This window comes from Hippopotamus amphibius, chromosome 15, assembly GCF_030028045.1.
Source record: "Hippopotamus amphibius kiboko isolate mHipAmp2 chromosome 15, mHipAmp2.hap2, whole genome shotgun sequence".
NCBI lineage: Eukaryota > Metazoa > Chordata > Mammalia > Artiodactyla > Hippopotamidae > Hippopotamus > Hippopotamus amphibius.
Genome location: NC_080200.1, coordinates 5,543,854 through 5,688,032, shown reverse-complemented (window position 1 = coordinate 5,688,032; position 144,179 = coordinate 5,543,854). Strand labels below are relative to the sequence as shown.

The window sequence follows — 144,179 nt, the reverse complement described above, 5'->3', positions numbered from 1 at the left end:
AAAAACAGATCTTATGGGATGGAAGACATCATTTTGAACATCTTTGAAAAATACGAAGTGTTTCACAAGGTGAAGAAAATTTGTAACTCTGACTCTTTTTCTCTCCAGATATAGATGAATGTTTTCAAAGACCCTCACCCTGTGGTCCGAACTCAATCTGCATAAACATGATGGGAAAGTATAATTGTGGCTGTTTGAATGGTTTCTCTTCTCCCACTGGAAATGGCTGGATGCCAGGAGAGCCAGGTCATTTCACCTGCACAGGTAATGCTCCCAGGCATGGGTTTGGTGGACAGCAGTTATTGAGTTGGGTACATGTGTTTCTCACCTTAGCCACCTATTCTTTTGTCTCCTCTCTTCTCCACTGCTCCTCAGACATTAATGAATGCCTCCACAGTGGGGTCTGCCCAGAGGATTCTGAGTGTACCAATTCTTTGGGAAGCTACAGTTGCAGGTGCCCAGTTGGATTCACCTTTAAAAACTCCATATGTGAAGGTATAGAGAACCTGCTCTTCTCTTCCTACTTGATTAATTCAGACCTTTATTTGATGATCCAATGAGGTAGGCATTATGGTCCTCATTTTGGGAATGATCCAGTTGTGGCTTAGAGAGGTAAAGTCACTTGTCCAAGGATACACAGTTACTATGTGGGAGAATCTGGACTTGACCTCCATTTGAGGGCCTACTATGAGTTAAGCAGTGGGCCGGGCAGTACTGGAGTGTAAAGGTGGGCTCTATCCTGGGAATGATTCACACCCCCGCCCCCCCCCGGGGGGGATATGTTGACAAGGTCTGCAGACGTTTATGGTTGTCCAAACCAGTGGTGGTGGTGGGGTTTTTTGTGTTACTGTCAACTGGTGGGAAGAGACCAGAGATTTTGCTAAACATCCTGCAATACACAGAACAGCCTTCCCACAACCAAGAATAATCTGGTCCGAAATGTCAGTACCGCCGAGATAAACTGTATCCTGGGAATTGCTCAAACCCAAACTTCAAAACTTTCCCCTAAAATGTATTTGAATGAAGACCTGAGAGTTATTCCTGCTCCTCGCTTCTGTTATGTATTAAATCAGCCATCATCTCATTGGGCAATCGCCCTGTTAAATACGTCTTGCATCCCTCCAATCTTCTCACTCCTTTGTTTTGGTTTCACCATTATTACAGCAGGGCCCTCACTTGTCTCCCTGTTTCTCTGTTGTTGTATCCTTGAATATATCCTCAGCACTACGGCCAGAATATTGTCATCAGGAGATAAGGGTTCCATCTTCCTGAGTCTGCTGCACCACTATTATATTTTTAAAAGTAGGGTGACTCCATCAGGAAAGGTATGGAGTGGTGGAGCCCTCATCATGTCCCCCTGCCTTGGAGTTAGGGGTATTGGAAGTCATCACTGACTTTTCTGATCTCTTTGTAGCCGTTAGATAATGCTGAGTAAGAAAACACCCTGGAACAAAATAACCAACATTTGTTTTAGCCACTTGATGCCACGTGTTAGCAGTTTAGGTTGGGCTCTCCTCGTCAGTTCTTTGGGGCTCCACTGGGCTTGTTCATATGTTTGTGGTCAGCTGTGGGTCAGCTTTGCTGATCTTGGCTGGGCTGCCTGCCATATCTGGGACTCATATGGGGTGATCTTTCTCTCTTGCACTTTGTCTTTTTCTTATTATCCTGGGGTTTGTTCACATGTCAGAGGCAAGGGGCCCAAGTATGAGCAGAACAAAATAGGTTTCTCGACAATTAAGTTTGGGACTGATACCACATCACTCGTGCTGTATTTATTGGCCAATGCCAGTCACAGAGCCACTCGAATCAAGGCCTGGGGAAACAGCTGCCTCGTCTTTAAGAGAGGAGTTGCTGCATCACATTGTATAGCACAAACCTGATCTCAAGGTGTGCACACAGGGAGGAGCAAAGGATGACAGGCATGTTTGCAACCCATGATCATTGTGTGTTGATAGTGTTTGCCACCCTCTTGCTTGTGTACAGTTTGTATTTTCCAAAGATCGTTGAAACAATGTCTTGCATCTCATGAGCTCCTTTATTTGTAAATTTATTTATCTATTGATTGACTGTTTTGGGTCTACTTTGCTTCATTCAGGCTTTCTGTAGTTGAGGCAAGTAGGGGATACTCTTCATTGCAGTGCACGGGCTCTCATCGTGTTTGCTTCTCTTGTTGCAGAGCATGGGCTCTATGTATGTGGGCTTCTGTATGCATGCAAAGACCCAACGTGGCTAATCAATCAATAAATAAATTTTAAAAAGATCTTATGGAATGGAAGTGATAATTTCAAACATCTTTGAGAAATACAAAGTGTTTCACAAAGTGAAGAAAATTTGTAAATCTGACTCTTTTTCTCTCCAGATATAGATGAATGTTTTCAAAGACCCTCACCCTGTGGTCCGAACTCAATCTGCATAAACATGATGGGAAAGTATAATTGCAGCTGTATGCAAGGTTTCTCTTCTCCCACTGGAAATGGTTGGATGAAAGGAATGTCAGGTCATTTCACCTGTACAGGTAATGCTCTCAGGCTCTCAGACATGGGTTCGGTGGACAGCTCCTATTGAGTTGGGTACATGTGTTTCTCACCTTAGCCACCTAATCTTTTGTCTCCTCTCTTCTCCACTGCTCCTCAGACATTAATGAATGCCTCCACAGTGGGGTCTGCCCAGAGGATTCTGAGTGTACCAATTCTTTGGGAAGCTACAGTTGCAGGTGCCCAGTTGGATTCATCTTTATAAATTCCATCTGTGAAGGTATAGAGAACCTGCTCTTCTTTGCCTACTCGGTTAATTCAGATCTTTATCTGATGAACCAATGAGGTAGGCATTATGGTCCTCATTTTGGGAATGATCCAATTGATGCTCAGAGAGGTAAAGTCACTTGTCCAAGGATACGCAGCTATTAAGTGGGAGAACCTGGATGTGACCTTCCATTGTCGGTCTCCTATGAGTTAAGGAGTGGGTCAAGCAGTGCTTGAGAGTAAGAGAGGGCTCTATCCTGAGCATGATTTACCCCTCCCACCCCCCGGTAGGATTATCTTGACAAGGTCTGAAGACATTTATGGTTATTGAAACCGGTTGTGGTGGTGTGGATTTTTGTGTAACTGTCAACTGGTTGGTAGAGACCAGAGATTCTGCTAAAGATCTTGCAATGCACAGAACAGCCTGCTCACAACCAAGAATGATCTGGTCCCAAATGTCAGTATCACCGAAATAAACTCTGTCCTGGGAATCGCTCAGACCCAAACTTCAAAACTTTTCCTTAAAAGATATTTGAATGAAGATCTGAGAGTTATTCCTGATCCTCACTCCTCTTTTGTATTAAATCAGCCATCATCTCATTTGGCAATCGCCCTGATAGATACCTCTTGCATCTCTCCACTCTTCTCACTCCTTTGTTGCAGTTTCACCAGTATTAGAGCAGGGTACTCACAAATCTCCCCATTTCTTTGTTGTTGCTCCCTCGAATCTATCCTCTGCAACGTGGTCAGAATATTGTCATCAAGAGATAAGGGTTCCATCTTCCTGTGTCTGCTGTACCTCTATTATTTATTTAAAAGTAGGGTGACTCCATCATGAAATGTATGGAGTGGTGGAGCCCTCATCATGTCCCCCTGCCTTGGACTTAGAGGTATTGGAAGTCATCTCTGCTTTTTCTGATCTCTTTGTAGCATTTAGATATTGCTGAGTAAGAAAACATCCAAGAACAAAATAACCAACATTTGTTTTAGCCACTTGATGCCACGTGTTAGCAGTTTAGGTTGGGCTCTCCTCGTCAGTTCTTTGGGTCTCCCCTGGGCTTGTTCATATGTTTGTGGTCAGCTGTGGGTCAGCTTTTCTAATCTTGGCTGGGCTGCCTCCCATATCTGGGGCTCATCGAGGGTGATCCATCTCTCTTGCACTTTGTCTTTTTCTCATTATCCTGGTGTTTGTTCACATGCCAGAGGCAAGGGGCCCAATTATGAGCGGAACCAAGTAGGTTTCTTGAGGATTGATTTTGGAACTGACACCACATCACTCATGCTGTATATGTTGGCCGATGCAAGTCACAGAGCCGCTCTAGTCAAGGCCTGGGGAAACAAACTCCATGTCTTTAAGAGGGGAGTGGCAACATCACATTGTATGGCACAAACCTCCGGTCAAGGTGTGCACACAGGGAGGAGCAAAGGATGACAGCCATGTCTGCAATCTATGATCATTATGGGTTGAAACTCTTTGCCACCGTCCTGCTTGCATACAGTTGACCTGAATATTTTCTCTTGGCTGTGGCTAAGTGCCAGGTGCTTAGGGAGAAGGGGAAAGCCTGGACATTGGGGAGTGTCAGGTGAAGAGCTGGATGAGTGAATCTCCTATTTGCAGTCTCGCGTCCTCTCTGCTTCCTCTGCCTTGACCCGGGTTGTCATTTCCACTCACCAGATGTGGACGAATGTTCCAATTCCAGCACTTGCCCCGAGCATTCGAGTTGCCACAACAGTCTTGGAAGCTACTCTTGTGTCTGCAACCCAGGGTTTGAATCCACCAGTGGAAAGATGAGTTTCCAGGGTCCGGGAGAGACGTGTGAAGGTAGGTGCGGGGGTCGTTTGCGGAATAAAGTCCAATCTGTTTGCAAAGACAGCAGTGGTGGGGTCAGAGTTGTGGTGGGTCTCAGCTGAGTTCAGAGGCCTCATCTGCAAAGCTGAAGCCAATAAGCATTCACTCACTGAAGCATTCATTCAACCAACGCCTCTTGAGCACCTGCTATATGCCAAGCAGTATTCTAGGGATGGAGGGTACAGCAGCGAGTAACAAAGGAAAAGTACTTGTCCTCCTGGAACTTATCATCCAGTGTGGGAGAGAAATATAACAAAGAAAATACATGCATGAACACGTGTGTTAGGGGTAGTTAAAGGAGATGAGGACAAAGAAGACAGGATAGGTGGGTAGGGAATATATGAGGGTGAGGTTGTAGTTCTTTTGGTAAGGTTTTGTTTTCCATTAGAGTATAGTTGATTAACAATATTGTGCTAGTTTCAGATGTACAGAAGGGTGATTCAGTTAAATGTATACATATAAATATATTTTTCGGATTCCTTCCCATTATGGTTTATTGTAGAATATTGAATCCAGTTCCCTGTGCCATACAGCAGGCCCTTGTTGTGTATCCATCCTATATATCATAGTTTGCATCTGCTAATCTCAAACTCCCAATCCATCCTTTCCCTGCTCTCCCCCTTGGCAACCACAAGGCTGCTCTCTCTGTGTGTGAGTCTATTTCTGTTTTGTAAATACGTTCATTTTTCTTCATATTTTACATTCCACATATAAGTGATATCACATGGTGTTTCTCTTTTTCTGTCTGACTTACTTCACATAGTATGATAATTTCTAGATTCATACATGTTGCTGCAAATGGCATTTCTTCTTTTTTTATGCCTGAGTAGTATTGTACACATGTACCACGTCTTCTATATCCATTTATCCATTGATGGAGATTTCGGTTGTTCCATGTCTTGGCTATTGCAAATAGTGCTGGTATGAACATTGGGGGGCATGTGTGTTTTCAAATTATAGTTTTGTCCAGGTATATGCCCAGGAGTGGGATTGCTGGATCATATGGCAACTATCCTTTTAGTGTTTTGAGGAACCTCCATACTGTTCTCCAGAGTGGCTGCACCAATTTACATTCCCACCAACAGTGTAGGAGGGTTCCTTTTTCTCCACAGCCTCTCCAGCATTTGCTATTTGTCGATTTTTAGTGATGCCCATTCTCACCGGTGTGAGGGGGTGCCTCAGGGTAGTTTTGATTTGCATTTATCTAATAATTAATGATATTGCGCATCTTTTCATGTCCGTATTGCCCATCTGCACAAACATCATTTTTTAAAACTTTGGGCTGCAGTTTATGGGTTATTCAGTAAGCACAGTGGTCTTGTGGGTCCTTTGATTTTTACCAAGGGGTGGAAGCAAAGTTCCCCATCTAGACAATAGTGGTACTACAGCAAGGGTCTTATCTATTGTGTGTCTTTGACCTGTGGTACCTAATATACTGTGAATATTTGATAAATATTTGTCACATGAAGCAACATGCTACCTTATTCTTTCAGTCAACTGCAGACTTCATCACCCTGCAACTGATAGACCCTGAGTTGTGTCTAGTGTTTTATTACTTAAAGGTGGAACAAGCGTTCTTGTGATCTTCACTTGATGTATAGTGGCAGGTCCATATTTCTCTCTAGGAGAGGTGTGGTTTGCTGGGAGGGACTTATAAGGGACTTGCCTTAAAGTTTTATCTGTGTGACAAGTGCATTGCAAATGCTTATTTAGGGTGACTTGGCAGAGTAGGGTTGAAGGAGATTGGGCACAGTATCTGTAATCTGCACAATTCTATGGATGCTTCAATGAGTGACTTCCTAGAGGTGGGTTTGCAAAGAGTTCTGGTCACCTATTGCTAGGGAACAGCCAACTGAATGCATTAAAACACCAGCAATTATTTCTTTTGTTCATGAGTGAATATGCTATTTGGCTTGAGTTTGATGAGAATGGCTTGACTTTGTTCCACACAGTGTCAGTTGAGTTGGATCAACTGGGTGACAGAGTATACACTTTGAAGGTGGCTCAGTCAGAAGGCTGACAAGCTGGTGCTGGCTGTTGGCTGACTGCTCCAGCAGGGCTGTGAGCTGGAAGTCTTAAGTGTTCTCCACCTGGGCTGCTTTTTCATGGCTGATTGAGCTTCCTCCAAGTATGGCAGCTAGTCAAGCATGAGCATCTCAAGACAATAAAGTGGAAGTGTGTGCCATTTTTATGGCCTAGCATGGTATTTTTATACCCTAGTTTCACCACTACCATAGTCACAAGCATGCTCAAATTCAAGGGAAGGAAATATAGATCCCAGTGCTTGATGGAAGGTGTACCAATAAAAGGGCATTGAATTAAGGGCATATGGGGTGGGTAAAAGTTAATGAAACTGGGACTTTTGCAGAGACATGGATGAACCTAGAGACTGTCCTCCAGAGTGAAGTGAGTCCGAAAGAGAAAAGCAAATATCTTATACTAACACATATATGTGGAATATATAAAAATGGTACAAATCAACCAGTTTGCAAGTCAAAAATAGTGACATAGAAGTAGAGAACAAACATATGGACACCAAGTGAGGAAAGCAGGGAGGGTTGGGGTGGGGGAATGAATTGGGATATTGAATTTGCATATATACATTACTAATAAGAAAAAAATACCAAATTTACACTCTAAGTATATGCAGTTTATTTTATGTTAAGTGTATCGCAGTAAAAGTTCTAAAAAAAAATATAAAAGGGCATATGTGATGGGACTTCCCTGGCGGCACAGTCATTAAGAACCTGCCTGCCAATTCAGGGGACTTAGATTCGATCCCTGGGTAGGGAAGATTCCACTACTACTAAGCTGGCACACTACAACTATTGATCCTGTGCTCTAGAGCCTGCGAGTCACAACTTTTGAGCCGTGTGCCACAATTACTGAAGCCCATGCGCCTAGAGCCCATGCTCCGCAACAAGAGAAGCTACCACAATGAGAACCCGTGCACTTCAGCGAAGACTAGGCCCCGCTTGCCACAACTAGAGAAAGCCTGAATTCAGCAATGAAGACCGAATGCAGCCAATCAGTCAATAAATAAATTAAAAAAAAAGATCTTATTGAATGGAAGACATTGTTTCAAGCATGTTTGGAAAATACAAACCGTTTCACAAGTTGAGGAAAATTTGTAACTCTGACTTTTTCTCTCCAGATATAGATGAATGTTTTCAAAGACCCTCACCCTGTGGTCCGAACTCAATCTGCATAAACATGATGGGAAAGTATACTTGTGGCTGTTTGCATGGTTTCTCGTCTCCCACTGGAAATGGCTGGATGCCAGGGGAGCCAGGTCATTTCAACTGTACAGGTAATGCTCTCAGGCTCTCAGACATTGGTTCGGTGGACAGCACCTACTGAGTTGGGTTCGTGTGTTTCTCACCTTAGCCACCTAATCTTTTGTCTCCTCTCTCCTCCACTGCCCCTCAGATATTAACGAATGCCTCCACAGTGGGGTCTGCCCAGAGGATTCTGAGTGTATCAATTCTTTGGGAAGCTACAGTTGCAGGTGCCCAGTTGGATTCACCTTTAAAAACTCCATCTGCGAAGGTATAGAGAACCTGCTCTTCTTTACCTACTTGATTAATTCAGAGCTTTTTCTGATGATCCAGTGCGGTAGGCATTAGGGTTCTCATTTTGGAAATGATCCAGTTGATGCTCAGAGAGGTAAAGTCACTTGTCCAAGGATACACAGCTATTAAGTGGGAGAACCTGGATGTGACCTCCATTGAGGGTCTCCTATGAGTTAAGCAGTGTGTTAGACAGTGCTTGAGAGTAAGAGAGGGCTCTATACTGAGCATGATTCACCCACCCCCTGCCACCGCCCCTGGGCAGAGATTTTGACAAGGTCTGGAGATGCTAATGTTTGTCCAAACAGATGGTGGTGGTGGGGTTGTTTCTCTAACTATGACCTGGTGGGTAGAGAGAAGAGATTCTGCTAAACATCCTGCAATGCACAGAACAGCCTCCCCACAACCAAGAATAATCTGGTCCCAAATGTCAGTACTGCCAAGATAAGCTCTGTCCGGGGGATTGTTCAGACCCAAACTTCAAAACTTTTCCCTAAAAGGTATTTGAATGAAGACCTGAGAGTTATTCCTGATCCTCGCTCCCCTTCTGTATTAAATCAGTCATCATCTCATTGTCAATCGCCCTGCTAAGTACATCTTGCATCTCTCCACACTTCTCACTCCCTTGTTTAGGTTTCATCATTATTACAGCAGAGTCCTCCTTTTTTTCCCTTTTCTTTGTTGTTGCACCCTCAAATCTATCCTCTGCAGTATGGCCAGAATATTGTCATCAAGAGATAAGGACTCCAGCTTCCTGTGTCTTCTGCAGCACTCTTATTTATTTAAAAGTAGGGTGACTCCATCAGGCAAGGCATGGAGTGATCATGCCTTCACCATGTCCCCTTTGCTTGCATTTAGAGATATTTGAAATCATCTCTGCCTTTTCTGCTTTGGAAGGGGAAGCATGATTTTTTTTTGGTTGGTGGCCCACTCTTCCTCATGCCCATTCTTGACTCCACAGATATTGATGAGTGCCTTGGTAGGTGCCTTTTCAATGCGACCTGCACCAACACCCCTGGGAGCTACAATTGTACCTGCCACCCTGGTTTTGCACCAAGCAGTGGACAACTCAGCCCTATAGACCAAAAATCAGACTGCATAGGTTGGTGGAGGGTTTGCTGGACATCCCTGGAAAGAAGTATCTCCTTACTCCTCTGAGTTGATATTCTTGAATTCTTTGCAGATGTTGATGAGTGCTTCCAGGATCCATCACCATGTGGCCCAAAATCTGTCTGCACCAATATCCTGGGCTCCTATATCTGTGGCTGCATTGTGGGTTTCCATCCCAATCCAGAAGGCTCCTGGAGATTTGGCAACTTTAGCTGCAAAAGTAATGCTCTCCTGACATGTCTTGGCAGTGGACTCTGTGTCTTGTTTTGGCTATAGAATCCTTACTTTTCCAGACTCTGGATCCTTCTCTTGCTTTACTTCATTCACATATTCTCTCTTTTTCTGTTCATTTACTCATTCATTAGTCACTCATTTGATAAATTATTTTTGGAGCATCAGTTAATTAATTAAACCAACAGACCCCTGCACTAGGTACTGAGGATTTATTCCTGCATATGATAGATATGATAGTTGCCCTCATGTTGCTTATGGTGTAGGGAAGGAAGCAGAGAGCACACACATAATTATTTAATAACCGCAAGTGTGACAATTGAAAAATTGCAAGCACTTTGTTGTGACTAATGGGATATTTAATATGCTCTGGGCAAGTGACATTTAAATGGAAACTTTAAGAAAGAGTAGGAGTTATCCAGATGAAGAGTGAAGATTACAGTGTTCCACATTATAGCATGTGCAAAGGCCCTGAGGCTAATGCACAGTGAGGGCCTGTGGAAATGGCATTTGCTTCATCTGAGGATGTGGGCAGGGGTCAGATTCTGCAGGACCTTGTGGGCTGTGTGAAGAATTTTGTAGTCTTTTTGCCAAGAATCATGGGGAACTTTGAAAGGTTTAAATTGGTTTTAAATTATGGATTATTTCATATATTAAAAGTGTAGATAACATATGTAGTTATGTTGGCAATGAAGTATAATAATAAAATGAGTAGATCTGAGGCCCTTGCCAACATGAGAACTAGATCTTCATCAATGCCATCGTGTTTCCTACATGCTTCTTCCCTATTTCGTATCCCTTTCTCCTCCCCAGAGGGAACTGCTTGGAACTTTGTGTTTGTAATTCATGTACTTAAAATATTCCCACTCTAAACATTTCTTGCTTTGTTTGGTTTTCTTTGGAGCTTTATAACAATGGTATCATATTATGTATAGTCTTTTATGATTTGCTTTTCTCACTTACCATCATGCTTCTCAGAGTCACTGATGTTACAGTGTGTAGCTGTAGTTTGTTCATTTCCACTGTTGTATAATATGGCAATGGATGGATTTCAAGCAGGGGGTGATGAAATCAGACTTGCCTTTTAATCATATCTTTCTGTGGTTAAGTTTGAGTTTGTCACTTATGTTTTCTTCTTAGGGGATCCCTTTAAGTGTAAAGAAGAAGTGACAGCCAACAATAAGTGGGCCCAGCAGTGCCAAGTGGGGGCAGCAGTAGAGCCTGAATATGTAAGTATTTTTGAAGGTTCTTAGTTCTTGAAGTTTTCCCAGAAGGCACTTAGGTAGGATGTTGTTTTTCAACTTTAGAAAATAACAGTTGCCTAGACCAGAAAGAAGTTTATTTCTTTCTTTGTAACAGTCTGAGAGTAAACTGCTAAGAGCTGACATGATGGTTCCATAATACTCTGCCATCACCAACACAAGACTCCCTAATTGTGGTCCAAAATGGCTGCTCCAGCTCCTGCCATCAAGCCCACATTCCAGCTGGTGGGCAGGAGAGAAGGGAAGTGAAAGGCACAGTCCTTCTCTTAATAATATGACCCAGCATCACTTTTGCTTACACCTAGCTTCAAGGAAAGCTGGAAAGGAAGGCCACTTGTTTATCTAAAACTTGGGGATTCATTTACTAAAAGAAGAAAGGATATTGGAGTCTCACTATTAGTGAAGGTGTGTGTACTGCATCTGTGTGATATGGGATGGGTGATACACAGCTTCCAGGCCAGGCAAAGAAGAATTTGGAGGTCTTGATTCTCTAATGAAGTCATTCTAGTAAGTAAAGAGTCCAGAAGCATCTTCAGGTATTGATGTCACTATATTAAACAGGAGTTTGTAAATTACCTTTGGAATTCCCATGCGCCTTGGACCACAGTTGTTTATTTTTCTAACTGTGAAATACACATAAAATTCACCATTTTAAAGAAGTGTAAAATTTAGAGACATTTAGTACACTCACAATAGTGTGCAACCACCGCCCCATCTCCAAAACATTTTCATCACCCCCAGAAGAAACCCTACATGACCACTGACAGTTACTCTGTATTTCTCCCTGCCCTCAACCTCTGATAAACAATAATCTAATTTCTTTCTCCATTGATTTACCTATTCTGGATATTTCATATAAACGGAATCACACACTATGTATCCTTTTGTGTCTGGCTTCTCTCACTGAGCATTGTGCTTTCAGGGTCCATCCATGTGGTAGCCATTGTCTGTGCTTCAGTCCTTCTCATGGATGAATTATATTCCACTTGGACCACTGGTCTTTTTCATATATTTCCTGTCTTTTTTACCCCACTTAATAGCTTTGCTGTTGGTTGATGTTTTATTTTCTTCTTCATGGAAGAGAAAGATGCTATGATTCCCTTTTCTCCACACCCTCTCCAGCATTTATTATTTCTAGATTTTTTTATGATGGCCATTCTGAGTGATGCAGATGTAGAGAATGGACTTGAGGACACAATGGGGGAAGGGGAGGCTGGGATGAAGTGAGAGAGTAGCATTAATATATATACACTACCAAATGTAAAATAGATAGCTAGTGGGAAGCGGCTGTATAGCACAGGGAGATCAGCTTGGTCCTTTGTGATGACCTGGGGTGGGGGGAGGAGGGGGGAATAGGGAAGGTGGAAGGTGGCTCAAGAGGGAGAGGATATGGGGATATATGTATACATGTAGCTGATTCACTTTGTTGTACAGCAGAAACTAACACAATATTGTAAAGCAATTATACTCCAATAAAGATGAAAACAAATGCTATGATTCCAATTCTGATCCAAAGGTGAGTTTTTATCTCCCTGAGAAGTCTAGAGACTTGTGACACCTCCAGAATTCAGGACCACCCCTTGTGGTAGGCTCAATGGCCCAGTTTGTACATTTCATGCTCAATCAAGGCTCACAAATGCTCTTCCCTCTTGGATACAGGTTTCCTTTTGCACACTGATGAATGCCACCCTTGGCATTCTGGACAATGTCTGTAAAAACAAAACCACCATCGTCTCTCTGCAGGTAATGATGAAGCCTTCATAATCATGTTTTGCATTTTGGGGGCACACTTTGGGTGCACAAAGTCCTCTTTGTCATAAGCGGGTTGTGAGTTAACGTTTAACCTACTCCAGTTGTAAGTTTTGAAAAATTAACAGGCAGGAAAACTGCCCTTTTTTGTAGTTTTGTGAGTTTTATTACCCAAGAGTTTGTGTGACTACCACCACAATCAGACTACAAAATGTTTCCATCCCTTCCCCCTTCCCCCAACTCCCCTGGGCTTCCTCTTTTTTAAAAAATTATTATTATTATTGTTGTTATTTTACTCTTTGGGTGTGTGGCAGGGCATGTGGGATCTTAGTTCCCCAACCAGGGATTGAACCCATGCCCCCTGCAGTGGAAGCACAGAATCTTAACCACTGGACTACCAGGGAAGTTCTGGGCTTCCTCTTTATAATCAGATATTCACTTCCTCCAGCATTAGCTCTGGTGAATCCCTGATCTGTTCTCCGTTGTTATAGTTTTATCTTTTCAAGAGTGCTTTTTAAATGGAATCACACAATAAGTGGCCTTTTGAGTCTGGCTTCTTTCACTGAGAACCATGTTTTCAAGCTTGATCCAGAGTGTAGCGTGTGTCAGTGCTTTACTCCTTTTTATGGCTGAGTAGTACCCCATTTTCTGCATGGACCACAGTTGGTTTATCCACTCATCTTTGAAGGATATTTGAATTGTTTCCACTTGACCAAGATCACTTCATTCCTCCATCCCGACCCCAGCTTTTGGCAAAAACAAATAGAGCTACTATAAACATTTGTCTGTGTGTGTGTGTGTGTGTGTGTGTGTGTGTACTTGAATTTTTATTTATCTAGGGTAAATACCTAGGAGTGGGATGCCTAGGTCATTACAATTGCAGGTTTTAAAACCTAGTTTCTCTTAAGCTTTTAAGTTGCAACTTATGGGTGTTGCTTTACATTTATAACTCTGTATGAAAATAAGAATAACACTTTCATTTGTATTCTGCTGAATTTTAAATTTATTAGTTTAACATATTTATTCATGAAGTGTACATTCATTCATAGGGTTTTCAGATTAAACTTGTATAAACAATGAACGCTTTCAACAAATTTATTTAAATTCCCTCAAACATTTTCTACCATGTTTACAAATATTCTCATTTCTCCTCAAATTTTAAGTACTTAATGAGGAATATTTATAATTGTTAAAGGCAAGGTCACTATGCCCTTAAGGGATTCATAAATCCAGTCGATCATGTGTATGAATATAATAGTTTTAAAAATAGTATAATTAAAATGTGTAATACAGTATGCTAATAGCCACATTCTCTTAAATTGTTCATATTAAAATCACAAGTCTCATTGCTTTTTGCAATGAAATCATATGGTTAATTGGTTTGCTTCTCCAACGTGTCAAATTGTTCCAATCCTTTAAACAACAGATTTCCAATTTATGCCAAAGATACAAAACTTTCTAAAATTCACACAAAAGTATTACCACTATGGTGTTTGAGCTTGCCTCCTAATTTTGTCTTTCCTGAGGATATAAAATAAACTTCCTAGTTAAGAAGAATAGATTTAATGTCAAAGGGGGTTTTGATGAGATCTTCTCAGCCACAGAATTGAGAACCACACTTTTTCAGGATGATTCTAGTTGAGATTTTTCTTTTACATTGGTGGGGAAGGAGCCCAAACTCATGCCTCTCATTTGGGATATAATTTCAAAACTCAGTGCATCCTGTTTTTTCCAGATAATCATCTCTCAAGTTTCATTCTGACCCAGTTTTTATTAAAATTCTTTTCATATTCTTATCATCAAATTTTGATAGATAGAAATTGGTTCCCCTGCTAAGATTTCAGTTAATTTCCTTCACCATTGAAGTAGTTTCAATTAACTTCTTCCATTCATTTTTTAGGTTGTGAGGTTGTGAATTCTTCTCATATTTTTTTTGTTGGGGGTCACATTTTATAGTCAATTTATTAACAATAGTCAATAATTAAGGGAATAATATCAGTATTAATATTATTATTGTTATTCTTTCCTTAACTCTATTCCTTAGACATAACCATTGTTAACATTTACATGTGTATCTTTCCATATCTTTTTTTGCTTTGTGAATGCATGTATAACACACACACACACACACACAGAAGCCATTTATTGAGTACCTACTATGAATGGTTTAGAGCAGTGATTAAGGATTCAACCTCTGATGCTGGAACCCCAAGGTTCAAATCTTGGTTCTACCATCTACTATATACATATCCTTGTTTTGCCACCTAAAATGGAAATAACAATAGTCTGTATTTCATAGGTATCTTCATAAAATTAAATAAATTAATATATATAAGACACTTAATACTTGGTTCATAATAAGTATTAATTATATTTATTTTAAAATCTCAATTAGTGTCAGAATCATAAATACATAGTTATGAAATTTTAAGTTAAAATACTTGTTTTTTAAAAAATGAAATCAGGTAATACAACATGTGATTCTGCAATAGACTCACAGACTTAGAAAATGAACTTATGGTTACCGGGGGGAAGGGTGGGCGGGATAGATTGGGAGTTTGGGATTGACATCTACACACTGCTGTATTTAAAACAGATAATCAATAGGGACCTACTGTATAGCATAGGGAACTCTGCTCAATATTCTGTAATGACCTAAATGGGAAAATAATTTGAAAAAGAATAGATATTTGTATATGTACAAATGAATCACTCTGCTGTACACCCAAAACTAATACATTATTAACTGATACTGCAAGATAAAATAAAAATTAAAAAAGAGAAATAATTGTTGACTAACAGGAAATTGCAAAAATAGACACAGAGTCCTGTGTAAACTTCCAAATTTCCCCAGTGGTGACATCTTATATAATGAAGAAAATGTCAACCAAGTAAACAACAACAACAACAACAACAACAACAAATGTGATTTTGTAATGTACTTAACAGTGGCTCATGGACCTTTCTGCTTGTTCATATATTTGGATATACTACATCATTGTTTTATCAACTGCTGCATACTATCCCATGATTCGATTTTATCATCTTTTATTTAACCAACTGGGTGGACATTCAGGCTCTCCGAATACTTGCGATCACAAACCACACTGGAATGAACATCAGTAGACAAGATCTTTGCACAATTTTAAAGTACTTCTTGTAGGAGGGATTCCTGGAAGGGAAATTGCTGAATCAAAAGGGTACGTACAATTTATGCTGTGGCAGGTGCTGACTTATTGCATGCCATAAAGTCTACACCAGTTTGCATTCTCAGTGGGGCTTCTTGAATCAGGAAAAGGAGGCTGAGTGAATGTCCTTTACAATTCTTCATCATCCTAGACTGTGAACCCATTCTCTTGATGAGAGAGAGGGAACAGCTGCTGTTTCATTGATGAGAGAAAGAGAGACAGAGAGAGAGTGAGAGCAAGTGAGCAAACACACCTTTCCTTGCAGAGTATGGCTGAGAGCTTTGCCTCTGTGATTGAACAAACATCCATGTGGTCCAACTTCACCAAAGAGAAGACATCCACCCTGGCCACAGTCTTACTGGAGAGCGTTGAAAGCACCACATTGGCAGCTTTTCTGAAACCCTCAGTGAATGTCAGTCAGACTATTCAGAGGAAATACTTAGGTAGGCTATATCCTTTGTGTCAAGGGGACCCCTGGGGGCTGATTTAGATGAATAACTTTGGCAATGTGATTCTCCATGGCTTTCCCACATACCATTTCCCCAACTGTTTCAAACCTCTGAACGCACAGCAAAGCAAGTCTAATTATCTTAACATCTCCCACTTATCGAGTGCCTGGCATTGTGTTAAGACACTGGTCAAGTTTACACAGTGGCAGAGCTGGGCCTCCTAGTTAGTGACCGTGAAATGTGAACCCTTCTTGTTCACTATGCTGGGCTTGCTTCAGACTTCCAATTTCCTTTGGCTTTGGAAAACACATCTAAATTTGGTGTAGCTGGAGGGCCACAACTCTGCAGCCTTCCATCACTGTTGACTTCAAGCCCATCTTTCCCTGAAGCACCCCCTAAGATGTGAGTGCTCACTCCTAGAGTTCCAACTGAGTTTTTCATTTATTTGGTGCTTCCATCCTCCTGTCATTCATCCAGGGCCTCAGGATCTTTCCTATAATGAATTGTCCTTTCTGTTCTTTCCTTCACTTGCAACCAGGGATGTGTCCCTTTCTTGGCCAGAAACCAAACTCAGGACCCACTTTCTGGGTGACCTCCTGCAAATTCTCCCTTTCTCCCTTTTAGACATTGAGAGCAAAATTATCCACAATGAATGCACTGAAGAGAATGAGGCCTTTAATTTGAAAGCAAAAGGGGATGTGATGAAGATTTCGTGCTCCACAATCAAAGAATCTGAATCTACAGGTACAGCCCCACTCCTGAGAATCAAGGAGGGTGGTTATGGTGCATTCAAGCAACAAATATTGATTGATTGATTGATTGATTGACTGATTGCCTTTTAAACTTTTAAATTTTCAAATTTTTTTATAGTAGGCACTTGTTCGTTATCTATTTTATTTTTAAAGATTTATTTATTCATCTTATTTTATTTTTAGTTTTTATTGGCTGCATTGGGTCTTCGTTGCTGTGTACGGGCTTTCTGTATTTGCAGAGGGCAGAGGCTACTGTTCATTGCAGTGCACAGGCTTCTTATTGCGGTGGCTTCTCTTGTTGCGGAGCATGGCCTCTAGGCACTCAGGCTTCAGTAGTTGTGGCACAGGGGCTTAGCTGTTCCGTGGCATGTGGGATCTTCCTAGACCAGAGCTTGAACCCGTGTACCCTGCACTGGCAGATGGATTCTTAACCACCGTGCCACCAGGGAAGCCCCAGTTATCTATTTTAAATATAGCAGTGTGTACATGTCAATCCCAAACTCCCAGTCTATCCCTCTCCCCCATCCTTCCCCCTGGTAACCATAAATTCATTCTCTAAGTCTGTGAGTCTGTTTCTGTTTTGCCTGTAAGTTCATTTGTACCATTTTTTCAAAGTCTGCATATAAGCGGTATCATATGATATTTGTCTTTCTCTGTCTGACTTACTTCACTTAGTATGATAATCTCTAGGCCCATCCATGTTTCTGCAAATGACATTATTTCATTCTTTTTTATGGCTGAGTGATATTCCATTGCCTATGTGTATATCTTCTTTACCCACTCATCTGTTGATGGACATTTATGTTGTTTCCATGTCTTGGCTATTGTAAACAGTGCTGCAATGAACATTGGGGTCCATGTATTTATTATTTTTTAATTTTAATTTTTTTAGCCAATTTTTATTGATCACCTCCTAGGTGCCAAGACCTGTGCCAAGTAGTGAGGGAATCAATGATGGTAGATGGGGTCTTCCCTGGCAGTCCAGTGGTTAAGACTCTGCCCTCCCAATGCAGGGGGCAGGGGTTTGATCCCAGATTGGAGAACTAAGATCCTGCATGCCACAAGGCATGCCCCTACCCCCCAGAAAAAAATGATGGTAGAGGCAGAAGTAGCCCATATCCTCAGGGAGTTTTCTATCTCCTAGGGAAGTCAGACATTAAATAATTTCTGAGGATGGATTCTAGAGCAGAGTGGATAAATGTATATGCATGGCTGATTCGCTTTGCTGTACAGCAGAACCTAACACAACATTGTAAATCAACTATACTCCAATAAAAAATAAATTAAAAAAACAATCTCACAATATGGGAGTATCAAGGTTTTCTGTCCAATCCAGCCACCATTGGTCACATTTTGTTATTGAGCATTAAAAGTGTGGTTAGGCTGTGAGTGAAACACACATACTGGATTTCAAAGTCTTGATGCAAAAGATGAATATGTAAAATATCTTATTAATAATTTTTTATATTGACTACATGTTGAAATGATAATCTTTTGCAGGTATTGAGTTAATATGTAATTAAAATGACTTTTTTTTTTTTTTTTTACTGTCCTGAAATGTGGGTACTGGAAAATTTAAAATTACATTTGTGGCTCATACGATATTTCTAGCAGACATTGCTAATCTGTATCAGGGATTGGCAAAACTTTCCTGTAGAGTGTGCTTAGTAAATATTCTAGGGGTGAGGGCAATACAATCCCTTGCAAGGATTCAGCTCTGCCCTCATAGTACAAAAGCATTCAGGCAATATGTAAATGAATGGGGGAGGCTGTGTTGCAATGAAAGTTTTATTTGTAAAAGACAGGCAATGGCCCGATTGGCTTGTAGGTCATTGTTCATCACCCCCTGACCTATATGCTGTCTGGAGGGGACAAGGAACAGGCTAGGACACATCCCTGGGGACCAGCAACATTGAAAGGAGAAGCCCACGAAAGAGAATGAACAAGAATAACCATAAATGTGGGAGGGAACTTATTTCCCACTGCTGAGTTGAATTGTCCCTTAAAAACACCAATTCAAATTTATGTTTAAATGTAGCCAAGATTTTTTCCCAGGTGATGGCACCTTAGGAATTCTTTTTAATGGTTCTGGTGAGGGTCACCTACCTGGAAGTCCACTGCTGTTTCAATCCTCAAAGCAGGCCTGTGAAGATGCAGAGATGCATGGGGTATGGAAGTGTGTATGTGTGTGGATGGGTTGGGTCATCTATAAAAACTACTGAGCAAATGATTCCTTTTCTCTTTTTGCATTTGGGGGAAATTGTAGGTGTCAACAGGGTGGCTTTTGTCTCCTTTCTGCATATGGAGTCTGTTTTGGATGAGCGCTTCTTCCAAGACCCTCAGGACCCCTTGGCCACCCCCAAGAGGAAGCTGAAGATGAATTCTCGCATTGTCGGGGGCATCATGACAGGAGAGAAGAAAGATGGGTTCTCTGAAGCAGTCATCTACACACTGGAGAACACTGAGGTTTGTGAAGAGGTTTCCAATGGGCCCCCATTTCCCCTTTTTTTTTTTAGCTCTTTATTGGAATATAATTGCTTTACACTCTTGTACCAGTTTTTGAGGTACACCAAAGCTAATCAGCTGTATTTATACACATATCGACATATACCCTGCCTCCTGTGACTCCCTCCCACTCTCCCTGTTGTGGCCCTCTAAGGTATCACCCATCATGGAGTTGATCTCCCTTTATTATACAGCAACTTCCCACTAGCTATCTGTTTTACAGTTGGTAGTGTATATATGTCTATGCTACCCTCTCACTTCGTCCCAGCTTCCCCTTCGCCCCCTGCCCCCCTCCAACCCCGTGGCCTCTAGTCCATTCTCTGCACCTGTTATCCTTATTATTTCCCTGTCTCAGGTTTCCTCTGTACCATTTTTTTCTTTTTTTAGGTTCCATATATATGAGTTATCTTGCAGTATTTGTTTTTCCCTTTCTGGCTTACTTCGCTCTGTATGACAGACTCTAGGTCTACCCACCTCATTACATATAGGTCAATTTCATTCCTTTTTATGGCTGAGTAATATTCCATTGCATACATGTGCCACATCTTCTTTATCCATTCATCTGTTGATGGGCATTTAGCTTGCTTCCATGTCCTGCCTATTGTAAATAGTGCTGCAATGAACATTAAGGTACATGTTTCTTTTTGGATTATGATTTTATCAGGGTATATGCCCAGTAGTGGAATTGCTGGATCATACGGTAGTTCTATTTTTAGTTTTTTAAGGAACCTCTAAACTGTTTTCCATAGTGGCTGTACCAACTTACATTCCCATCAACAGTGCAGGAGAGTTCCCTTTGCTCCACACCCTCTCCAATATTTAGTATTTCTAGCTTTTTTGATGATGGCTATTCTCACTGGTGTGAGGTAATACCTCATTGTGGCTTTGACTTGCATTTCTCTAACGATTAGTGATGTTGAGCATCTTTTCATGTGTTTGTTGGCCATCTATATGTCTTCTTTGGAGAAATGTCTATTTATGTCTTCCATCCATTTGTAGATTGGGTTATTTGCTTTTTTTGGTATTAAGCTGCATGAGCTGCTTGTATATTTTGGAGATTAATCCTTTGTCCATTGCTTCATTGGCAAGTATTTTCTCCCATTCTGAGGGTTGTCTTCTTGTCTTGTTTATGGTTTCTTTCACTGTGCAAAAGCTTTTAAGTTTCATTAGGTCCCATTTGTGTATTCTTGATTTTATTTCCATTATTCTAGGAGATGGTTCAAAAAGGATCTTGCTTTGATGTATGTAATAGAGTGTTCTGCCTGTGTTTTCCTCTAGGAGTTTTATAGTGTCTGGCCTTACATTTAGCTCTTTAATCTATTTTGAGGTTTTTTGTGTGTATGGTGTGAGGAAGTGCTCTAATTTCATGCTTTTACATGTTGCTGTCCAGTTTTCCCAACAGCATTTACTGAAGAGGTTGTCTTCTTTCCATTGTATATTCTTGCCTCCTTCGTCAAAGATAAGGTACCCATATGTGTTTGGGTTTACCTCTGAGTTCTCTCTTCTGTTCAATTGATCTTCTTTTCTATTTTTGTGCCAGTACCATACTGTCTTGATCACTATGGCCTTGTAGTATACTTGGAAGTCAAGAAGCCTAATTCCACCAACTCCATTTTTCCTTCTCAAGATTGCTTTGGTGATTTGGGGACTTTTGCATTTCCATACAAATCATAAGATTTCTTGTTCTAGTTCTGTGAAAAATGCTGTTGGTGATTTGATAGGGATTGTGTTGCATCTGTAAATTGTTTTGGGTAGTACAGTCATTTTCACAATGTTGATTCTTCCAATCCAAGAACATGGTATGTCCCTCCGTCTGTTTGGGTCATCTTTGATTTCTTTCATCAATGCCTTATAATTCTCTGCATACAGGTCTTTTGCCTCCTTAGGCAAGTTTATTCCTAGGTATTTTATTCTTTTTGTTGCAATCGGAAATGGGAGAGTTTCCTTAATTTCTCTTTCTGCTCTCTCATTGTTAGTGTATAGGAATGCAAGAGATTTCTGTGCATTAACTTTGTATCCTGCTCCTTTACTAAATTCATCCATTAGTGCTAGCAGTTTTCTGGTAGAGTCTTTAGGGTTTTCTATGTATAATATCATGTCATCTGCAAAGAGTGAAAATTTTACTTCTTCTTTTCCAGTTTGGTTTCCTTTTATTTCATTTTCTTCTCTGGTTTCTGTGGCTGAATCTTCAATAACTATGTTAAATAATAATGGTGAGAGTGTGCACCCTTGTTTTGTTCCTGTTCTTAGAGGGAATTCTTTTAGTTTTTCCCCATTTACAACGATGTTGGCTTTTGGTTTCTCATATATGGTTTTTATTATGTTGAGGTAATTTCCTTCTATGCCCATTTTCTAGTGTTTTTTTTTTTTATCATAAATGGATGTTGAATTTTGTCAAACGAATTTTCTGCTTCTATTGAGATTATCATATGGTTTTTATCCTTCAATTTGTTGATATGATGTATCACATTGATTGATTTGCATATATTGAAGAATCCTTGCCTCCCAGGGATAAACCCCACTTTATCACGGTGTACGATCATTTTAATGTGCTGTTGGATTCTGTTAGCTAGTATTTTGTTGAGGATTTTTGCATCTATATTCATCAGCGATATTGGTCTGTAATGTTCTTTTTTTGTGACAGCTTTTTTTTGATTTTGGTATCAGGGTGAAGGTGGCCTCATAGAATGAGTTTGGGAGTGTTCCTCCTTCTGCTACATTTTGGAAGAGTTTGAGAAGGATAGGTGTTAGCTCTTCTCTAAATGTTTGATAGAATTCGCCTGTGAAGCCATCTGGCCCTGGGCTTTTGTTTGTTGGGAGATTTTTAATCACAGTCTCAATTTCTGTACCTGTAATTGGTCTGCTCATATTTTCTATTTCTTCCTGGTTCAGTCTTGGAAGATTGTATTTTTCTAATAATGTATCCATTTCTTCCAGGATATCCAATTCATTGGCATATAGTTGCTTGTAGTAGTCTCTCATGATCTTTTGTATTTCTGTGGTGTCAGTTGTTACTTCTCCTTTTTCCTTTCTATTTCTGCTGATTTGTGTCTTCTCCCTTTTATTCCTGATGAATCTGGCTAATGCTTTATCAATTTTGTTTATCTTCTCAAGGAACCATCTTTTAGTTTCATTGATCTTTGCTATTGTTTCCTTCATTTCTTGTTCATTTATTTCTGATCTGATCTTTATGATTTCTTTCCTTCTGCTCACTTTGGGATTTCTTTGTTCTTCTTTCTCTAATTGTTTTAGGTGTAAGTTTATGTTGTTTATTTGATATTTTTCTTGTTTCTTGAGGTAGGACTGTATTGCTATAAACTTCCCTCTTAGAACTGCTTTAGCTGCATCCCATAGGTTTTGGGTTGTTGTATTTTCATTGTCATTTTTTTCTAGATATTTTTTGATTTCCTCTTTGATTTCTTTAGTGATTTCTTGGTTGTTTAATAGCGTATTGTTTAGCCTCCATGTATTTGTATGTTTTATAGTTTTTTTCCTGTAATATTTATCTAGTCTCATGGTGTTGTGGTCAGAGAAGATGCTTGATACAATTTCAATTTTCTTGAATTTACCAAGGGTTGATTTGTGACCTAAGATGTGATCTCTCCTGGAGAATGTTCTGTGTACACTTGAGAAGAAAGTGTATTCTGTCATTTTTGGATGGAATGTCCTATAAATATCAATTAAGTCGAGATGGTCTAATGTGTCATTTAAAGCTTGTGTTTCCTTGTTTTTTTTCTGTTTGGATGATCTGTCCATTGATGCAAGTGGGGTGTTAAAGTCTCCTAGTATTATTGTGTTACTGTTGATTTCCCCTTTTATGGCTGTTAGCATTTGCCTTATGTATTGAGGTGCTCCTTTGTTGGGTGCATAGATATTTACAATTGTTATATGTTCTTCTTGGATTGATCCCTTGATTATTACGTAGTGTCCTTCCTTGTGTCTTGTTATAGTCCTTGCTTCAAAGTCTAATTTGTCTGGTATTATTACTTCTACTCCAGCTTTCTTTTGACTTCCACTTGCATGGAATATCTTTTTCCTTCCCTTTACTTTCAGTCTATGTGTGTCCCTTGGTCTGAAGTGGGTTTCTTGTAGGCAGCATATACAAGGGGCTTGTTTTTGTATCCATTCAGCCAGTCTGTGTCTTTTGGTTGGAGCATTTAATCCATTTACATTTAAGGTGTTTTTTGACATATGTGTTCCCATTACCATTTTCTTGATTGTTTTGGCTTTGTTTTTATAGGTCTTTTCCTTCTCTTGTGTTTCCTACTTAGAAAAGTTCCTTTAGCAATTGTTGTAATGCTGGTTTGGTGGTGCTGAATTCTCTTAACTTTTGATTGTCTGTAAAGCTTTTGATTTTTCCATTAAATCTGAATGAGATTCTTGCTGGTTAGAGTGTTCTTGGATGTAGGTTTTTCTCTTTCAGGACTTTCAGAATATCCTGCCATTCCCTTCTGGCCTGCAGAGTTTCTGCAGAAAGATCAACTGTTATCCTTATGGGTTTTCCCTTATATGTTATTTGTTGCTTTTCTCTTGCTGCTTTTAATATTTTTTCTTTGTGTTAATTTTTGTTAGTTTGATTAATATGTGCCTCAGTGTATTTCTCCTTGGGTTTATTCTGTATGGGACTCTCTGTGCTTCTTGGACTTGGTTAATTATTTCCTTTCCCATGTTGTGGAAGTTTTCAACCATAATCTCTTCAAATATTTTCTCAGACCCTTTCTTCTTTTCTTCTTGTTCTGGGATGCCTATGATTAGAATGCTGGAGTGCTTAATGTTGTCACCAAGGTCTCTGAGACTGTCTTCCATTCTTTTTATGCTTTTTTCTCTTTCCTGCTCTGTGACAGTTATTTCCCCCATTCTGTCTTCCAACTCACTTATTCATTTTTCTGCCTCAGTTATTCTGCTGTTTATACCATCTAGACTATTTTTAATTTCAGTTATTCTGTTTTTCATTAGTGTTTGTTTGCTCTTTAGTTCTTCTGAGTCCTTATTAACTGTTTCTTGTATTTTCTGTATTTTGTTATTGAAATTTTGGATCATCTTTACTATCATTACTCTGAATTCTTTTTCAGGCAGTTTTCCTATTTCCTCTTCATTTATTTGGTCTTGTGGGTTTTTCCCTGCTCCTTTGCCTGCATGGTGTTTCTTTGTTTTCTCATTTTCTCTAATTTAGAGAATTTGCTGTCTCCTTTCCCTATGTTGCCTAGTAGTAATTCCTCTTGTTTCTGTCCTATGCTCCCTGTGGTGGGTTTTGTCCAGTATCTTGAGTAGGCTTCCTTGTTGGGGATCTGGTGTCTGCTTTCTGGTGTGTGTCTCTGTGTCTTTTCTCTCTGAAGAGCCAGGCCATGTCAGGAGGTATGTTTTAGGATATCTGTGAGGTTAATATGGCTCTAGGTAGTCTGTGTGCTGTTGGGTCGGTTTGTGTTCCTCTCTCATTTGTAGTTTGGTGTGAGGTGTCCAGCACTGGCAGTTGCAGACTGCTGGACAAACCTGAGCCTTAGACTCTGATACATGGCTCTGTGAGAGCTCTCTGAAGTTAATCTTCCCTGTGGCTGAGGACTCCCTAGTAGCCTAGCATCCTGGATTCAGTGCTCCCTCCCCAGAGCCTCCTACTTGACTTCTGATGGAGTAGTCCAGACTTCAGAGGTTGCTTGTCCTGGCAATAAAGGGGTTTAAAGAACACTACCCAAGGCCCAGACTAATGGCAGAGTGCTGAGTCAAACAAATACTAAATCAAGGAAACACATACACATATAAGACACACAAATACTGACTCCAATAGAATGTAAGGCACTAGAAAAACCTGACAGAAGAACCCCAGTATGACATTAGACAATCAAAGAGAAAATCAACAGAAATTCAAAATCAAAGCAAACAAACAAAATAAACCACACACACACAAACAGAAATCCAGAGAGACTTAGAAAGTTAGGATCAAATATAATAAAGAGCAAGAGTACCCCCAGACAGACTGAGGATTCTCAGAACAAAATGTGACAATTATATTTAGAACTAAGATAAAGACAAAACCTAATAATAAAAACCAAAGCAGAGTGTCATCTGGAGAATAAAGCAAGGAAACAGAGCAGACCAATAATATTGCGTATAAGTATATTAAGATAAAATAAACTAAAAATGGATAGAAGACAGGGCAACAGAAGAGTGCAGTATGACTGGAAATATGAAAGAAAAAGAGAGAAATAGAGATGTATAAAAGATAGAGATGAAAAGAAGGTAGGAGAGATACAGTCAGGACTACAAAAAACTTAGCTAGAAGTAGAAATATAAAAAAAGGCTAAAAATAAAAATAGAATAAAAAATAGTATAAAAAATGTTATAAAACATGTAGATCCCTTAGGTCTAAGATCATAATTAATAATAATAATAATAATAATAATAATAATAATAATAAAAACTAGGCCTGACCCCAGAATGGACCAGATGAATAGAATTAATAGTAATATTTCTGTTTCCTTGGGATCTCAGCTGTAAGTGTCCTTCTACCCACCTTGGGCTTTTTATATTACTCTGCAACCAGGAGAGCTTCCTTTATTGTTTGTCTGTAAGTGCTGGTGTGTGGGGAGAGAGAGGGTACAATAGTGGCTCCTTCCCCTGGGAGTGAGTGAGCAGTGGCGCCCTGCCTGGATCATGGCAGCTTGGGTGGCTCAGGCTGAGAGAGTGACTCCAACTGTGGCTCCTCCCCGCTACTATGACTCCACCAGGGTGCCCTGCCTGGGTCACGGGGCTCAGCCAGCCCTGGTGGTGCCAGTTGCAGAGGGACACTGGTGGCTCAGGTGTAAGCAGAACATCTCCAGAGCTGGGCCACTCTGTGGACTTTTGGCTCTTGGCTGCAGGCACTCTAGGCCAGCGCTGCCTGGGGACCTTTGTTATCCCTGAGTGCATTAGCCAGGCCCAGAGGGGTCCTTTCTTTGTCCATCACAGGTGTCGAGAGAGAGGCTACACCTGTGGCTCCTCCCCTCTGCTTGGGAGTCACAGTATCGAGGCGCTGCCATGGCTGCCCAGCTTTCCACAGTAGGCATTCTCTGCTGCGGATTTCTTCCCTCCTGTCCTCTCAGTCTGTCTCCCCACTGCCAACAATGTTTCTCACCCTGAACCAGTTCTCCAGTTCCCACGTTCCAGCTCCGAGACCTCCCTGTTCAGCTGTGAACCGATGTCTCAGTCTGGACACACTGAACCATGGTGTGGACCCTCCATGTGTTTCTCACTCTTTCCTGCCTGCCACAGCTCAGCTGCTTCACCCTCTTTGAACAGTCCCAAATATCTCCCTTCTGACCCAAGGAAATTCCCCTTTGGAGAAGGAGTTTCCCTGGCAGATAAGGCACATTTCCCTGAATTTGGCAATCTCCCCTGTGTTTCAGATCCCCCCACCCTAAGGTGTGGGGCACGTCCCTTTCCTTTCTTCTCCTCTTCTTTCTCCTTTATTTTTCTTCCCTCTGTCCTATCCAGTTATGTCAGGATCTTTGCAGTCCTTTCTGGTGTCCAAGGTTGTTTGCTGGTGTTTGGCTTGTTCTCTGTGGGAATTATTGCATCTTTTGGTGTATTCTTGATGTATCTGTGGAGAGGGATGCATTCCATGTCCTACTACTTCACTGACATGTTTCTTCTCCTCCCCATCTACCTTTTGAGAACCCCCCATTCTTAAGTGGGCTTAACTCTCATTCCTCATTAAAACAGCCAGTGTCCACAATTTCTTATAACTCAAACCACTTCCCCAAATCCACTGCTTGAAAAGTGAGCTGCCCTATTTCTGTGTGACATTTTCCCATTCATCACTGGGCAAGGTTTAGGTTAAGTTAAGTAGCATTGATGTAGGAACACTAACATGGACTTTTTTACGTTAACTTTATGTTACCATGTTAGTGGTAGAGACATGTCTGGCACCCAAGACATTTCTTTTCACCACTGCACATTGAAATATCAGCATTTTTCTCCATTCCCTACAGAACATACCCACATCTTCTTGAGGTTGGTCAGGTTGAATCTATTCAAGAGGGATTCTCAGGTAACCAAGGCCTTTGAATTTTCAGCCAAAGCAGGATTTTGAGAGTCCCATCTGCGTTTCCTGGAGCACAGGTGTGGAGGGAGGTAGATGGACACCGTCTGACTGTGAGATCCTTGAAGTTAATAAGACACATACGATGTGCAGCTGTAATCGGATGGTGAACCTGGCCATCATCATGGCTTCTAGGGAGGTCACGGTCAGTACTGATGCTTTGTACTCTGTCTCCTGACATCCAATGGGAAAATATTGATTAAACATCCATTGTGTGCTTCTCAAGGCATTGGTTATTGTGGGGAGGAGTCATTGGGGACAGAAGGGGTGTCTGTCCATAGCTGTGCCCTTCAAGAATTCATGGTCTGGTTGGGAAGCCATGACACTCATGCATAAAATGAGGAATGACCCTAAACAGGTGCAGGCACAATAACAACCACAGACCTCATTTACTGAACACCTACTATATGCTAGACCCTTTGTTTCATGTGTGTGTGTTTTTTTTTTTTGGACACTCCATGTAACATGGGGGATCTTAGTTCCCCAACAAGGGATTGAACCTGTGCCCCCTGCAGTGGAAGCATGTCATCCTAATCACTGGACTGCCAGGGAATTCCCAATTTTAAGTGTTTTTAGACCCATTTTACAGGATGGGACACTGGAGCTCAGTAGTTGTCTAGTCATGAAGCTAGTAATTAGCAGAATTGGGATTCGAACCCAGGGTGGTCTGTGTCCAGAGGCCTCTGCCTACACAATCATCTACAGGCATACCTTTGCTTTTTTGCACTCTGTGGGTGTTGGTTTATTTATTTATTTATTTATTTATTTACAAATTGAAGGTTTGTGGCAACCCTGTGTGCATTGAACAAGTCTACTGGTACCATTTTTCCATTAGCATTTGCTCACTTCATGCCTCTGTGTCACATTTTGGTAATTTTCATCATATTTGGTAAACCTTCCACCAGCAAAGAGAGTATGACTCACCAAAGACTTGGATGATGGTAGCATTTTTTTTAGTAATAAAGTATTTTTTAATTAAGGTATGTACATGTTTTAGGCATATGCCATTGTACACTTAATAGAATATATTGTAGTGTAAACATAACTTTATAAGCACTGAGGGATAAAAATTCGTGTGACTCATTTTATTGCCAATATTTGCTTTGTTGTGGTGGTCTGGAGTTGAACCTGCAATATCTACGAGATCTGCCTGTAAAGGGCACGTTAAGTTGTGCTATAGGAACTGAAAGTTGTGTCAGTGAGAACTGGGGATAGATCAGAGAGGAGATGGAACCTGAAATAAGCCTTGGTGAGGGGTTAGATTTGGTAGAGAGGAATGGCATTAGTGCTGTGGTGAGTTTCCTTGTCTATATCGCCAGATGGGAGGTTCTATTCCCTGCCAGGGAAGTTCTAAATGCTATTTATAGGAATGTAAGGCTTAGGACTTAAGAGTATTGGATCCAGAGAAAGACTAGACTAGTTTCAAGCCCCATTGCTATCACTTTCTAGCTGTGTTTCCATGGTCAAGTCACTCAGTCTCCCTGAACTGAGCCCAGTTCTTTCATCTTAAAAAGGAGAACAAGAGAAAAATGATGATGTGGGCAATCCCTGGGGGTCCAGTGGTTAGGACTTGGCACTTTCACTGCTGTGGCCCAGGTTCAATCCTTGGTCTGGGAACTAAGATTCCCACAAAGTGCAGCCAAAAAAACAAAAAGCAAAAACAAAAAGGACTTCCTAGGTGGTGCAGTAGTTAAGAATCCACCTGCCAATTCAGGGGACACGGGTTCGATCCTTGCTCCAGGAAGATCCCACATGCCATGGAGCAACTAAGCCTGTGTCCCACAACTATTGGGCCCATGTGCTGCAACTACTGAATCCCAGGCACCTAGAGCTCGGGCTCCTCAACAAGAGAAGGCACTTCAATGAGGAACCAGCACACCACAATGAAGAGTAGCCCCCCACTCACCACAACTAGAGAAAGCCTGTGAGCAGCAATAAAGATGCAATGCAGCCAATAAGTAAATAAATAAATAAATGCAAAAAGGAAAAATTAAAAACATCAACATTTAATTAAAAAAAGAAAGAATGATGAAAATTAATACTTATTATCATGCATATTTCCTGCACTGTTGTACTTTATTTTCATTGAATCCTCCTAGAACAATTCCATAAGGTAGTTACTGTTAGTAGCCTCTTTTTTACAGATGAGGAAACTGAGGTACAGAACAGTTAAGTATCTTGCCCAAGTACAAACAGCTAGAAACTGGTAGAACTCTAGTCAGTTCTCTTAACCACTACATCACAAAATCATAGAGGAGAGCTCATGAAATGGTGCCTGGCATATCTTTAACACACAGAAAGCATCCAAAAAACAAAATTAATTACAAATTATGGCAAAGAAAAGGATTCAACTTGTCGTTTCCACTCCCAGAAGTTGGGGTATGTCTGAACACCTATTATCATTCCTGGTTCAGTGCAGGAAACAGGAACCACTCGATGTATTTCAAGCAGAAAAGTATTTAATACAGGGACTTGGATGCTCACAGAATTGATGGACGGGATGGAGGAGTTGAAGAGGGCTGCCACTTGGATTTTGGCTTCGAGATCACCCCTCTGCAGCTATAAATCAGAGGGTCAAAAATTTCTGCTCTCATTTCACCCCACATCCATGAAATTAAAGATTGAATAGTTGGATTGTGGAGTCCAGACACAGCTTACTCCTGTCTGCCAAAAGCTGGTATCTGCCTCCATCCTTCCCTTCAAAACTTTCATGCATGCATCTCGCTGGAGAACCTAAATGACATTCAGGACCTTAGCCCCAAGAGATTATGGGAAATGTAGTTTTTTGATGTCCTACCCTATAGGAATGGGGCATAGGACAGGGCTGAGAATGGGTGCTGTTGGATACCAAAGGATGATAATGAACAAGGTCTGGTTCACTCTGAGTGTTAGAGGGAGAAAAGGCCTCCAGGCTCTACATAACCGAGCCAGGAGTCTGGATAATTCTTTTTCCTGCCTGGGGGTATATTGCTCCTTCTCTGAGGCTGAGTGTATATCTTTTGTGACAGATGGAGTTTGCCTTGGACATCATTAGCCACGTGGGCATGATCATCTCCTTGATATGTCTCTTTGTGGCCATCATTACCTTCCTGCTGTGTCGCACCATCCGAAACCACAACACCTACATTCACCTGCACCTCTGCGTGTGCCTCTTCTTGGCCAAGATGCTCTTCCTCACCGGTGCCGACAAGACTGACAATCAGGTCTTATGTCCCCCAAGCTGTGTCTCCATCCAGCCCCATCAACTCTGCATCTGCCTCTGCTTATCCTTACCTAACTCGCTGTATGCTAGTTCCCATCTCAGGACCTTTGCACGTGCTGTGCCCTCTTTTGTCCCCCAGATTCTCACCTAGTTAACTCCTTCTGGTGGTAGATCTCAGTTTAAAATCATTCCCCTGATCATGTTGTATAATGTGGTATTCCCTTCTACTACCCTTTAAGCCATTGGTTCTCACTTGGGATGATTCAGTCCCCCTGGGGGACACTTGGAAATATCTGGAGACATTGTTTGTTGTCACCCCTGGGAGGTGATGCTGCTGGCAACTAGTGGGTGGAGGTCAGGGATGCTGCTAAACACCTTACAATGAATAGGACAGCCTCCCCCTGCCCCCATCAGAAAATAACCTGACATAGTGTTACAAATATCAGTAATGCTGCAGCAGAGAAATATTTTTTAATTGAAATATAGTTGGTTTACAATGTTGTGACAATCTCTCCTGTACAGCAAAGTGACTCAGTTATACACATATATACAGTCTTTTTATTATATTCATTTCCATTATGGTTTATCACAGGATATTGAGTATAGTTCCCTCTGCTATACAGTAGGACCTTGTTGTTTATCCATTCTAAGTGTAATAGTTAGCATCTATCAACGCCAACTCCCAGTCCATCCCTCTCCCTCCCCTCTCCCCCTTGGCAACCACAAGTCTGTTCTCTATGTCTGTGAGTCTGTCTCTGTTTTGTAGATAGGTTAATTTGTGCCATAGTTAGATTCCACATATAAGTGATATCATATGGTATTTGTCTTTCTCTTTCTTACTTCACTTAGTATGATAATCTCTAGTTGCATCCACAGCTGAGAAATTCTACTTATCACTCTATTTTGCTTCCTCTCCCAGCACCTATTTGAAACCATATTAATTTTTTTTGTTATTTTACTTCTTGTGTATCTACCTCCCCCATGATACTGTGTGCCCCATGAGAACAAGAACATTGGCCAATTTACCCCCAATAACTGTGCTGGAAATAGTAGGCTCTCAGGGTTTTTCCAAAGGGGAGCGCTACTGACCTTTCATGTGGGGTGATCATTTTTTTTACTTTTATTTATTTATTATTTTTTTGGGGGTACACCAAGTTCAATCATCTGTTTTTATACACATATCCCCGTATTCCCTCCCTCCCTCGACTCCCCTGCCATGGGGTGATCATTCTTAATGCAGAATTAGCCCTCTTACTGTGGGATGTTTCACTTTCTAGATCCCGTGGGAGCTACAGGCTAGTAGTGCACCTCACTCTCATCATGTGACCAGGGATGCTCATACTTTTCCTGTAAAGAGGCAGATATAAATATTTTTAGCTTTGCAGATCCTATGGTCTTTTCCACGACTAATCAACTCTGCTGTTTTAGTGTGAAAACAGACATAGAGAATACATAAATGGGGGTGGCTTTGTGTCAATGAAATGTTATTTATAAAACAGGCAGCTAGCCTATGGCTGTAGTTTGCATACCCCCCATATCTTCAAACACCCCCTAAAGTAAGGTGATCATTTGTCTGTTTTCCCCCAAACTCTCCCACTTTTATCACTGAAAGTTATATGTCTTGAGAAAACCAGGCAAAGCTGGATGATTGCTTACCTTACCAAAAGGATGGGGCCACCTTGGTGGAGAATAAGTATTTGTGGAATGAATGAAGGGGCCCTCTTTGGGGAACTCCAATCAAAGTAGCCCCTCTTTTGCCCTCTTCCTCTGAACCTGCTCTCTGGAGTAGGGGATCCTGAACATGCCTGATTCTCCTCTGCAGATGGGCTGTGCTATCATCACCGGCTTTCTGCACTACCTTTACCTCGCTTGCTTCTTCTGGATGCTGGTGGAGGCTGTGATGCTCTTCCTTACAGCTAGAGACTGGAATGTGGTGAATTACTTCAGCTCTCGAAACATCAAGATGAAGTATCTCTGTGCCTTTGGCTATGGGCTCCCGGTGCTGGTGGTGGCTGTCTCCACTGGCGTACAACCACAGGGCTATGGAATGTATAATCGGTAAGTGACATCCTTCGCTCTCCCTGAAAATTACTATTATTATGATCATTATTATTATTATTATGAATTATCCCATGATGATAATTACATGAACACAAGAAGAGCAATAACAGGAGCATAGCTGTGGCTCCTATTTATTGAGCTCTTACTTTCTGTACAGTTGGTCTCAGGGCTGCCATGTACAGTAGCACAGGTTGTGCACTGCACAAACCCAGGAGCCATTGTTTGCACTATAGTATTGGTGGATGGCGGTGATGTAAACAGTGAACTTGATGACACAGTTTTCAATTTGTGGACTCTGGAGCCAACCTGCTTGGGTTTAAATCCTGGCTCCACCACTGTCTAGCCATGCTCCTTTGGCAAGTTACTTAAACTCTGTATGCATTCATTTCCTTATCTACGAGGGTGAGTCAAAAATTATCAGCACTCTGGTTATATTAAAACTTCTGTTGGCTGCACTGTCTTATCAGTGCTTTCTGCCCAAGGCTACTGTCTCCAGTCACTGCTATGCAGCTGTGAACGTGTTACATCCGTTCATTTGTAACTGTGGTGTGAGAAGAAATGAATGCCCCTCTTGTGATTTGCACAAAAGAAGAGCGCTGTGCAGTGATTCATTTTTTGTGGTCTGAAAGTGTACCTGGTGCTGTTATTTATCGAAGACTTTGTGCCCAGTATGGAGAAAGTGTTTTGTCATGAAGAAGTGTGTAAGAATGGATAGAGAAATTCAAGGAAGGTCGCACAAGTGTTAGTCATCAAGAAAGAGCCAGACACCTGTCCATGTGAAGATGTGAAGATTGCAGTGCATCTGTGGCTCACAGCTCAGCCTAAAACATTTTTAATGAGGGAATATGAAATCTTGTTGATAGATGGACAAAGTGTATTGAAAAGCAAGAAGATTATGTTGAGAAACATGTATTTGTCTTTTCTAAAAGTTATTTAATATAAATCCCACAGCCAGAGTGTGGATAAGTTTTGACTCACCCTCGTATTAAATGCAAGCAAATGACAATGCCTATGTCATAGTGTTGTTGTGAGCGTTAAGTGCGTTATTACCTGCAAAACATTTAGACAGTGTTGGGCACAGTGTAAAGTGTTGTACAGGTTATTTTTACCACTGTCATTATTGCCATGGTCTGTTTTAAAGTGACATAGGTTTATCACATGACTCCATGCAAGAAGATTTTGAGTAGTATGCTACCGCGTACGAATTAAAAATATTTTTGTGTTTGTAGGGTGTTAGAAAATTGCTGGCATATCAAACTCCTGATTTCACAGACATGATTCCATTGTATAAATAAAAAGTAGAGTCAATTTCGAGGGGAAAATTAGGTAAATGACAGGACAGGTAGTATGTGAATAGGACAGAGACTGTAATTCAGTGAGTTACTTTATTTCATTCTATGACGGACTCTTGAGATAATATTGTTACTGTAATTTACAGATGAGGAAAGTGAGGCTCAGAGGGGTGAAAAGACTTTCTCACTATCACGGTGAAAAAAAATGTGAGGACTTGAATCTGGGTCTTTCCAATCCCAGGGCCCCAGTTTATCACCCTGGTGCTATAGGCACTTTGCTGAACTGTGTTTGGGGGATTAAATATCTAGGTTTATTCCCTGCCTGCTGATGGCTTATACTTCAGGTGAGGTCATGAGATAAGCAGTAAGGGAAAGAAATTCATGTTAAAGGAGTGCCCTTCATAGCCTAAACCTTGTAAGCTTTACAAACATATATTATCTCTGATGTTTCTCAACAAATTTTCTATGCTTTCTATGTACATCAACACCATTCAATGACACTACAGTGTTAATAGTGCCCCACTGGATTTGTGCAGTGCACAACTTTTGCTGCTGTACATGGCAGCCCCGAGATCAAACGTACTTAATGTAACAGCTTAATAAATGGTAGCTAGCTCCTTCCTTCCTTCCTTGTTTTCTTCCTTGCTTGCTTCCTTCCTTCCTTCTTTTTCTCCCATCCCTCCTACCCTACCCTCCCTCCCTCCCTTTATTGGTTCATTTGTATTAACAGTTATGGAATGCCTTGTCCATGCCAGGATTTGCACTGAATGCTGGGTATTCAGAGATGAATAAAACGTTCAAAGTCCAAATGCTCATGCAGCTCATAGTGTAGTAGTGGAAGATGGATAATTTACAAATAAATAAACAACTCAACAAGATAATTTATGATACTGATAGATGCTATAAAAAAAGAGCAGCAAGCTCTGTTGGGGAAAGACCCAGGTAGTGGCTTTTCAGAGAGGTGATGTTCAAGGTGATTTGAATGACGAGCTGTACCAGTGGAGAGTTCTGGATAGAGGGGTTACAGAGATTATGAATTGAGGAATGAGCTCTACACAGGTATTAAAGAAATATTTCAGGAACATTCACCCAGGAAGAAGGTCTGAAAGAGGAAAACTTAAATGTGACCTGGTCCCTCATGAAGATTTTCATTTCTGTCTCATATCCCCAGATTCTCTCCCATTAGTGCATCTGGCAGGGTGTGAGTCATTTTAGGGTCAGGACTCTGAGACGATTACTGACTTCTTTTTCTCTCCATAGATGCTGGCTGAATATAGAGACAGGGCTCATCTGGAGTTTCCTGGGGCCAGTGTGCACAATTATATTGGTAAGCTGATTGCTTGGGGCAGTGTGTTTTGGAGGAAGATCAGGAGACCCGAAGGATCAGGAAACCCCAGTGGATGTTGCAAAGCTCCGGTCACTTATTCCTGAAAAACATTCTCCATTCTGATCCTTGATTCCTGATATTTCTGAGTAAGAGTGTAATTTCTTTGATTTGTGATTTTTTTTATGCCAACATGCAAATCCCCTGGGAAGCACCACATCTTATCTATCCTTTGTGATTCAGTAAGAATGGGTCTATCAATCTCTTCTGAATATAGATGCTGAGTAAGAGAAAAGGTAGGAAGAAATTAAGAGCAATTGGTTGGGGGTGAGTGGGGAAGGGTTGGAGAGAGGGAAATGGTGGGGAAGAGGCAAAGGGAAGTCTGGAGATTTTCTTCAGTTTTATGGAGGTTTAATTGACAAAAATTATATAAACTTAAGGTGTACAACTTGATGTTTTGGCATATGTAGCACGGCATGCACTGTGAAATGATCAATGTATGCACTGTGAAATTAGATTGGCCACAATCAAGTTAATTAACAAATCCATTACCTCACATAGTTACCATTTTTCTTTTTTCCTTTTCTTCTTTTGTGGTGAGAACCCTTAAGAGCTACCCTTTTATCAAATTTCAAATTTCAAACCATGTTGCACATTACATCTCTAGAACTTATTCACCTTGCATAACTGAAATTTGTACCTTAGACCAACATCTTCCATTCCACGCCCCCCATCCCCTGGGAGCCACCATTCTACTCTCTGGGAAGCCTGCGATGTTGAGTACCTCTCCTTGCTTCCTTGCCTCCAATAAGATTCTACAATCCTGTAAGATGAGAGAGTCTTCTGGCTCTCATTCACAGTGGCTTGTTTCCTTGTGTCATTTGTAATTGTTAAGTGTAAGCTCATATTTGACTGATCTAAATCTTGGGAACTCTTGAGGTTTTATTCCTCCAGAGGGGTTTTGCTTACTTCTATCAGGTTCTGGGGGGCCCATGTATTTGTTTCCTAGGGCTGCCATAACAAAAAGTATCACAAACTGGGTAGCTTAGAACAACAGAATTTTATTGACTCACAGTTCTGGAGACTAGAAGTCTGAAATCAGGGAGTCAGCAGGCCATGGTTCATCTGAGGGCTCTAGGGAAGAATCTAGTCTCTCTTCTCTCCAGCTTCTGGTATCCTCAGGCATTACTTGGCATGTAGATGTCTGTCTTCTCTCCATATCATTAAAAAAAATATTTATTTACTTTTAACGTTTTTGGCTCTGTTGGGTTTTAGTTGTGGCAAGTGGGATCTTCATTGTGGCACACAGGCTTCTCTTTAGTTGTGGCACATGGGCTCCAGAGCATGCAGGCTCTGTAATTGTGGCTCGTTGCAGCAGTTGCAGCACGTGGACTTAATTGCCTTGTGACCTGTTGGATCTTCGTTTCCCTACCAGAGATTGGACCCATGTCCCCTGCATTAGAAGGTGGATTCTTAACCACTGGACCACCAGGGAAATCCCTCTTCCTGTATCTCTTCTCATCATCTTCCCTCTGTGCATGGCTGTTTCTGTGTCCAAATTTCCCCTTTTTATAAGGACACCAGTCATGTTGGATTAGGTGCCACCCTAATGACCTCATTTTAATTTGGTCATCTCTGTAAAGATCCCATCTCCAAATAAGGTTGCATTCTCAGGTCCTGGAGGTGGGAGATTCATCATATCTTTTATTTTGTGGGGGACACAATTCAACCCTTGTTGGGGGGCACTGGTCTTGATACTAATTTCCCAGATGCTTCCAGTGGAAATAAATGAAGATCATCCAAGAACAAGCAAAGGCTATTTGTTAGGAGGTTTCTATGGTAAGGGAATCAGCCACTTGCATTTATCAAATTGCTTGCATTTGTCAGAGACTCAAAAGCAGGTAGATGAGTGGGAAAGCTTTACAGAGGAAAGAAGGGAAGGATTCAGGTGTGCCCTTCTTGGAGGCTGTAGGCATGGGGACCCTATAGATAGGCTAACTAAAAGCAAGGCATCCAATGTGATTGGTTATGGTTACATATTGGCTTTCTCCTTTTGGTCCTAAATTCTACAGGGGCAGAAATGAGGGGGCTGTGTTATTAGTCAAATCCTGGTCATTTGGGGTCATTTGCTATTGGAGTTATTGTCTGGCTTCCTGGAATGGTGGCTGCAGACTGTGGGTCAGAGATCTATTTTTATAGGTGGTCTGGCTATTATCTGTTTTATATCTAATCTCTCCATCCCTTCTGCTTAACTCTGTAGATCAATTCTATCCTCCTGACTGTGACATTGTGGATCCTGAGGCAGAAGCTTTCTGGTGTCAATGCTGAAGTGTCCATACTCAAAAACACCAGGTACCATCCATCCTTCCTTTCCCCTCCTCTTCTAGTCTCCTTTCCTTCTTTCCCCAAATGTTTATTGAGTTCCTTTTGTAAGCCTGGTCCTGTGCCCCAAATGGAATAGCACAGTGTCTAGATCAGGGAGTCTCAAACCTCAGTTCTGCCATTTAAAAGCTGTGTGACCTTAGGTAAGTTACCTAAACTCTCTGAAACTCAGTTTCCTCATCTGGAGGATTGGCATATTAATATTGACCACTTCACGTGACTTATGAAGCATTTAGCACAGTTCCTAGGAGGAGTGAGTGTTTCTTATATTAGAACCATTAATATATTCTCTAATTCTTCTCCTGTGCATACTTATACATACATATTTACAAAACCAGAATCATACTGTTTCATTTTTATAACCATTTTCTCTTAGTAATGTGTCATGAATATTTTTCTACTTAATTAGAAATTTATCAACAATATCTTTTTTAATATATAGTGTTTCTGTGTAAGGACACAGCACAATTTATTTAAATCATGCCTTGGTTATGGACATTTAAGTTAGTTTCTTTCTTCCTTTCTCTCTCTTTCTCTTTCTTTCTTTCTTTCTTTCTTTCTTTCTTTCTTTCTTTCTTTCTTTGTTTCTTTCTTTCTGTCTCTCTTTCTTTCTCTCTTTCTTTCTCTCTTTCTTTCTCTCTCTCTTTCTTTCTTTCTTTCTTTCTTTCTTTCTTTCTTTCTTTCTTTCTTTCTTTCTTTCTTTCTTTCTTTTTCTTTCTTCTTTTCTTCCTTCCTTCTTTCCTTCCTCTCTCTCTCTTTCTTTCAATATAAACCATACTGTCTTGAAATACCCTTGTAGTTAAATCTTCTTACAATCTCTTGTTATTAAATACAATAATAGGTATGAAATTTGCCTGAGTCAAAGAGTAGGTTGGATTGTAACACTGTTAGTATATATTGCAAATCGTTTTCCAGAACGTTTCCATTTACAATAGTGCTTGTTTACCTGCAGCTTTGCCAACACTAGGGTTTATCATTTTTGTTGTTTTGCTGAGTTAATAGATGAAATTTACAATCTCTGTATTTTAGTTTCATATATATATACTTTATCTTACAGATGTGGGACTTTTTCATATTCTTCTAGGCCATATGTTTTCTTAACTTCATCATTCATCTAGTGTTCATTTTAAGACTCTACTAAAACCAGACAATGTCTAGCTTTTATCACCAGTAACCTGATGACATCCTTTACTTGTTTTCCTGTCAGTGTCCAATCTCTCAGTCATCTTTAATTTTTTTAAAGTTATTTTTAAAAGCTAATGCAAAAAGTTAAAACAAAGTTAATACATGCAATGGTAAGAAAAATTAACTAGTGAAAAAGGGAACACATATAAAGTTATTATCTCTTCCCTGACCTCCTGTGTCCCCAGATCTCTTCTACCCTAAGCATCCATTATCACTCAAATTGACCTTCCTTCCAGATTATTCTATACTTATATGTCCATCTTCTATTGCATAAATGATAGGATACTGTATGTATTATTCTGCACTTTATTTCTTGCATAATATGTAGTTTACATCATATCAATACTCAAGGTTGAAAACAACTAACAAAAGGGAATTCCTTGGTGGTTCAGTGGTTAGGACTCTGTGCTTCCATTGCAGGGGGCATGTGTTCCATCCCTGGTTGGGGAACTAAGATCCTGAAAGCCATGTGGTATGGTCAAAAGATTTTAAAAAAATAAACAAAGAACAACTAACAAAAACACTTATTTTGTGCCAGACACTGTTTTAAGCACCCTTAGTGGCTTCTCACCTCATTATTTAATCTGTAGAGCAAGAAATACCCCTATATAGGTACTGTTTTTATTGTTTACTGTTTATTGTTTATTTTTTTAACCTTTGTTGGGGTATAATTGCTTTACGATGTTGTGTTAGTTTCTGCTGTACAACAGAGTGAATCAGCCATATGTATTAGGTATTGTATTATTACCTCTGTATCAATTTGAGGAAACTAGGGCACAGTGAAGTTAAGCAACTCACAAAGGTCATAAAGCTAGTGAATGCATCTGTCAGGATTTATGTGTGGGCAGTCTGGCCCAGAGCCTGTACCCTTAGCCACTCTAGTACATTGTGACTCTCATCTCATTTAAAACATGTTTTTATAATCTACCATCTCCATAGATTTGCCTAATCTGGACATTTCTTATCAACTGAATGATACACTATGTGGCCTTTTGTGAGTGGCTTCTCTCACTGAGCATCATGTTTTCAAGGAGTATCAGTGCTTCACTCCTTCTTATGATGGAATAATATTCCACTGTATGGATGGACCACAGTGTGTTTATCCATTCATGTGCTGATGGACATTTGAGTTGTTTTAATTGGGGGAGAAGGGAATGGAGAATGGTTGCTTGATAGTTACATAGTTTCTTTTGGGGGTGATAAAAATGTCTTGGAACTGGATAGCGGTCACATTCCTGCACTTTGAATGTGCTCAGTGCCACTCAATTGCACGCTTTCACTGGACAAAATGGTTAATTTTATGGTATGTGATTTTTGCCTCCAATAAAAGGAAGACTTCATAGTATTTCACATGATGGCTTCATGGTTCACTTAATGTGTCCCAAATTCTTGGGCAGGTGGGTCCTTTTAGCCTTTAAAAAACTATTGAAGTATAGTTGATTTACAATGTTGTGTTAATTTCTGCTATGCAGCAAAGTGACATGGTCATACATATATATATATATTCTTTTTTCATATTCTTTTCCATTATGGTTTATTATGGGATGTTGAATATAGTTCTCCTCACTATACAGTAGGACATTGTTGTTTATCCATTCTATACACAATAATTAGCATCTGCTAATCCCAGCTCCTACTCCATCCCTCCCCTCCCCCTTGGCAACCACAAGTCTGTGCTCTATATCTGTGAGTCTGTTTCCATTTCATAGATAAGTTCATTTGTGTCATATTATAGAGTCCATATGTAAGTGATATCATATGATATTTGTCTTTTTCTGACTTACTTCTGATTTACTCTTTCTGACTTATTTTCTTATACTTCATTTAGTATGATAATCTCTAGGTCCATCCATGTTGCTGCAAATGGCATTATCTCATTCTTTTCTTATGGCTGAGTAATATTCCATTGTATATATGCACCACATCTTCTTTAACCATTCCTCTGTCAATGGACATTTAGGTTGTTTCCATGTCTTGACTATTATAAATAGTGCCTTCTAGCCTTTTATTTCTACAGACAATATTGCATTCAGTACATGTGTCCACACATCTTTGTGTCCATGTGTATCTGTAGGCCAACTTTTCAAAATCTGTAGGATTTGATTTCCCTACCTCGAGGCTTGGAGCATCTGTTCCACATTTATTCTCACCCAGGTGATGGGTCACATGGTGGCAGCTTCAGACTATACCTGGGAGCATAGTGGCCCATGAGGACAACAGCCACTTTCCAAAACCTTATCCTCTGCAAATCTTCCCCTCCAGGTTACTGACGTTGAAAGCCTTTGCCCAGATCTTCATCTTGGGGTGCTCCTGGGTGCTCGGCATTTTCCAGGTTGGACCCATGGCCAGTGTCATGGCTTACCTGTTTACCATCATCAACAGCCTGCAAGGGGCCTTCATCTTCCTCATTCATTGTCTGCTTAACCGCCAGGTATGTTGCGGCTGCCCTCCCAGTCCCCCTCCTTCCAGGGATCATGCCTCTGCCCACACATGCCCGTGCATCTAAGAGTGATTCATCTCCCCGTGATGTGTCTCCACCTTCAGGTACTGGAAGAATACAAGAGATGCATGACCGGGAAGACTAAACCCAGCTCCCAGTCTCAGACCTCAGGGATTGTACTGTCATCCGTTTCCTTCACTTCCAAAATGGTGAGAGACTGCGTGTTGTACGTAGGTTCTGGTCAGACAGAATGTCTGCTTCTTAGCAATACTAGATAGTGCTGTGCATTGAGTACCTACTGTGAGCTAAACAAATACACGGGTGTTAACTCATTTGATAAAATTTGGGGCTTAAAGGTAAGGGTTCGGGAGCCAGGCTGCCTGGGTTTAAATCCCAGCTCTGCCCCTTAGTAGCTATGCAAACTAAAAAAGTTAAAATCATGACTCACAGATATAAAATAAGCATATGTTAAAAATTTTATTTTGCTCATTAATCAGTGAGGGAAACAGCAGATCTTATAACTGGTTTACAAGAGAATGCAAAGAACAGACATATATATGTACATTACATCATACATATAAGGTATGCAATGTATATAATGTATGCATAATACATGGCACAGATATAATGTATATAATGTTCACAATATATACATAATACATAATATTACTACTTCATATATACGTAAGTTCTTTGTGTTCTCTTTTGAACCAGTTATAATATCTGCCTGGTTTCCTCATTGATAATTACATGCAATATATGTAACATATAATTATATATGTTATATAATTATGCATATAATTTTAAATATACAGACATTACATACAATTATTCATATTATAATATATAAGTTTTTTATTATATAATATATCAATATATATTATATGTAAATTTCATCTATTACATATAAATTTTACATATATTTGTAAATATACAGACATTGTATATATAATTATATATATAAATTTTATATTACATAACATAAATATAAGTACATAATGTATATAAATTTATATTATATAATATATAAGTGGCATATAAAATTGTAAATATACAGACATATATAATTATTCATATCATTTTTGATATATAATTATACATATAATGGTAAATATTCAGACATTATAGAGAATTATATTATATAATATATAACATTCATATATGTGTATTATTTACGTATTAATACATATGAATTATAACACACATGTAATGTCAATAATATTGAAATGAATGTGCAAGTAGAGGCAGAACTAATTTTTCCATGAAATTATTTTTCATCGCTGTCAATTATTTAATATTTAGAGAAGTGTAAAATAGCTGCACCAGAGATCAGACTCAGATAACCCGGAGGGGTATCCTCTGACAGTGCATCAGTTTCCACTGAAGTGCACAGTTTCCTCTACACAATGGATCTCATCCAATCCCATGGCTCGAAACACCACCTATTAGCAATGACCCCATATTTTAAATAACATGAAATTTAGACCCTCTCCTGAATTCTAGACCCATATAACCTACCACCTACCAAATGCCCCCACTTACATGTGTAATAGATGTTGCAGATGTAACATGTTCCAAGCGAGCTTCTGATTCCCCCACCTCTCATTTTCACAGAGGGTCCTCTATTTTTCTATTGCTCGGGAATGATAGAAAATACAAATAGCTGTCAAGTTAACCTTGCCTCTGCTTTTCTTCTCACTCTCCCGCATCTCTGATCCATCGGAACATCCTGAAGACTCTTTCCTAAAATGGATCTGGAGTCTGCTTGCTCCTCTTTTCCCTTCATTCCTTACACTGTGGTCCAAGTCCTATTTGTCTCATCTTCCTGCTGCCTCTCTAACCTTTTGATGGTCCTACCTTTAGTCTGTTCTCCCTGCAGCATCTATAGGGCGCTCATGAACACCCAAGTCAGGTCACATCCCATCTCTGACTACAGCACTCCATGGCTCCCACCTTAGAGTAAAAGCCAAAGTCCTCTTGGTGGCCCACAAGGCCTTGTCTGATCTGACTCTCTTTCCCTCTTTGAGCTTGTCTTCTATTAATTGACCTCTCACTTCACTCTTCTGCACCCACACTGGCCTGCTCAAGATTCTTCAAACGTGCCAGGCTCACTTCCTCCTTAGGAGCCTTGAACTGAATGCTCTTGATTGCCTTGAATGTTTTTGTCCTGATACCTGCATGAACAACTCCCTCACTTCCCTCACCTCCTTCAAATCTTTGTTCCAATCATGTCTTGTTAAAGAAATTTCCTGTCACAACTCTATTTTGTGCAGCCTCCCATTCCCCTACCCTGGTATTCATGCTTCCTCCACCCACCTTGTCTTGATTTTCTTTTCAGTGTTTTCCGCTTTCTAATACTATAATTTCCTTATTTATTTCATTTATTTATTATGGTATTCCATCCCCCCTAGAATGTCTTTTTTAAAAATTGATATATTCTAAGACCAAGTAACTAAGATCCAGTGCCTTTAATAAATAGGAAATTCTTTTTCTTGCAAGAATAGAAGCCCAGAGTCAGGTGTTTCTGGTATTGGTTCTATTGTTTACTGATGTTGTTAAGGATCTAAGCTCTCCCTCGTTTTCCATTGTACCAACCGCATGTTGGCTTTTCATCAGTTATTTTCATGGTTGCAAGATGGCTGCCATAGCTCCAGATATCATGACCATGTTCAAGGCAGGAAGTAGAGGGATGGTGCAGAACAGTAAACTCTCCTTTCAACCCTCTCCCTGTAACAGGAAATGAAAGCTTTTCCAAAGGCCCTTAGCAGATTTCTCTTTCACCTTATTGGTCAGAGCTACGTCACATGACCACTCATAGCTACAAAGAAAATTGACAAAACAAGTATTCTGCTTTCTAGCTTCTTTTTTTTTTTGCTCTTAAATATTATCTTCTGATAATATTTTTATTTATATCACCTTATGGTGTCTTTTTTATTTTTTTTTAAAAATTTATTTATTTATTTATTTATTGTTTTTTGGGGTGTACACCAAGTTCAATCATCTGTTTTTATACACATATGCCCGTATTCCCTCCCTCCCTTGACTCCCCCCCCACGCTCCCTCGAGTCCCCCCTACCCTCCCCATCCCAGTCCTCTAAGTGCTTTCTAGCTTCTTGAATGGGAATATCAATAGTAAAGAGGTTGAGGATAGCTTTTGAATCTGCCAACAGTGCCACACTAGGGGTAATCACTGTTAATATTTAAATATTTATCCTTCTAGTTTTTGTTGCTATATTTATCTCTGTATTTACAAGACCCGTGCCCACGTAGATATGACCTTTGGACTCACGTTGGTACTAATCCTGCCACTGATTCTGATTCTGATTTCTCTCATAGGGTTGAAGTGCTTTCTTGCTTTCAAATGCACCATGCGACAGTAGTTCAGGAAAGCAGGTGCCTGCAGGAGCCTTCTCTGAAATCTTCCCTTCTTGGCTTAACGTGGAAATGCAGGATCCCTCCAGCTCCAGAACTCTCTGGGCAATTTGGATCATGGACGGATGGGTGGGGTGGCTTTCCCATGGCTTCATGCCCTGGTGAGAAACAAGAGTTTCTGTTCCAGCTTACCATTTTATCTTCCATGTTCTGCAACTCTTTGGCTTTCCAGAGTTTTGTGGAGATAACAGATCGCAGTGCAATGGCAGAATCAAGAACTTCTGGCTACTATTTTGTTTTGTCCTAAGCCCATTGATGTGTAGTTTCAAGAGTGCCTCTCCAGCATCTATCACATGCTTGACACACAGAATTGCCCTCAATAAATGATTTGTTTTCTGACTGACTGGCTTACCTTTCAACAAGGAACTCTCCAGCTTTTATAGAAATGGTCAGTAAAATTGTAATGAGAGCACATAGACTTACAGGCAGGAACACGTCAAAGAGTTATGTTGGTAAATAGGAGCGGTTGAAGGGAATTAAGAGGTACAAACTACTAGGTGTAAAATAAATAGGTGACAAGAATGTCAGCTGCAGCACAGGGAATATAGTCAATATTCTATAATAATTTTATGTGAGGTATAATCTACTGTGCTGTACTCCTGAAAGTAACAGAATACTATAAGTTAACTATACTTCAATTGAAAAAAAAAAGAAGTGAAAATTTAACATGTAGATCTCCCTTCTGTGGCCACTCTAATACCTTCCTACTCAGAGTGTGTGGTCCTTGGACCAGAAGCATCAACATCACCTTGTTAGAAAAGCAGGACATCAGGTCCCACCCCAGATCTGCTGAACCAGAGACTACATTTTAACGAGATCCCCAGGTGATTTGTGTTGTATCCATGAATGTTCTAGAATATTCTTCCGTTTGCCATGCTGATAGCTCAGCTTGTTTTCAAAACCAGGAAGGGAACCTTGATTTGGGGACTTCACACCTGCCATTCCCTCTTCTTATGACATTTTCCTCAAAATCTGATTCATTATTATCCCCTCTCTGAGTCTCGGCTCAGTCATCATTTCTACTAGGAAGCATTCCTTGAATCTCTCTTTCTCTCTCTCTCTTTTTAATGAAGCATAGTTGATTTACAATATTATATTATTCTTTGAATCTCTTGGAGTAAGATTAGCTGTCACCTCTGTGTGTCTCCTAAGGCTTGGGTTGGAACAAATAGACTGACAGATATTTTTTCAGCCCAAATGGATTTATTTGGAATGTGGAGAATTGCAATTCAGGGTCTGCCACCGTGGTGAGCCACATGTCAGTTCCTGCGTGGCTAGGGAAGAACACTTTTATAGAGAGGAAAAGGAAGTTGAGAGGGCTATAAAAAACAGAGTCCACAGCTTTTCATTGGCTGAGTCCTTGCCAGTAAAGTTTTCTTCTTGTTGGGCTCTGCTATCATCACAGGACTTGAGAATTCCCCTTTCTGATCTCCCAATTCTATTTACTCTAGGTTCCTGTTTACTATTATTTTTTTCATTTTTACAGCCCCATGCTTTCTAGCCCTGTACAATAATTTCTCTTTTTCTTGGGTGTCTCCAACATAAACTCTGAGCTCCATCTGTACAGGGAATTGTATTTATTAGATTCTCTGTAAATATATTGAATGAATGAGGGAATTAATGAATTCTCTCCATTTTGTAGCTGAGGACTTTGAGACCCAGAGAGCTTAAGTAACTTTCTCAGCATCACACAGCTGTAGGTGGCTGAGTTGGGCTTTGAGCTCTTGATCACAGAGCTCCTTTTCTAGACCCCTGGCCTCTAGCCTTCTCTTCCTTTGACCTCAGGGATTCTTGGGGATACAGAGAAGACACTAAATATTTACTTTGAGTCAACTTACCACTTACAATTCAATTAGCTCAGTAATAATCATGTGTTGGACAATTTGATAGCAACATTAAACTTGGTTGTCAGAGGCTCGGTTTTTGCTATTTGTGGCACCTGCATCTTGGGAGGGAGCTGACACATGTTTACAAACAAGAGTTCACTTATGAGAGGTGGGTCTTCAATGCTTGGCTTATCCAGAGTGTTCAATACAGAGGTGACGGTTATAAGGGATATTGAAATGAGACTGCACAGCTCTTACCTTTAGTTAATATTGGTAGACTGATTGCATCAACAGCCTCAAGAAGGGTCTCCACGTCTCCACACCCCTTCCCTGCAACTTTGTAACCCCTTCCTGTTCTGACTCAGACTTGGCTTTGAGACTTGTTTTGGCCAATGGAATGTTAGCAAGTGTGACTCAAACAGAGGTTTTGAAAGTGAGTGTGCCATCCTTTTTGCCCTTTACATGATTAATCTTGCTTGCTCTTGCATCCCTGCCTCTGCCATGAGAATATGCCCAGGATAACCTTCTCGAGGTATGTGAGAAACATATGGAAGAGAGTTTAGTTATCCTGTTATACCAGTTGAGGTTGTCCATAATCAGCCACCTAGCCAACTTGTAGCTGACTGTGGCCACAAGAGTGAGTCCGGCCAAGATCAGCAGACCTACCCAGGCAACTCACAGACTCAAGAGCAACAATCAAGCCTCATTGTTTACAGACACTTAGTTTAGGAGTGGTTTGCTATGAAACATCACTTGTGGCGATTGCCGCAACTGATACAGTAGCCAATGGGTTGTCAACGTTTTGCATTTGATTGCGACAACTTGAAACAAAGAGAAAGGTTGGATCTCCATTTTCTCTTAGTTATTAGGATCTATAAGTTCTATAATGGTTGAATTAATGTTCTTTCTGAAGATCTGTGCAAGGCTTACCTGTTTTTACAACAGTGTTATATATTGGTCTAAAACAGTTGCCTTCAGGAATCCTATATTTCTAAGGTAAGTGGGTAAAGTTGTGATCTCCACAATAGGATTTTTTCTCACTATAAGCATCAAGCTACACTTGGTGCATTCCTTCAACTCCATGTCTCATAGGCCTCCGCTAGAGGGAGAAAAGAGACTTAGAATCAAATTGGCATCGTTCTTAAATCCCATAAAGTGATATACCTTTGTCTTCTTACAATCCAAATAATTTATGGCATCCCCCTCCCCCACCCAAATACAAATCCATTCATTCAGGAAATATTTATTGACAATGTGGCTTCCCACCCCTGAACATTAAAGTAGTTGAAAAAATGGAGAAAAGTAAGGCTATTAGAATGTAAAATATTATTTTAAATTTATATACTTTATTTATCCTTTAACCAGAATTTATGAAAATTTTACTTTCTTGGTTTTACTAGAAGCAAACTCATCAGTAATATTTTCAAAATGAAGTTCTAGAAAAAAAATGAACCATTAAAAAGTACATTTAAAAAATGTATGTAGAGGCACACATTTTCCCTTCTTACCTCAGGCTCCATTATGACCTTTTGTAGAACAGTCAGAACTTGTATTTAGATATTTTATTTGCTGTGGGTTTCCTTGCATTGATTTTGTTTTTTTTTAAATGTGGTATTGAAATAGAATTAACTTGACTACTTAGTTTTTTGATGCCTCCTTAAATTTTGCTTCACTCCCCTCATGCTAGTGTTGGCCCCAGTCATGGTCTTTAGGAACCAGGTTTATAGCTATTTTTTAAGAAAATGGGAAAACATCCCTGGTACACTTTGCTTAAAAACACTTGCTTACCAATAATATTCTATCAGTGACACCTGTCTGCTTGTAAAGGGAAAGCTATAACATGACAATGCCAGATGTCTCCTGCCCACATTGGAGAATTTTCCTGAGGGTGACCTACAACAGGTACACTATTTTACTTTGGAATCTTTATTTTTCCCACCTGTCACACTGTGAGCACATTTTCAACTCATCAAATCCTTTGGCATTTCAAAATTTTTGATGGTTGCATGGTAATCTCTAGCATACATGTATCATAACGTATTTAACCTGAATTTGACTCATTTCCAATTTCTTGGTATTATAAACAATACCATAACAAACATCTTTGAGTTAGAGTTTTTTTCTCCTCACTTGTATTTATTTATTTATTTATTTTATTAAACACAGTTAACCTACAATATTATGTCATACTCCATAGGGATCTGACATTTGCAGACACTATGAAATAATCATCATGATAAGTCTAGAACCATCCATCCCCATACAAAGTTATTACAATGTTATTGGCCATATTCCTATACTGGGTGGTACTCAGAGTTATACAGTCAATCCCCTGCACACGGACCTTCATGCTGCAAACTTTCAAAGACGCGAAAGTGTGTTCCATCAACATCAGACATGAGTGAAATTGCAGCTTGTCCTCTGTCTCCAATTGCCAATGATCCTTCAGGTCTACCATCTCCCACCTCCTCTCCCTCCTCCAATCAGTAACTCTTCTTGCCTCGATGGCAGCCCCTGTATGCCAGCTGTTGTACTGTACTACTGTACTTTTCAAGGTACTATACTGTAAGTTTAGAATGTTTATTTTTTCTTTGTTTTTTTATGTATTATTTGTGTGAAAAGTATTATAAACCTATTACAGTACAGTACTATGTAGCCAATTGTGTTAGTTGGGTACCTAGGCTAACTTTGTTGGACGTACAAACAAATTGGGCTTATGAACACACTCTTGGAACAGAACTTATTCGTATGCAGGGAACTTATTGTAGTTCAGTATAGTGAAAGGATGTGAAGCCAAATGAAAAAAAGGGAAAGGCACATGGGGAGAAATCCAGAGGAAACCAGAGGCAAGCTTCTAAGAGACATCTCCCAGTGGACGCAGGATGCATGGACTTCCTCCATTGATGATGTGTGAAAACATATGTGCAGTGTTGTCTACGTAGGACACACACTTCAGACTAGGAGTTGGGGTTTTTATTGGGGGTTTTTCATGTAAGTACACATGCTCAATTGACCAGCCATAGTTACTGAATTGAGTTAATTGTAAAGACTCCACTATTTAAGGGCATTTATTTATTTATTTATTTATTCATTCATTCATGTATTTTTTGACTCTGCTGAGAAGCATGCAGGATCTTAGTTCCTCAACCAGGGATCGAACCTATGCCCCCTGTAGTGCAAGCATGGAGTCTTAACCACTGGACCACCAGGGAAGTCCCTAAGTGTTTTAAAACTATAGTAGTTATCAGTGGCAGGAAGCGTCCATGTCTTCCTGAATGTCTGGTTGAAAGAAAACACCTCTAATTGCACAAGAGCTGTCAAACTTCTCCCAACTGTCAAAAAGTAAACCCATAGAAATAGAGTCCTTTAAATTTACTTAAAAGTCTGATCATGGAAAGCTTTCCATCCTCAGTTCTAAGTCATATGGTTGCTTCCCTGCCTTAACATTTCTGTTCCATCGTGCCTAGTGTTATCAATCTTTTATTTGTAACACCCAGCTTGTTGGATTATAATCAGATGTTCATGTGTTTTGTCCACAGCTAACCTAACGGTTCCTTCTGTGATTTAGTTTCTGTATGCCTATGACCCAGCAAACGATTAGGTTCACTGAGTAAGTCAATGAATGCATCAAGGAAAAAAAGTGTATCAATCTGCACAGTAACAGGACACTTTTCAGATATCCCACCCCTTGAAAGACTCCTCTTGGCTTTACAAATAAAATTGTGCTCTTACAGAGTCACTTGAGTACCCTTTTGTTTACGATTCCAATAACAATTACTCTATGCTAATTCATTACATTTTGAACACTACTATTTCTTTCTTTTTTATTGAAGTCTTGTAGATTTGCAACATTGTGTTAGTTGCAGGTGTACAGCAAATGGATTCAGTTTTATATACATGCATATATATTCAGAGTTTTTACAAGATATTGAATATATTTCCTGGTGCTATACAGTAAATTCTTGTTGCTTACCTATTTTATATACAGTAGCATGCATCTGTTAATCCCAACCCCTAATTTAACCCTCCTTCCCATTCCCTTTCCCCTTTGGTAACCATAAGCTTGTTTTCTATGTCTGTGAGTCTGTTTCTGTTTTGTAAATAAATTCATTTGTATTATATTTTAGGTTCTATCTGTAAGTGATATCATATAATATTTGTCTTTCTTTGCCTTACTTCACTTAGTATGATATTCTGTAAGTCCATCCACTTTGCTGCAAATGGTATTATTTCATTCTTTTGTATGCCTGAGTAGTGTTCCATTGTATATATGTACCACACCTTCTTTTATATGTATATTTAAAGCTCTTTGTTGGAATATAATTGCTTTACACTGTTGTGCCAATTTTTGAGGTACACCAAAGTGAATCAGCTGTATTTATACATATATCCCCATATCCCCTCCCTCCCGCGACTCCCTCCCGCCCTCCCTATCCCAGCCCTCTAAGTCATCACCCATCATCGAGTTGATCTCCCTGTATTATGCAGGAATTCCCACCAGCTATCCGTTTTACACTTGGTGGTGTATGTATGTCAATGCTACTCTCTCACTTCATCCCAGCTTCCCCTTTGCCACCCCCCACCCTGTGACCTCAAGTCCATTCTCTACATCTGCATCTTTATTCTTGTCCTGTCACTGGGTTCATCAGTACCACCTTTTTTGGTTTTTTTTTAGATTCCATATATATGGGTTAGCATACGGTATTTGTTTTTCTCTTTCTGGCTTATTTCGCTCTGTATGACAGACTGTAGGTCTATCTACCTCGTTACAAACAACTCAATTTCAATCTTTTTTATGGATAGGTAAAATTCCATTGTATATATGTGCCACATCTTCTTTATCCGTTCATCTGTTGATGGGCACGTCCTGGCTATTGTAAACAGTGCTGCAATGAACACTATGGTACATTGCTTTTTTTGGATTATGGTTTTACTAGGGTATATGCCCAGCAGTGGAATACTGGGTCATATAGTAGTTCCATTTTTAGTTTTTTAAGGAAACTCCAAACTGTTTTCCGTAGTGGCCGTACCAACTTACATTCCCACCAACAGTGCAGGAGGGTTGCATTTTCTCCACACCCTCTCCAACATTTATTGTTTCTAGTTTTTTTGATGATGGCCATTCTGACCAGTGTGAGGTGATACCTCATTGTGGCTTTGACTTGCATTTCTCTAATGATGAGTGATGTTGAGCATCTTTCCATGTGTTTGTTAGCCATCTGTATGTCTTCTTTAGAGAAATGTCTATTTAGGTCTTCTGCCCATTTGTGGATTGGGTTATTTGCTTTTTTGGTATTAAGCTGCATGAGCTGCTTGTATATTTTGGAGATTAATCCTTTGTCCGTTGCTTCATTGGCAAATATTTTCTCCCATTCTGAGGGTTGTCTTCTTGTCTTGTTTATGGTTTCTTTTGCTGTGCAAAAGCTTTTAAGTTTCATTAGGTCCCATTTGTTTATTCTTGATTTTATTTCTATTATTCTAGGAGGTGGGTCAAGAAGGATCCTGCTCTGATGTATGTCATAGAGTGTTCTGCCTATGTTTTCCTCTAAGAGTTTTATAGTGTTTGGCCTTGCATTAAGGTCTTTTATCCATTTTGACTTTATTTTTGTGTATGGTGTTAGGAAGTTTTCTAATTTCATTCTTTTACATGTAGCTGTCCAATTTTCCCAGCAGCACTTATTGAAGAGACTGTATTTTCTCCATTGTATATTCTTGCCTCCTTTGTCAAAGATAAGGTGCCCATATGTGCTTTGGTTTACCTCTGGGCTCTCTATTCTCTTCCATTGATCTATATTTCTGTTTTTGTGTCAGTACCATACTGTCTTGATCACTGTAGCCTTGTAGTACAGTCTGAAGTCAGGGAGCTTGACTCCTCCAGCTCTGTTTTTTCTTCTCAAGATTGCTTTGGCTATTTGGGGTCTTTTGTGTTTCCATATAACTTGTACATATTTTTTCTAGTTCTGTGAAAAATGCCATTGGTAATTTGATAGGGATTGCATTGAATTTGTAGATTGCTTTGGTAGTGTAGTCATTTTCACAATGTTGATTCTTCCAATCCAGGAACATTGTTTATCTCTCCCTCTGTTTGTGTCATCTTTGATTTCTTTCATCTGTGTCTTATAATTTTTTGCACACATATCCTTTGTCTCTTTAGGTAGGTTTATTCCTAGTTATTTTATTCTTTTTTGCAATGGTAAATGGGAGTGTTTGCTTAATTTTTCTTTCTGATTTTTCATTGTTGGTGTATAGGAATGCAAGGGATTTCTATGCATTAATTTTGTAACCTGCAAGTTTATCAAATTCTATGATTAATTCTAACAGTTTTTGGGTATCATCTTTAGGGTTTTCCATATATAATATCATGCCATGTGCAAACAATGACACTTTTACTTTTTGTTTTCCAATTTGTATTCCATTTATTTCTTTATCTCCTCTGATTGCTGTGGCTAAAACTTACAAAACTATTTTGAATAATACTGGTGAGAGTGGGCATCCCTGTCTTGTTCCTGTTCAAGAGGGAATGTTTTCAGTTTTTCACCATTAAGGATGATGTTGGCTATGGGTTTGTCATATATGGCCTTTATTATGTTTAGGTAGGTTCCCTCTCTGCCCACTTTATGGAGAGTTTTTATCTTAAATGGGTGTTGAATTTTGTGTCAAAAGCTTTTTCTGCCTCTATTGAGATTATCACATTGTTTTTATCCTTCAATTTGTTACTATGGTGTATCACATAGTTTAATTTGCGTATACTGAAGAATCCTTGCCTCCCAGGGATAAACCCCACTTGATCATGGTGTATGATTCTTTTAATATGCTGTTGGATCCTGTTTCCTAGTATTTTGTTGAGAATTTTGCATTAATGTTTATCAGTGATATTGGCCTGTCATTTTCTTTTTTTGTGACATCTTTGCCTGGTTTGGGTACAAGGGTGATTTTGATGGTGGCCTTGTAAAGTGAGTTTGGCTGTGTTCCTCCCTCTGCTACATTTTGGAAGAGTTTGAGAAGGATAGGTGTTAGCTGTTCTCTAAATGTTTGATAGAATTCACCTGTAAAGCCATCTGGCCCTGGCCTTTGGTTTGTTGGAAGATTTTTATCACAGTTTCAATTTTTCAATTTCGGTGCTTATGATTGGTCTGTTATTTTCTATTTCTTCCTGGTTCAGTCTTGGAAGTTTGTACTTGTCTAAGAATTTGTCCCTTTCTTCCAGGTTGTCCAATTTATTGGCATATACTTGTTTGTAGTAGTCTCTCATGATCTTTTGTATTTCTGCAGTGTTAATTGTTATTTCTCCTTTTTCATTTCTCATTCTGTTGATTAGAATCTTTTTACTTTTTCCTGATGAGTCTGTCTAATGGCTTATGCATTTTGTTTATCTTCTCAAAGAATGAGCTTTTAGTTTTACTGATCTTTGCTATTGTGTCCTTGATTTCTTTTTCGTGGATTTCTGATCTAATCTTTATAATTTGTTTCCTTCTGCCAACTTCGGGGTTTTTTTGGTTTTCTTTCTCTAATTGCTTTAGATGTACGCTTAGGTTGTTTATTTGAGATTTTGCCTATTTCTTGAGGTAGGATGGTATTGCAATCTACTTCCATCTTAGAACTGCTTTTGCTGCATCCCATAGGTTTTGCATCATCGCATTTTCATTGCCATTTTTTTCTAGGTATTTATGGATTTCTTCTTTGATTTCTTCATAATCTCTTGGTTATTACATAGAGTGTCGTTTAGCCTCCATGTATTTGTATTTTTTACATTTCCCCCCTGTAACTGATATCTAGTCTCACAGGTTTATGGTCATAAGATATGCTTGGTAAAATTTCAATTTTCTTAAATTTATTGATGCTTGATTTGTGGCCCAAGATGTGGTCTATCCTGGAGAATGCTTCGTGTGCACTTCAGATGAAAGTGTATTCTGTTGTTTTTGGATGGAAAGTCCTTTAAATATTAATTAAATCCCTCTGGTCTAATGTGTCATTTAGAGCTTGTGTTTCTTTATTTATTTTCTGTTTGCATGATCTCTCCATTGGTGTAAGTGGGGGTGTTAAGTCCCCTACTATTATTGTATTGTTATCAATTTCCTCTTTTATGGCTGTTAGCCTTTGCTTTATGTATTGGGATGCTCCTATGTTGGGTGTATAGATATTTACACCTGTTATATCTTCTTTTTGGATTGATCCCTTTGTTGTTATGTAGTGTCTTTCATTTTCTCTTGTGATAGTCTTTATTTTAAAGTCTATTTTTTCTGATATGAGTATTGCTACCCCAGGTTTCTTTTGATTTCCGTTTGCATGGAATATCTTTTTCCATCCCCTTACTCTCCGTCTGTATGTGTCCCTAGTTCTGAAGTGTGTCTCTTGTAGACAGCGTATATACAGGTCTTGTTTTGTATCCATTCATCCAGTCTGTATCTCTTGGTTGGAGTATTTAGTCCATCCCTGTTTAAGATAATTATCAATATGTATGTTCCTATTGCCATTTTCTTAATTGTTTGGGGTTTGTTTTTGTAAGTCTTTTCCTTCTCTTGTGTTCCCTGCCTAGAGAGGTTCCTTTAGCATTTGTTGTAAAGCTGGTTAGGTGGTGCTGAATTCTTTCAGTTTTTCCTTATCTGTAATGATTTTAATTTCTCCTTCTAACCTGAATGAGATCTTTGCTGGGTAGAGTAATCTTGGTTGCAGTTTTTTCCCTTTCATCACTTTAAATATATCCTGCCTCTACTTTCTTGCTTGTAGAGTTTCTGCTGAAAGATCAGGTGTTAGCCTTATGGGGGTTTCCTTGTATATTATTTGTTGCTTTGCCCTTGATGCTTCTAATATTTTTTCTTTGTATTTAATTTTTGATAGTTTGATTAATATGTGTCTCAGTGTGTTTCTCCTTGGGTTTATCGTATATGATGCTCTCTGTGCTTCCTGGACTTGACTATCTCTTTTCCCATGTTCGGGAAGTTTTCCACTATAATCTCTTCAAATATTTTCTCAGACCCTTTCTTTTGCTCTTCTTCTGAGACCCCTATAATTTGAATGTTGGTATGTTTAATGTTGTGTCATAGGTCTCTGAGAGTGTCCTCAAGTCTTTTCATTCTTTTTTTTTATTCTGCTCTGTGTCACTTATTTCCACCATTCTATCTTCCAGGTAACTTATCCACTCCTCTGTCTCTGTTATTCTGCTTTGTTTTCCTTCTAGAGAATTTTTAAGTTCAATTTTTTTGTTGTTCATCAATGTTTGCTTGCACTTTAGTTTTTCTAGCTCCTTGTTAAACATTTCATTCACTTCTTCTGTGCCTCCATACTATTTCTTAGATCTTGGGTCATCTTTCATATCATTATTCTGAATTCTTTTTCAGGTAGACTGCCTATCTCATCTTCATTTGCCTGGTCTTGTGGGTTTCTACCTTGTTCCTTCATCTGCTGCATCTTTCTCTGTTTTGTCATTTTGTTTAACTTGTTGGGTTTGGGGTCTTCTTTCCCCAGGCAGCAGGGTCATAGTTCATTTTAACTCTGTTTTCTGTCCCCAGTGGGGAGGTTGGTCCAGTGGATTGAGTAGGTTTCTCTGTGGGCGGGACTAGTGCCTGTGTTATTGTGGGTGGAGCTGCATCTTATCCTTCTGATGTGCAGGAACATGTCTGCTGGTGTGTTTGGGTATTTCTGTGAGCTTAGTATGACTATAGGCAGTCTGTCTGCTAATGGGTGGGGTTATGGCCCTGTCTTGCTAGTTGTTTGGCTTCAGGTATCCAGCACTGGAGCTTGCAGGCCTTTCTTTGGATATGGACCTTAGTGTTGAGAATGAGACCTCTGGGAGATCACTTGCTGATTAATGTTCCATGGGGTCAGGAGTTCTCTGGTTTTCCAACGTTCTGGACTCAGCTCTGCTCCCTGAGAAGTCCAGCTCTGACCCTTAGTCTGGGCATCAAGACTCTGGAATTAGGAATTCCTCCAATACTTCTAAATAGGTCTCTGCACCTGCTGGGGGGAGGACTGTGGAGAGCTCAGACTGTGATATGGTATTAGTCCTGTGTGTATTTGTCCCCACAGTCCACATTTGCCCCCTGAGTCTACAACCTCTATTGTAGAAACACTTGTCTATTCAGGTGATCCACAGATGCAGTGTCTATCAAGCATACTGTGGGTATTAGATCTATTCCTCCTGTGACTGTTTCCCTTTCTCTTCTTTGGCCCAACAGTTCCAGGGGATCAGTTTTGGTTTTGGTATCTTCTTTGCTTGTGGGCTGCTCTCAAGAGTTGTTTCCCCTCCCAGGCAAGAGGCGGTGAAAGAGGGTGATTGGAGCTTACTGGCAAATTCAGGTCGGGGAGGGGGGAGGGAGGGATATGGCATTCCAATTGAAATTTTCAGGAGTGCTTGCAGAAGCAGAGGTTGTCAGGAGCCTGAGGTGTGCCATACATTCTCCCAGGGAGATTGGTTCTGAACACGGGATCCTTGGTGTTGGCAGGCTGCACCTGCTGCTGGGAGGGTGTGGCCAATGACCTCCCTTACACACAGGACCCTTGGTGGCTGCTGCGGCAGACTCTATGTTTCAATTAAGCAGCCTTGGGTTGTGTTGGCACTCATGCAGTCGCTGCTCTGCAGCCTGTGAGCTTGGGGAGTAGCCAGTTCTTCTGCAGCATCCCGAAACAAATGTCTCCTGCCTCTTCATCAGGCCCAGGTTTTTTCTCCGACTCCCTCCCAGTTAGCTGAGGCACAATGGCCCCCCCTCAATGTTGTTTTCACACAGCCAGGCCCAGTTTTCTCCCTGCTGTCTGTTCGCCAATGCTCACGCCTCAGAGCCCAGCTCCAACCCACTGCTGCAGGTGAGCAGACTAGCGACTCCAGCTGAGGAGGGCTGCTTGGATCCTCTGTGTGGGAAGCTTTCCACTCTGCCCTCTGCACACCTGTTGTTGCTGTCTCTTTTGGGGGCTCCGAAACTCCCCCCATCCATCCCTGCCAGCAAGGGGGCTTCCTAGTGTGTGGAAGCTTTTCCCCCTTCACAGCTCCCTCACAGAGGGACATGTACCCTTGGGGTTCCTTTGTCTCTGTTTTTCCCTTTTATCTTTTGCACTACCTAGTTATGTGGGGATTTTCTTGTCTTTTTGGAGGTCTGGGGTCTCCTCCCAGCTTTCAGAAGGTGTTCTGTAGGAGCTTTCCCACAAGTAGATGTATTTTTGATGTAGTCATGGGGAGGAAGATGATCTCCATGTCTTACTCCTCTGCCATCTTCCTCCAAAACCCTATTGTTCTGATTTCTATCACAAAACATTACTTCTGCTAATTCTTTAAGTCCATATACATGGAATCATACAGTACATCGTCCTGGTGTCTGCCATGTTTTGCTCATCAAGGTGATTTTGGAATTCATCCATTTCATGCCTATGTTGCTAGTCTGATCATTTTTTTATTATTACTGAATAGTATTTCACACTATTGTATATTACATTTTGTTTCTCCATGCTCCTGTTGATGTATATTTGAGTTATTTTCATTTTTTTGTATAAATAAAGATGTTATAAACATTGCTATGTAATATTTTTGTGTGTGTATGTGCACGACCATGTGTTTCATTTTAGGGGGGTGAATACCTTGGTGTCTAATTGCTAGGTCATATGTTAAGTTAATGATCCATTTTAAAGGAAACTGCAAAATAGATCTCCAGCAAGAGTTGCCAATCACAAGGAATGTACAAGAGTTCCAATACATGTATGATCCGTATGAGCCTTTGTGAGGTACATGCATTGAGAGTACTTTCTGTTTTTTTAATTGACGTATAGTTGATTTACAATGTTGTGTAAATTTCTTCTGTACAGAAAAGTGAGTATTGTCTCCTAGTGTATAGACAGTCTCCTCTTTTATGTAATGTCCTTTGCTCTGTTTTTAGCTCTTTCTGTAATGTGAATTTGGTCCTAACATGACAGCAGAGATGTTGTCTTTGCATGTGTGATAATATAATATATGCAGAGTACAACACACTATGTCAGGTTAAGTTCAATATGTGATATTAACATCATGCTGGGGATTTTTAAATAGAGGAACATAGCTGTTGTGGGCAATTGTTAAACATCTCTTTACATGTCATCTACGTTCCCCTTATTCCACTTAGAACATCCAGATTTTTGAGTGGAGGATCACTTCTTTCTCATTGTGTAGAAGCAATGTGGTTTGCACGTGATTGATCTCACCCTTATCTTCAGGTGGGATCCCTTTGGGCTTAATCTGGTTCCTTTCTACCTGGTGCAGTGAATGGGTCAACAATGAGGCTGGGACCCAATTTGGGCAATGGAGGAGAATAAATTCCATGGGTTGTGTAGAATGCACCACAACTTAGAAAGGACTTGTAGACTTCTTTTTTGCTAATCCAGTTTGTTTTTCTGTGATCTACCCCAAAATAAATGCAAAGTATATAATAATTAATGGTATATATAGAGAAGTCATTGGATCTTTCCATATATCTGAAATCAACAGTGAAGGGTGGGGGACCTACAAGATGGTGGAGGAGTAAGATGTGGAGATCACCTTCTTCCTCAAAAATACATTAAGAATATATCATGCCTCAGAGGACTGGGACGGGAAGTGTGGGGAGAAGTCGAGGGAGGGAGGGAATATGGGAATATGTGTATAAATACAGATGATTGAACTTGGTGTACCTCAAAAAAAAAAAAGAATATATCTACATATGGAACAGCTCCTACAGAAACACCTAATGAATTTGGGCAGGGGACCTTAGCCTTCCAAAATGTAAGAAAATCCCCACATAACTGGGTAAAGAAAAAGAAGAAAGGAAAATGAAGAGACAAAGGAATCAGAATGGGACTTACCCCTCTGGAAGGGAGCAGTGGAGGAGGAAAAGTTTCCACACACTAGGAAGCCCCCTCTCTGGTGGGGATGGGAAAACTTCAGAGCCTTGGAGGAGAGGACAGCAACAGTGGTGTTGGGGGTCAGAGAGGGGAGAGTCCTGCAAGGAGGTTCAGTGCCAACCAGCACTCATCAGCCTGAGGTGATTGTCTTCTCACCCGCTGGGTCACGTGGGTGCTAGATGCTGAGGCTTGGGCTTTGGAGGTCAGACTAGAGCAAGAGAACTGGGGTTGGCTACATTAGGACAGCCTCAGGAGCTAGTTTACTATAACTAGGCAAGAGGGATTCTGGCAAAAAGCATGGACCTGCCAGACAGTCAAGAGACATATGTTCTCGGGTGCCCTAGAAGAGGGCCACCATAGGAGTTTTCTGCTCCATGTGTTCACAGATGGCAGGGCAAAGCCTGCATAATCATGAGCCACAGCTGTTATCTTGGAACCCAGAGGCTGCCACTGCTGTCACCAATGGTCTTCTGAGCAAGGCAAGTCACTGACCACATCAGCCAATAGCTTATGCAGCCTGCCACTGTGAGGGTCCCGAGGCCCGAGGCCAGCCTCTCCAGGACAATGCATGGTGCACCTTAGGCTCTTGCAACATTATGCTAGCCTTTGCTGCTGCAGGAATTCATGGCACATTTCACTTGTGACTGCCGTATCCCTCCCTCACTGTGGCCTGCATGAGGAAGTGAACCCTCATCAGATGCTGCTTTGGCACTCTCTTTCCTGGGAGGGGAACAGAAGCCTGAGGGCATCCAAACACACAGAGGCAGGGCCAAAACCAAAGCTGAATGCCAGGGGCTGTGCAACCAAAGAGGAGAAAAGGAAATATCTCCATGCAGCTGCAGGGGCAGTAGGTTAAATCTCCTCAATCAGCTTAGTAAACCCTGTATCTGTGGAATACCTGAATAGACAATGAATGTTCCCACAATTAACACTCTGGACTTTGGGGAAACTGTAGATTTTTGGGACAAGTACATGCAGGAGTAAGGACAGACCAGAGTCTGAGCTGGACCAACAGCGCCCATAGCAGGTCCAGACACCTACCTAGAAGTATTAGAGAACTTCCTTGATGGGAAGGAATTGGCTGTGACTCACTGTGGGGGTGAGGAAACTGACAGCTAAGGTCACAGGAAAATATCCCTATGCTTGATTGTTTTTTAGTTGGTTTTGGTCTGTTGTTGTATTTTGTTATTTTTTTAATGTTACTTTTTTATTTACTTTTCCTTTTTTCTTTTTTCTGCTTTTACCTTTAATATATTTTTATTTTATTTTTTATTTTATTTTTTATGTCCTATTTCTACCATACTTTTGCATTATATTGTTTTTTTCTTGTGTTTTGTTCTTTCCTTTGTTTACATTTTATTTTCAACTATATTTTCTATTCTTCTAGTTTTACATTACCAATTTGTTGTATCATATTTTTCCCTTAGTTTTCATCTTTCTTGTCTTTACATGTTTAATCATTTTTTCTATGTTTGTTTTATGCATTCATTGGCTTTTTTTTTTTTAGTTTGTTTTCTGCATTTCATTTCTTTCTGGTTTTATGTGTTTGTTAGTTTAGTTTTTAGTGCTTATTTTCATGTTTGGGTTTGTTTGCTGTTTTGCATACTCTCTTCTTTGTTTTCTCTCTTTTCTTTTTTCTTTTTTTTCTTTTTGAGTACATGTGTATGTTTCTTTCTGTGATATTGTCCATTTAGTTCTGCCTTTACTATTTGTCTTGGGGTCCTGTCTCTTTGTTTGTTTGTTTGTTTTTCTTCCTTTTCTTCCATGCCATGTTGCTGGAAAGGTCTTGGTGCTTAAGCCAGGGTACAGGCTGAGCCTCTGTGGAGGGATAGCCAAGTCCAGGATACCGGACCACCAGAAAAATCCTGGCCCCATGGAATATTAATTGGTGAGAGCTCTCCCAGAAGTCTCCATCCCAACACTAAGACCTGGGTCCACCCAATGGCCAGAAAGCTCCAGTGCTGGGTACCTCACACCAAACAACTAGCAAGACAGAAATGCAACCCCACCCATTAGCAGACAGGATACTTAAAGTCATACTAAGCTCACAGAAACCCCTAAACACACCATTGGACATGGCTCTGCCCATCAGAGGGACAAGATCCAGCCCCATCCACTGAAGCATAGGCATTAGTCGCCCTCACAAGGAAGCCTACACAAGCCACTGGACCAACCTAACCCATTGGGGACAGACAACAGAAGTAAGAGAAACTACAATCCTGCAGCCTATAGAAAGGAAACCCCAAACACAGTAAGTTAAACAAAATGAGCAGACAGAGAAATACTCAGCAGATGAAGGAGACAGGAAAAAAACCCACAGGACCAAACAAATGGTGAGAAGTTAGGCAGTGTACCTGAAAAAGAATTCAGAGTGATGATAGTGAAGATGTTCCAAAATTTTGGAAATACAATGGAGAAAATACAACCAATGTTTAACAAGGACCTAGAAGAACTAATGAGCAAACAAGCAGTGATGAACAACACAGTATCTGAAATTAAAATTGCAATGAATCAATAGCAGAATAACTGAGGCAGAAGAAGGGATTAATGAGCTGGAAGATAGACTGATGGCGGTAACTGCTGTGGGGCAGAATAAAGAAAAAAATAGGAAAAGAATGGAGGATAGCCTCTGAGCCCTCAGTGATAATATTTAACTCACCAACATTTGAACTAGAACAGTTCCAGAAAAAGAGAAAGGGTCTGAAACTATCTGAAGAGATTATAGTAGAAAAGTTCCCTGATACAAGGAAGGAAATAGTCAATCAAGTCCAGGAAGCACAGAGAGTCCCATACAGGAGAAACCCAAAGAAAAAGACACAAAGACACCTATTAATCAAAATATCAGAAATTAAATAAGAAAAAGTATTAAAATCTACAAGGAAAAAGCAACAAATAATATAAAAGGGAATCCCCATAAGGTTATCAGATGATTTTGTAGTAGAAACTCTGCAGCCCAGAGGGGAGTGGCAGGATATATATAAAATGATGAAAGGGAAAAACCTACAACCATGATTACTGTACCCAGGAAGGATCTCATTCAGGTTTGTTGGAGAAGTCATAAGTTTTAGAGGCAAGAAAAAGTTAAGAATATTCAGCACCACCAATGCAGCTTTACAATAAATGCTAACAGAACTTCTCTAGGAGGGAAAACCAAGAGAAGAAAAAGACCCACAGAAACAAACCCAAAACAACTAAGAAAATGGTAATAGGAACATACATATTGACAAGTACCTTAAATGTGAATGGATTAAATGCTCCAACCAAAAGATAAAGACAGGCTGAGTGGATACAAAAACAAGACCTTATATATGCTGTCTATACGAAACCCACTTCAGACCTAGGGATATATACACACAGAATGTGAAGGGTTGGAAAAATATATTTTGTGAAATGGAAATCTAAAGAAAGCTGGCATAGCAATATTCCTATCAGACAAAATAGACTTTAAAATAAAGATGATTACAAGAGACAAGGAAGGACACTACATAAAGATCTAGGGATCAATCCAAGAAGATGTAACAATTGTAAATATTTATGAGCACCTCAATACATAAGGCAAATGCTAACAGCTATAAAGGGAAAATCAGCAGTAACAAAATCATAGTAGGGGACTTTAACACCTCACTTACACCAATGGACAGATCATCCAAAAAGAAAATAAGGAAACAAAAACTTTAAATGACACAATAGACCAGATGGACTTAATTAATATTTATAGGACATTCCATTCAAAAACAACTTCTGTTTTCTTGCACTTTCCTCTCAATTACACAAAGAAGATTCTCCAGGATAGATCACATCTTGGGTCCCAAATCAAGCCTTGGTAAACTTAAGAAAAGTGAAATCATATCAAGCACGTTTTCTGGCCACAACACTATGAAACTAGATATCAATTATAGGAAACAAATTGTAAAAAATACAAACATATGGAAGCTAAATAATGCACTACTAAACAACCAGAGATCACTGAAGAAATAAAAAAACAAATCAAAAATACTTAGAGACAATGAAAATGAAAACACAATGACCCAAAACCTATGGGATGCAGCAAAACAAGTTCTAAGAGGGAAGTTTAGAGCAATACAATCCTACCTCAAAAAGTAAGAAAAGTCTCAAATAAAAAACCAAACCATACACCTAAAGCAATTAGAGAAAAATGAACCAAAAAACCCCAAAGTGAGCAGAGGGAAAGACATCATAAAGAACAGATCAGAAATAAATGAAAAAGAAATGAAGGAAACAATAGCAAAAATCCATAAAACTGAAAGCTTACTCTTTGAGAAGATAAATAAAATTTATATACCACTAGCCAGATTCATCAGGAAAAAAAGAAGCCTCAAATCAATAGAATTAGAAATGAAAAATAACAGCTGACACTGCAGGAATACAAACAATCATGAGAGACTACTACAAGCAAATATATGCCAATAAATTGAACAGCCTGGAAAAAAATTGACAAATTCTTAGAAAAGTACAACCTTCCAAAACTGAACCAGGAAGAAACAGAAAATATGAACAGACCAACCACAGGCACTGAAATTGAGACTGTGATTAAAAATCTCAACAAAAAAAGCCCAGGGCCAGATGGATTCACAGGCGAATTCTATCAAACATTTAGAGAAAAGATAACAACTATCCTTCTCCAACTCTTCCAAAATATAGCAGAAGGAGGAACATTCCCAAACTCATTCTACAAGGCCACCATCACCCTGATACCAAAACCAAGCAAAGATGTCACAAAAAAAGAAAATTACAGGCCATATCACTGATGAATATAGACACAAAAATCCTCAAGAAAATACTAGCAAACAGAATCCAACAGCACATTAAAAAAACATTCGCATGATCAAGTGGGATTTATTCGAGGAATGCAAAGATTCTTCAATATATGCAAATCAATCAATGTGATGCATCCTATTAACAAACTGAAAGATTAAAACCTTATGATAATCTCAACACATGCAGAAGAAGTTTTGACAAAATTCTGCATGCATTTATGGTAAAAACTCTCCAGAATGTGTGCAAAGAGGGAACCTACCTCAACATGAGAGAAGCCATACATGACAAACCCACAGCCAACATCATTCTCAATGGTGAAAAACTGACAGCGTTTCCTCTGAGATCAGGAACAAGACAAGAGTGCCTGCTTTCACCACTATTATTCACCATAGTTTTGGAAATTTTAGCCACAGCAATCAGAGAAGAAAGAAGTGAAAGGAATATAAATTGGAAAAGAAGAGGTAAAACCATCACTGTTGGCAGATGACATGATACTATACACAGAAAATCATAAAGAGACCACCAGAAAACTACTAGAGCTCATCAATGAATTTGGTAAAGTTTCAGAATACAAAATTAATGCACAGAAATCTCTTGCATTGCTATACACTAACAACAAAAGAGCAGAAAGAGAAATTAAGGAAACACTCCCATTTACCATAGCAACAAAACGAATACAATACCTAGGAATAAACCTACCTAAGGAGGCAAAAGACCTGTATGCAGAAAACTATAAGACACTGATGAAAGAAATCAAAGACAATATGAACAGATGGAGAGATATACCGTGTTCTTGGATTGGAAGAATCAACATTGTGAAAATGACTAAACTACCCAAAGCAATCTACAGATTTAATGAAATCCTTATCAAACTGCCAATAGCATTTTTCACACAACTAGATTACACAATTTTACAAATTATATGGAAACACACCACACCCGAAATAGCCAAAGCAATATTGAGGAAAGGGAAAAAAACAGAGCTGGAGGAATCAGGCTCCCTGATTTCACACTATGCTACCAATCTACAGTGATCAAGACAGTATGGTACTGGCACAAAAACACAACAAATAGAAATACCAGATATAAACCCAAGACCACGTGTGCCAAAGGAGGCAAGAATACATAATGGAAAAAAGACAGCCTCTTCAATAAGTGGGGCTGGGAAAACTGGAGAGCTACAGGTCAAAGAATGAAATTAGAACACTTCCTAACACCACACACAAAAATAAGCTCAAAATGGATTATAGATATAAATGTAAAGGTAGACACTATAAAACTCTTAGAGATAAACATAGGCAGACTAATCTATAACATAAATGACAGCAGGATCCTTTTTGACCCACCTCCTAGAGTAATGGGAAAAAATAAAAAATAAACAAATGGGACCTAATGAAACAGAAATGATTTAGCACAGTAGAGGAAACCATAAACAAGATGAAAATACAACCCTCACAATGGGAGAAAATATTGGCAAAATTAAGCAACTGACAAAGGATTAATCTCCAAAATATACAAGCAGTTCATGCAGCTCAATATCAAGAAAACAAACAACCTAATCCCAAAATGGACAGAAGACCTAAATAGACATTTCTCCAAAGAAGACATACAGATGGCAAACAAACGCATGAAAAGATGCTCTACATCACTAATCATTAGAGACATGCAAATCAAAGCCACAATGAGGTATCACCTCCACCGGTCAGAATGGCAATTATTAAAAAAATCTAGAAACAATAAATGCTGGAAAGGCTGTGGAGAAAGTGAACCCTCCTGTGCTGATGGTGGGAATGTGACTTGATACAGCCAATATGGAAAATAGCACGGAGGTTCCTTAAAAAACTAAAAATGGAACTGCCATATGACCCAGTAATCCCACTTCTGGGCATATACCCTGAGAAAATCATAATTCTAAAAATACGTGTACCACAATGTTCATTGCAGCACTATTTACAATATCCAGGACCAGTAAGCAACCTAAATGTCCATCGGCAGATGAATGGATAAAGAAGATGTGTCACATATATACAATGGAATATTACTCAGGCATAAAAAGGAATGAAACTGAGTTTTTTGTTGTGAGGTGGGTGGACCTAGAGAGTGTCATACAGAGAGAAGTAAGTCAGAAAGGGAAAAACAAATACCGTATGTTAACATATATATGCAATCTAGAAAAATGGTACAGATGAACCTAGTGGCAGGGCAAGAATAAAGAAGATGTAGAAAATGGACTTGAGGATACAGGGGGGAAGAGAAGGGGCGGCTGGGACGTAGTGAGAGAGTAGCATTGACGTGTATACACTACCAAATATAAAATAAATGGCTAGCGGGAAGCTGCTGCATAACACAGGGAGATAAGCTCAATGCTTTGTGACAACCTAGGGGGCTGGGATAGGAAGGCTGGGAGGGGGGCCCAAGAGCAAAAAGACATGGGGATATATGTATGCATGTAGCTGATTCACTTTGTTGTACAGCAGAAAGTAGCACAACATTATAAAGCAATTATACTTCAATGAAGTAGTATGAAAATAAAGTTAACAGTGATACTGACATTATTTTATGTATTCAGTCTCTTATTTACATGTGTATCCAGTGTTTCTCCATCATCACTATCTGCTTATACACCAAGTCTCCCCATTTCTTTACCTACTCAGTCCTTCAATCTCAACATTATGTTCCTGTGTCCACTTCTTCTTTCTCTCTCCTTCCCTCCGTTCATTCATTCAGCCATCAACTCATCCCATTTTCCCACTGACTTTCTCTCCACCTTTCTCTCTTTCTCTCCATCCATGAATTGATCCATCCATCCATTTCTTCTCTTCATTGAAAATGGAACAAACCAGTGTCATAGGTGCAGATATAGATCATCACAAGATATGGATACCTGGGTTTAATAAGGTTAGTAGAACTGAGAAATGGGGAAGGATCTCATTTTTTTTGAGGGGCGGTGTTGAGAAATCACCTTTAATGTCTATACTAGTATGGGAATGGGCTTCATATTTCTAAAATTTAAAGGCAATATATATTCCAAATTTATTATGAATTGCGACTGCATGTTTTTATTTTATTGTTTTGAATTTTTATGTATTTATATTTACTTCAAAAAATTTTTATTTCATATTGGATTCTAGTTGCTTTACAGTGTTGTGTTAGTTTCAAGTGTACAAATAAGTGATTTAGTTATAAATATGCATATATCTATTTCACGTCAATTTTTGTCCCATGTAAGTTATTACAGAATATTGAGTATAGTTCACTGTGCTGTACAATAAGTCCTTGCAGATTTTCTGTTTTATGTATACTACTGTGTATACCTTACCCCAATCTCCTATTTTATCCCCCCCACACACATTTTCCCTTTGCTAATTAAAAATTCTCAATTTCTAATTTTTTTTATATTGGAGTATACTTGGTTAACAATTTTATGTTAGCTTCTTGTGTAGAGAAAAGTGATTCAGTGATACATGTATGTGTAACTATTCTTTTTCAAATTATTTTCCCATTTAGGTGGTTACATACTATTGAGCAGAGTTCCCTGTGCTATAGAGTAGGTCCTTGTTGGTTATCCACTTTAACTTTAGCATTGTGTGCTGCCATTAAAAAGAATGAAATAATGTCATTTGCAGCAACACAGATGGATTAGAGATTGTTATCCTGAGTGAAGTAAGTCAAAAGGAGAAGGAGAAATATCATATGATATCACTTATATGTGGAAACAAAAAACTATGATATAAATGAGCTTATTTACAAAACAGAAACCGACTCACAGAGAACAAACGTATGGTTACCAGTGGGGAAGGGCTGCTGCAAAGGGATAGTCAGGGAGTTTGGGATTGACATACACACCGCTATAAGTTTGTGAATTTTTAGAATGAAAAAATGCATCTTTATTTCTGCATTGATCTTGAGCTACTGATTTGGAATCTTCTGAATCCAGCATGACTATTGCTTCCCCAGGAAGAGATACACATGCTTATTTCTACCCACAATTGCTATGCAGCCCTGCATGGGTCACACATAGAACATTCTGAGGCTGCCCTGGGCCCTGGGTGTGTGAAGCTGTCCCTTGGACTCTGGAGGGTGTGATGCTGGAATATTCTTGTCTGAGCCTTAACTGGCAGGGACCATTTCTGACACCTTCACCTTACACCTTACATCACATCTTCTGACGCAGCTCATCTGTGTCATTGCAAATGGCCTTCAGGCAAGTGGCTTGTTGACACTGACTGGGGACCAAATCTGCACAAGAGGAGGTGCTCCCTGGGGCCTTGCCATCCATGGACACAGATGAAATCATAGCGCTTAGGGCTGGAGAGGATGATCTTTAGACTTGTTTTCCAACTTGTGTTTTTCACCTGGACACAGGACCTCTGATGCACAGCCCCAGGGCAGAAAGGGGTCTGGATCTGTCCAGGGAGAAGGGATATTGTTTGGAGTTGGGCTAAATCAGAGCAGCTTCTCGAGTCCACAGAAATAATGTGTGTGTCTCTGTGTGTTTTCTTGTACATGATATATGCATACAGTTGCTTAAAGCTGTGGCTTCCACCTCTGCTCTGCCTGCCTGTCATCTCACACAGACTTAGGGCTTTGCAGGCACTTCTAATATGTTCCTTTTGATTTTTATCTTCCTGCTCCTGCAATTCATTCTCTTTGTGAGCAGTTTGGCTGATCCCAACTGCTTTTTGAGAATGAAACCCAGTGTATACGAGGATGGAAATGTGGTTCTTGGTGGCTTTTTCTCCCTTTATACATTTCTCCCAGAGAGAGGGATCCATGAGCCTAGCAAGAATGTCATTTTCCAGCAGTAAGTGCCTTTTCATTTCTTTCTTTTCTGCTTAATTTTCAGGATGAATGATGCCTCTGGGATCTGTGAATAGGATCTCTGCATCACCTGTTCTGTCTTCCTTTCTTTTTCCTCCAGCTCTCCAGAACGGTCCATAATTTGTTTCATCTCATCCCCCTGACTTTGTCATTTGCTTCAGAGAGGGGAAGAGAGTTTTTAAGTTTTCTGGCTTTTTTTATTTTCAGTTTTCCCTTTTCAGGACTGGTGGCTTAGTGAGATACCAACAAACTTCACCATCCATGCCTCACTTCCTCCCCAGGGCTGCCACAGCATCGGGTTGAGGGATGTCCCTTAGAAATGCAGTCCATTGGCATCAGCTCAATGCTAAGTGGCTACAGCAAAATGTTCCTTCCACAAAGTCAAGGGCCTGCTAATGCCTCTTTTGTCACCTATATAATTTGTAATATTGCTACAGAGAGGCCACTGCTATCTATATCCTACTGGCATGGACAGACTTCTCCCTGCAGACATCCAGTTACTCTGACATTCCTGAATATCATTATTTTCCAGGAGGGTGTTGCATGCCTCCTGAAGCCACAAGCCAGGCCAGAAATAAGAGATCCATCGTCTGTGATATTTTACTCACTCCGATTTGATTCTGACTCACTCTGGCTCTTGTACTACCTATTTTTGTATATTGCCAATGTCAGTTCTGCATCCTTGGGTCTAGTTAAATCAATCAAGGAGGCAGAATTTCGGAGGGTTCCAGCAGAAGTTCCATGCTCTTGTAAGAAGAGGGGATGTCACTGAAGAAAATGATTGCTGACTTTCCTTAGGAGAGGGCTACAGGGAATTTAAAATTTTTTTTCTTGGAGTCTAGTTGATTTACAATGTTGTGTTAGTTTCTCCTGTACAGCAAAGTGAATCAATTATACATATACACATATCCACTTTTTTTAGATTCTTTTCCCATATAGGTCATTACCGAGTACTGAATAGAGTTCCTTAAGCTATATAGCAAGTCCTTGTTAGTTCTATTTTATATATAGCAGTGTGGATATGTCATTCCCAATCTCCCAGTTTATCCCTCCCCCCCCCCAAGACTCCACCCTGGTAACCACAGATTGTTTTCTACATCTGTGACTCTATTGCTGTTTTGTAAATAATTTCATTTGTACGATTATTTTAAGATTCCACATGTAAGCAGTATGATACAATATTTATCTTTCTCTGTCTGACTTACTTCACTCTGTATGACAATCTCTAGGTCTATCCATGTTGCTGCAAATTTTGTTCTTTTTTATAGTTGAGTAGTAATCCATTGTATATATGTACCACATCTTCTTTTCCTACTCCTGTGTGAATGGACATTTAGGTTGTTTCCTGGCTATCACAAATAGTACTGCAATGAACATAGGGGTGCAAGTATCTTTTCAAATTATGGTTTTCTCTGGATATATGCCCAGGAGTGGGATTGCTGGATCACATGGTAGTTCTAGTTTTAGTTTTTTAAGGAACCTCCATACTGTTCTCCATAGTGGCTATACCAGTTTACATTCCCACCAACAGTGTGTGTGAGGGGTTCCCTTTTCTCCACACCCTCCAGCATTTATTGTTTCTAGATTTTTTAATGATAGCCATTTCGTGAGCAGTGTGAGGTGATACCTCATAGTTTTGATTTGCATTTCTCTCATGACAAGTGATGTTGAGCATCTTTGTATTTGCCTGTTGGTGCAGTAGCTTCATGCATTTTGGAGATGGGATGGCAGGGGTGGGAATTGGGGCCTGTTCCTGCTCTGGAAATTTCTGCACCTGAAAAGGAAATTTCATATTCCTTTTCATTTCTAGATGTCTGTCTGCTTATCTTTTTATTCTGTGATGCTTCCTATGTTTATCTTCCCCCCCCCAAAAATGTATTTGTCATCTTATCATGAATGTGTTCAACGTGCACACACTGATTCTGATGGATGTTACTGATGTTGGTTTCTTAGCCAGGGTCAGGGCTGCAGGATTTGGGGCTGTTGAGTCAGGGAAGGTCTGGCCTGAATCTCCTGAAGGCTAAAGGTGATTTCAAGGCATGTTGCAGTAGCTCCAGGCACTGTGAATGGTGGATAGAGACTTTGTTTCTTGTAGGATGTTAAGTAAAAGGTTTTCTTTTTGCCCTCTGCTTTCCATTACACCAGCTCAGGGGAACTTGGGTCTTGGCAGTGGGCTCTCTCCAGACACGAGCCCTGGAAACCCTGCATATGTGAAAAGAACATGCTTGTCATTACAGGAGGCTTTCATGTCTGGTTGATTTATTCACTAGACACAGTGACCCAGGGCCCAAAAGGCTTCAGGGGCCTATGAGAATGTTTACCTTTCTTCAACATCAGAAGAAAAAAAAATGAACTTTTAAGACAAAGATGTATTTTAATAGATATGATTCATGTATATGTCTTTGTACCAACACAGTTGTAAAATATAAGATTTAATATTTTTTTTTTCTCAGCAGTGCTGGTATAATTTGAAATGTGGTCACTAAGGGAGATTAAATAAAACCCAAGGGGCTTTGTATATGGGGAAGAAAATAAAAGATCAGTAAAATAATTTTACATTATTATTTCATCTGAGGTTTAATTCCTTCTCACTGCTATTCACTATGTTGTTATTATTATGATTACTACTACTACTACTACTACTACTTTGTTATTATTAAGGTTTGTTGCTAGGTGCTGAGTTCAATACTTTATATGCACTGTTATCTCATGTCATCTTCTTAGCAACCTCAGGAGGTGAGTCGCACTATTAATCCCATTTTATTGGAAGCTTAGAAAGAGGTGCACTTGCTCCCCAAGATAACACAGAGAGTGAGTGACTTAGTTGCTCTCAGACCAGAACCAGCTGACAATAGTTTGACCCCACAAACCCTACACTACTGCTTCAAAGGTTTTAGTCCTTAAAGAGTATCTTTTTTAAAAAAAAAATTGAAGTCTAGTTAATTTACAATATTGTGTCAGTTTCAGGTGTACAGCATAGTGATTCAGTGATATATATATATACATATATATATATATGATATATATTTATATTGTTTTTCAGATTCTTTTCCCTTATAGGTTGTTACAAAATATTGCGTATAGTTCCCTGTGCTGTACAGTAGGTCCTTGTTGGTTATCTAATTTTATACATAGTAGTGTGTATTTATTAATCCCAAACTCCTAATTTTCCCCCCACCCCATTTCCCCTTTAGTAACCATAAGTTTGTTTGTATGTCTGTGAGTCTATTTTTTTCTAAATAAATTCATTTATATATACACATATATATATATATGATTCCACATATAAGTGATTTCATGTGGTATTTGTCATTCTCTGTCTGACTTACTTCAGTTAGTATGACAATTTCTAAGTCCATCCATGTTGCTGCAAATGGCATTATTTCATTCTTTTTTGTGGTTGAGTAATATTCCATTGTATATAAGTACCACATCTTCTTTATCCATTCATGTGTGGATGGACACTTAGGTTACTTCCATTTCTTCGCTATTCAGGCCTTTTCATTTTTAAAGAATGTTTTACATATTGAAGACAAAATGACTTGGTTGTCAAATATCCCAAAAATGTGTTTCCTAAATATTTTTGTGTACAGCATGTTTAAGAGAATGAAGAACATGAGGCTTCATGGAGAGGAAAATCTCATCATCTTTTCCTTATTTTTCTGCCTTTTGCCATGCCTTCCCCAATCCACAATTTTATCAATAGAGATGTGTTCATTCTAGTACTTTATGTACCTTTAGAATTCTTTAGAACTTCAGAGTTTCTTCTGCACCAGGTGTAAAGTAGATTAAGTCTGTTGTATATTTTACAGTGATTTATCGTTACCATTAATTGAATAATTCATTATTTATCTACTGATTTTCAATACCACCTGTATAATGCATGAAACATTTTTAATCAAGTCATTCTCTATTATCTATTCTGTCCTATTGATGTATCTATATCTTTTAGTGCTGTTATCAATCCCTGCTTAAGATACAGAGTAATTTAATACTTATTTCTGGAAAATCTGTTTCTCCACTTAATATCCTGAATTATTTTCATGCATTTCCTAAATTTTTAATGCTTCCAGAAAACCTCTAAAATGATTGTCATTACCTTAAAAAAAACTCCTTGCATCTTTTAATTTGTTTAATTCATTTAGATAGCACTTTTTAGAGAGCATTGACATCTATGCAATATTGTTTTCATTGCTTTTGCATTCCTTAGTAGAGATTTATGGTTTAGTCCAAAGAACCTGTGCAATTTTTCTTATGTCTATTGCTATATTATTTATAAATTCCCTATAAGTCTTCGATGTTGTTGATGCTATTTTTACAAGCCATTTACAGGTGCATATGTATTGAATATTTAGTACTTGGTTGGCTACTGTACCTCTTTATTGGTTATAAAACCTTTTCACATTTTCTCTTAGGTTTTCCCAGTGAACAATCTTATGCTCTGCAAAATACTATGATTTGCTCTTTCTTTGCATTCTGTTTTGTCTGTTATTTTATTGCATGATCTACTAAATAAGAAACTCCACAAAGATCCTAAATAATTTTGTTGCTGATGGAAATTATTGTATTTTTTCTGATATTAATGTAGATGCCATTTATGTAGATTCTTTATGCATCTTAATCCCACAACACCCAAGGGAGATGATACAGTGTATCAGTAGCTATGGCTCTAGTGTTGGTACCCAGAAATCTGTTGAGCAGATAGAACCACCTGCAGAGAGCAGCCCCTGTGTAGGAGGTAATCCTCTGTGCCTGCCCCTCACACACCTGCTGTTGTAACTCATTTCTCTTTTAAGCAAGATTTACATTTAGACTTCAGAGGTGTTTTTTTTGTTTCTAGTTATTTAAAATATATATGTTGATTGACTTTGGTGTACCTCAAAAACTGGTACAAAAGTGTAAAGCAATTATATTCCAATAAAGAGCCTAAAAAATAAAATATACATGTTAATATTATGTTCTCATAATCTAATATGTTCTATCAGAAATGGATGTTGAATTTTATCAAACGTTTTATATACGTCAATGAACATAGGTTTTTCTCTTGGCAGAAAGGTGAGGACATTAAATGTGAGGATATTAAAAGATTATCTAAATTTCTATTTTTTTTTATTGAGGCATAGTTGTTTTACAATGTCATGTTAGTTTCTGCTGTACAGTGAAGTGGAGTTCCCTGTGCTATACAACAGGTTTTTATTAGTTATCTATATTATACATATTAGTATATGTATGTCAATCCCAGTCTCCAAATTCATCCCTCCTGCCAGGCACTTTCCCCCTTTGGTGTCCATACATTTATTCTCTACATCTGTGTCTTTAGTTGTGCCTTGAAAACGGGTTCATCTGCAACATTTTTCTAGAGTCCATATATATGAGTTAATATATGATATTTGTTTTCTCTTTCTGACTTACTTAAAAAGTTAATTTTCTAATAGACTACTTATGAATTTTTGTTCATATTTTCTTTTTTTGTTTGCTTTGTTTTTTAAGCTCTTTATTGGAATATAATTGCTTTAGACGCTTGTACCAGCTTTTGAGATACACCAAAGTGAATCATCTGTATTTATACATATATCCCCATATCCCCTCCCTCCCCCGACTCCCTCCCATCCTCCCTGTCCTGGCCTTCTAAAGCATCACCCATCATGGTGTTGATCTCCCTTTGTTATACAGCAACTTCCCACTAGCTATCTATTTTAGAGTTGGTAGTGTACATATGTCTATGCTACTCTCTCACTTCGTCCCAGCTTCCCCTTCATCTCCTGCACCCCCAGCCCTATGTCCTCCAGTCTTCTCTCTGCATCTGCATCCTTATTCTTGCCCTGTCTCTGGGTTCATCAGTACCATTTTTTAAATTAGATTCCATATATATGCGTTAGAATACAGTATTTGTTTTTCTCTTTCTGGCTTACTTCACTCTGGATGACAGATTCTAGGTCTATCCACCTCATTACATATAGCTCCATTTCATTCCTTTTTATGTCTGAGTAATATGCCATTATATATATATATGCCACATCTTCTTTATCCATTCATCTGTTGATGGGCATTTAGCTTGCTTCCATGCCCTGCCTATTGTAAATAGTGCTTCAGTGAACATTACGGTACATGTTTCTTTTTGGATTATGGTTTTCTCAGGCTATATGCCCAATAGTGGGATTACTGGATCATATGGTAGTTCTATTTTTAGTTTTTTAAGGAACCTCCAGACTGTTTTCCATAGTGGCTGTACCAACTTACATTCCCACCAACAGTGCAGGAGAGTTCCCTTTTCTCCACACCCTCTCCAACATTTATTGTTTCTAGATTTTTTGATGATGGCCATTCTGACCAGTGTGAGGTGATACCTCATTATGGCTTTGACTTGAATTTCTCTAATGATGAGTGACGTTGAGCATCTTTCCATGTGTTTGTTGGCCACCTGTGTGTCTTCTTTGGAGAAATGTCTATTTAGGTCTTCAGCCCATTTGTGGATTGGGTTATTTGCTTTTTTGGTATTAAGGTGCATGAGCTGCTTGTATATTTTGGAGATTAATCCTTTGTCCATTGCTTCTTTGGCAAATATTTTCTCCCATTCTGAGGGTTGTCTTCTTGTCTTGTTTATGGTTTCTTTTGCTGTGCAAAAGCTTTTGAGTTTCATTAGGTCCCATTTGTTTATTCTTGATTTTATTTCTATTATTCTAGGAGGTGGGTCAAGAAGGATCTTGCTTTGATGTATGTCATAGAGTGTTCTGCCTTTGTTTTCCTCTCAGAGTTTTACAGGGTCTGGCTTTACATTTAGGTCTTTAATCCATTTTTAGTTTATTTTTGTGTATGGTGTTAGGAAGTGTTCTAATTTTACAGGGTCTGGCCTTACATTTAGGTCTTTAATCCATTTTTAGTTTATTTTTGTGTATGGTGTTAGGAAGTGTTCTAATTTTACAGGGTCTGGCCTTACATTTAGGTCTTTAATCCATTTTGAGTTTATTTTTGTGTATGGTGTTAGGAAGTGTTCTAATTTCATGTGTTTACATGTTGCTGTCCAGTTTTCCCAGCACCACTTACTGAAGAGGCTATCTTTTTTCCATTGTATAGTCTTGCCTCCTTTGTCAAAGATAAGGTGCCCATGTGTGCTTGGGTTTACCTCTGAGTTCTCTATTCTGTTCCATTGATCTTTTTTTATATTTTTGTGCCAGTACCATACTGTTTTGATCTTTATGGCCTTGTAGTATACTTGGAAGTCATGAAGACTAATTCCACAAACACCATCTTTTCTTCTCAAAATTGCTTTGGCTATTCAAGGTCTTTTGCATTTCCATACAAATCGTAAGATTTCTTGTTTTAGTTCTGTGAAAAATGCTGTTGGTAATTTGATAGGGATTGTGTTGCATCTGTAAATTGTTTTGGGTAGTACAGTCATTTTCACAATGTTGATTCTTCCAATCCAAGAACATGGTATGTCCCTCCGTCTGTTTGGGTCATCTTTGATTTCTTTCATCAGTGTCTTATAATTCTCTGCATACAGGTCTTTTGCCTCCTTAGGCAAGTTTATTCCTAGGTATTTTATTCTTTTTGTTGCAATCGGAAATGGGAGAGTTTCCTTAATTTCTCTTTCTGCTCTCTCATTGTTAGTGTATAGGAATGCAAGAGATTTCTGTGCATTAATTTTGTATCCTGCTCCTTTACTAAATTCATCCATTAGTGCTAGCAGTTTTCTGGTAGAGTCTTTAGGGTTTTCTATGTATAATATCATATCATCTGCAAAGAGAGACAATTTTACTTCTTTTCCAATTTGGATTCCTTTCACTTCATTTTCTACTCTGATTGCTATGGCTAATACTTCGAAAACTATGTTGAATAATAATGGTGAGAGTGGGCACCCTTGTCTTGTTCCTGTTCTTAGAGGGAATTCTTTCAGTTTTTCACCATTTAGAATGATGTTGGCTTTTGGTTTCTCATATATGGTTTTTATTATGTTGAGGCAGTTTCCTTCTATGCCCATTTTCTGGACAGTTTTTATCATAAATGGAAGTTGAATTTTGCCAAACGCTTTTTCTGCATCTATTGAGATTATCATATGGCTTTTATCCTTCAATTTGTTGATATGATTTATCACATTGATTGAATTGCATATATTGAAGAATCCTTGCATTCCAGGGATAAGTCCCACTTGATCATGGTGTATGATTTTTTTCATATGCTGTTGGAATCTGTTTGCAAGTATTTTCTTGACGATTTTTGCACCTATATTCATAAGTGATATTGGCCTGTAATTTTCTTTTTTTGTGACACCTTTTTCTGATTTTGGTATCAGGGTGATGGTGGCCTCGTAGAATGAGTTTGGGAATGTTCCTCCTTCTGCCATATTTTGGAAGAGTTTGAGAAGGATAGTTGTTATCTCTTCTCTAAATGTTTGATAGAATTCGCCTGTGAATCCATCGGGTCCTGGGCTTTTGTTTGTTGAGATTTTTAATCACAGTCTCAATTTCAGTGCCTGTGGTTGGTTTGTTCATATTTTCTATTTCTTCCTGGTTCAGAGATGGAAGATTGTACTTTTTCTTAGATTTTATCCATTTCTTCCAGGTTATCAAATTTATTGGCATGTAGTTGCTTGTAGTGGTCTCTCATGATCTTTTTTATTTCTGCAGTGTCAGTTGTTACTTCTTTTTCATTTCTAATTCTGTTGATTTACGTCTTCTCCCTTTATCTCCTGATGAGTCTGGATAATGGTTTATCAATTTTGTTTATCTTCTCAAAGAACCAGCTTTTAGTTTCATTGATCTTTGCTTCTTTCATTTCTTGTTCATTTATTTCTGATCTGATCTTTATGATTTCTTTCCTTCTGCTCACTTTGGGGTTTCTTTGTTCTTTCTCTAATTGTTTTAGGTGTAAGGTTAGGATGTTTATTGGATATTTTTCTTGTTTCTTGAAATAGGACTGTATTGCTATAAACTTCCCTCTTAGAACTGCTTTTGCTGCATTCCATAGGTTTTGTGTTGCTGTGTTTTCATTGTCAGTTGTTTCTAGGTATTTTTTGATTTCCTCTTCAATTTCTTTAGTGATTTCTTGGTTGTTTAATAGTGTATTGTTTAGCCTCCATGTGTTTGTATTTTTTACAGTTTTTTTTCCTGTAATTGATATTTAGTGTCATGGTGTGGTCAGAGAAGATGCTTCATGTGATTTCAATTTTCTTGAACTTACCAAGTCTTGATTTGTGGCCCAAGAAGTGATCTATCCTGGAAAATGTTCCATTTGCACTTGAGAAGAAAGTGTATTCTGTAGTTTTTGGATGGAATGTCTTACAAATATCAATTAGGTCGAGATGGTCTAATGTGTCATTTAAACCTTGTGTGTCATTTATTTTCTGTTTGGATGATCTGTCCATTGATATAAGTGGTGTGTTAAAGTCTCCTAATACTATCCTGTTACTGTCAATTTCTCCTTTTATGGCTGTTAGCATTTGCCTTATGTATTGAGGTGCTCCAATGTTGGGGGCATAGATATTTACAATTGTTATTTGTTCTTCTTGGATGGATCCCTTGATCATTATGTAGTGTCCTTCCTTGTCTCTTTTAATAGTCTTTACTTTAAAGTCTAATTTGTCTGATTTGAGTATTGCTCCCCTGGCTCTCTTTTGCCTTCCATTTGCATGGAATATCTTTTTCTATTCCTTTACTTTCAGTCTATATGTATCCCTTGGTTTGAAGTGGGTTTCTTGTAGGTAGCATATAGAAGGGCCTTGTTTTTGTATCCATTCAGCCTGTCAGTGTCTTTTGGTTGTAGCATTTAATCCATTTACATTTATGGTGATTATTGACATGTGTGTTTCTATTACAATTTTCTTAATTGTTTTGGGTTTGCTTTTGTAGGTCTTTTGCTTCTTTTGTGTTTCCTACTTAGAAAAGTTCCTTTAGCACTTGTTGTAAGGCTGGTTTGGTGGTGCTGAATTCTCTTAACTTTTGATTGTCTGTAAAGCTTTTGATTTCTCCATCGACTCTGGATGAGATTCTTGCTGGGTAGAGTATTCTTGCCTGTAGGTTTTTCTCTTTCAGGACTTTCAGTATATACTGCCATTCCCTTCTGGCCTGCAGAGTTTCTGCAGAAAGATCAGCTGTTATTGCTGTGGGTTTTCCCTTATATGTTATTTGTTGCTTTTCTCTTGCTGCTTTTAATATTTTTTCTTTGTGTTTAATTTTCATTAGTTTGATTAATATGGGCCTTGGTGTATTTCTCCTTGGGTTTATTCTGTATGGGATTCTCTGTGCTTCTTGGACTTGATTAATTATTTCCTTTCCCATGTTGGGTAAGTTTTCCACTATAACCTCTTCAAATATTTTCTCAGGCCCTTTCTTTTTTTCTTCTTCTTCTGGGATGCCTATGATTCAAATGTTGGTGCACTTAATGTTGTCACCAAGGTCTCTGAGACTGTCTTTTATTCTTTTTATGCTTTTTTCTCTTTCCTGCTCTGTGACAATTATTTCCCCCATTCTGTCTTCACTTATTCATTCTTCTGCCTCAGTTATTCTGCTGTTTATACCATCTAGAGTATTTTTAATTTTGGTTATTTTGTTGTCCATTACTGTTTGTTTGCTCTTCAGTTCTTTTGAGTCCTTATTAACTGTTTCTTGTATTTTCTGTATTTTGTTATTGAAATTTTGGATCATCTTTACTATCATTACTCTGAATTCTTTTTCAAGCAATTTTCCTATTTTCTCTTCATTTATTTGGTGTTGTGGGTTTTTTCCTGCTCCTTGCCTGCATGGTGTTTCTTTGTTTTCTCATTTTCTCTAATTTATAGGATTTGCTGTCACCTTTCCCTATGCTGCCTAGTAGTAATTCCTCTTGTTTCTGTCCTCTGCCCCCTGTGGTGGGTTTTGTCCAGTGTCTTGAGTATGCTTCCTGGTGGGGGGGTCTTTTGTCTGCTTTCTGGTGTGTGTCTCTGTGTCTTTTCTCTCTGATGAGCAGGGCCATGTCAGGAGGTGTGTTTTAGGGTATCTGTGAGGTTAATATGGCTCTAGGTAGGCTGTGTGCTGATGGGTGGGTTTGTGTTCCTGTCTTGTTTGTAGTTCAGTGTGAGGTGTCCAGAACTGGCAGTTGCAGACAGTTGGATGAAACTGATTCTTAGACTCTGATACAGGGCTTTGTGAGAGTTCTCTGCAGTTAATCTTCCCTGTGTCAGAGAATTCCCTAGTCATCTAGCATCCTGGATTCAGTGCACCCTCCCCAGAGCCTCCTACTTGACTTCTGATGGAGCAGTCCAGACTTCAGAGGTTGCTTGTCCTGGCAATAAAGGGGCTTAAAGAAGACTGTCCAAGCCCCAGACTAATGGCAGAGTGTTGAGTCAAACAAATACTAAGTCAAGGAAATACATACATGTATAAGACACACAAATACTGAATCCAATAGAACATAAGGCACTAGAAAAACCTGACAGAAGAATGCCAGTATGCCATCCAACAGTCAAAGAGGAAACCAACAGAAATTCAAAACCAAACACACACACACACACACACACACACACACACACACACACACACACACACACAAATCCAGGGAGATTTTGAAAGCTAGGATCAAATATAATAAAATGCAAAAGTACCACCAGACAGACTGAAGAGTCTCAGAATGAAATCAGGCAATTGTACTTAGAACTAAGGTAAAGACAAAACATAATAATAAAAACCCAAACAGTGTTTCATCTGGAGAATACAGCAAGGAAACAGAGCAGACCAATAATATTGCTTATAAGTAAATTAATATAAAATAAACTAAAAAAGGATAGAAGACAGGGCAACAAAAGAGTGCAGTGTGACTGCAAATATGAAAAGAAAAAGAAAAGAGAGAAAAAATAGAAATGTATTAATGATAGAGAAGGAAAGAGGGTAGAACAGATAAAGTTAGTAGTACAAAAAACTTAGAAATAGAAATATGTAAAAAGTGTAAAAATAAAAATAGATGAAAAAAATAGAATAAAAGAATAAAAAATATGTTATAATACATGTAGATCCCTTAGGACTAAGATCATAATTAATTAAAAAAAAACCACACATACACAACACATATCCAGGGAAATTTTGAAATCTAGGATCAAATATAATAAAGAGTGAGAGTACAATCAGACAGACTGAAGATTCCCAAAACAAAATCAGGCAATTATAATCAGAACTAAGATAAAGATCAAACCTCATAACAAAAACCAAAGCAGTGTGTCATCTGGAGAATAAAGCAAGGAAACAGAGCTGAACAAAATATTGGTTATAAGGAAATTAAGATAAAATAAGGTAAAAAAGGATAGAAGACAGGGCAACAGAAGTGCATAGTGTGACTGGAAATATGAAAAGAAAAAGAAAGATATAGATATAAATAAATGATAGAGATGAAAAGAAGGTAGGAGAGATACAGTGAGCAATACAAAAAACTTAGCTAGAAATAGAAATATAAAAAAAGGCTAAAAATAAAAATAGAATAAAAAATATGTTATAAAACATGTAGATCCCTTAGGACTAAGATTGTAATTAATTAAAAAAAAAAAGAAACTAGAACTGATCCCAGAATGGACCAGATCAATAGAATTAATAATAATATTTCTGTTTCCTTGGGGTCTCAGCTGTAAGTGTCCTTCTACCCGACTTGGGCTTTTTGTATTACTCTGCTACCAGCAGAGCTTCCTTTACTGTTTGTCTGTAAGCGCCGGTGTGTGGGAAGAGAGAGGGTACAATACTGGCTCCTTCCCCTGGGTGTGAGTGAGCAGTGGCACCCTGCCTGGGTCACAGTGGCTCAGTCAGCCATGGTGGTGCTGGTTGCAGAGGGATGCCAGTGGCTCAGATGTAAACAGAATGTCTCCAGAGCTGGGCCACTCTGCGGGCTTTTGGCTCTTGGCTGCAGGCACTCTAGGCCAGCCCTGCTTGGGGACTTTTGTTATCCCTGAGTGTGTTAGCCAGGCCCAGAGGGTTCCTTCTTTTGTCAGACTCAAGCGCCCAGAGGGAAGCTACACCCATGGCTCCTCCCCCCTGCTTGTGAGTCAGCAGTATTGAGCTGCTGCCATGGCCGCCCAGCTTTCCATGGTAGGCACTTTCTGCTGCAGATTTCTTCCCTCCTGTCCTCTCAATCTGTCTCCCCACTGCTAACAATGTTTCTCACCCTGAACCAGTGCTCCAGTTCCCATATTCCACCTTCCAGACCTCCAGTTCAGCTGTAAACCAATGTCTCAGTCCAGACATGCTGTGCAGTGGTGCAGACCCTCCATGTGTTTCTCACTCTTTCCCATCTGCCACATCTCAGCCACTTGACCCTCTTTGAACAGTCCCAAATGCCTCCCTTCTGATCCAGGGAAATTCCCCCTTGGAGAAGGGGTTTCCCTATGAGATAAGGGACGTTTCCCTGAATTCGGCAATCTTCCCTCAGTTTCAGATCCCCCCCACCCTAGGGTGTGGGAACCATCCCTTTCCTTTCTTCTCCTCCTCTTTCTCCTTTTTTTTTTTCTTCCCTCTGTCCTACCCAGTTATGTTGGGATGTTTGAGGTCCTTTCTGGTGTCTGAGGTCATTTTCTGGTGTCCAGCTGGTTCCCTGTGGGTATTATTGTGTCTTTTGGTGTATTCCTGATGCATCTGTGGAGGGGGATGCATTCCATGTCCTTCTACTTTGCCGCCATCTTTCTTCCTCCCACTCATGTTTTCTTTTTGGTGTCCGTAGCAGGCTCACATCAACATTATTAATAACAGAGATGTTAATTCTTACTCTGTATTCTGGAACAGTTTTCTAGTCATAGAGTAAATATTTCTTAAGTTTTTGAAAAAGCTCATGTGTAAAGACATACAGCCTTGCCATATATTTGCAAGTTTATTTCTTAGAAACACCCATAGGACCATAAAGCAACATTTATATAATTTTCTATCTTAATTTTGAGTCTGTTTGCATAATTGTATTTTCATTAAAAAAACAGCTCTTTCACTGAGATCCCCAAAAATATTTCCCTGTAATCCTACACGATTTTCTCAGGTTGGTTATAAAATTTCCCTGTGACTTCATTCACAGTCACTTTCTCTCCCCTAATGTTGTAATGTCTGCCTTTCCCAAATTATTTTTCTTGGTCAGACTTATCTGAATGATGTCTATTTTATGGATCTTTCCAAAGAATCAGATTTATGGGTTAATTTTACTCTTAACTTATTTTACATTTGTTTTGTACTGTTACTCTGCTTCAATCTTCAGTCTCTTATTCTAAATTATTTTATATTTTTTTCTTTCTCCTTTCATTTTATTTTGAGTTGAGAGTTTAGTTCACAAGCTTTCATTATTCATTTTTTGTTCTTTTAATTTTTAAATTTCTGTTTTATTTTTGTTTTATTTATATATTTATGTTTTAACTTTATTTTGAAATTTTATTTATTTATTTATTTATTAGCTGCATTGGGTCCTCATTGCTGGGTGGTGGACTTTATCTGCAGCAAGTGGGGACTACTCTTCATTTTGGTATAAAGGCCTCTCACTGTGGTGGCTTCTCTTGTTGTGGAGCATGGGCTCTGGGCACCCCAGCTTCAGTAGTTGTGGTGCACAGGCACAGCAGTTGTAGCATGCGGGCTCTAGAGCACAGGCTCCGTAGTTGTGGTGCATGGGCTTAGTTGCTCCGCAGCATGTGGGATCTCTCTGGGCCAGGGATTGAACCTGTGTCCCCTGCATTGGCAGGTGGATTCTTAACCATCATGCAACCGGGGAAGTCCTGCCATATCTTATTTAAATCAGAACAGTCCAACAGAAATATTTCATCGGCCACTGAGTATATGAATTCCAATGTATGAGATTAATTTAAATATGGTACACATAAATAAGTCATGAGACATTCTTATTTTGTAATAAATAAGGCAGTGGCCAATGATTACTTATGAGCAGCTTTTCTTGTGATAAGCTGTCAAGTCTGCACTTTCTCCCTTCTTCTTAATGCCAGTTAAGATTTTTATTCCAGGGATGTACTTCTTGGGGTTCCCCAATCCTTCAGCATCCCCTCTCCCCAGGTGATGCCTTTGTTCTTGTTGGCATCTGTGTAGAGAATCCAATGGTCTGACCCATCTTTCTCCCAAACAGACTGTGGAGATTTGGCCCAGTCTTGTGTTTGCCTCCTTTTCCCCCGTATGGCACTGGGCAACTTCTGAACAACAAACTTGCTCTTCATCATATTTTTGGGGGGGAGGGGAGGTAGCAGCCACATGGGCATGTGGGATCTGAGTTCCTGGACTGGGTTTGAACAGGGATGGAACCCACGTCCCCTGAATTGGAAGGACGGAGTTTTAACCCCTGCACCACCAGTGGAATCTCCCATCACTCCTTTTTTACAAAAAAAGAAAAATTATTTATTGATTTATTTTATTTATTGGCTGCGTTGGGTCTTCATTGCTGTGCATGGGCTTTCTGTAGTTGTGGAGAATGGGGACTACTCTTCATTGCAGTGCACAGGCTTCTTATTGCAGTGGCTTCTCTTGTGGAGCATGGGCTCTAGGTGCTTAGGCTTCAGCAGTTGTGGCTTAAGTCTTTTTTTTTTCCTGCCTCACAGACAGATCGATTCCCACTCGCAAGTCAGATGCCTCTCTCTCTCTTTTAACTACATAAAACATCTTCCAACTTTATTTTGGATCAGAACCATCATCTGGAGGGTTTTTTAAAATGCAGAGGGATTGCTGGACCCCACCACAGCCTTCCTGATTCGGTAGGTCTGGGATAGAGACAGAGGATTAGCATCTCCACATAGTGACTTGAAGCGTGCCTTGCTGACCCCTTCTTCTCCTTTTTCTGATATCACAGGTTGTAAGATTTATATCACAGTGTGAAGGCTCTCCCTACCTAATCCTTCTATTTTTCATGGATGTTACATCACAATAAATGTCTTGTACTCCAAACTCCATCTCAGCATGTGGAGGATGCAATTGACACACACATTCTCCATTTTTGCTCAGAGAGAGGATGCTTTTCAGAAACAACACCCCATCTGCAGTTAGTATAGTGTGGATGCCATTTTCTGCTCCTTAGATATTTCAACTTATTTTCATACCACCAACACCTGTCTTCTTTCTCATTTTCAGCCTTTAAAGCTCTAATGTTGGAAATATAGGAGGCTACTAGAAATTCTGACACTCTCCCTTCTTAAAATTTAATTGGCCATGGGATTGCTGGGTCATATGATAGTTCTATTTTTAGATTTTAAAGGAAACTTTATACTGTTCTGCATAGTGGCTGTACCAATTTACATTCCCCAGAACAGTGTAGGGGGATTCTCTTTTCTCCACACCCTCTCCAGAATTTATTGTTTGTAGATTTTTGATGATGGCCATTTTGATGGGTGTGAAGTGATACCTCATTGTAGTTCTGATTTGCATTTCTCTAATAATTAGTAATGTTGAACATCTTACCTTGTGCCTTGGCCATCTGTATTTCTTCTTTGGAGAAATGTCTGTTTAGACCTTCCACTCATTTTTTGGGGGGTGGTTTTTGTCTTTTTGACATTGAGCTGCATAAGCTGTTTGTATACTTCGGAGATTAACCACTATATGGGAAAAGAATCTTAAAAAAGAGTGGATGTAAGTTTATGTATAAATGATTCACTTTGCTGTACACCTGAAACTAACACAACATTGTAAAGCAACTATGATCCAATAAAAAGAAAACAAAAGGGCTTCCTATGTGATGCAGTGGTTGGGAATCCGCCTGCCAATGCAGAGGACATGAGTTCAATCCCTGCTCCAGGAAGATCCCACATGCCATGGAGCAACTAAGCCTGTGTGCCAAAAAAAAAAAAAAAAAAAGAAAGAAAAGAAAACAAAAGAAAACGACACTTTCTAATTGTGAAAAAAAAAAACTGCATAATATTTCAGTGTACTTGTCCCTTCATCTCTCTATAGATACTTTGGTTGATCCAACTTTTTACTATTACAAAGAGTCCAGCAATAGATATCTTTTTATACAAATGGCTATAGACCTCTGTTACTGTCTCAGTAGGATAAATTCCTAAACATGATATAAATACATAAAAGAGTAAAAAAAATTAATCAGTTGTATCTTAACTAAGTTGAGCTAAGGTTGGCCACATCACGTCTGTCACATGACCACCAAGAATATGACTATTCATAAAAAGGAATGAAATTGAGTTATTTGTAAAGAGATGGATAGACCTAGAGACTGTCATACAGAGCAAAGTAAGCTAGAAAGAGAAAAACAAATACCGTATGGTAACTCATATATATGGAATATAAAAAAAAAAGGTACTGATAAACCCAGTGACAGGGCAAGAATAGAGATGCAGATGTAGAGAATAGACTTGAGGACACAGGGTTGGTGGGGGTGAAGAGGAAGCTGGGATGAAGTGAGTGAGTAGCATTAACATATATACACCACCAAATGTAAAATAGATGGCTAGTGGGAATTTCCTGCATAACATAGGGAGATAAACTCAATGATGGGTGATGACTTAGAGGACCAGAATAAGGAGGGCATATGGGGATATATGTATAAATACAGCTGATGCACTTTGGTGTATCTCAAAAACTGGCACAAAAGTGTAAAACTATTATATTCCAATAGAGAGCTTAAAAAAAAAGAATATGGCTGTCACATGACCATCAGGAATGTATGAAGTATGTGTGTACCCTACAGAAACAGAACATTCCCCAGACCATGACTTTCATTGATTTTTCCCCCTGGAATTTGATTAGATATGTTCTAAATGCAAGTTCCCAGTTTCAGTTCAATCCACATGTACATGACAGCATTGTAAAATATTTTATAGCCCAAACTTATTTTGTTGAATAGCCTCCTTAATTAAGTTGTTCTGTCGGATTTGAAGATAATCATGGTTTGTCATTTTTCTAAGCATTCCTCTGTCTCTCCGCAGAATTCTATCCAAGAACTACCAGTATGTTCTGGCCTTGGTTTTTGCCATTGAGGAAATCAACAGGAACCCCCATCTTTTACCCAACATGTCTCTGGGATTTGATCTCTATAATGGCCTGCACAGTGAACGGAGGACATTGGAAAGTTCCCTCATTTGGCTCTCAGGATTGGATAAGGACATCCCTAACTACACTTGTAGAAGAGAGAGAAAGTCTGTGGCAGTGCTTACAGGAACAACTTGGGCAATTTCTGTGCAGATTGGGACACTGCTGCAACTCTACAAATTTCCACAGGTGAGGCTGGTTGGGATGAGGAGAGATGAAACCATGTCTTCTTTGGTACCATTCTCAGGGGCTTAAAGAACATGAAAAAAAGGAGATTGAGTTTATGCATCTTTCAAAGGCTATAGTCTCAAAGGGTAGGTGTATAATGTCTTTTAACAAAATTTTTATTTTATATTGGAATATCATTGTTAACAATGCTGTGTTAGTTTCAGGTGTACAGCCAAGGGATTCCAGGATACATAGACAAGTATCTATTCTTTTTCAAATTCTTTTCCCAATCTGGTTAGTAAAGAATATTGAGCACAGTTCTCTGTGTTATACAATAGGTCCTTGTTGATTGTCTATTTTAAATATGGCAGCAGTGTATACATCTTGGTGTTTTATGAATATCTTTTTTTTTTATGTTTGTTTGAAGTAGAAAAGATGAGAGGGAAGGAGACAAAGTGATTTCCTGGAATTCTGGGTCTGATCAGTTATTTTCTATCTAGAAAGGTTGTGGTGAATAGGAAATGATAGAAAATGAAATGATACCAGATGAAGTAACTCAGAGAAAGACAAATTCCATATGATACCACTGATATGTGGAATCTAAAATATGACACAAATGAGCATATCTATGAAACAAAAACAGATTTACAGGCATAAAGAACAGACTTGTGGTTGCCAAGAGGGAGGGGGGAGGGGGATGGGGAGGTTTGGATTGGGAGTTTGGTATTAGCAGATGCAAACTATTATATATAGATAGATGAATAATAAGGGTTTACTGTATGGCACAGGGAAATATATTCAATATCCTGTGATAAACCATAATGAAAAGAATATTAAAAAGAATACACACACACACACACACACACACACACACACACGTATAACTGAATCACTTTGTTGTACACCTGAAACTAACACAACAATGTAAATTAACTATAATTCAATAAAATTTTAAAAAGTCTTCCTTTCCACCACTTCCAGGTGCTGCTTTATAGACTTCAAAACTTTTTGATTGTGCTTTTTCAATGGTCTTCCTCATCTGCCTCCCATTTTCTTTCCCTTTAGCTTACATATGGTCCTTTTGATCCTATTCTGAGTGACAAGGACCAGTTTCCATCTCTCTATCAGATGGCCCCCAGGGACACTTTCCTGGCCCTTGGCATGGTCTCTTTGATGCTTCATTTCAGCTGGACCTGGGTTGGGCTGGTCGTCTCAGAAGACAAGAAAGGTGTTCAGTTTCTCTCAGCCTTGAGAAGAGAGATGGACAGGAATGCACTCTGTGCAGCATTTGTGGAAATGATTCCTGTCACTGACAGGTCCTAGTTCTCAATGACTTGGGCCTATCATCTCCACATCAAACAATCATCAGCAAATGTAGTTATCATTTATGGTGATACTGACTCCCTGATCAGCTTGAGCTTCTCTAAATGGCAGCTTTTAGTGACATGGAAAGTGTGGGTCACAACATCGCAGTGGGACTTTACCAGCATTCAGAGAGATTTCCTCCTTGACTCATGTCTTGGGTCTTTCATTTTTTCACACCACCATAATGAGATCCTTGGTTTTCAAAATTTTATGCAAATGGTCAACCCTTCCAAATACCCAGAAGACATTTACCTCAATAAGTTGTGGTTCATCTCTTTTGACTGCACTGTCTCTGAGTCTGACTGTAAAACTTTGGAGAATTGTCCACCCAATGCTTCCTTGGGATGGCTGCCTTGGCAGAATTTTGATATGGCCACCATGGAAGGGAGTTACAATGTGTACAATGCTGTGTATGCTGTGGCTTGGACGCTTCACAAGATGCTCCTTCAACAAGAAGAAATGCAGCCAACGGGAAGTGGGGAAAGGCTGGTGTTTTCTCCTTGGCAGGTAATGTCTCTTCTATTTAATGGCATGTGCTGTCATAAGTGTGACTTTCCTATGGAGTTCCAAGAGTGGTCAAACCATGTAGTCGGGATTCTTTTTCCAAAAGCATGAGAGTTTCTGTACTTGTTTCAAGCTCTCAGAGATAGTCTGGGGGTATTAACAGCCATGAAGAAGAAGGTGTTAGGGGCAAAAAGGAAAGGACCTCTGAGAAAATATCAATATTTTTTGTTGCAAAGAATTTCAATGTTCTGCCCACCATATGTTTTCAGTAGGAAATATCCAGACTTCTTCTATGAAGCTCTTAAATGAGAACAGGAAAAGACCTAGTACTTTTTTTAAAAATTTATTTATTTATTTGGCTTTGCTGGGTCTTAGTCATGGCAAATGGGATCTTCGTTGAGGCAAGGGGGTAATTTTTTTAGTTGTGGCATGCACGCGGGATCTAGTTCCCTGACAAGGGATCAAGCCCAGGCTCCTGCATTGGGAGTGTGGAGTCTTAACCACTGGACCACTAGGGAAGTCTCAAGAACTAATTCTTTAAGTGCCTCTTTCATTCTGAACATTAGGGTGGATACTCTACATAAATGCTCTTATTTAATTCTGCAACCACTTTAGGTATTAATAACTTCATGTTGCAGATTGATGGTCTGGGAAAGTTCAAAGAGTAAATAAATGGGGTGGAATTTGACTCTGCAATTGAGAGTTATCTGAATCCCATACCCACTGGTTGTCTTGTTCTTGTTTTGGGGCATTTTTCTCTTGAAACTGACATTTTAGAAGCATTATGATATTTTAGTGCCCTCTCTACTTTCATTTGTTTTATGTTATTGAATTCTTGTAATGAAGTTGCATTGTGATTGTAATAGCTATAGCCATTGAAGGGATTTCCCCAAAGCAATTTTTTCCATCTTTAACATGGGACACACTTCATCATAAACTGATGCATCCCTTTTAGCTGCACCCCTTTCTCAGGAACATCCAGTTTCACAATCCTGCTGGTGAACGAGTGAGTTTGGATGAAGAAAGAAAACCAGATGCAGAGTATACCATTCTCAACTTCTGGAATTTTCCAGAAGGTCTTGGACTGAAAGTGAAGGTGGGAAGGTATTCCTCACATGCTCCACCTGGCCAAGAATTATCTTTATCTGAGGACATGATAGAGTGGGCCTCAGGAATTATAGAGGTGGGTAGGACCGAATCACAATGCTTTACACTATACATAAATAACAAAAATTTTGTGGTGGGTATTTTGCGCCCTTGCAGAGCTTAGTAGAGGGCCACATATGGGCCTTTTACAACTCACTCTCATCTAAAGAAATGTTCTGATTTACCCATTGTCCAATGGATGGAAACAAAACACATTTATTCAACCATATGCTTCCAAATGATTGTATATTTTATACCATACAATGAACATTGCATCCAATCCATGAATCAGATTTAGGTATTTAAACATGAAATGTGTTAATGGTTCAACACTCTAAAACACCCTAGTTATTGTAAAATTGAATGAATGTCACAGGTGTTACCAAAACAAGTATCTGATTTTCTCCAGACTCCCCAGTCTGTGTGCAGTGAGAGCTGTGGTCCTGGATTCAGGAAAACTCCTCAGGAGGGACAGGCTGCCTGTTGTTTTGATTGCACTCCCTGTGCAGAGAATGAGATTTCCAATGAGACAGGTAAGAATGTGCCTTACAGGGAAAAGTGCACCTCTATTTTATATCTACCGTTCCCCCCAAAAATGGAAAGGTCTGGATGAGAACTGCAGGGTCAAAATTCTTTCTTTGTTCATGCAGTCATTTAATTCACTTAGTTATTTGACATTGATAAGCAATGCTATTTCCCTCTGAAATGGCACAGTCTGTCTCTCTGCCTTGAACTAGCTTACTTGACTCATTGTTGTAGACCCATTGCTGGCATTTTATTGAAGTATAGTTGATTTACAGTGTTGTGTTAATTAATGCTGTAGAGCAAAGTGACTCAGTTATACATATATATGTATGTATATATATACTTTTTTTAAATTCTTTTCCATTGTGGTTTATTACAGGATATTGAAGATAGTTCTCTGTGCTATACAGTAGGACCCTGTTGTTTATCCATTCTCTATATAATAGTTTGCATCTGCTAGTCCCAAACTCCCAATCCACCCTTCTCCTACCCCTTCCTCCTTGGTAACCACAAGTTTGTTCTCTATGTATGTGAGTCTGTTTATGTTTCATAGATAAGTTTATTTCTGTCATATTTTAAGTAATATTCTATGGTATCTGTCTTTTTCTTTCTGACTAACTTAGTATGATAAACTCTAGGTCCATCCATGTTGCTGCAAATGGCATTATTTCATTTTTTTTTATGGCTGAGTAGTATTTCATTGTATAATATGTGCCACATCTTCTATATCCATTCATCTGTCCATGGACATTTTGGTTGCTTCCATGTCTTGGCTATTGTAAATAGTGCAGCTATGAATATAAGGGTGCATGTATCTTTTTGAATTATAGTTGTATCTGGATATATGCCCAGGAATGGGATTTCTGGATCACATGGCAACACTATTTTTAGTTTTTTGAGGAACCTCCATACTGTTTAAGGAAACACTTTTAGACCATTCCACAGTAACCTAAATTTTTCTCCATCATGGCCTTCAACACAATATGATAAGTACTTATTTTTCATCTTGTTTAAAACTATACTTGTAGAGAGCCCAGAGATAAACCCACATGCATATGGGCACCTTATCTTTGACAAAGGAGGCAAGGCTATACAATCGAGAAAAGACAGCCTCTTCAATTAGTGCTGCTGGGAAAATTGGACAGCTACATATAAAAGAATGAAATTAGAACACTCCCTAACACCATACAAAAAATAAACTCAGAATGGATTAACGACCTAAATGTAAGGCCAGACACTATAAAACTCTTGGAGGAAAACATAGGCTGGACACTCTGTGACATAAATCACAAGATCCTTTTTGACCTACCTGCTAGAGTAATGGAAATAAAAACAAAAGTAAACAAATGGGAACTAATGAAACTTAAAAGCTTTTGAACAGCAAAAGAAGCCATAAACAAGACAAAAAGACAACCCTCAGAATGGGAGAACATATTTGCCAATAAAACAACTGACAAAGGATTAATCTCCAAAATATACAAGCAGCTCAGCATCAAAAGCAAACAACCCAATCCAAAAAATGGGCAGAAGACCTAAATAGACATTTCTCCAAAGAAGACATACAGATGGCCAAGAAACACATGAAAGCAAGCTAAAACATCACTAATCATTAAAGACATGCAAGTCAAACCCACAATGAGGGATCACCTCACACCTGTCAGAATGGCCATCATCAAAAAATCTACAAACAATAATGCTGGAGAGGGTGTGGAGAAAAGGAATCCTCCTACAGTGTTGGTGGGAATGTAGATTGATACAACCACTATGGAGAACAGTATGGAGGTTCCTTAAAAAACTAAAAGTAGAACTGCCATATGACCCAGCCATCCCACTCCTGGGCATATACCAGGAGAAAACCATAATCCAAAAAGAAACATGTACCACAGCGTTCATTGCAGCACTATTTACAATAGGCAGGGCATGGAAGCAACCTAAATGCCCATCAACAGATGAATGGATAAAGAAGATGTGGCACATATATACAATGGAATATTACTCAGCCATAAAAAGGAATGGAATTGAGCTATATGTAATGAGGTGGATAGACCTAGAGACTGTCATACAGAGCGAAGTAACCCGGAAAGAGAAAAACAAATACTGTATGCTAACGCATATATATGACATCTAAAAAAAGAATGGTACTGATGAACCTAGTGGTAGGCCAAGAATAAAGATGCAGGTGTAGAGAATGGACTTGAGGACTTGGGGAGGGGGCAAAAGGGGAGGCTGAGATGAAGTGAGAGAGTAGCATTTACACATATACACTACCCAATGTAACATAGAAGGCCAGTGGGAAGCTGCTGCATAGCACAGGGAGATCAACTTGATGCCTGGAGATGACCTAGAGGGGTGGGATAGGGAGGATGGGATGGAGGCTCAAGAGGGAGGGGATATGGGGATATATGTATAAATGCACCTGATTCACTTTATTGTACAGCAGAAAGTCACACAACATTGTAAAGCAATTATACTCCAATAAAGAGCTGAAGGAAAAAAAAGCTCTACTTGGATCATATTGAAGAAATGGATCTAACCATTTTTAGTGTTTCAGTGTCTAGTACTCTTCTGGGCACAGACCAGGAGTTTAGAAAGGTTGTATTTGATTTAAGAAGTAGGTAGTTCTGTGATGTACAACATACTTATTGTTCAGCATGCCCTCAATGAGTAAGTCTTAGTTTCTGATGTCCTCAAGTTCACAGGTGAGTAGGGCTGATGACATACTGTGATGTGATTCAAGGTGGTGACCTAAGACTGCAGTACAGGTATTTAGAGATCCAAGGGATAAAATGAGGGATAGTTTCTACATTTGAGGGAAATGGGGTGTTATAAAATTCTTTGTAGAGGCAGTAGCACTAGTATCATATGAGACTAGTAAAAAGGGTAATAAATTCTTGGTAGGATTACTAAAATCACAAAAAATGGGAAATGTGCATTGTATTTAATGATCAGGGAACATAAGAAAAGGTCCAACGTGACTGGAACACAAAGAATATGGAAATTGGGACATGATGTAGAAATGGAACAGAAAACCAATATTGAAGATTCTTTCATTCTGTAATGAACATCTTGCAATTACTCAGATTTATGATATTAAATGGTGAAATGCTAGAGTCACCTCTATGGTAGAACTTTCTAACTTGTGTGTGTGTGTGTATGGTTGATATGTAGCATAATTTCACAACATATGTAGTATGATTTCATTTTTTGGAAATGTGTTGAGACTGATGAGATAGCCTAACATATAGTAAATTTGGGTAAAATTCCCTGTGCACATTTGGCATGCAGTAATTTAGGGTATATGTTCCATGTGCACATGTAAAGAACATTACACCCACTAACTTCAGTTCCTACATGCTTGGAGATGCATTTTGATTTCAATTGTGTTGAATCAGTAGATCAAATTGGACAAAATTAACATCTATACAATGAGTCTGTTCAGCTATGAACATGGTTGGTTTATCCCTTCAATATTTCCGTGTTCTTTAATTTTCCTAAATGATGTTCTATAACTTTATGGACAGAAGTATTTCAAATCTTTCATTAGATTTATTTCTAGATAATTGATACTTTTAAGACATTGCAAATGTCATTGTTTTAGGCTGTGCCACGTGGCATGTGGAATCTTAGTTCCCCAACTAGGGATTGAACCCGTGACCCCTGCAATGGGAGCACAGAGCCCTGAACCTGGACCGCGAATGTCATTTTTAAAGTTTAAATTTTGAATGTCCTGCGACTGGTAAATAGAATTAAAAATCTGTTTGTCTATTAACCTTTTATTTGGTCATCACTAAACTCATTTAAACATTAATCAATTTAACTGGATTTTATACTTACACAATAATATCATCTGAAAACAATGTCAGCTTTTTTACTTCATTTCTAGTGATGTACTCCTTTCTTTTGGCCTCACCATGCAGCTTGTGGTTTCTTAGTTCCCCAACCAGGGATTGAACCTGGGCCCTTGGCAGTGAAAGCGCCAAGTCCTAACTACTGGATTGCCATGGAATTCTTGTAATATACTCCTTTTATTTCTTTTCCTGCCAGTATTGTATTGGGCAGGACTTCTAGTGTCATGTCTAGTAGAATCTTTACTCTCATCACTTTTAAACAACCTATGATTTAAAAAGGAACTATAATACCTTAAAAAACTAAAAACGGAACTACCAGATGACCCAGCAATCCCACTACTGGGCATATATCCTGAGAAAACCATAATCCAAAAAGAAACATGTACATAATGTTCATTGCAGCACTATTCACAATAGCCAGGACATGGAAGCAACCTAAATGCCCATCAACAGATGAATGGGTAAAGAAGGTGTGGCACATATATACAATGGAATATTATTCAGCCATAAAAAGGAATGAAACTGAGTTATTTGTAGTGAGGTGGATGGGCCTAGAGACTGTCATACAGAGTGAAGTAAGCCAGAAAGTTAAAAATGCCATGTGCTAACTCATATATATGGAATCTAAAAAAATGGTACTGATGAACCCAGTGACAGGGCAAGAATAAAGATGCAGATGTAGAGAACAGACTTGAGGACATGGGGTTGGGAGGGGGCGAAGGGGAAGCTGGGATGAAATGAGAGAGTAGCATTGACATATATACACCACCAAATGTAAAATAGATAGCTAGTGGGAATTTCCTGCATTACATAGGGAGATAAACTCAATGATGGGTGATGACTTAGAGGGCCAGGATAAGGAGGGTGGAAGGGAGTCATGGGGGGGATGACATATGGGGATATATGTATAAATACAGCTGATTCACTTTGATGTACCTCAAAAACTGGCACAAGGGTGTAAAGCAATTAGATTCCAATAAAGAGCTTAAAAAAAACCCGCAAAAAACCCAATTCTAAGACAAAAAAAATTAAAAATTAAAAGGAACTATAATAGAAATTGGAAAGTGTTTCCAACTGAAAATACTACTTATAAAAAATCTTACTTGGGATGGGATTTAAAGTTATACTTAGAAAGAAATATATAATCCTAGTTATAGCGATGCATATAGTACTTGTTATGTGTATTTAAAAGATGAATGACTACAGTTCTAGGTCCCAAGCATTCATCACAAGCTAGAAAAAGAACAGTAAATTAAGCACAAAGAAAATAGAAGATAGGAAATGATAAATAAGAAGAAAAATTTAATACAATATGAAACAAACACAGAGGCCATAAACTTAGATTCTGGTAAATGACAAGTAAAATTGATAAATTCCTAGTATGAATGATCAAGAAAAAAAATTGCAACAAAAATTATCAAGACTTAAAAGGAATTAATCTGTGTTGATATTATGTACAATTTTTTAACATAAAGAAAACATGCAAAACAATATGTCAATACAGTGAAAATTTAGATGAAATTCACAAATATTCAGGAAAATAATTTTTACCAAAACTGTCTCAAGAAAAATCAAAAAATTTAGTGTCATATCTATTACATAAATTAAATCCATAGCTTAAAACATTTCCACAATATTTTATTGTGGCTATTTGATAGAATACTGGAGCATCCTATCAAACATTCAAGAAAGATATAGCACGTATTTACTCAAACTCTTCCAGAGAATAAGGAAAATGGGAAATTTTCTGAACTCGTTTTGTGAGGATAGCTTACCTTGGTCCAAAATTTAACACAGTCATTACAGAAAATGGAATTAATAGGCCACTCTGATCCTTGAATTAAATTCATGTATCATTAAAAAAGAAATCAACATTGTAAATTCAGCTGCATTTTATAAGAGGCTGTATCATTAACACATTTGCATCATACAATGTAATGCAGTACACTAGTCCCTGAAAAGGGAGAAATATCATCTCAACCAAAAGGGGAAATAAGATATACATTAAAATTCAACACCCATTCATGATTGAAAAACAAAAATACAACAGAAACAACTCTCACCAAGCCAGGAACAGAAGGGAACTGTCTTAATCCCATAAAGAGTATTTACAGAATACTAAAGTCAAACACTTTGGCTCACTGTTGAAACCAAGGATGAGATAATGTTTAATGTTAGTGATTCTACTCGACATGACACTAGAAGGCAGGAAAAGAAATAAAAGGAATACAATACTGGAAATGAAAAAACAAAGCTGACATTATTTTCAGAGGGTATTATTGTATAAGTATAGTATGCAAATAAATTGATGAGTGAATAAATGAGTTCAGTGATGGTTGAATACAAGGTTCATAGACAGATTTTTATTTCTATCTACCAGCCACAGGACATGCAAAATATGAAATTTAAAAAAGACATTTGCCTCATCTTAAACGTAAGAAACACCTAGAAATAAATCTAATAAAAGCTTAGAAATACTTCTGTCTGTAAATGTGTAAAACAGCATTTAGAAAAATAAAAGGACACAAATATTGGAGGGATAAACCTACCCTGTTCATAGCTGAACAGTCTCAATATCGTGTAGATGTTATTTTTGTCCAATTTGATTTACTGATTCAGTACAACTGCAGACAAAATTCCCACCTGTTGAGATATATATATGTGTATGTATATATGTGTATGCATATATATATATGCAATGTAATACTCAGCCATAAAAAAGAATGAAAATTTGCCATTTACAGCAACACTGATGGACTTGGATGGTATTTTGCTAAGTGAAATAAGTCAAAATGAGAATGACAAATACTGTATGATATCACTTATATGTGGAATCTAAAAAATACAACAAACTAGTGAATATAACAGAAAAGAAACAGACCTACATGTATAGAGAACAAACTAGTGGTTACCAGAGGTGAGAGGGCAGCAAGGAAGGCCGTTATAAGAGTAGAGGATTAAGAGGTACAAACTATTATGTATAAAATAAGATACAAGAAGATATTATACAACACTGGGAATATAGCCAATATTTTGTAAAAACTATAAATGGAGTATAACATTTAAAAATTGTGAATCACTATATTGTACACCTGGAACATATCATATTGTACATCTATGCTTCAATAAAATAAGATAAAGCAAAACACACACAAACACAAATTACCCACATATTTTGTTGTGGAAATTACAACCTATAAAATTTATATAGAAATTATAAAAGAACAGAATAGCTACAACAACCTTGAAGACAAAGAATGGTCTGGGAGGACTTACTTTACACAATATCAAATATCATAAGATCACCGCTGTATCGTTTTACCCTAAGGATAAACAAGAAAACCAGGGGAATCAAAGGGAAATTTACATATAAACTAGTCCTATGGAGACTCATATATGGACCTCTGATTTGCAACAAGAAAGTGTTAGGATAGAGTGAAAATGGAAGACTCTTCAATAAACAACGTGGGGTAAATTGGCTCTCTGTGTGGAGAAAACAATGACTGTAACCCTAGCTCATACCATCCACAAGAACCATTATCGGGCAGATTGCAGCTCTACATGTGAAAAGCAAGAAATATTAAAGGAATACGTAGAGGAATAAGTGATGCCTTAAGCAGAAGGAAAAGACAAGCATTAATACCTATGGGAAGTTTCACTGACTTTTGTGTATTGATCTTGTATCCTCTATCTCCCTGAATTCACTCATTAGTGAGTTCCTTTTAATTTAATTTTTATTTTCTGTTGGAGTATAGTTGATTGACAATGTTTTGTTAGTTTCAGGTGTATAGCAAAGTCATTCAGTTATACATATAGATAGATCTATTCTTTTTCAGACTCTTTTCCCTTGTATGTTATTACAGAGTATTGAGTAGAGTTCCCTGTGCTATAGAGTAGGTCCTTGTCGATAATCTCTTTTACATATAGTAGTGTATATATGTTAATCCCAACCTCCTAATTTATCCTCCCCCGACCTTTCCCCTTTGGTAACTGTAAGTTTGTTTTCTAAGTCTGTGAGTCTGTTTCTGTTTTGTAAATAAGCTCATTTGTACCATTTTTTAAGATTACACATACAAATGATATCATATGGTATTTATCTTTCTCTGGGTGGCTTACTTCACTTAATATGATAATCTCTAGGTCCATCCATGTTGCTGCAAATGGCATTATTTCATTCCTTTTTATGGCTGAGTACTATTCCATTGCATGTATATACTGCATATTTTTTATCCATTCATCTGTCAGTGGACATTTAGGTTGCTTCCATGTCTTGGCTATTGTGAATAGTACTGCTATGAATATTAGGGCACATATATCTTTTCAAATTATTAAATATCCATACTTGAGCAATGACCAATAAAAAATAAAAGGAAAGGAAAAAAAAGAAAAAAACCTAAAGAAAAAAATTCCTTTTTACAATAGCCTGAAAATGGCAAAATAATTAGGAATGAATTTAATGAAGTGTGAAATTGATACTGCTATAATTACAAAATATCATTGAAAGAAACTAAAGAATTAAATAAATGAAAATAATTTCTAAAAGTACCTGTGGGATTGGAACAGTTGGCGAACAGCATGAATATTTGGGAATCTTAAAAATTAGAGAAGAGATAGTCAAAGTAGGCAAGACCAAAGTTTTATTTTTTATTTTAATTTTTTAATAAAGTTTATTTATTTATTTATTTATTTATAATTATATTTTTGGCTGCACTGGGTCTTCGTTAGTGCATGTGGACTTTCCCTAGTTGCAGAGAGCAGGGGCTACTCTTCATTGCAGTGAGTGGGCTTCTCATTGTGGTGGCTTCTCTTGTTGTGGAGCATGGGCTTGCGGGCTTTAGTAGTTGCAGCATGTGGGCTGTAGAGTGCAGGCTCAGTAGTTGTGGCACACCGGCTTAGTTGCTCTGCAGCATGTGGGATCTTCCCGGCATGTCCCCTGCATTGGCAGGCAGATTCTTAAATACTGTGCCACCAATGAAGTTCCAAGAGCAAGGTTTTAGGGGGCCTTTTTGGTCTTTCTAAGAGTGTGGGATTTTTAGTGGAGGGTAATCATGATCATATTTATATTTAGAAATATCACTGGTGCTGCTGCACTGGGGCAGGAGCCAGAATAGAGTTGTGCTAACATAGGAGAGAAGTGACTAGACTCTTAGCAGACATAGTGGAAATGAAATCACTATGAAATGTATTTGAGATCATTTTAGATGGCAGAAAGCGTGTCATTTAGAAACTCCCTGAGAGTGAGGTCTGTGACGTGGTCACCTCTGTTTCTCTGGAAGTTAGCAAATTATCTGTCTCACGGTGGTTTCCGAACAAGTGCTTGCTCCTTGGATGAATGTCCCCAGGCCATGGCTTATAGTGGCACAAATTTGTGAGATAGAGGGCAACTTGAATTTCTTATGAGAAAAAATGTTCTCATGAGTATGCAAGGTAAATACTGAGCAGCATGAGAGCTTTGTTTACTTAACAGTGAAGGAGAAGAGCAGAGAAAAGCAACCTCTCGTATACTGTTGATGGGAATGTAAATTGGTGCAGTCACTATGGAAAGCAGTATGATAGGTCCTTAAAAAAGTAAAAATAGAGCTACCATATGATCAAGCAATCCCATTCCTGGGCATATATTTAGAAAAGATGAAAACCCTAATTTGAAAAGATACATGCACCCCTTGTTCATATGTATCTCTTTTTATGGCTAACATTCCATTGGAATATTAGCCATAAAAATTAAATATTGCCATTCTCAGGAACAGGGATGGACCTAGAGAATATTATGCTCAGGGAAGTAGGTCAGGCAGAGAAAGGCAAATACTATAGGATCTCACTTAAATATGGAATCTAAAAAATATACAAATTTGAACCTATATACAAAACAGAAATACACATACAGACAGAGAAAATAAATGTATGGTCTCCAAAAAGGAGAGAGAGAAATGGAGGGACAAATTAGGAGTGTATGTCTAATAGACACAAACTAATATACATAAAAAGGATTTACTATATAGCACAGGGAATCATACCCATATCTTGTAATAACTTATAATGGGATATAATCTGCAAAAAAAGAATCACTTTGTGGCACACCTGCAATAAACTATTTTGTAAACCAGCTATACTTCAATTAAAAATAATTTTATAAAAAATGTGTTTCAAAATAGGCTCAAAAAGAAAAGATGGGCAGTATTAACTGGAAATCATTCCCTGTAGAGGATTCATGCATGTGATGTTTAGAGCAACAAAGGAGGAACTTTGGCTATCCTTGTCCAGTGCCCTTCTTTGGGGGCCAGTGAATAAAGGAGAATTAATGAACTTGGCTGATGACAATTTGCATTTCTCCCCAGATATGGACTGGTGTGTGAAGTGCCCAGATCATCAGTACGCCAACAGAAACCGAGATCGCTGCCTTCCAAAAGTCGTGACCTTTCTGGGATATGAGGACACCTTGGGGATAGCCCTGGTCTGCACAGCTCTGTGCTTCTCTGTCCTTACGGCTGTGGTCCTGGGGGTCTTTGTGAAGCACCGAGACACTGCCATTGTCAAGGCCAACAATCGCACTCTTAGCTACATCCTTCTCATCTCCCTCACCTTCTGTTTCCTCTGCTCTTTACTCCTCATTGGCCGTCCCAACACAGTCACCTGCATCCTTCGACAAATAACATTTGGAGTTGTTTTCACTGTGGCTGTTTCCACTGTCTTGGCCAAAACCATCACTGTGTTTGTAGCCTTCAAAGTCACTACACCAGACAGAAGGATGAGACGGTGGTTGGTGTCAGGGGCACCTAACTCTATCATTCCCATCTGCTCCTTTATCCAACTGACCCTCTGTGGCATCTGGCTCGGAACCTCCCCTCCCTTCATTGACATAGATACTCACTCTGAACATGGCCACATCATCATTGTGTGCAATGAGGGCTCAGTCACTGCCTTCTACTGTGTCCTGGGATACCTGGGCTCCTTGGCCCTGGGGACTTTCTCCTTGGGTTTCCTGGCCAGGAATCTGCCTGACACCTTCAATGAAGCCAAGTTCCTGACCTTCAGCATGCTGATGTTCTGCAGTGTCTGGGTTACCTTCCTCCCCGTCTACCACAGCACCAAGGGCAAGGTCATGGTGGCCGTGGAGATCTTCTCCATCTTGGCTTCTGGTGCTGGACTACTAAGCTGTATCTTTGCTCCAAAATGCTATGTTATTTTGATAAGACCTGATAAGAACACTCTGCATAGGTTAAGGGGTAAAACACATTCTGGGAGCAATAAGCCTTCTTAACTTTCAACTCATGTGTTTCCTAAAATAAATAGGGTTAGAAGACAAAGCTCTATAATTCTTACAGTCAGATATTAGACTAGAGTACATGATTTACTTTCTTGAATGAATAAGTAACTGTCACTTATTTCTATACTCGTTTGAGCTACAACCCTCAGCCACCCTACTTTTCAACTTTGAATTTCACTTTGGATTCTTCTCACTAAATCTGCCAATTAATCCTAATATTCTTGCTTAAACTGTGTTTTTAGTAACCATCTTTATGGCATCCTACACTTGGGTTTTTTATTCATCTTTTTCCTTTCCAATTTGCCTGAGAGACATTGTACAATTTTCTTTTCTTTCCTCTAGTCATGGTTTCCCAATGACCCAAGAGTATTTTGAAAATATTCCTTAGGGTTCATCTTCTTTGGGACTCTCTGTACTTTCTGAGATGGAATATCTGTTTCCTTTCTCAGCTTAGAGAGGCAATCAGCCATATTTTCATTAAATACCTTTTCTACCCCTTTATCTGTTTCTCTCCTTCTGGGACCCTTAAAATGTGAATGTGAGTACACTTGATATTGTTCCAGAGGTCCCTTAAACTATCCTTATTTTTAAGATTTGCTCTTCTTTTTGCTGTTGTGATGGGATGATTTTCATTATTCTATCTTCCAGATCACTTATGTGTTTTTTTGTATCATCTATACTGCTGTTTACTCCTTCCAGTGTATTTTTCATTTCTGTTATTGTGTCTTTCAGCTCTAACTAGCTATTTTTTATATTTTCAAGTTTTTTTATATTGATATCCTCACTGTGTTCATCTACTCTTTCCCAAGATGAACTAGCATTCTTAGTGCTATTGGTTTGATCATTTGTCAGGAAAATAAAAATGAAAGCTGTTTCATGCAGTTTTGTTCCCTGAGGTTTCATCTTGTGCTTTCATTGGAAACACACTCCTCAGTCTTCTCATTTTGTTTACTTTTCTCTGTTCATCTCTATGAAATTGGGTGAGACAGTAACCTATCCTGGTCTTGAAGGTGTGTCCTTGTGTGGGAGGATTTCCATACAGAAATGTGTGTACACATTTGTGTTGGTGGGAAAGTGGTTCTGAAGTGAGCTTGGACTGTATCTTCTCCCTAGGTGCACTGGCTGCCGCTGCCTTGGTGGGATGCTGGGCTGGATTTGGAGGGGCTAGACCCAGACCCAGATGTGAGCTGGGACTTCCCCTAGTCTCTATAAAATCATCCCCCTTATGGTGTCTGCATCAGGGCACCTGGGGCTGGAGCAGAAGCCCTGAGGGAGCTGGGCTTCTCCCAGGTGTGATGGCCATCTCTGCCTTCGTTGGGGACACAGCTAGAACCCTAGGATTTGGGGCTGTGTTTCTGAGCTGATCCCACTTTCCCCCTGGGGAGTACCTGGATCTGGACCAGAGGAGTTGGGACCACACCACTGAGCTGGTTCCTCTCCTTCCCAATTGCATGCACTCAGGCATAGGCCAGCCATGGCAGTCTCCACACTGGCCAGAGGCAGGACTGGTACTTAAGGTAGATGTGTCCCCTCCAAGCGCCCACATATGCTTGTTGGAAATCACAGCTGCTACATTCGCAGGGAGCAGCACCAGAGCAGGAGGTGCTGATGCAGGAGCCCAGTGCAGGATGGAGTGCATGCCGGGGCCATCCAGGCCAGCTTTCCAGAACACCAGCTAGTTTTCATTTTGCTGCTTCTGTGCTGGGTCTGGGAGCAGGCAAGTCTGTGCATTCACTCTTCAAGAATGGAGTCTCTGTTTCTCAGAGTGCTTGTGTAATTGAATAAATTGTTTGTGAGTAAAATGAATTGTTTACTGAATAAATTGTTTATTGAATAGTTACAAAATTATGATGTGCCCTACTCTGTGAGGTGAACAAATTTCAGTGACTCAGGATCTATTTCAGGGCAAGGGCTATAAGCTTGCTGGCACGTCATCTTCAGCATCAAATGTCTTAAAGAACATGTTCCTTCTTAATAATCAATGGTCAAATCTAATTTTAAAAATAGCCACATTATTTAAAGGCAAAAGACAAGGACATAACATATAGCGTAAGTACTAACTGAACTACATAAAAATGTCTTATCTCTGATTTAGCATTTAGCACAACAATGGAAAAAAAAGGATGTAACATGTTAGACTAGATGTAAAAGAAAGCTTAAGAGAAGATTTTTATGAAGCTAATTTAACACTAAAAGTATGATCTCTTTAAAAAAGACAAATACCATATGATGTGACTTATATGTGTAATTTAAAATATGATACAAATGAACTTATCTATGAAAGAGAAACAGACTCACAGACACAGAGAATAGACTTGTGGTTTCCAAACGGGGTGGGGGTGGGATGCGGGAGGGTTGGATTGGGAGTCTGGGATTAGAGGATGCAAACTATTATACATAGAATAAACAACAAGGTCCTACTGTATAGCACGGGGAAATATATTCAATATCTGGTAAAAAACCATAATGGAAAAAAAGTATCCCTTTGCTGAATCCTTTGGCTGTACATCACAAATTAACACAACATTATAAATCAACCACATTTCTATAAAATTATATACATGTGTATATATATGTATATAATCTCTTGAGAGTAGGTATCATTTCTTCATTGAGTTTATGTAACTGAAGAAAATATATAAAACACTAAAGAATCCCTCAGCCTAGATTACCTTTGTAGAGGTCAATATAAAAATCAATTAAAAAAATCATGGTAAACAGAAATTGAGGTGCACTAGGACAAGCAAAAATCTTTTTTCTTGTCACATGAAAACCAATCTCTCACCCACAAAGACATTTCCTCTTCCCATATTTGTCAAACAAAAGAGTTTAATAGAGTGCAATGTTAACATAACAAAGCATCTCTGTCCAGATCAAGAAACAGGGCTAACATTCAAAGAGGCAAGTAGAATAGAGGGCTGTCCTCCCGGGACCCACTTCCCAAGGGCAAGGCCATTAGGCCTCTTCAGGACAATCTTCTCCTATTTTTCACCTAGTGCTCAGGACTCCTGTCTCTCTCCGCCTCCCTGGCAAGCCTGTCTGCCCTCAAGGCCATATCCAGTCTCTCCCTTGCTTTTTTCACTTTCTGAGTCTGTCTGTTAATATCTGCATATGTTACTGGTTGTCTGCTGAGGGACTGTGGGAGGAAGAGACCCAATCCTGGGATCATCTCTGCCCCATCTGAAGACTGGGCAGTGGTAGTTTTAGGGCTGGTGCACAGGGACCCAAAACCAGCACAGCCCAGGGATTCGCTTTCACCACAGGGGGCAATTACTCCTGAAATACTTGTGCTGGCCAAAGTGCTGAAAGGCTCTCCTACAGGGCTGTAGGCCTGGAGCCCCTGCAGTTTGAATGCACACACTTGCTGGGGCTTCTGCAGTCTCCTCGCATCGACGGCTCCTGACCACATTGCCAGGATGGGAGGTTATCTTTGTCACTGGCCTCTTGAAAATGCAGTTGGCCAGCCTTATAGGGAGTGCAGTTCTGTCACTATGTCTCTGCTTGGCTTTGGCTAAATGGTCTCGTCTTTTCTTCTCCACCGTCTGAGGGGTCACATTTCTTTTGAGCTTCCCCTTTGAAAAGAAAATGAAATTTAACTTTGAATAAAACAGGAAATGAAAGGACTGCCTGTCATGGAGAATGCTCTCCGCTCATTTGGATAACCACCTCGTCTCTCTCTGGAGAAATAGGTCTCAAATTACACTGTGCATCACAGTCATTCAGTGGGTTGTTAGAACTCAGGTTTCTGGACCTCAGTGCAAGTGGGTCTGGGGTGGGGAAGGGAAATCGCATTTCTAAGTCATCACAACTGATGCTGCTGCTGCTAGTGCAGGCACCACCCATTGAGAACAGAAACCTGCGACATCAAGCAGATGGCAGTCAAGGACAGAAAGCTCCAGGTCATTACCCAGTACCAGTTCCAGACTTTCCCATCCACCGTCCTCCTTTTAGGACCCCTGTCACTGGTACCCCCAAGTCCACCCTCAGTTGGGCAAAGACGTCACAGGGGCCTTTGAATCCCAAGACATTATACTTTCACTTTCACACCCAAGTCCCATCTTCACTCAAGTATTCTCCTTTTCATGATTACTTAGAAAAACCACGCTCTTATCACCAAGTCCCCTTTTTAACCACCGTACTTAGCTGTTTTTACTCCCTGACTCCCTTCCTCCCCTCCTGCTCCTTCTCTCTTTACTATATCACTTCACATAATGATTGGTGTTTCTTAGAAGTCAGTCCTGCTCTCACATCTGTTCTATGTCTGCACCTTCTTCTAGGCAATCCCATCCATTTCCTTGCCTTCAAATACCATTAATGAACTAGAAATGCTCACTGATTGACCGATCTGTCTTCAACCTTAAGACCCAAATATCCATCTGCTCACCTACCACATCAGTGATAATATTCTTGATTCAACATACAGTGACGAGGTGCCAAGTTGAACAAGTTAGTTTTCCAAATAAAGCTCTCTTATCTCAGCATTCCCTAAACTCACTTGTTGGCACTAATACACCATCTGCCCCTGAGTGTTGTTCTGGGCACTCTGCCACTCTACACTCCTATCAATTAATCCTCCATTTTCCTTCCAGAACACAGCTAAAATTTTCAACTTTTGAAAAATTCTTGAGAATTCTTCAGGCTTCCTCAAAATGTCACTTTCACAGAGTGACCTTACTCGGTGTTAATTTTTTTCATTTTTTAATTGTACGTGTCCTATTGCCTATTTTTTAGTATACTTTTTCTCACTAAGTTGGATACTCAATGAAGAGATGAATAATGGAGACTTTAATGTTTTACATTTATTTCTTTGCCCTTTGAAGGTGCTCAGATATCTTTTTTGAAAGAAACTCCAGAAACAAAAAGAATTTTCTAAATTTTTCAAATAAACTCACCCAACTACAATTATACAATAATGTAATCTCTTTTGTGGTAGATTGCAATAAATTGTCACTAAGATTTTAAAACCTTTATGTCTGTAATCCATTATAAGACTCTATAGTAAATCCTCTCCATCTGAGATTTCTGTTCTGAGAACACTGTTTGTAAGTATAATTTGTTCCTAAGTCCAACAAAGGTAGCTTTGATACCCAACTAACACAATAAGCTGTATAGTACTGTAGTGTAATAGGTTTATCATAATTTTCATAAAATAATATGCAAAAACAAACAAAAAATAAAGAAAATACTTTTAATATTTTCAAATAGTAAAATACAGTGCAGTATTTTGAAAACTACAATACAACAGCTGGAATACAGGGGCTGGCCTCCATTGAACATGCCAGAAATAAAGATACTGTACTTCCATATTTCATATAGTACTGTAAAGTACACAAAAGTACAGCCACTTGTAGAGGATGTATGCACTTGGGAATATATGCCAGACATGTGAACTAACTTACATGACTAAACATGTGAATGCATGTTCTCATCTTTGAAAGTTTGCATTAGGTAGGGGACTCACTGTACTCACAATAATCTATTTAGACTGTAAAGCTATTAAGTGCACGTTCCTTTTACATCTCTCATTTCAGTCCTCAGAAGATTTCTTTTAAGGGAAACGAGTCTCATTTCCTTCTTTTGGTCATGCCATAATTATTAATACTACCCCCTTTTACTACTCAAGATGTCCCAGTTTGGTGGGAAAGTTACTTGATGACCAACTCAGAGACACAGAGGGAAAGCTGAAGGGATGGAGGAAGAGACATCTGAAGGGAGAAAGGAATTAACTGCTGTGATGCACGATGAAGAGATTCAGGAAGTAGGACCTATTTGAGTAGACAATTGCATTTTTTTAGAAAGGAAGAACAAAAAGTCCAAAAGCATGAAGGGTAAGCAATTTTCCAGAGAGGAGAACAATATAAACACTCTAGGACCAAATACCAACTACTTCCACTTCCTAGTGATTTGGTCCAAAAGGAAATGGATACAGAAGATGTGGCATATATATACAATGGAATATTACTCAGCTATAAAAAGGGATGAGATGGAGCTATATGTAATGAGGTGGATAGAACTACAATCTGTCATACATAGTGAAGTAAGTCAGAAAGAGAAGGACAAATATTGTATGCTAACTCACATATACGGAATCTAAAAATGGTACTGATGAACTCAGTGACAAGAACAAGGAAGCAGATACAGAGAATGGACTGGAGAACTCGAGGTATGGGAGGGGGCGGGGGGTGAAGGGGAAACTGAGAAGAAGCAAGAGAGTAGCACAGACATGTATATACTACCAACTGTAAAATAGTCAGTGGGAAGTTGTTGTATAACAAAGGGAGCCCAACTCGAGGATGGAAGATGCCTTAGAGGACTGGGGCAGGGAGGGTGGGGGGGACTCGAGGGGGGGGGGCGTCAAGGAAGGGAGGGAATATGGGGATATGTGTATAAAAACAGTTGATTGAAACTGGTGTACCCCCCAAAAAATAAAAAATAAAAAAAAAAAAGTAACCAAAAAAAAAAAAAACACACATTTTGTCTGTTATTCTAAGAAAGCTTCTTATACGAAAATATACAGACTCTCGAGTATTTCTTAACGGACATTAACACCTAGGGAATAACCTTCAAGAAGACATCCTCTTCTTTTCAGAGCTGTAGTCTGCTATGTTAAAGAGATTTTTCAGAAGGAACAAGGATACAAATGGACACTCTTGCCATCAATGTGGATTCCACACTCACCAGAAGAGGCTGGCTTGGAACACTGGTCCATGCACGTTCCCCCATCTTCCAGAATTTGTCCTCTGAACCACTGCTGAGAGGCAGACAGCCTGTGGTTTGCTGGAAAATGCAGTGACTTCTGCTTCTGATCCCTTTTATGGAGGGAGTGAATAACCCAATCAGTGAATAATCCAGAGGAGACATCCTGTCTCACCTCAGTGAGAGTTGAGAGATTCTAAACCAAATTCAACAATACATTAAGAGGATTACACCATTATGAAGTGGAATTTATTCTGAAGATGCAAGGAGAGTGCCACATTCACAAATCAATTAATGTGATTCACCACATTAACAAAACAAAGGATAAAAATCACATGACCATCTCAATAGATGCAGGAAAAGCATTTGACAAAATTTAACACCCATTCCTGATGGAAACCATCAAGAAAGTTGGCATAGAAGGAACATATCTCAACATAATAAAGGTCATTTATGATAAACCCACAGCTAACACTATACTCAAATGCAAAAAATTGGAAGATTTTCCTCTAAAATCAGGAACAAGACAAGGATGCCCACTTTCACTATTTTTATTTAACTTACTATTGGAAGTTCCACCCATAACACTCGTACAAGAAAAAGAAATAAAAGTCATCCAAATTGGAAAGAGAGGAAAACTGTCATTGTCTGAAGATGACATGATAGTACATAGAGAAAACCCTAAAGTCACCACCAAAAGAACTAAGAAATGAATGCAGAAAGATACAGGATTCAAGATTAATATTCAGAAATCTGTAACTTTTCTTTCTTTATTAATAAATAAAGTTATTTATTTATTTATTTATTTATTTGCTGTGTTTGGGTCTTTGTTGTTGCTTGCAGGCTTTCCCTAGTTGTGGTGAATGGGGGCTACTCTTAATTGCAGTACACGGGCTTCTTATTGCAGTGGCGTCTCTTGTGGACCACAGGCTCTAGGCATGTGGGCTTCAGTAGTTGTGGCACGAGGGCCAGTAGTTGTGGCACATGGGCTTAGTTGCTCCAAGGCATGTGAGATCTTCCCAGACCAGGGTTCAAACCCATGTCCCTGCATTGGCAGGTGGATTCTTAACCACTGTGCCAGTAGCGACGTCCAGAAATCTGTAACTTTTCTCTCAGAAAGAGAAGGCAGAAAATGATCCCATTTACAATATCAAAAGAATAAAATTCCTAAGAGTAAATTTAACCAAGGAGGCCAAAGGCTTGTACTCTGAAAATTCTAAGATATTAATGAGAGAAATTTAAGGTGACACAAATTATTGGAAAGATACATTATGCTCATGATAACAAAAGCAAAACTTAATGAATGGAACTGCAAAACTAAAAATCTTTTGTACAGCAAAGAAAATGATCAGCAAATTTAAAAGGCAGCCTAATGAATGGGATAAGGTATTTGTAAACAATGTATCCTGTAAGGAGTTATCACCCACCAATACACATAAAACTCATACAACTCAACAATAAAAAAAATGCAACTCGATGGAAAATGGGCAGAGGACCTAAATAGATATTTTTTCCAAAGAAGACGTGCAAATGGTCCACAAGTACAAAAAAAGAGTCTCCACATCACTGATCATCAGAGAAATGCTAATCAAAACCACAATAAGATACTCACTTCCATCAGCCAATATGGCTATTGGCAAAAAGCTAACAAATAAGAAGTGTTGGTGAGGATGTGGAGAAAACGGAACCCTCATACACTCTTGATGTGGACTGTAAATTAGTATGGTCCATGTGAAAAACATTACAGAGTTTCCTCAATAAAAAATATAAACAAAACTGTCATGCGATTCAACAATTTCACTTCTGATTATTTATTCAGAAAAAAAAACTGAAATACTAATTTGAAAAGGTACAGGTACCTCAGTGGTCACAGCAGCACTGTTTACAGCAGGCAAAATATGATTATTCCAGTGAGACCGATAGAGGGGAGGTTAGAGGGACTGTTTGGCCAGTGGTAGGGTGGGTGGTTGTCCTCTGGGGAGAGTGAGGTAAGAGGTGAATCTCAGCCTTCTCCTGGGGGCCTTGCAGACTCCAGCCAGCGGGTCAGCTGGGCACAGCCTGGGGAACAGGCTGGGGGCCATGTCCTGCAGGGCTCCAAGGCCCTCACCAAGATCACCCACTGGCTGGGCCCAGGCCTTGAGGTGCTGGTGAACCTCTCCCCCAGCCCCACTTCTATGACCTAAGGGCAGTGGCAGTCTGCATGCATCTCGGTCCGAGGGACCTGGCCCATACTGTTTGGGTGGCTTGAGGAGCCTGAGGGCAAGTTGGGTCCTGGGTGCCTGGCTCTCTCAGTGATGATGGCTGGGTGGGGTCTGGAGACCTGGCCCTGAGGGCACTGCCAGCTGAGATCTGCCTCTTCAGTCCAGCCTTGGCACTGGCAGGAGGACTCAGACTGGGTCTTGGGTGAACACCCCCAGGCAGGGTAACAGGTTCCCACTCAGACCTCCTCCTTTTAGCCAGGAGCTGGACCTCAGAGGATGGGAGCTGTGCCTTGAGACCTTTCCCTTTCTTGTCAGAACAGAGAATAACATTTGCTTGGTGGAGATTTATGGGAACATTGTTATCTGACTGTGATTCTGACCTCAAGATCTGACACCAAGAAGTTTGCAACAATCAACCCCTCCCTCGCCTTTCCAGGAAAAGCGCTTCTTGAAAGCTTTCAGGGAGACTAGGTGTTTTTAGGCATGAGCCGCCCGTCTCCTTGCATGTCCCTGCAATAAACCTTTCTTTGTTCCAAACTCCAACGTTTTGGTATTGTTTGGCCTCACCGTGTGTTGGGCACATGGACTTGTGTTCAGTAAAGTTAACACTGTTGCATGATATCTATGAAAGATGTTCAGAGAGTCAACCCTAAGAATTCTCATCACACACACACACACAAAACATTTTTTCTTTTTCTTTTTTCTTAACTGTTTGAGATGATGTGTGTTAAAGTTATTGTGATAATCATTTAATGATATAGATGTCGTATCACTATGCTTTACACTTTAAAAGTATATAGTACTAAATGGATAACAAACAAGGACCTACTGTATAGCACAGGGAACTCTGCTCAATGTTACGTGGCAGCCTGGATGGGAGGGGAGTTTGTGGGGAGAATGGATATGTGTATATGAAAGGCTGAGTCCATTTGCTGTACACCTGAAACTACCACAACATTGTTAATGGGCTATACTACAATATAAAATAAAAAGTTTAAAATATATATAGTACTTTCTGTCAATGATAGCTCATGAAACTAGAAAAAACTGTTAAAAAGATAAAAATTAAATACGCCAAACATTATAAATGAAAGAGGACAAACTACAACTGCTTTGTTCTTATAACTATATTAGTAAATTGTAAATGTACAACTGCTTCATAACTCTACACTCTAAAATTTCAAAAATTATGTTATGTCTCATTACACCATATTCCTGGCTAATAGCTTTTCAAAACCTGAGAAAAATCTTGAAAAATTTTCACATATCATCGGAAACTTACCAATTTAATGTTATCACACAAGGAATACTTCTACACTCTTACAAAGACCACTAAAGAAAAAAAATAAGAAACTAAGAAACTGTCTCAAAGGCATTTTTTAACTTTATTGTATTCTTATTGCATATATATAATATACAACATTCATGTTATATATTTTTATATTGTATATACATATAACAAAATCACCATTTTAACCACTTTTAAGTGTACAGTTCTGTGGCATTAAGTACATTCACAGTGTTGTGCAATCAGTACAACCATTTCTTTCCAGAACTTCTTTTCACCATCCAAACAGAAGCCCTCTAACCATTAAACAACAACTTCCCATTCCTTTCTCTGCCTAGCCCCTGGAATCCTCTCTTCTACTTTCCATCTCTATGAATTTGCCTGTTCTAGGTATCTCACATAAACGGAATCGTACAATATTTATCTTTTTATGTCTGGCTTATGTCACTTAGCAAAATGTTTTCAAGATTCAACCATGTTACAAAACCTATTAGAATTGCATTCCTTTTTAAGGTTGAATAATATTCCATTGCATGTATATATCCCGTTGTTTATCCATTCATTATCAATGGCTTTTGTGATCAATGCTGCTGTGAACACTGGTGTGCAAGAATCTGTTTGAATTCCTGCTTTCAATTCTTTGGCGCTTATACCTACACAGATTTGATGAATCCTGAAAATCTACCTCTAAAAGCACGCCAAGGCACAGGATGAGCTGTGGAGGCCGCGGTGTTCAATGGTGGTGCCAGCAGTTCCAGCCCCATTGCTTTACTTCTTAGTGGCTCAAACACAGTCATTCCATCAAAGGCATTTTGTATACAGCCTTTCCGCCACAAGAAGGTAATGTCCTTTTATAATCCAGTCTATTCACAAAATAGCTCTCTGCTCCTGCTCTCATGTCTTCTGCCACATGCCTGCATATTTATGCATGACTGAGATAAGAGTTCCATAACCTGAAGCTGTTCTCTTACCTCTGGGCTCTCATCCTCTGCTATTTAGACAGTCAAGCCCATGGCAAATACAAGCTCAATATCTCCTTCTGCCTCCATAACCCCCACTTCTTCCACTGCCTCCTGGACCATGGTTTCCTCCACCATATGGGGACCCCCTGTTCCTGCTACCAAACTGTCCATTCTTCATTGGACCACAGTTAGAACGTTGCTGCTTGTAATTCTCATTTCCACTTCCATAATTTCCTCTTCCATTGTTGCCAGTAGCATCCCTGGAGCCCCCATCCTGGATGCGATATCTAGGACCTCTACCACCACATCCTCCTCCCCTGCCTCCTCCATAACCTGGGCCACCTCCAAAATTGCCACTCCCAGGTCCTCCTCCATACCCAGGATAGCCATCCTTAAATCCAGGACCACTTCCATCTCCAGAAGATCCTCCCTGAAAGTTACTTCCTTGTCCTGGCCCTGGTCCAAAATTGCCACCACCACCAGAGCAATCTCCAAAACCAAACTGGCCTCCTATTCCACTTCTAGAACATTGGACTTCTTGTATTTCCCATGTTGACAAAGCCTTTCCGACTTCTGCCTGATGACCATTGATGGCATGGTATTTCTGCCACACAATCCTGTCCACAGAATCTTGGTCATCAAAAGTAACAAATCCAAAGCTTCTTTTCTTGCCAGACAGCTTACAAGCAATGATCTCAATGGTGTTGATTTTTCCATATTTCTCAAAGTAATCTCTAAGATGATGTTCCTCGGTATCCTCCTGAATGTCACCAACAAACAGCTTCTTCAGAGTCCAGAGAGCTCTCTGCTGTCCAGATTCCTCTCTTGGGACAGCAGCACATTTGGGCTCAACCACTCTGCCATCAATGGAATGAGGTCTGGCAGCCATGGCAGAGTCCACCTCAGCCACAGATGAAAGGGTGACAAAACCGAAACCTCTTGATCTTCGGCTGGCAGGATCCCTCAGGACCACACAGTCTGTAAGTTTTCCCCATTGCTGGTAGTAGTTCCTCAGACGTACTTCTGTGGTTTCCAACCTCAAGCCACCAATAAAGAGTTTATGGATTTGTTCATCATCTCTCTTTTCCCTCTTCAGAGGAAAAGATTTCCAAGTTTTCTCCACTGCGGACTTGGTTGCTTCAGCTGGATTTCCCATAGCTGGGGTAGATGGGAGAGATCTCAGGGATGGATGCACACCGGACTTGCCTGGGTCCTGCAATAAGAACCTCTGTTGCTCCAGGAAAACTCCTCTAGGAGCACCTCCACGGGGACGTGGTGATGCTGCTACTAACTCTGTAGATGCTGTGGCTGTAGAATCAATCCTGAGCAACTTTCAATTCTCCTGCAAAACATCATTTGAACAGAATGACCTTTCCTGATCTAGTCATCAAAATTAATATTGCATTTTCTCTTTTAATTTTTCACCATTCTGAATTGTATGTGTATTATCGGCTCTTTATTTTCTGTTGATTTTCTCACTCAGTTGGATACCCAGTGAAGGGAAGATGTATGAGAACTTTAATGGTTTACGCTGACATACTCAGTTACTTTACCCTTAGAAGGGGCTCAGATATATTTTGTTGAAAGAAGCTATTCAAACTATAAAAAATACCTTGTATATTTTTCTCATAAATCCATTTAACTTCAGTTATACAATGATATCACCTCTTGGGTCGTAGACTGCAATCAATTGGTACTATGATTTCACATCTTTTCTCTCTTAATCCATTTAAAACTCTAATCACAATAATCTGGTTAAAATGTAGATCTAATCAGTTCACCCTTTCTTTTAAATCTATCACTTCTGCCTGCAGAAGATATTTTTAGAGGGAGAAACTAAAAGTATCATTTCATTTCAATTGTCCTGCCATAAATATTAACACTCCCCTTTTCACCACTCAAGATGTCACAGTTTGGAGGCAAAATTACTTGATCCTACCATTTACAGAGCACCTATTATATGCCACACTGTGGACTAAAACTCTTTTGATTCAGAATTTTACTGAACAAAGTCATTGCCCAGTTTATTTGAATCTTGAGGAGAGAAAAGGGTTAATAGACTAAAGCATGTCTACTGTAGTGTTAGGTAAAATTAGTGCTTTGATAATCAATACAGGCAACACAGAGATAGAGAAAGAAGGGGATATGGAGGAAAAGAAAGAAGGGAGAAGGCATTAACTACAATTATTGATGCTGAAGAGATTGGGGAAGAGCAAACTGATGACATATATTAAGCAGATAATTGAATTTTTAAATTGAAAGAAAAAAAGGACCAAGCACCTTAATGGGTAAAAAAAAAACTTCAGAGAGAACTATTTAAACAGAGCCCGGACAAGAGCTACTTCTACTTCGCAGTGATTTGTTTTTTAAAAAAACCTGGCTTGTATCCCAAGAAAGCTCCATACACAAAAATATACAAAACCTTGAATATTTCTTAACACTAACACCAAAGACATAACTTTCAGTAAGGTCACTTCTTGTTTTAAGTGCTACTTAAAACTTAAAATGAGATTTTACAAAAGACTGAAGTATATAAAAGAACTCTCCTGCCATCAATACGAATTGCACACTCACCAGAAGAGGCCGGCTTGGAAAACTGGCCAATACAGGTTCCCCCACCTGCCAAGGGCTGTCCTCGGACCCACTCCTGAGATGCAGACAGCCTTGGCTTGTTGGAAAGTGCAGTGACTTCTGCCTCTGACTCCCCTTTTATAGAAGAAGAGTGGACAACCCAATCAGGGGATAACCCAATTCAGGGGACACATCCTGTCTCAGATCAAAGGGATTGGAGGGATTCCAAACTCTAAACACAAGCACAGGAATTTGAGGCTATGGACCCAATCAGATACTGTTGTAAATGAAAAAATTCAACACAGTTTGTGTCTGAGGGTGGTATCTGCAGTCTCTACCAACATTATAATGTTTTCTTTCACTCAGTTGGGATACATTCTACAAAAATGAGAATGGAAGTTGCTTTCCTCAACTTCAAAATAGCTGTACCAGGGAGAGGGCTACAGGTCTGGTTGACAACTCACCACATGCCTTAGCAACCATGTATATCTTCCTTTCCTGAGAGAACCCTATGCCTGAAATTTCTTTACTATACCTTGTGACAAACACCATTCTAGCTAATGCAGGAACAAACCTTTTCACACAGACCAAAGAAAGCCACATTTTTTTCCTTGTTTAGAAGCTGGGATTTCACAACTCAAATGTAGCTTTATGTAAAGTAGTGGCTCAGTTCTATTATACAATTACCTAGGTAATTGGTTGCCTAGACAACTAATGGTTGCCAGTGGAGAGGGGGAAGGGGGAGGGACAATATAGGGGTGCAGAATTAGGAGATACAAACTATTATGTATAAAGTAAGTGACAAGGGTATATTGTACCACATAGGGAATATAGCTAGTATTTTATAATAACTATAAATGAGTATAACCTTTAAAAAGACATTTTTATACAATCTTTTCTTCACCGTAAGGTAGCATTCTTAAATAATCTGATGGATTCACAAAATCGATCTCTGCACCTGCTCTGGTGCATTAGGTAGATAGGTGTTTGTTACAAGGTATACAGTAAAGAAATTTCAGGTACAGGATTCTCTCAGGAAAGGAAGATATACTTGATTGCTAAGGCATGTTGTGAGTTGTAAAGCAGACCTGTAGCCCTAGCCCTAGCTTTAGAGCTACTGTGAAACACAGAAAGCAACTTCCATTCTTATTTTTGTAGAATGCATCCCAAGTGACTGAAAGAAAACATTACAATGTTGGTGGAGACTGCAAATACCACCCTCAGACACAAATGTATTGAATTGTTTCATCTACAACAGTATCTGACTGTGTCAGTAGCCTCAGATTCTTGTGTTTGCGGATAAAGATTCAGGAATCTCTCCAATCCCTCTGACCTGAGATAGCGTGTGTCCTCTGGATTGGGTTGTCCACTCTTCCTCTATAAAAGGGGAGTCAGAGGCAGAAGTCACTGCACTTTCCAGCAAGCCACAGGCTGTCTGCATCTCAGGAGTGGGTCCGAAGACAGCTCTTAGAAGACAGGGGATCCCTCATAGACCTGTTTTCCAAGCAGGCCCCTTCTGGTGAGTGTGCAGTCCATATTGATGGCAAGAGACTGTTCATCTATATACTTTTGTCTTTTGTAAAATCTCAGTTAGCAACAGTAGCGCTTGAAACAAGAAGTGACCTTACTGAAAGTTATGTCTTTGGCGTTAGTGTTAAAAAATATTCAAGATTTTGTATAGTTTTGTGTATGAAGTTTTCTTGGGAAAATAAGCCAGATTTTTTAAAAAAATAAAATCACTATGAAGTAGAGTAGCGTTTGGCCATGTTCCGTTTAAAGTGTTCTCTCCGAAAAATTTTTTACCCACAATGTGCTTGGTCTTTTTTTCTTTCAATTTAAAAATTGAGTTCTCTGCTTCATATATGTCATCAGTTTGTCTTTCCCCAATATCTCCATCATCAATAATTGTCTTTTTTTTTCTTTCTTCTTACTTCCCTTCCTCCATATCTCCTTCTTTCTCTCTCTGTCTCTGTGTGGTCCTTATTGATTATCACAGCACTTTCTGGAAACTAACACGGTTGTAAACATTCTTTAGTCTATTAGCCCTTTTCTCTAGGGAGTCTGAGAAGAGCAGGAGGAGGTCGCGGCGGCGGGGAGATGGCTCCTTCTCCTACCAAACGCCAAGACCACTCGGATGAGAAGTCCAAGCATCGCTCTGAAGATAAAGCGGCCACCGAGGAGTCAAGTGAGCAGGATCATGGCAGGGATAAAACTCGAAAGAGGCGCAGCGCTTCCAGTGGTAGCAGCAGCACCAGGTCTCGGTCCAGGTCTCTGTCCAGCTCTGGCTTCAGCAGCGACTCCAGCTCGTCTTCAGCCTCGAGCTGCTCAGGAAGTTCCAGCCACTCCGGCCGCTCCAGCTCCAGGAGCTCCTCTGCCTCTCCGAGTCCTTCTGGGCGGCGCAGACATGACCACAGGCGGTGTTCCCGCCCCAAATCCAAACCACCCAAAAGAGTTAAGAAGGAAAGGAAAAGGAGGAGCCCTTCCCCTAAACCCTCCAAACTGCTCATTGGGAGGCTCACCAGGAATGTGACCAAGGATCACATCCAGGAGATATTCTCCACCTACGGGAAAATCAGAATGATCGACATGCCTGTGGAAAGGATGCACCCGCGTCTGTCTAAAGGCTATGCTTACATGCAGTTTGAGAAGGCAGATGAGGCTGAGAAGGCGCTGAAGCACATGGACGGAGGACGCATCGATGGCCAGGAGATCACTGCCAGCGCTGTGCTGGCCCCCTGGCCTCGGCCACCCCCCCCCCCCCAGGCGATTCAGCCCTCCCAGGAGAAGGCCGCCACCGCCTCCCGCGTGGCGCAGGTCATCCTCATGCATGAGGAGGAGGTCGCGTTCCCCTTGGCGCAGGTACCCCTTTTGCCGGCGATCCCGCTCCCCTTGCCACCGCCGCCTCAGGAGCCGCTCCACTTCCAATTCGTCCCTGTAAGCAGGGCCACCGAAGCTCTGGCTCCGGGACATGTAGCCCATCCAACTCACTGCTGTCACTTCTCTAGCTGAAGGAGGATCGGTAGGAAAGAAATCCTTCCTCCAGGGGCAGACTTTGAAGGTGAAGGCAGCAATTGAGACGTTTCCCCGAGCGGCAGTGTTCCGGCTGCAGGAGTGTGGTTGGTTTGGGGTCGCGCTTGCAAAGATGCCCTCCAGTTTTCTGGCTAGAAACCTTCCACGTCTCTAATTTCTCAGGGTCAGTTAAGTGGCAAAGCCAGCAGAGATGAGCAGGGGGCTCCAGGTGGTGGTACACCCCAGCCTGGGAGCACATTTTCCCATCCCACCGATGACCTGGGGGCCGCTCTGGTGCCCTGGTCATGCCCTAACCTATTGGCCTTCTGGGTCTCACAGGAAAGGGTGTGCTTTTACACAACTGCCATTCCTGTTAGCCTGGTCCTGCTCCCCTGCTTGAGTCCTCTTCTGACCTCTAGGGTCAAATACCCCCTGTTATTGGTCCCAAATGATTCGTTTCACATGTACTCATGTGCGGGCACGTGCACGCATACACACACACGCACACACATACGCGCGTCCCCCTTTCTCTCTGAAATTGGTAAGTTGAGAGACAGCTCTGCCGGGTCATCACAGAACCACCCCCCACCCCGTTTTGCTGGATTCATGGTGGTCGTGCAGGTTACCTTGGCAAAGTGTACATTGCTTTTTTGGCTTTTATTGTGCAGTCAGTACCATAAATTTTCTGTTCTGAATTTTGTAACTGTATCATTTTAGATAATATGTTTGTACTTTATTGTGTAGAGTAAAAGAATTCTGTTGAATAAACCTAGGATTAGAGTGCAAAAAACCCCCAAAGAAACAAACAAAAACACGCTTTTCTTTCATTAGCCTTCAAATAAACTGGAGCAATGACTTTGTGAAGTGAAATTCTGAATCATGGATTTTAGTCCACAACTTGGCATCTAATAGGTGCTCTGTAAATGGGAGGATTGAGTGATTTTCTTTCCAAACTGGGAATACTGAGTGTTGAAAGGGGTAGTGTTAATAATTATGGCAGGACAACAGGTAGAAAATGATATTTTTATTTTCTACCTTTAAAAATAGACAGACAAAAATGATAGACTTAAAAGAAAGTGTGAAGCGATTAGATTTACATTTTAGCTAGATTATTGTGATTAGAATCTTAAATGGATTAAGAGAGAAAGAATGTAAAATCATAGTGACAACTGATTTCAGTCTACCACAAAACAGGTGATATCATTGTATAACTTTAGTTGAGTGCTTTTATGAGAACACTTTAGAAAGTATCTTTTTGGAGTTTGAATAGTTTCTTTCAACAAAATATATCTGAGCCTCTACTAAGGGCAAAGTGCCTAAGTGAGTGTCAGTGTAAACCATTAAAGTCCATATTAATCTTCCCTTTGGAAATCCAACTCAGGGAGAAAATCAACAGAAAATAAAGAGCTGATAATATACATACAATACAAAATTTGAAAAATTAATAGAGAAAATGCAATATTAATTTTGATGCCTAGATCAGGGAAGGTCACTCTATTGAAATGGTGTTTTGCAGGAAGAATGAAAGGTGCTCAAGACTGATTCAAGGGTGGCAGCATCTCCGGAGTCAGTAGCAGCGTCACCAGGTCCCCATGGAGGTGCTCCCAGAGGTGTTTCCCTGGAGTAGTAGAGGTTCTCATTGCAGGGCTGGGACCCATCAGGTCTGTGTTCATCCCCGACTGGCCCCCGGAGATCTCTCTCATCAACCTCAGCTGTGGGATAGCTGGCTGAAGCAAGTGAACCCTCGATGGAGAAAACTTGAAAACCTGTTCCTCTGAAGAGGCAAAAGAGAGAAGACGAACAAATCCGTAAACTCTTTATTGGTGGCTTGAGGTTGGAAACCACGGAAGAACGTCTGAGGAACTACTACCAGCAATGGTAGTGGCCATGTTCAGAGTGAGTATCTATGTCAATGAAGGGAGGGGAGGTTCCGAGCCAGATGCCACAGAGAGTCAGTTGGATAAAGGAGCAGATGGGAATGATGGAGTTAGGTGCCCCTGACACCAACCACTGCCTCATCCGTCTGCCTGGTGCAGTGACTTTGAAGGCTACAACCACAGTGATGGTTTTGGCCAAGACAGTGGAAACAGCCACAGTGAAAACAACTCCAAATGTTATTTGTCGAAGGATGCAGGTGACTGTGTTGGGACGGCCATTGAAGAGTAAAGAGGAGAGGAAACAGAAGGTGAGGGAGATGAGAAGGATGTAGCTAAGAGTGCGATTGTTGGCCTTGACAATGGCAGTGTCTCGGTGCTTCACAAAGACCCCCAGGACCACAGCCGTGAGGACAGAGAAGCACAGAGCTGTGCAGACCAGGGCTATCCCCAAGGTGTCCTCATGTCCCAGAAGGCCATGACTTTTAGAAGGCAGCAATCTCGGTTTCTGTTGGCATACTGATGATCTGGGCACTTCACACACCAATCCATATCTGGGGAGAAATGCAAATTGTCATCAGCCAAGTTCATTAATTCTCCTTTATTCACTGGCCCCAAAGAGGGGCACTGGACAAGGATAGCCAAAGTTCCTCCTTTGTTGCTCTAAACACCAAATTTATGAATCCTCTACAGGGAATGATTTCCAATTTATACTGCCCATCTATTTTTATTTGACCCGATTGAAACAGATTCTTTTATTAAAATGTTTAATAGAAGTATAGCTGATTTACAACATAGTGTTTTTTTCAGGTGTACAGCAAAGTAATTCCTTTTTTTGTCAGATTGTATCCTATTATAGGTTATTACAGGATATGGTTACCATTCCCTATACTATACAGTAAATCCTTTTTATGCACAGTAGTTTGTGTGTGTTAATCTTATACTCCTAATTTGTCTCTCTCTCTCCCTCTCCTTTTTGGAGACCATGAATTTGTTTTCTGTGTCTGTGTGTCAGTGTCTGTTTTGTATTCATTTGTATCATTTTTAAGATTCCACATTTAAGTGAGATCATACAGTATTTGCCTTAGTCTGACTTACTTCACGAAGCATAATATTCTCTAGGTCCACCTCTGTTGCTGCAAATGGCAATATTTAATTCATTTTTATGGATAATTTTCCATTATATATATAATGGAATATTAGTTACTTAAATATAGATATAGATATAGATATAGATATAGATATAGATATAGATATATAGATATAGATATCTATCTCACATCTTCTGAATCCAGTCATCTGTTGATGGGCACTTACGTTGCTTCCATGTCTTGGCTATTTGTAAATAGTGCTGCTAGGAACATTGGAGTGTATGTATCTTCAAATTAAAGTGTTCATGTTTTCTGGATATATGCTCAGGAGTGGGATTCCTGGGTCATATGGTAGCCCTATTTTTAATTTTTTAAGGGCCTGCCATACTGTTTTCCATAGTGGCTGCACCAAGTTACGATCCTACCAACAGTGTAAGAGAATTTGCTTATCTCTGTGCTCCTTCTTCACGGTTAAGTAAACAAAGCTCTCATGCTGCTCAGCATTTATCCTACATATTCATGAGAATAGTTTTTTTCTCACAAGAAATTCAAATTGCTCCCTATCTCACTAATTTATACCTCTATAAGCCATGACCTAAGGATATTCATCCAAGGAGCAAGCACTTATCGGGAAACCACCATGAGACAGATAATTTGCTAAGTTCCAGAGATACAGAGGTGACCACGTCATAGACCTCATTCCCAGGGAATTTCTAAATGACACTCTTTCTGCCATCTAAAATGATCTCAAATACATTTCATAGTGATTTCATTTCCACTATGTCTGCTAAGAGTCTAGTCACTTCTCTCCTATGTTAGCACAACTCTTTACTCTGGCTCCTGCCCCAGTGCAGCAGCACCAGTGATATTTCTAAATGTAAGTGTGATCATGATTACCATCCACTAAAAACCCCGCACTCTTAGAAAGATGAAAAAGGCCCCCTAAAACCTTGGTCTTACCTACTTTGATTACCTCTGCTCTAATTTTTAAGATTCCCAAATCTTCATGCCATTCTCCAATTGTTCCACTCCCACAGGTAGTTTTAAAATTCTTTTCATTTATTTAATTCCTTAGTTTCTCTCAACATTTTATAATTTTAGGAGTATCAATTTCACACTTCTTCATTAAATTCATCCCTAATTATTTTTCATTTTCAGGCTGTTATAAATGGATTATTTCTTTAATTTTATTCTTGAATGTTGATTGCTCAAGTATAGAAATTTAGTAATTTGAGAAGATACATGCACCCTAATGTTCATAGCTTACTATTCACAATAGCCAAGACATGGAAGCAACTTAAATATCATTTCACAGATGAATGGATAAAGAAGATGTGGTATATATATGCAATGGAGTATTACTCAGCCATAAAAAGAATGAAATAATGGCATTTCCAGCAACATGGATGAACCTAGAGATTATCATACTAAGTGAAGTAAGTCAGATAAAGACAAATGTCATATGATATCACTTATATGTGGAATCTAAAAACTGATTCAAATGAATTTATCTATAAAACAGAAACAGACTCACAGACTTAGAAAACAAACCTATAGTTACCAAAGGTGTAAGGTCAGGGTGAGGATAAATTAGGAGGTCGGGATTAACATATACACGCTACTATATATAAAATAGATTATCAACAAGGACGTACTGTATAGCACAGAGAACTCTCACTGAATACTCTCTAACAACCTATGTGGGAAAAGGATCTGAAAAAGAATAGATCTATCTATATGCATAACTGGATCACTTTGCTGTACACCTGAAACTAACACAACATTGTCAATCAACTGTACTCCAACAAAAAATTAAATTAAGTAAAAAAGAAACTCACTAATAATGATTATAACGAGTGAGTGAATTCAGGGAGATAGAGGATACAATATCAATATACAAAACTCAATGAAACTTCCCATAGGTATTAATGCTTGTCTTTTCCTTCTGCTTAAGGCATCACTTATTCCTCTACGTATTCCTTTAACATTTCTTGCTTTTCACGTGTAGAGCTGCAATCTGCCCGATAATGGTTCTTGTGGATGGTGTGAGCCAGGGTTACAGTCATTGTTTTCTCCACACAGAGAGACAATTTACCCCACCTTGTTTATTGAAGAGTCCTCCATTTTCACTCTACTCCTAACGCTTTCTTGTTGCAAATCAGACGTCCATATGAGTCCCCATAGGACCAGTTTATGTGTAAATTTGCCATTTGATTCCACTGGTTTTCTTGTTTATCCTTAGGGTAAAAGGATACAACTGTGATGTTATGATATTTGATATCATGTAAAGTAAGTCCTTCAGGCCATTCATTGTCTTCAAGATTGTTGTAGCTATGCTATTCTTTGATAATTTCCATATGAATTTTGTAAGTTGTAATTTCCACAACAAAATATGTGGGAAATTATGTGTAGGTGTGTATTTTGTTTTGTTTTATTTTATTTTATCGAGGTATATTTGATGTATAATATTATATGTTTCAGGTGTACAATATAGTGATTCAAAAACTTTAAAGGTTATATTCCATTTATAGTTATTATAAAATATTGGCTATACTCCTTGCATTGTATAATATATCTTTGTAGCTTATTTTATACATAATAGTCTGTACCTCTTAATCCTCTATCTCTACATTGCCCCTCCCCCTTGCACTCTCTCCTCTGGTAACCACTGATCTGTTCTCTATACCTGTGGGTTTGTTTCTTTCTTTTTATACTCACTAGCTTGTTGTATTTTTTAGATTCCACATATAAGTGATGTAACACAGTGTTTGTCTTTCTCTGTCTGACTTACTTCACTTAGCATAATACCCTTGAATTCAATCCATATTGGTGCAAATATCAAAATTTCATTCCTTTTTTATGGCTGATTAGTATTCCATTGTGTGTGTGTGTGTGTGTGTGTGTTTATACCAACGTGTGGGAATTTTAAGTGCAATTTTATTGAATTCATAGATCAAATTGTATGAACTTAGTATCTACATAATATTGAGTCTGTTCAGCTATGAACATGGTTAGTATATCCCTCCAATATTTCATTGTTCTTTTATTTTCCTATATACTGTTTTATAATTTGATGGACAAAATTATTTCAAAATGTTTACTGGATTTGTTTCTAGGCATTTCATACTTTTCAAATAATTGCAAATATCATTTTTAAAGGTTAAATTTTCAATATTCCATGACTGGTAGTTAGAAATAAAAATCTGCCCATTAAGCTTGTATTCGGCCATCCCTAAACTCGTTCATTCATCAATTTATCTGGGTTACATACTTAGACAATATCATCTGAAAATCATGTCAGCATTGCTTCTTCATTTGCAGTAATGTTTTCCTTTTATTTCTTTTCCTGTCAATATTGCATTCGGCAGGACTTCTAGTGTCATGTCTAGTAGAATCACTAACTTTGGACATTCTTATCTTATCCTTGCTTCCAACACTGAACCATAGAGTGTGACATTTCCTTTAGTATTCTGTAAACACTCTTTATGGGATTAAGACAGTTTTCCTCTATTCTTGATTTTGTAAGAATTGTTCTTGTTGGTGATGTTTGGTTTTAAATCATGAATGGGTGTTGAATTTTAGTATATGTGGGATTTTTTTCCCCTATAGTTCAGATTGTTATTTGTCCCTTTTCAGGGACCCATGTACTGAATTGTGTTGCATGAAGCAAATTGGTCATAAAACAGCCTTTTTATAAAATACAGAGGAATACAAAATGCTAATTTTTTTAGGATACATGAATTTATTTCATGAAGCAGAGTGGCCTATAAATTCCATTTCCTGTAATGATTTTGTTAAATTTTGGTACCAAGTTAAGCTATTCTCACAAAGTGAAACAGAAAAAATTTCCCATTTATTAAATTTTCTGGAAGAGTTTGAATAAACATGTATTATATCTTTCTTGAATGTTTGTAGAATGCACCAGTATTCTACCAAATAGCCACAATAAAATTTAGTGGAAATGTTTTAAACTATGAACTCAATCTATGTAATAGATATGACACTGTTTTGATTTTTCAGTTTTTCTGGAGACAGTTTTGGTAACTTTGATTTTCCTGGAAATTTGAATTTCATCTAAATTTTCACTTTTTTGACACAGTGTTTTTCATGTTTTCTTGATGTTAAAAAATTTTCCCTACTATCAACATGGATTACTTCCTTTTCAGTCTTGATAATGTTTATTGCAATATTTTTCTTGATCAGTTGTACTAAGAAGTTATCACTTTTGTCATTTACTAGAAACAAACTTTATCCTCTCTCTATGTTTGCTTTGTATTTTATTGTTTTTCTTCTTACTTATTATTTCTTATCTTCTATTTTCTTTGTGCTTAATTTACTATTCTCTTTTGACCTTGTAGTGAGTGGTTGAAAACTAAAATTTCAATCTTTCTACTTTTAATATAATAGTAAATAACATATAAATGTGTATAATCTAGGATTACACATTTCTCTATAAGGATAGCTTTAACTCCTATACCACATAAGATCTATAAGTAGTATTTTCAATTGAAAACGTTTTCTAATTTTATTATAGTTCCTTTTTAAATTATGTGTTGTTTACAAGCAATGTTAGTAGCGATTCCACTAGACCTGACACTAGAAGACCGACCTAATGCAATATTGGCCGGAAAATAAAAGAGTGTATTATGGGAATTCTCTGGAGGTCCAATGGTTAGGACTCAGTGCTTTCACTGCCATGGCCCAACTTCAATCCCCAGTTGTTGATCCAAGGTCCCAGAAGCCATTCAGCATTGCAAAAAAAGAAAAAATAAAAAAGAGTACATTACTAGAAATGAAGAAACAAAGCTGACATTATTTTTAGGTGATATTACTGGGTAAATATAAAATCCAGACAAATTCTTGAATGAATGAATGACTTTACTGTTGGCTGAATACAAGATTAATAGACAAAGAGATTTTTATTTCTACCTACGAGTCACAGGACATTCAACATTTAAACAAATGACAGTTGCAAAATCTTAAAAGTAGGAAATACCTAGAAATGAATGTAATGAAAAATTTGAAATTCTTTTTAAATAAATTTTTAAAACACCATTTAGAAAAATAAAAGAACACTGCAATATTGGAGGGATAAACCAACCATGTTTACACCTGAACAGACCCAACATTGTATAGACGTTAATTTTGTCCAATTTGATCTAGTGATTCAACACAAGCTAGTTTAAGGCAGAGAGACAGAGTGTGCCGTTTCAGGGGGGAAATAGTATTGCTTATAAATGTTGAAAAGCTAAATGAATTAAATGACTAAATGAAGAAAGAAAGAATTTTTAACCTGCAGTTCTCATCCAGACCTTTCCATTTCTCTGATGAATGGTGGATTTAAAATAGAGGTGGAGTGTTTCCTCTAAGGCACACTCTTACCTGTCTCATTGGAAATCTCATTCTCTGGGCAGGGAGCACAATCAAAACAACAGGCACCTGTCCCTCCCGATGGGTTTTCCTGAATCCAGGACCACAGGTCTCACTACATACAGATGGGAGTCCGGAGAAAATCAGATACTTGTTGGTAACACTTGTTATTTCACGCAATTTTACAATAACAAGAGTGTTTTAGAGTACTGAATCATTAACATATTTCATATTTAAACACCTAAATCTCACTCATGTATTGGATGCCATATAGATTGTATGATAGAAAACATACAATCATTTGGAAACATATGGTTGAATAAATGTGTTCTGCTTTTATCCATTGAACAATTGGTAAGTCAGAAAACTTCTTGAGTTAGAAGTGAGTTGTGAAAGGTCCATATGTGGCCCTCTACTAAGCTCTGAAAGGGTGCAAAACACCCACCACAAAATTTGTTATTTACATGTAGTGTAAATCATTGTGATTGGGTCCTGCACACCTCTGTAATTCCTGAGGTCCACTCTATCATGTCCTCAGATAAAGATAATTCTTGGCCTGGTGGAGCATGTGGAGAATACTCTCCCACTTTCACTTTCAGTCCAAGACTTTCTGGAAAATTCCAAAAGTTGGGAAGGGCATACTCCATATCTGGTTTTCTTCCTTCATCCAAATTCACTGGCTCACCAGCAGGATTCTGGAACTGTATGTTCCTGAGAAAGGGGTGTAGCTAAAAGAAATGCATCAGTTTGTAATAAAGTGTGTCCCATGTTAAAGATGGAAAACCTGCTTTGGGGAAAGCCCCTCATTTTCTGTAGCCATTGCTTTCATAAAGCAACTTCATTACACGAATCCAATGACATGAAACATATGAAAGAATGTGGAGCATTAAAATGCCATAATGTTTCTAATATGTCAGTTACTTCGAAGAGAAAAATGGCCCCAAAACAAGAAAAAGAAAATCAGTGAGTATGGGATTCAGATAACTCTCAACTAGATAGTTAAATCTAGCCCCATGCATTCACTCTTTGAATTTTCACAGACCATCAATCTGCAACATGAAGTTATTAATACCTAAAGTGGTTGCAGAATTAAATCAGATCATTTATGCAGAGTATGCACCCTAATGTTCAGAACAGAAGAGGCACTTAAATAACTATTTCTTTTCCTGTTGTCATTAAAGAGCTTCACGGGAAAAGTCTAAATATTTCCTACTGAAAACATGTGGGAGGCAGGACGTTAAAATTCTTTGTAATGCAAAGCATTGATATTTACTCAGAGCTCATTTCTTTTTTGCCCCAGCACCTTCTTCTTTAAGACTTTTAATACCCCAGACTATCTCTGAGAGCTTGTAACATGTCCAAAAACTCTTGTGCTTTTGGAGAAAGAATCCTGACTACTTGGTTTCATCAGCCTTGGAACCCCATAAGAAAGTCACACTTATGGAAGCACAAGCCATTAAATTGAAAAGACATTACCTGCCAGGGAGATAATGCCAGTCTTTCCCCAATTCCCATTGACTGCATTTCTACTGGTTGAAGGAGCATCTTGTGAAGGGTCCAAGCCACAGCATACACAGCATTGTACACATTGTAACTCCTTTCCATGGTGGCCATATCAAAATTCTGCCAAGGCAGCCATCCCAAGGAGGCATTGGGTGGACAATTCTCCAAAGTTTTACAGTCAGACTCAGAGACAGTGCAGTCAAAAGAGATGAACCACAACTTATTGAGGTAAATGTCTTCTGGGTATTTGGAAGGGTTGACCATTTGCATAAAATTTTGAAAACCAAGGATCTCATTATGGTGGTGTGAAAAAATGAAAGACCCATGACATGAGTCAAGGAGGAAATCTCTCTGAATGCTGGTAAAGTCCCACTGCGATGTTGTGACCCACACTTTCCATGTCACTAAAAGCTGCCATTTAGAGAAGCTCAAGCTGATCAGGGAGTCAGTATCACCATAAATGATAACTACATTTGCTGATGATTGTTTGATGCGGAGATGATAGGCCCAAGTCATTGAGAAATAGGACCTGTCAGTGACAGGAATCATTTCCACAAATGCTGCACAGATTGCAGAAGTCCATCTCTCTTCTCAAGGCTGAGAGAAACTGAACACCTTTCTTGTCTTCTGAGACGACCAGCCCAACCCAGGTCCAGCTGAAATGAAGCATCAAAGAGACCATGCCAAGGGCCAGGAAAGTGTCCCTGGGGGCCATCTGATAGAGAGATGGAAACTGGTCCTTGTCACTCAGAATAGGATCAAAAGGACCATATGTAAGCTAAAGGGAAAGAAAATGGGAGGCAGATGAGGAAGACCATTGAAAAAGCACAATCAAAAAGTTTTGAAGTCTATAAAGCAGCACCTGGAAGTGGTGGAAAGGAAGACTTTTTAAAATTTTATTGAATTATAGTTAATTTACATTGTTGTGTTAGTTTCAGGTGTACAACAAAGTGATTCAGTTATACGTGTGTGTGTGTGTGTGTGTATTCTTTTTAATATTCTTTTCATTATGGTTTATCACAGGATATTGAATATATTTCCCTGTGCCATACAGTAAACCCTTGTTATTCATCTATCTATATATAATAGTTTGCATCTGCTAATACCAAATTCCCAATCCAAACCTCCCCATCCCCCTCCCCCCTCCCTCTTGGCAACCACAAGTCTGTTCTTTATGCCTGTAAATCTGTTTTTGTTTCATAGATATGCTCATTTGTGTCATATTTTAGATTCCACATATCAGTGGTATCATATGGAATTTGTCTTTCTCTGAGTTACTTCATCTGGTATCATTTCATTTTCTATCATTTCCTATTCACCACAACCTTTCTAGATAGAAAATAACTGATCAGACCCAGAATTCCAGGAAATCACTTTGTCTCCTTCCCTCTCATCTTTTCTACTTCAAACAAACAAAAAAAGGTATTCATAACACCAAGATGTACACACTGCTGCTATATTTAAAATAGACAATCAACAAGGACCTATTGTATAACACAAAGAACTGTGCTCAATATTCTTTACTAACCTAAATGGAAAAAAAAATTTGAAAAAGAATAGATACTTGTCTATGTATCCTGGAATCCCTTGGCTGTACACTTGAAACTAACACAGCATTGTTAACAATGATATTCCAATATACAATAAAAAATTTTTAAAAGACTTTATACACTTACCCTTTGAGACTATAGCCTTTGAAAGATGCATAAACTCAATCTCCTTTTTTCATGTTCTTTAAGCCCCTGAGAATGGCACCAAAGAAGACATGGTTTCATCTCTCCTTATCCCAACCAGCCTCACCTGTGGAAATTGGTGGAGTTGCAGCAGAGTCCCAATCTGCACAGAAATTGCCCAAGTTGTTCCTGTAAGCACAGCCATGGACTTTCTCTCTCTTCTGCAAGTGTAGTTAGGGATGTCCTTATCCAATCCTGAGAGCCAAATGAGGGAACTTTCCAATGTCCTCCATTCACTGTGCAGGCCATTATAGAGATCAAATCCCAGAGACATGTTGGGTAAAAGATGGGGGTTCCTGTTGATTTCATCAATAGCAAAAGCCAGGGCCAGAACATACTGGTAGTTCTTGGACAGAATTCTGTGGAGAGACAGAGGAATGCTTAGAAAAATGACAAACCATGATTATCTTCAAATCCGACAGAACAACTTAATTAAGGAGGCTATTCAACAAAATAAGTTTGGGCTATAAAATATTTTACAATGCTGCCATGTACATATGGATTGGTTACATTGAACTGAAACTGGGAACCTGCATTTAGAACATATCTGATCGAATTCCAGGGGGAAAAATCAATGAGAGTCATGGTCTGGGGAATGTTCTGTTTCTGTAGAGTACACATATACTTCATACATTCCTGATGGTCATGTGACAGCCATATTCTTTTTTTTTTAAGCTCTCTATTGGAATATAATAGTTTTACACTTTTGTGCCAGTTTTTGAGGTACACCAAAGCGCATCAGCTGTATTTATATATATATCCCCATATGCCCTCCCTCCCACGACTCCCTCCTGCTCTCCCTGTCCTGACCCTCTAAGTCATCACCCATCATTGAGTTTATCTCCCTATGTTATGCGGGAAATTCCCACTAGCTATCTATTTTACATTTGGTAGTGTATATATGTCAATGCTACTCTCATTTCATCCCAGCTTCCCCTTCGCCCCCACCAACATTGTGTCCTCTCGTCTGTTCTCTACATCTGCATCTCTATTCTTGCCCTGTCACTGGGTTCATCAGTACTATCTTTTTTATATTCCATATATATGAGTTACCTTACAATATTTATTTTTCTCTTTCTAGCTTACTTTGCTCTGTATGACAGTCTCTAGGTCTATCCACCTCTTTACAATAACTCAATTTCATTCCTTTATATGAACAGTCATATTCTTGATGGTTATGTGACAGACGTGATGTGGCCAACCTTAGCTCAACTTAGTTAAGATACAACTGATTAATTTTTTTTACTCTTTTATATATTTATATCATGTTTAGGAACTTATCCTACTGAGATAGTAACAGAGGTCTATGTCCATTTGTATAATAAAAAGATTTCTATTGCTGGACTCTTTGTAATAGTAAAAAATTGGTTCAATTAAAATATCTATAGAGAGATGAAGGAACAAGTACACTGAAATATATGCAGTTTTTTTTCACAATTAGAAAGTGTCATTTTCTTTTTTTTTTCTTTTTATTGGAGCATAGTTGATTTACAATGTTGTGTTATTTTCAGGTGCACAGCAAAGTGAATCATTTATACATTTACTTACATCCACTCTTTTTTAAGATTCTTTTCCCATATAGTGGTTAATCCACAAAATATACAAACAGCTTATGCAGCTCAATGTCAAAAAGACAAACAAACCCCCCCGCCCCAAAAAAATTGAGTGGAAGGTCTAAATAGACATTTCCCCAAAGAAGAAATACAGATGGCCAAGGCACAAGGTAAGATGTTCAACATTACTAATTATTAGAGAAATGCAAATCAGAACTACAATGAGGTATCACTTCACACCCACCAAAATGGCCATCATAAAAATCTTCAAACAGTAAATGCTGGAGAGGGTGTGGAGAAAAGGGAATCCTCCTACACTGTTTGGGGGAATGTAAATTGGTACAGCCACTATGCAGGACAGTATAAAGTTTCTTTAAAAATCTAAAAATAGAACTACCACATGACCCAGCAATCCCATGGCCAATTAAATTTTAAGAAGGGAGAGTGTCAGAATTTCTAGAAGCCTCCTATATTTCCAATGTTAGAGCTTTAAAGGCTGAAAACGAGAAAGAAGACAGGTGTTGGTGCTATGAAAATAACTTGAAATATCTAAGGAGCAGAGAATGGCATCCACACTATACTAACTGCAGATGGGGTGTTGTTTCTGAAAAGCATCCTTTCTCTGAACAAAAATGGAGAATGTGCGTGTGTGTGTGTGTCAATTGCATCCTCCACATGCTGAGATGGAGTTTGGAGTACAAGACATTTATTGTGATGTAACATCCATGAAAAATAGAAGGATTAGGTAGGGAGAGCCTTCACACTGTGATATAAATCTTACAACCTGTGATATCAGAAAAAGGAGAAGAAGGAGTCAGCAAGGCACGCTTCAAGTCACCATGTGGAGATGCTAATCCTCTGTCTGTATCACAGACCTACCGAATGGGGAAGTCTATGGTGGGGTCCAGCAATCCCTCTGTGTTTTAACAAACACTCCAGATGATGGTTCTGATCCATAATTAAGGTGGAAGATATCTGATATAGTTAAAAGAGAGAGCGAGCGAAGCATCTGCCTGTGAGTGGGAATCAATCTGTCTGCGAGGTGGGAAAAAGAAAAAAAAATGAGTTAAAAAGGAGCCCATGAGCCACAACTGCTGAAGCCCAAGCACCTAGAACCTATGCTCCACAACAAGAGAAGCCACTGCAATAAGAAGCCTGTGCACTGCAATGAAGAGTAGCCCCCACTCTCTGCAACTACAGAAAGCCCACACACAGCAATGAAGACCCAATGCAGCCTATAAATAAAATAAATAAATAAATAATATATATATATTTAAAGGAGTGATGGGAGATTCCCTGGTGGTCCAGGGGTTAAAACTCTGTCCCTCTAATTCAGGGGTCGTGGGTTCCATCCCTGTTCATCCCTGGTCCAGGAACTCAGATCCCCCATGCTCACGTGGCTGCCTCCCCCCCCACCCCCAAAAATGATGAAAAGCAAGATTTTTGTTCAGAAGTTGCCCAGTGCCATTCTGGGGGAAAAGGAGGCAAACACAAGACTGGGCCAAATCTCCATGATCTGTTTGGGAGAAAGATGTGTCACATCATTGGATTCTCTTACACAGATACCAGCAAGAACAAAGGGATCACCTGGGATAGGAGATGTTGAAGGATTGAAGAACCCCAAGAAATACATCCCTGGAACAAAAATGATCTTCACTGGCAGTAAGAAGAAGGGAGAAAGGGCAGACTTGATTGCTTTCACAAAAATGCTACTCATGAATGATCATTGGCCACTGCCTTTTCTATTACAAAACAAGAATGTCTCATGACTTCTTTAAGTCTGTCATATTTAAATTGACCTCATGCATTAGAATTCAGATCCCAAGTGACTGATGAAATATTTCTGTTGGTCTGTTCTGATTTAAATAAGATATGGCATTACTTTTCCAGTGGCACAATTGTTAAGAATCTGCCTGTCAATGCAGGGGACACAGGTTCAGTCCCTGGCTTGGAAAGATCCCACATGCTGCAGAGCAACTAAACCCATGTACCACAACTACTGAGCCTGTGCTCTAGAGCCCGCATGCTACAACTACTGTGCCTGTGCACCACAACTACTGAAGCTCAGCTGTCTAGAGCCCATGCTCCAAAACAAGAGAAGCCACCACAGTGAGAAGCCTTCACACCACAATGAAGAGTAGCCTGCACTTGCTGCAAATAAAGCCCACCACCCAGCAATGAGGACCCAATGCAGCCAATAAATAAATAAATAAATAAATATTTAAAATAAAGTTAAAATAAATAAATAAATAAGACAGAAATAAAATTTTTTTAGAAGAACATAAAATGAATAATTAAAGCATATGAACTGAACTCTCATCTCAAAATAAAATCAAAGGATAAAGAAAAAATATAAAGTAATAAGAGACTGAAGATTGAAACAGAGTAAGAGTACAAAACAAATGTAAAATAAGTTGAGAGTAAAATTAATCTATCAATCGGATTCTTTGGAAAGATCCATAAAATAGACATCATTCAGATAAGTCTGACCAAGAAAAGTAATTTGGGAAAGAAAACATTACAACATTATGGGAGAGAAAGTGACTGTGAATGAAGTCACAGGGAAATTTTATAACCAATCTGAGAATATTGTGTAGGATTACAGGGAAATAGTTTTGGGGATCTCAGTGAAAGAGCTGCTTTTTTAATGAAAATGCAATTCTGCAAAAAGACAAAAAATAAGATAGAGAGAAAATTATATAAATGTTGCTTTATGGTCCCATGGGTGTTTTTAAGAAATAAACGTGCAAATATACGGCAAGGCTCTATGTCTTTACACATAAGTGTTTTCAAAAACTTAAGAGACATTTACTCTATGACTAGAAAACTCTTCCAGAATACAGTATAAGAAAGAATATCTCTGCTATTAATAATTTTGATGTGAGCCTGTTACGAACACCAAAAACAAAATATGAGTGGGAAGAAGAAAGATGGTGGTGAAGTAGAAGGATGTGGAATGCATCCCTCTCCACAGATGCTTAAGGAATACACCAAAAGACACAATAATACCCACAGAGAACCACCTGAACACCAGAAAATGACCTTGGACACCAGAAAGGACCTCAAACATCCTGACATAACTGGGTAGGACAGAGGGGGAAAAAAAAAGGAGAAAGAGGAGGAGAAGAAAGGAAAGGGATGGGTCCCACACCCTGGGGTGGGGGGATCTGAAACAGAGGGGAGATTGCTGAATTGGGGGAAAGGTCCCTTATCTGCCAGGGAAACCCCTTCTCCAACAGGGAATTTCCCTGGGCCAGAAGGGATGCATTTGGGACTGTTCAAAGAGGGTGAAGTGGCTGAGCTGTGGCAGATGGGAAAGAGTGAGAAACATATGGAGGGTCTGCATCATGGCTCAGCATGTCCGGAATGAGACATCAGTTCACAGCTGAACAGGCAGGCTGGGGGCTGGATGGTGGGAACCCGAGAACTGCATCAGGGTGAGAAATATTGTTGGCAGTGGGGAGACAGACTGAGAGGACAGGAGGAAAGAAATCTGCAGTGGAGAGTTCCTACTGCGGAAAGCTGGGCCACCATGGTGGCAGCTCTATGCTGCTGACTCACAAGAAGGGGGGAGAAGCCAGGGTGTAGCCTCTCTGTTGGTGCCTGCGTTGGACAAAGGAAGGACCCCTCTGGGCCTGTCTAACACACTCAGGGATAACAAAGGCCCCCAGGTGAGGCTGGCCTAGAGTGCCTGCAGCCAAGAGCCAAAAGTCCACAGAGTGACCCAGCTCTGGAAACATTCTGTTTACACCTGAGCCACTGGTGTCCCTCTGCAACTGGCACCACCATGGCCGATTGAGCTGCTGTGACCCCAACAGGGCACTTTGGTGGAGTCGTAGCAGGGGGGGAGGAGCCACGGTTGGAGTCACTCTCTTGGCCTGAGCCACCCAAGAGTCCATGACCCAGGCAGGGTGCCACTGCTCACTCACTCCCAGGGGAAGGACCCACTATTGTACCCTCTTTCTCCCCACACACCAGTGCTTACAGACGAACAGTAAAGGAAGCTCTGCTGGTCGCAGAGTAATACAAAAAGCCCAAGGCAGATAGAAGGACACTTAGAGCTGAGCCTCCAAGGAAACAGAAATATTATTATTAATTCTATTGATCTGGTCCATTCTGGGGTGAGTTCTAGTTTTTGTTTTGTTTTGTTTTTGTTTTGTTTGTTTTTAATTTATTAATTATGATCTCACTCCTAAGGCATCTACATGTTTTATAACATATTTTTATTCTATTTTTTATTCTATTTTTATTTTTAGCCAATTTTTATATTTCTATTTCTAGCTAAGTTTTTTGCAGTGCTAACTGTATTTCTCCTACCTTCGTTTCATCTCTATCTTTTATTTATACCTATATCTTTCTTTTTCTTTTCATATTTCCAGTCACACTACACTTTTCTGTTGCCTTGTCTTCTATCCTTTTTTAGTTTTTTTTTTATCTTAAAATAGTTATAACTAATATTATCAGTCTGCTCTGTTTCCTTGCTTTATTCTCCAGATGACACACTGCTTTGGTTTTTATTATTAGGTTTGGTCTTTATCTTAGTTCTGCTTATACTTGTCTGATTTTGTTTTGGGAATCTTCAGTCTGTCTGATTGCACTATCGCTCTTTATTATATTTGATCCTAGATTTAAAAATTTCCCTGGATATCTGTTAGTGTGTGTGTGGTTTTTTTAATTTTTTAATTAATTAAGATCCTAGTCCTAAGGGATCTGCACATATTATAACATTTTTTTATTCTATTTTTTCTTCTCTTTCTATTTTTAGACTTTTTACATGTTTCTATTTCTAGCTAAGTTTTTTATAGTGATAACTTGATCTCTTCTACCCTCTTTCCTTCTCTATCTTTTATACATTTCTATTTTTTTCTTTCTTTCCTTTTTCTTTTCATATTTGCAGTCACACTGCACTCTTCTGTTGCCCTGTCTTCTATCCTTTTTTAGTTTATTTTATCTTAATTTCCTTATAAGCAATATTATTGGTCTGCTTTGTCTCCTTGCTTTATCCTGCATATGACACACTGCTTTGGTTTTTATTATTAGCTTTGGTCTTTATCTTAGTTCTAAGTATAAGTGTCTGATTTCACTCTGAGAATCATCAGTCTGTCTGGTGGTACTCTTGCTCTTTATTATATTTGATCCTAGCTTTCAAAATCTCCCTGGATTTGTGTTTGTGTTTGTGGCGGGGGAGTGAGGGGTCTGGTTTTGAATTTCTGTTGGTTTTCTCTTTGATTGTCTGATGGCATACTGGGGTTCTTCTGTCAGGTCTTTCTAGTGCCTTATGTTCTATTGCATTCAGTATTTCTGTGTCTTATACATGTATATATTTCCTTGACTTAGTATTTGCTTGACTCAACACTCTGCCATTAGTCTTGGGCTTGAACAGTATTCTTTAAAACCCTTTATTGCCAGGAAAAGCAACCTCTGAAGTTTGGACTACTATGAGAAAACAAAGAAACACCATGCAGGCAAAGGAGCAGGAAAAAACACACAAGACCAAATAAATGAAGAGGAAATAGGAAAATTGCATGAAAAAGAATTCAGAGTAATGATAGTAAAGATGATACAACATGCCAATAACAACATACAGAAAATAAAAGAAACAGTTAATAATGACTCAGAAGAACTAAAGAGCAAACAAACAGCAATGGACGACAAAATAACTGAAATTAAAAATACTCTGGATGGTATAAACAGCAGAATAACTGAGGCAGAAGAATCAACAAGTGATTTGGAAGACAGATAGGGGAAATTATTGCCACAGAGCAGTAAAGAGAAAATAGCATAAAAAGAATGGAAGACAGTCTCAGAGACCTTGGTAACAACATTAAGCGCACCAACATTCGAATCATAGGCATCTCAGAAGAGGAAGAAAAAAAGAAAGGGTCTGAGAAAATATTTGAAAGGGTTATAGTGGAAAACTTCCCCAACATGGGCAAGGAAATAATTAATCAAGTCCAAGAAGCACAGAGAGTCCCACACAGAATAAACCCAAGGAGAAATACACCAAGGCACATATTAGTCAAACTAATGAAAATTAAACATAAAGAAAAAATATTAAAAGCAGCAAGAGAAAAACAACAAAGAGCATACAAGGCAAACACATAAGGATAACAACTGATCTTTCTGCAGAAACTCTGCAGGCCAGAAGGGAATGGCAGGATATACTGAAAGTCCTGAAAGACAAAAACCTACAGCCAAGAATACTCTAGCCAGCAAGAATCTCATTCAGATTTCATGGAGAAATCAAAAATTTCACTGACAAGCAAAAGTTAAGAGAATTCAGAACCACCAAGCCAGAATTACAACAATTGCTAAAGGAACTTTTCTAAGCAGAAAACACAAGAGAAGGAAAACACCTACAAAAACAAGCCCAAAACAATTAAGAAAATGGTAATAGGAACATACATGTCAATAATCACCTTAAATGTAAAGGGATTAAATGTTCCAACCAAAAGACACAGATTAGTTGAATGGATACAAAAACAAGACCCTTCTATATGCTGTCTACAAGAAACACACTTCAGACCAAAGGACACAAATAGACTGAAAGAAAGGCGATGGAAAAAGATATTCCACACAAATGAATGTCCAAAGAAAGCTGGAGTAGCAATACTCATATCAGACAAATTAGACTTTAAAGTACAGACTATTACAAGAGACAAGGAAGGACACTACATAATGGTCAAAGGAGCAATGCAAGCAGAAGATATAAAAATTGTACATACCTATGCCCTCAACATAGGAGCACCTCAATACATAAGGCAAATGCTAACAGCCATTAAAGGGGAAATCAACAGTAACACAATAATAGTTGGAGAGGAAAACTCCCCACTTACATCAATGGACAGATCATCCAACCAGAAAATAAATAAGGACACACAAGCTTTAAATGACACATTAGACCATCTCGACTTAATTGATATTTATAGGATATTCCATCCAAAAACGACAGAATACACTTTCTTCTCAAGTGCACATGGAACATTTTCCAGGATAGATCACATCTTGGGTCACAAATCAAACCTAGGCAAATTCAAGAAAATTGAATTCATATCAAGCATCTTCTCTGACCACAATGCCCTGAGACTAGATATCAATTACAGGAAAAAAACTGTAAAAAATACAAACACATGGAGGCTAAACAATACTATTAAACAACCAAGAAATCGCTAAATAAATCAAAGAGGAAATCAAAAAATATCTAAAAACAAATGACAATGAAAATACAACAACCCAAAACCTATGGGGCACAGCAAAAGCAGTTCTAAGAGGGAAGTTTATAGCAATACAGTCCTGCCTCAAGAAACAAGAGAAATGTCAAATAAACAGCTTATCCTCACACCTAAAACAATTAGAGAAAGAAGAACAAAGAAACCCTAAAATGAGCAGAAGGAAAGAAATCATAAAGATCAGATCCGAAATAAATTAAAAAAGAAAGGAAGGAAACAATAGCAAAGATCAATGAAACTAAAAGCTGGTTCTTTGAGAAGATAAACAAAATTGACAAACCATTAGCCAGACTCATCAGGAGAAAAGGGGAGAAGATGCAAATCAACAGAATTAGAAATGAAAAAGGAGAAGTAACAACTGACATCACAGAAATACAAAAGAGCGTGAGAGATTACTACAAGCAACAATATGCCAATAAACTGGATAATGTGGAAGAAATGGATAAATTCTTAGAAAAAGACAATAGTCCAAGACTGAACCAGGAAGATATAGAAAATATGAATAGACCAATCACAAATATGGAAATTGAGATTGTGATTAAAATCTCCCAACAAACAAAAGCCCAGGGCCAGATAGCTTCAGAGGCGAATTCTATCAAACATTTAGAGAAAAGCTAACACCTATCCTTCTCAAACTCTTCCAAAATATAGCAGAAGGACTGACACTCCCAAACTCATTCTACAAGGCTGCCATCACCCTAATATCAAAACCAGGCAAAGATGTCACACAAAAAGAACATTACAGGCCAATATCACTGATGAATATAGATGCAAAAATCCTCAAGAAAATACTAGTGAACAGAATCCAACAGCGCATTAAATGATCATACACCATGATCAAGTGGGGTTTATCCCTGGGATGCTAGCATTCCTGAGTATATGAAAACCAATCAATGTGACACATCATATCAACAAATTGAAGGGTAAATACCATATGATAATCTCAATAGATGTGGAAAAAGCTTTTGACAAAGTTCAACATCCATTTATGATAAAAACTCCCCAGAAAATGGGCATAGAAGGAAATTACCTCAACATAATGAAAGCCATATATGAAAAAGCAAAAGCCAACATCGTTGTAAATGGGGAAAAACTGAAAAAATTCCCTCTAAGAACAGGAACAAGACAAGGGTGTCCACTCTCACCATTATTATTCAACATAGTTTTCAACCTAGGAATAAACCTGCCTAAGGAGGCAAAAGACCTGTATGCAGAGAATTATAAGACACCGATGAAAGAAATCAAAGATGACACAAACAGACAGAGGGACATACCATCTTCTTGGATTGGAAGAATCAACACTGTGAAAATGACTGTACTACCCAAAGCAATTTATGGATTCAACACAATCCCTATCAAATTACCAATGGCACTTTTCACAGAAGTAGAACAAGAAATCTTACGATTTGTATGGAAACACAAAAGACTCTGAATGGCCAAAGCAATCTTAAGAAGGAAAGATGGAGTTAGTGGAATTAGGCTTCTTGACTTCAAACTATACTACAAGGCCACAGTGATCAAGACAGTATGGTACTGGCACAAAAACAGAAATGAAGATCAATCGAACAGAAGAGAGAACTCGGAGGTAAAACCAAGCACATATGGGCACCTTATCTTTGATAAAGGAGGCAAGAATATAAAATGGATAAAAGACAGGCTCTTCAGTAAATGGTGCTGGGAAAATTGGACAGCAACATATTAAAGAATGAAATTAGAACACTTCCTAACACCATACACAAAAATAAACTCCAAATTGATTAAAGACCTACATGTAAGGCCAGACACTATAAAACTCCTAGAGGAAAACACAGGCAGAACACTCTATGACATACATCAAAGCAAGATCCATTTTGACCCACCTGCAAGAATAATGGAAATAAAATCAAGAATAAACAAATGGGACCTCATGAAATGTAAAAGCTTTTGCACAGCGAAAGAAACCATAAACAAGACAAGAAGACAACCCTCAGAATGGGAGAAAATACTTGCCAATGAAGCAATGGACAAAGGATTAATCTCCAAAATATACAAGCAGCTCATGCAGCTTAATACCAAAAAAGCAAATAACACAATCCACAAATGGGCGGAAGACCTAAATAGACATTTCTCCAAAGAAGACATACAGATAGCCAACAAACACACGAAAAGATGTTCAACATCACTAACCATCAGAGAAATGCAAGTCAAAGCCACAATGAGGTATCACCTCACACCAGTCAGAATGGCCATCATCAAGATATCTAGAAACAACAAATGTTGGAGAGGGTGTGGAGAAAATGGAACTCTCCTGCACTGTTGGTGGGAATGTAAGTTGGTACAGCCACTATGGAAAACAGTTTGGAGGTTCCTTAAAAAACTAAAAATAGTACTACCATATGACCCAGTAATCCCACTACTGGGCATATACCCAAAGAAACCCATAATCCAAAAAGAAACATGTACCGTAATGTTTATTGCAGCAGTATTTACAATAGCCAGGACATGGAAGCAACTTAAATACCCATCAACAAATGAATGGATAAGGAAGATGCAGCACATATACAATGGAATATTACTCAGCTACAAAAAGGAATGAAATGGAACTATATGTAATGAGGTGGATAGACCTAGAGTCTGTCATACAGAGTGAGGTAAGCCAGAAAGAGAACAATAAATATTGTATGCTAACTCATATATACGGAATCTAAAAAATAAATAAATAAATGGTACTGATGGACCCAGTGACAAGGCAAGAATAAGGATGCAGATGCAGAGAATGGACTGGAAGACACGGGGTTGGCGGGGGGCGGGGGGCGAAGGGGAAGCTGAGACAAAGAGAGAGATTAGCATAGACATATATATACTACCAACTGTAAAATAGATAGCCAGTGGGAATTTGTTGTATTACAAAGGGAGATCAACTCGATGATGGGTGATGCCTTCGAGGGCTGGGACGGGGAGGGTGGGAGGTAGTCGCGGGAGGGAGGATATATGGGGATATGTGTATAAATACAGCTGATTGACTTTGGTGTACCTCAAAAACTGATGCAAGAGTGTAAAGCCATTACATTCCAATAAAGATCTAAAAAAAGAAAGTTAAATTTGAACCAAAGACTTAACCTTTTTTAAAAATCAAATAACGTAGACATAATGTTTTGATAAGGTGTCTTTTCTGTGAGAAAACTTTAGGATCCTACACTGTCTGACAAATAATAACATAATTCAAAGTTTGATGTGGTAGGCAAAGTAACGCTGCCCTCCCCCCCCCGCCCCACCCCACCAAGAGGTTCACTAGAATCTCCAGAATCTGTGAAGATGCTGTCATACATGGCAAAAGTGTCTTTGCAGATGTGATCAAGAATCTTAAAATGGAGAGATTTTCCTTGGTTATCTCATAGGACACCATGAAATCATCAGGGTTCTTAACTGTGGAAGAGCAAGGCAAGAGAGTCAGATTTGGAGGAGATATGACAATGGAAACAGAGTCTGGAATGATGCCATTTCTAGAAGGGGGCCAGGTGCCAAGAGTTACAGGAAGCCTCTAGAAGCTGGAAAAGGCAAGGAAACAGATTCTCTTTTAGAGCTTCCAGAAAGAATGATATGTTGCCCACACAATGTGGACTTTCAACCTCCAGAAATATAATAAATTTGTCAAGCCAGCAAGTTTATAGTAATTTGTTATAAAAGCAATAGGAAAGTAATAAATTTGTCAATCAAACTTGACCATATCATGGCCTTATGTAATCCTCTATTTACTTTTCCTCCTATTATACTCCTCTCCTTATACTTTAATTTGTTATATTCTTCTTACTTGATCATTTCCATGCTTCCATAATGACATGTCTCTGCATGGGTTTCCTCTACATGGAATACACTTCACCCTCAAAATCTTATCACAGTAATGGCTGCTCCCGAGACCCAGGGGGCTGCTACCCAAGGGGAGGAGGACGGTGATAGCAACCGTGGTGGAGCCGAGGGTGTCAGTTATGAGGAGAACCAGCTGAACACCAGCAGACGGCCTCGGACACCGGAAAGGGCTGCGGAGAGAGAACCTGACATAGCCGACTGAATATTCGTCTAATCCAATACTTGGACATTAGTCTGAGGCTTGGACAGTCTTCTATAAACACCTCTATCACCAGGACAAGCAACCCCAAAAGCTTGGACAACCATGAGGAAACAAAGAAACACCATGCAGGCAAAGGAGCAGGAAAAAAACCCACAAGACCAAATAAATGAGGAGGAAATAGGAAAAATGCCTGAAAAAGAATTTAGAGTAATGATAGTAAAAATGATACAAAATCTCGATAACAAATTAGAGAAAGTACAAGAAACAGTTCATAAGAACTCAGAAAAACAAACAGCAATGGATAACAAAATAACTGAAATTAAAAATACTCTAGATGCTATAACCAGCAGAATGACTGAGGCAGAAGAACGAATAAGTGAGTTGGAAGATAGAATGGAAGAAATAAACGCCACAGAGCAGGAAAAAGATAAAAAAATAAAAAGACTAGAAGACAGCCTCAGAGACCTCAGTGATAACCTTAAACGTACCAACATTCGAATTATAGGCATCCCAGAAGAAGAAGAAAACAAGAAAGGGTCTGTGAAAATATTTGAAGAGGTTCTAGTGGAAAACTTCCCCAACATGGGAAAGGAAATAATGAACCAAGTCCAAGAAGCACAGAGAGTCCCATACAGAATAAACCCAAGGAGAAATACACCAAGGCACATATTAATCAAACTAACGACAATTCAACACAAAGAAAAAATATTAAAAGCAGCAAGAGAAAAGCAACAAACAACATATAAGGGAAAACTCATCAGGATAACAGCTGACCTTTCTACAGAAACTCTGCAGGCCAGAAGGGAATGGCAGGATATACTGAAAGTCCTGAAAGAGAGAAACCTACAGCCAAGAATACTTTACCCAGCAAGAATCTCATTCAGATTTGAGGGAGAAATCAAAAGCTTTCCAGACAAGCAAAAGTTAAGAGAATTCAGCACCACCAAACCAGCCTTACAACAAGTGCTAAAGGAACTTCTCTAAGTAGGAAACACAAGAAAAGGAAAACACCTACAAATACAAGCCCAAAACAATTAAGAAAATGGTCATTGGAACACACATGTCAATAATCACTTTAAATGTAAATGGATTAAATGCTCCAACCAAAAGACACAGACTGGCTGAATGGATACAAAAACAAGACCCTTCTATATGCTGCCTACAAGAAACACACTTCAGACCCAGGGATACATATAGACTGAAAGTGAAGG

At 39.1% G+C, this 144,179-nt stretch overlaps 4 protein-coding genes and 1 pseudogene across 4 annotated transcripts in view; 3 read left to right on the top strand and 2 right to left on the bottom strand.

Moving 5' to 3' along the window:
- Window positions 1–50,465, top strand: part of LOC130837398 (adhesion G protein-coupled receptor E1-like) — a 62,394-nt gene extending 11,929 nt beyond the window's left edge. Inside the window, exons 10-25 of the mRNA XM_057710303.1 lie at window positions 4,417–4,563; window positions 9,121–9,261; window positions 9,343–9,489; window positions 10,641–10,729; window positions 12,422–12,505; window positions 15,965–16,142; window positions 16,773–16,892; window positions 19,167–19,366; window positions 27,454–27,624; window positions 30,488–30,682; window positions 32,504–32,739; window positions 35,295–35,361; window positions 37,619–37,710; window positions 41,188–41,356; window positions 41,470–41,574; window positions 50,163–50,465. Coding sequence (XP_057566286.1) covers window positions 4,417–4,563; window positions 9,121–9,261; window positions 9,343–9,489; window positions 10,641–10,729; window positions 12,422–12,505; window positions 15,965–16,142; window positions 16,773–16,892; window positions 19,167–19,366; window positions 27,454–27,624; window positions 30,488–30,682; window positions 32,504–32,739; window positions 35,295–35,361; window positions 37,619–37,710; window positions 41,188–41,356; window positions 41,470–41,574; window positions 50,163–50,171 — 2,150 coding nt within the window. The 3' untranslated portion in view covers window positions 50,172–50,465. The remainder of the gene's footprint in view (window positions 1–4,416; window positions 4,564–9,120; window positions 9,262–9,342; window positions 9,490–10,640; window positions 10,730–12,421; window positions 12,506–15,964; window positions 16,143–16,772; window positions 16,893–19,166; window positions 19,367–27,453; window positions 27,625–30,487; window positions 30,683–32,503; window positions 32,740–35,294; window positions 35,362–37,618; window positions 37,711–41,187; window positions 41,357–41,469; window positions 41,575–50,162) is intronic.
- A 6,917-nt stretch (window positions 50,466–57,382) lies between these two features.
- LOC130837226 (vomeronasal type-2 receptor 116-like) lies at window positions 57,383–101,834 on the top strand. The gene is given in 6 exon segments (XM_057710041.1): window positions 57,383–57,423; window positions 86,918–87,209; window positions 88,254–89,060; window positions 90,013–90,240; window positions 90,613–90,736; window positions 100,912–101,834. Coding segments are annotated over 6 exon segments (2,415 nt in total).
- An 11,217-nt stretch (window positions 101,835–113,051) lies between these two features.
- Window positions 113,052–114,143, bottom strand: LOC130837224 (heterogeneous nuclear ribonucleoproteins A2/B1-like). Its single transcript, XM_057710040.1, has one exon. The coding sequence runs from the start codon at window positions 114,141–114,143 to the stop codon at window positions 113,052–113,054; it is 1,092 nt and encodes a 363-aa protein (XP_057566023.1).
- Window positions 114,144–117,655: 3,512 nt separating this feature from the next.
- Window positions 117,656–118,496, top strand: LOC130837223 (RNA-binding protein with serine-rich domain 1-like; annotated as a pseudogene).
- Window positions 118,497–120,099: 1,603 nt separating this feature from the next.
- LOC130837221 (vomeronasal type-2 receptor 116-like) lies at window positions 120,100–142,724 on the bottom strand. The gene is given in 10 exon segments (XM_057710039.1): window positions 120,100–120,341; window positions 120,454–120,906; window positions 120,909–120,995; window positions 126,915–126,968; window positions 126,971–127,029; window positions 127,395–127,630; window positions 128,379–128,982; window positions 128,984–129,183; window positions 130,206–130,497; window positions 142,711–142,724. Coding segments are annotated over 10 exon segments (2,241 nt in total).
- Window positions 142,725–144,179: the final 1,455 nt, after the last annotated feature.

Coding starts and splice junctions, on each gene's coding strand:
- LOC130837224 (XM_057710040.1), bottom strand. CDS start 114,143: ATGGGAAATCCAGCTGAAGCAACCAAGTCCGCAGTGGAGAAAACTTGG.